The following is a 135,430-nucleotide window of genomic DNA, read 5'->3' on the forward strand; positions in this document are numbered from 1 at the left end:
AAGCAGGTTACTCCAGAGCCTCCCTGTGGGCCTGGGAGCTTCCCAAGTGGCTGAAAGAGGAGACAGTGCTTAGGGAATAATAGAAGCCCTGGCCTCATGAAAGACAGTAAATCAACACTCTCAAATTCCTCGCAAATAAAGTTTCTGCTGTTTACTAGTAACACCCGGCAAAGTCTAAAGTGAACCTGATTTCAGTTCAGTTCAGTCGCTCAGTCGTGTCCGACTCTTTGCGACCCCATGAACCGCAGCACGGCAGGCATCCCTGTCCATCACCAACTCCCGGAGTCCACCCAAACCCAAGTCCATTGTGTCGGTGATGCCATCTAACCATCTAATCCTCTGTCGTCCCCTTCTCCTCCTGCCCTCAATCTTTCCCAGCATCAGGGTCTTTTCAAATGAGTCAGCTCTTCGCATCAGATGGCCAAAGTATTGGAGTTTCAGCTTCAACATCAGGAAATAAAAATGTGTTTCCTCATACACCAGGTAGGAATGTAACATAGTGAGGATACTTTGGAAAGTGATGTCAGCTCTTCAAAAAGTTTAAACCTAAGAGTGACCATTTGACCTAGCAATTCCATTCCTAGGTGGTGTACCCAAGAGAAATGAAAACACACTGCCACACAAAACGTCCACACAAATGTCAATAACAACGTTATTCTTAACAGTCAAAGCTAGAAACAACCCTAATGTCACTCAAGGGACGAAGAGATAAATAAGGGATAACCCCCTAAAATGGAATAGTAGTCAGCCATGAAAATGAAGTAGGAAAACATGCTGCAAGGACAAAGCTTGAAAATGTGCTAAGTATAAGCATAGACACAAATGGCCACATAGTGCAAGTCCATTTATTTGAAATGTCCAGCATAGGCAAAAACATAAAGTAGGTTAATGATTGATGAGCAATAGGGAGATGAGGAAACAGGTATAAAAGCTAAACATGCGTTTCTTTTTGAGGTGATGAAAATGTTCTAAAATTTTGGTGACTGTAGCAGAACTCTGAATATACTAAAAATCTTTATTTGTATAGTTATATGGTGAATTATGTAAATTATAGCCCAATAAGGCTGTAACAACAAAAAAGAGAGAAAAAAAAGAACTACGGAACAAAAGTGCTACCTTGAGGGGGTCTTATTCCTTGTTGTATCTCTAAAGCCTTGACAAGTGCCTCATGTAGAGCAGGTGTTCAGCAAACATTTGTCGAGTCTTACAAACTTTCAAAGGCAAAAGACTAAATTATGTTCAAAGTCTCATGCCTAATATTCTAATACTAAAAGTTTATTAGAAAACAAAAGATGGTTCAGCTCAAGGTTATTACTATCCAATCTGCAATATTTAGAAACATCCTATTAAAGGCCTTGTGATGAACACACCAGTTTGGCTTTTACCGGGGAGGGAGGATGAGCACCTACAAACACACACACTTTTTCATATGAGATCTGTATGATTTCACTTTCGGTGCCCTTTGATTCTCTATCTGCAGCCATTTGATTAAAATGCTAAACTTACAATTGTATTGGTAAATTAAAATTTCACTTTGAAAAAGGGATTGTAATTTTCCACAGAAGTAAATGTTCTTTTACTTTTACTGACCCCCATAAATTTTAAACCACACTATCCTACAATCCACATTCAATCCAAGTCACAATACAGTTACAAAATATCATACACCAAACTTGTCAAATCTTAATGGGCTATTAAGATATGCAGATGACACCACCCTTATGGCAGAAAGTGAAGAGGAGCTAAAAAGCCTCTTGAAGTGAAAGAGGAGAGTGAAAAAGTTGGCTTAAAGATCAACATTCAGAAAAGGAAGATCATGGCATCTAGTCCCATCACTTCATGGGAAATAGATGGGGAAACAGTGGAAACAGTGTCAGACTTTATTTTGGGGGGCTCCAAAATCACTGCAGATGGTGACTGCAGCCATGAAATTAAAAGACGCTTACTCCTTGGAAGGAAAGTTATGACCAACCTAGACAGCATATTGAAAAGCAGAGAAATTACTTTGCCAACAAAGGTCCGTCTAGTCAAGACTATGGTTTTTCCAGTAGTCATGTATGGATGTGAGAGTTGGACTGTGAAGAAAGCCAAGCACGGAAGAATTGATGCTTTTGAACTGTGGTGTTAGAGAAGACTCGAAGAGTCCCTTGGACTGCAAGGAGATCCAACCAGTCCATTCTAAAGATCAGCCCTGTGTGTTCTTTGGAAGGAATGATGCTAAAGCTGAAACTCCAGTACTTTGGCCACCTGATTCGTAGAGTTGACTCATTGGGAAAGACTCTGATGCTGGGAGGGATTGGGGGCAGGAGGGGACGACAGAGGATGAGACGGCTGGATGGCATCACCGACTCGATGGACCTGAGTTTGAGTGAACTCTGGGAGTTGGTGATGGACAGGAGGCCTGGCATGCTCAGATTCATGGGGTCGCAGTCGGACACAACTGAGCGACTGAAGGTACGATATTCTACCATCTTGAATTCGAAGTGCTATACTCTGAATTGTATTTTGAGAGAACCATTACTAAGTGTTAAAACTAGGCAACCTGTTTTCTGGAATGACATTGTATTTAATAGCAGCTTTTAACATTTGATTCTGACTATATAATAAGCATGGCTTCCTGGCTCAGTGGTAAAGAATCTGCCTGCAATGCAGGATATGCAGGTTCAGTCCCTGGCTCAAGGAAGATACCCTGGAGAAGGAAATGGCAACTCACGCCAGTATTCTTGCCTGGGAATCCCATGCACAGTGGAGCCTGGGGGGCTACCGTCTATTGGGTCACAAGAATCAGATGTAATTTAGTGACTAAACAAAATTTTATAGTCTAAATATTAAACTTTCAGAAGCTTGAAATTCCTGAAGATTCAATATGAGGATATGTGACATTAACCCAACTAAATAAGGTTATTTTTAATTTGCATTTTAAGATTTTAGAGGTTGGTGTCTAGACATTTTACTAGGGTAATAATTAGTATTTGTTCTACCAACATTTTGTCCTTACCCACTCCAAGTAGGTAGCCAGGCTTTGCACATCCTTCCCTCAAGGATTTTTTTTTTTTCCCAAAGATAAAACTCACTTTCTAAAGTCAACCAATGCTCTTGGTTCTTGGTACTCTTCCTGCATCATCACAGGAGCAGGAAAGGAAACAAGACTCAGAGGGATGAATACTAGTGTGCCTAGGAAGGTTGGACCATAAGCATAGGAGGCACTTGCATCATCTGGTTCTAAGGCCTGTGTGACAGGGAGGCAATTGGATGAATATTCATGGAGTCCACGATGGTAGCTAGAGGTCTCCCCACCTCCACCTTCATTTCAGAGTACCATTTATCCTTCCTGGATTCTTATGACTTTGGGTAGGCCCCTACTCCCAATAACGACTGAGACTGAATTCCCTGCCGTCTTTATGGGATGGGGGCTGTGATCTGGCTTGATTTAAAGGAAATAAACGTAGCATTTCAGATAAACCAGAGTTGTGAGGATTCATTATTTAGATACATTTTTGTTTTCATTTTTCTAAATATCCAAAATCCTTCTATATCCATGACCTCACTTGACTTTCACCCTGCCATGAGAAAGGCCGAGCAGTTTTCATGTTAAGGTTCTGAACAGCCTAGAACGTGTTCTAATCGAACCTCATCTAATCCAGTAGCCTTCGTTGTTTGCCCATAGAATTGTTGGTGTTTTCATTAGCTTGACCAATGTGTTCCACTACTGAATCCAGCAGAGGGGAAAAAATAACCAAGTCACGTTCGTAGGGAAAAAAAGTAAGCTAATAGGAATATTACAATGTGTAGCTTGTACACATACAATTTTTCATAGCTCTATGGTGCCTGCTGTAAAATATACAAAGTTAAAATTTTCGGAAAAATTTCACAATAACTTTATCAGGTTTGTTCAACCTTTGTTCAAGGCTATGGTTTTATTACACATATGCTCAAGTTCTGAGTTACTATTACAATGATGGAATTAAATTCCAAAGTGTTACAGAAGTAGCAAGCATGGTGTCACAGACCATCATGACCTTCAAGCAAATTTGATTAAAAGAAAAAAAAAAAACAACTGAAGTCAATACTCTATGGAAACTGAGGCTTCCAATTATATAACAGTTAGCAAAAATGTATGTCTGCTTGTAAATTCCAGTCTTCAAGTTCCAAGTCCTTTCACATTGCAGAAAATGACCCTTTCATCTCACAGGAAACTGAATCTGCCTAAGACCACTGCCAACACACAAGGGAGGAATGTGAAAGGAGGGCAACATAGTCGTCCCAGGTCTTCAGGTCCTTGCTGTTACACTAGTTGTCTCTTACCTAATGTAATGGCCCCTGGCCAACGACACTGAAAAAGAATCACGCAGGATTTCTAATGGCACACTATGGCTAGTAGCCACACACAAAAGTCAGAGTCATTCTGTTTTGATTTTTTTATTGAAATGACAATAAAATAAAATAAAAAAAAGAACAGTGAACATTTTAATCAAACTTTAACTTTACAATTATAAAAATATAACCAAAACTTCAGTTTCTTTTATACATTTTCCTATAAACTTAACACCAGAGTAATTCTCAAAGCCAAACTATAAATGATTCTTGTACACTATGATGTGAACACAGCAACCAAAGTTTAAGTTTTTAAAGCACTGATCTTTCCCTTAACAGAACATAATACATTTTCCCAACTTAACTCTAGTCTCACAATACAATCCAACACTAAAATACAATTACATCTTAACTGGCTTAATCTAGACTTACTTAGGTTTTAGTTTTCTTTTTCCCCAAAACAAGTTAGATAAATATAATACAAGCTAATATTAAAGTGTGTTTTATGGCTCAAGTCAAATTATAGTATTATGCTTTGTATTATGTATTTAACAAAAGCAAAGAGCTTCAAATGAGTCCAGTTTAACCCAAATAATGAGTGATGTAAAACATGTGGAATAATTATGAGAAGCCAAACCTTACACTTATAAAAGCTGACTTGTATCTAAGTCAAAGCCCACTAAGCCTCTTCTGGAAAATGCAATGTGCACAATTTCACGCTCTCGGAAATGGTCTTAGTGAGGGGCATAAACTGTTCCAAACACTATGAAAGAGTAAAAACATCAAGTTTGAGGAACTCCAAGGAGGAAAAGGTACTCCAAGCATTTCGTCTCAAGTGACTGAGCAAGTACTTAAAAAACAGGCATTAAACAACTGAAAGCATAGTGAGTCACACTATTTAAGGGAATTTTAAGTGAATGGCTAGCTGGTTTGGTGAATCTGAGGAACTCCACCTCTCACTTCTGACTAAACATATAAGAAAACAGACTGGCCAGTTTGGTTATGTTTGATCCAAATAAAATACTAACTCAACAAAACTCTTAAACATAAAAAAGGAATTACTGCAACACACAATGCTGTAATAATTACAAGGGAAGACAACGATAAAAAGTAAAAAAATCTTTTAACTGTTGTCAAAAGATGGATTCAGACACAGAATTGTCATTACGCTATTTTAAGTATCATCCACTTATTAAAAAAAATCACAAGTCTTCATCACATAGAAACAAAAATTTCACTTTTCTTCAAAGGGATGTCAATCCTAAATATGATTTATAACATTTGAGTAAAACTTAATTTTTTTCCCCTCAATCTGTTGAATACTTTCCAATGCGATTTAGTAGTTTTATATAGAATATGCACTACTTACTCAGGGAAAAGAACATGGCATATATTGTAATTATACAATGCAAAAGAAGGCTTTCATTTACAAACAAGCCTGGAAAATAAGGCATGCAAACATATAAGTCATTTAAAACTAGTCAGTATTGATTATGTAAAGAATTGGAATGAACATTTTAAGACTGTTAGTTCTTGAAGAAATGATAAGAACTTACATATCAAAGTGTTAATTAAACAGTACCTTGTACCCTCTTTCTAATGGACTACATCAAATTTGAACTTCCCCAGTTCTATTTTCATTAGGAAACCTAACAAGAGCATTGGGATACAACTATAACAAGTTTTTTAGATGTGTTTGTATTATGAATTTTAACTCAAAATCAGATCTATTATATTCCAGGTTGGTAACTCCAGCTTACTATTTTTCTCATGTAAGCCCCAACGTATGGATGACTCAAACACTTACATTACTGGAAGTAATGATCAAGAAAGGATTTCTAGGTCAAAGCTTGAGTTACAAAAGAACACGAGTGGCCTCAAATCCAATGACATTTCAACTCTAGCACTCCTTATTGACACCACTTCAAATCACACCACGAAAAAGTCTGCCTCTCCTCACTTTCCCCAAAGGGCATGAGCTAACACACCTGCAAGTGGTCACTGTAGCTTTCCAACTGGAGGCTAGAAACAATCATGGAAGGTAGGCTGGAGACTGAGCCATGTCCATCTCTGCCTTCCCCAATCTTGTAGGATGCATCAGTGAGCTCAACAGTAAATCTAGTTAGCTAGAAACATGTGAATGTGAAGCAGAACGGCAGAACTGTTACACTTGAAGGAGGGGGACTATCCATAGGAACAGGGGCTCTTTCAAAGGCAATCCCTGGTCATTTCTGGTCCTGGAGACAGGTGCTCACCCATTAGTAGGCACAGTTATAGCCACTATTAGATTCACAACCGTGTGAAGGTTTCTTAGGACCTCACCTAAATAAAGCTAAATGTTTAAAGTTGCTCAGTTGCTTTGTCTCATTTTCTCAAGCCTAAATAGGAAGAATATATGATGTATCTTTCACGTCACCCAATATTTAGGAGAAGAGCTCTGTCATCAGTACCATAAAGATGCACAACTAACCAAAAGTTTGTTTCTATCTATGAAAAACGTAACTAGCAATCTATTTTAGTAGCTGCATCTTATAAGACTTCTTTTACATTAAATCTACAATCAACCGTTTGTAATAAGGCATACACAATGTACTATTAAGCAATAACAAGGCCAATTCTTTTGCCTTAAGAATTTTTTTTATTCCCTCAAATTTGATCATAATTTAACTGCGCTTTTAAAATTCTTAAATTTGGTATTTTTCTCTTAGGCTGACAAAATCTAATTCTGATTATTCCAAAATATTTTTAAAAAGGCTTTATGTCACTTTTTAAAACCAAACTTTCATCTCATTGGCTATAACTCCACATTAATTGAAATAACAAACTTTATAATCCAAGAGTTCAAAACCTACGAGACCCACTTTTAGAAACTTCCTTCACAGATAACCATTTCACCACAGCCATAAAAATAACTTAAGACACATAATTTCACAAGAGCACAGATAATGAATACTTCCATTATGGGGGGTGTGTGTGTTTAATTGAGCCCTGGACCTCTTTTTATACCAATTCCCATGATATTCCCCGACCGAGTCAATTTTAACAGTTTCCTGTATGGCTAATGTCTGTTGCATGTGAAATAAGGTCTAGCTATGCTGGTATAAAATGTACTCATCAGTAATACACTTGGAGTTCTGTTGTGATATAACTCATAGAGTGTAAAATTGGTATAGCAGTTGCACCTTGGATTCAATCAAGCAAATGTAGTTCCCCAAAGTAACAGACAATTCTCATCACAAAAATCTACAACATGGTCTTGGGAGTATACCCCCAAGAATGGTATCAGAGCGAAGGGTCCCACTTAAGCCTTCACTTACGGCTTGACTGACCTTAATCTACCATTATATCTTAACATTCACCTGTTTAGTTGGGGAAAAGGAATCCTTGCCTGTAAGAATTTTACAAGTGTAATGTGAAGTTAAAAAACAAAACAACAAAAAAACAAATAGAAAGAAGTCCACTTTCTTTAATGTTGTACAAAAAATATTTGTGTAGAACCAAAAGTAAACTAAACAATATCACATTTGTTTATAGCACAATCTAGCTTTTCATATTAACTTTACCATTCAGACAATAGAAAGTAGGTGGTAATTTCAGGACTGGGAAAGAGATAACACCAAAAAACCTTCAGGGACGTTAATTCTACACTGTGTATAGCTGTGCTCACAGAGACGGCTTCTTTTACTTCTCTGCTGTGTAGCAACTCAGTTGTATATAAAATTGAACCTGAATTTTAAAAAGAACAATATTTTTATTAAAAACAATATTATTTACATTTTTTCTACCTTAGATAAATTTATCTGGACATTAAAACTCTCCCTTGATATTTTGGGCATTTTCTACATAGACACCCTTTTCTTCCACTTGTCATATCTTACATTCAATACTGCTAAATACTTATAATGTAAAAAAAATTCTAATAGTGTAAGTTTGATTATCCACTTTCCTTGAGGGAAGTAAACATTTTTATACCTCACTGTATTCTGACCACCCAGCACAATTACTGTTACCTGACAGTAGATGGATCATTTTAAATAAATGAATAACATGACTCTTTTTTCATATCCCATACTTCAATGTGTAACCCATCAATAGACCAAAGCAGAGGAACAAAAGATGAAGTCTGACTTCAGTGCCAGAACAGAAAGACCAATTTCACACTAAACACGCTTTCAAAGAAGGCCAAGATCACAACCGAAGTTGTTTTTAAAGTAACATTTGTTAAGTATTTACCAGGTGTCTGGCATTATTCTAAGCACTTTTATTATTATGTTATTTCACCTAGTCCTTATAAATCTATGAAGCTGGGTCTACCATCCGCCTTTACAGGTGAAGAAATAGGTATAATAATTTGTTAGAGACCACACTGCCTGGAAGCAATGATGGTGGAATTCAAATCCACACACTGACTGTAGAATGCATGTTATTAACCACTATGTTATTCTATGAGTCCTATCTGTTACTGACAAGGACCTCAACCAGTGTAAGTCAATTTAAAAAACAAAACAACACACATTTCTCATCACTTCATCTGCCTTAAAAAAAAAAATTAAATTCCATGTAAAAATTCAGGACTTAATCCTACATGCCCCAACTTGGACCTAAATAGATTTCCCAATGAGTAATGAGAATACTCATTAAGACAAGAGATTCAATTCTCCACAGTTTTATATACATAACTTCCATCATATTTATTATACATTGTCGACTACGATTTTACCATCTCTTCTTTGAATGATGGTTTCAAACTTACCTGTAGAAAATACCAGATTTGGAGAAGGACAGATGCACAAATACCAGAATGTCAGGCTGCAACTTAAGGTCTGAGGACACAGTCATCTTTGGTTTAATTCACACAAGACCTAAGGATTCATCTACTGTCTTAGTTTCCTTGAAGACCAAAATTTATGAACTATCCCTCCACAAGTGGCTTGAATTATTTTAAATCCGGCAGTTTAGATGCAGCAAACACAAAAAGCCCAACTCTCCATACCTGCTCAAAAGCTGGGGGAGACTAGAAATGATGGGTCCATATCCAGGTGCATTGTCATACAGTTCAAACAGCGGTGCAGCCACCAGCTTGTAATTTTTAGGGACTGCAAACAAGGCTAAAACAAAAACAGTGTTTATTGGCTAAAATAAAAACAGTATTCATTTTCTATACTTCCTTATATAAACACTGCTTCTACTTCACTAGTAATCACCAATTTTACATTTGAGAAACTTCTGAGGAAAAAAATAATTCTCATTAACACATTTCAGTTGTGTCTTTTAAGCAAAGGTCAGTCACAGCTTTGAAATGGACTCTAAAGAAATTCATGCTGTTAACAACCAAGAGTACCTTATGAGTGCTGGCTCTGGGAGAAAGGGGAGGAGACCCTTGATCTTCTAATTTATTTTGAATTCCATTTTAAAAGTATCAAAAACCAGAGTAGTTGTTAATGTGCACAACAGAGCTAAAGACTCTGTTATTAAAAAAAAATCAATTAATCTTTCTCCTAAAATTTTATCACAATGTGAAATTAATACCAGCAGCTAAACAGTTATTGAAAATACTATAATCTGATATTTTTGGCTCCAGTCATTTACTCTTCCCCGGTAACATAACTGGCATATCCAAGAAAAACTAGCTAATTGTGGATAAAAATGGTATGTGTTTTTAGTTTTACAATAAATCCCCAAATTCAAGTAACTTGAGGAAAAACACAAATAGAAGTATCCTTGATATTACACTACAGAAGTTTTTAGATGGCTGCCTTCAAGAATAAAGTAACTTACCTTTCTCTTGAAGCTGAACCAGAAACAACTTCTTATGTTCCTTAGGTTTTGTAATATGTGCAGGAATATATGGATACTAAAATAACAAGAGAGTAATTTGTAGTTGCCAAGACATTCCTGACACCTCCCATGCCTCCACTGACCAACTTCTCCCATTTCAGACTTTAAGCTCAAGTATCAGGCCTGAAGACCAGCTTCTTTATAACCCCAACAGAATTTTAACATGTACACCATGGCTTCATCTATTTCTTAACATGTTTATCCCCTAATACAGTGTAAACTCCCTGAAGAAGAATCCTTTCTAGTTTTCCCTTTACCTAACAGATCTGGTACCTAACGGATGAATAAATACATGCTTTAATAAATATAAAATATCAAGCAGTAAATGATTGAGTCACAGAAACAATTATAGGTTGACAAGTTTAAACACAATGAAGTCTGACATAAATATTTATAATAGTTGTCTTTTAAAAACATATCATTACAAAGTTAAATTTGCTAGAATCCTGATGCAGACCATGTTTACTAAATAAAAAGTTTAAATACAAGGAGGTACTCGACAGGAAATTTCGCCCCACAATCACCACACACCCGACATGGAACAATGCTGCAGGAACACTGGATGAGCGGTCTGTCAGCTGAACAAAGTCAAACTGTTTGTGAAAATGGAGAAAATATTTTGAAGAATGCAAAGGAAGAAGAGAATTACAGAGGGAAGGTTGCTACCCGAGAAAGAAGAATTTTACACGAAGAATTCTAAAAGTCTAGGATAAAGATTTCTTCTTCTGTTGCTGTGCACACACAACGAAACCGCTCCTGCATCTCCCCATAATACATTCAGAGAAGCCTACTTTCCTTTTTGAAGTATTTGAGGGCAGGGGAATTTAAAAAGTGCTAAAAACAGGCATAATGGGAAAGGAGGATAAAAACAGAGGCTGCCAAAAGGAGGTATCAGCATCCCCATTTCTGTAAGAAACTTGTACAGAGACTAAGTATCCTTCCCAGAATGATACAGTTAAGTAATGATGCCAGGATTCAGCTGAGTCTATTTCAACTCTTACCTAACTGGAAAAGCCTATTCCCACTGTGCCATCCCAATGGGACCTAAACAGTCCTCTGACTACAGTAATTCCATACCAGAGCCATCCCCAGGGTATAATGAATCAAGACAGCTAGCGACCCCTCTGTACATGATCATGAAAACCATGCACACTGGCATCAGAGAGATCCAGTGAGGAGAGCGTGCTTCAAAACAACCAAAGTGTGGACAGCAGGGATGGAGCAGTCAAAAGGAACAGGACCGCTGAAGTGTGAACATGAGCTAACGGGTGGGGGTGAGTGACAGCTAAGGGGACTTGTTCACTTTTACTATGCTACTTTTGTACGTATTTGAAGTTTTCCTTTAAAAGAAAAAATGCTTGGCTTTTATTTTTTAATTTAAATTAACGAGAGAAAAAAGGAAATTTCAAGTCAAATTCAAACTTTTTAAACGGCTAGAATTAAATCAGTTTCCTACTTCCCCAAACTACCAGCAAATATAACTGAACACTGACCTGAGGAGGCTCAAAATTTGGTCTCCACCAGTTGCCAATGCAGTCATCGATGACCCAGTCTTGCAGGACTCCATCTTGACGACCCAGTATCTGTCAAAAAGAAATGATAAGCCGGTAAACTAAATATACATACCAATGAATATCCTTCCTCAGTGAAGAAGGTTTTTTTCACAACACGCCTAATAGAGATGCATAGCTAATATGCCTCCATATAAATTTCCTTTCTACAATGTATCTGTGTCATTCTGACCAAGACATAAACTATTAGTTCAAAACTGGCAAGCTAGCATCAACATGATGATGGAGGACCATCTCATCTATTCTGTGCCTTGGCACTGAAAATCAAAGACTAATTACCTATAGCAACCAACGGCATACAACAGTTTTCTAGAATCAGCTATAGCTTTTGTAAATCACCCACCTAACCAAGCTACAGAAATAAGTATGCAATATTCAGTTTTCATTTCCATAAATCTGTATATCACAAGATTAAATTTAACTTAATCAGAGTTATGCTCTACACATTTTAATTAGCCAAAAATGGTTTTATAAAGTTCATGACGAGAAAACGCAGTTAAAAAGCAGTTAACTGTCCCACTTTACCATTCCCACTGGCTATAACTTTCAACTCTTAGCTGTTTTCCCCCGATATTTGCCTCATTTTTAAAAGCGTTCTTCTTGTTTTTAAATAAACTGTTTATCTCAGTTTTAGGTTTACAGAAAAGCTGAAGCCTAGAACTAGGGAAGCCCTAGAACTCCAGCTATGAATCAGAGCTGAGAGCATCTACAGATTGAAGAGATGTCCCAAATATACCACAGCCAGTTTTCCCTACTATTAACATCTTACATTAAGATAGCGTATTTGTCACAACCAAGGAACCAACACTGATAACCTTATTATTAACTGAAGTCCATATTTTCATCAGATGACCTTCATTTTTACCTAATGTCTTTTTTTTCAGTTCCAGAATCCCACCCAGGATATTACATTCTATTTGTATTTCTCCTCAGGCTTCTCTAAGACTGACAGTTTCTCAGACTTTCCTTATTTTTGATAACCTTCACAGTTTCGAGGAGTAGGAGTCAGGCATTTTGTATTATAGAATGTCCCTCTATTAGACCGAGATTTCAGATTTCAGGGAATTGGGGAAGGAAAATCACAGAGGTAATGTTTCATTCTCATCACATCATTGGAAGGGGGTACATTCCATTAACATGATTTATCACTGATATTAACCTTGATCACCTGGCTGAGGTAATATTTGTCAAGCTCTCTACTATACTTTTTAATAGTTACATTTTTAATATTCTTTTATGACCATTTCTTGATTGCTTTTCATTTTTAAAAACCTTAAAAAAAAAAATTTAACACCCTCTACTGTGGAACAAGAATTTAGATCTTAAAACCATATTCCCCACTCATACTTTCTCTTCTACCATGCTCCCATTGTCAGTATTTAAGTCAACATTCAGTATTTAATATGACTTGGTGAATCAGCAGAACATTTATTAAACTATAATTACACACCCCTACTTGAACAACTCTCCTTTCCTTCAGAGACAATACTCATTTCATTCACTATCACTAATTCATTCCCCACATTCTCCACAAGAGCTTAAATTTCTTCTCAATTCAAATATTATTCTATCAAATATTATTCTAATTTCCTAAGAGACATTTTTCTATCATGCTGCTTCAATCTGTAGTTGCTCTCAGCCCTGATTCACAGCTGGAGTTCTAGGGCTTCTCTTGTTCTCTCTCCTGTGTTATTAGATCCTCTCTATATTTTTAACCCTGTCCCTTCTTTCTTTGTTCATTCTTTCATTTTAGTGGTGAATATTCTCCATCCACTAGCTTCCTAAAAAAAGGTACAAAAGACATCGCCTTTATAGAAACCCTGCCAGGCTGGAAATAACTTTATCTGCACACTTGACTTATAGTTTGATTAGATAGAAAAGTCTCAGATGGACACTACGTACTTTCAGATTTATGAAGGCATGCTCCATGATGACTTAGCTTCTGGTATTGTTTCTGGGAGGCTGATGCCATTTCTGACTTTCATGTTTTTGTATTTAACCCAGGTCTACCCATTCCTTCTCCCCAACTTTGGAAACTTTCAGGATTTCTCTCTTTACCCTTTTTCTAGAGAGAAGGACAGTATTTCTTTTCAATCTGAAAACTAATGATTAGGTTTGAGAAACTTTCTTGAATTATTGCTTTGCTAATTCCTTTTCTTCTGTTTTATTTATCCAGGTTAGATTTTATTTTTTAATTGAATTACAGTTGCTTAACAATGTTTCAGGTGTACAGCAACATGATTCAGTTATACATATACATATATATATATATATCCTTTTTCAGATTTTTTTTTCCATTTTATTACAAGATACTGAATATAGCTTTCTTTGCTATATAGTAGACCCTTGTTGTTTCTACAGTTTATACTGATCCTTTTCTTTTACCTATGTTCTTTTTGTTCTACTTTCTGGTAGATTTCAACTCCATTTTTTAACTCACTACTCAATTTTTAATTCTGCCTTTAAAAAAAATTACTCGAGTCCTTTTTTGTTGGCTATATAGTCTTTTCTAATGGCACACTGTTCTACAGATACAATGTCTCCTTTTATCACATCAATAATATTAATTATAATTCTGCTGATAACTAAATTTTCTGTTTCTGCTAAGTTCCCTTTGCTTCTTTTGCTCTTTCCTGTTTAGAAGTTTTCCCCAGAAGCCTGGTGATACTGGTTACCTGCTTGCAATTAAGGGTAAAATAACCTGCTTAACTGACAACTCTGTGTACATGAGTGACCAGGCTACCCTAGTTCTTTGGGTAGATTCCCAAATATTATCTATCATCAAAGTATTCTTTGGAACTCTCCATTTTCTCCAGGAAAAAAAATAAAATAAGCCTGGGGTATATAAAACTAGCTGTTAACACTATCAGCCTAGTAGAAGTCTCACTATCCAGGCTGTAACTTCACTTATTCTCCCCACCTCCTTAGCTTTTTCATTGCTTAGTGTTTTCCAATTTAATCTCTACTAAGAATTAACCAGCAGCCAGTCTCTGCCTAAATGTAAAGCAGGGAAGATGCTCTAGGTACATCAATAATCCTATGCAGACTGCCCGTCAATTCAGCTCTCAGTCCATGCACACCCCCTCTTTCACAAGTACCCCCAACTCCTAAGCTTTTCTGATGTTCTAGAGTGCTGGGTCCTTGACTGCCCTTCTGGGAGGCCGAGGTTTTGGCTAAGTCAATTATGATTCGCTCATCTGCCTTCTACCTTCAAACACTTTTTCCTTGTTACTGTCTCATTTTACATTCCATCAACTTACTGGACTTTTATCTTTCTAAAACCCCTTTAATGTTTTTTGGTGAAGTTATAAGAAAAAGCTGAGGTAAGGAGGTAGGTTCAATCTATCGTATATAAATGAAAGTTCAAACAGAGCACAATATTTAAGACTAACACTGCATTTTAGAAATACTAAAAAACAAGTCAAAGTGGAAGAAATACAGGTTTTAGTTTTGTCTCCTTTCTGTATTTGCCAAGGATTTTGCACAGAATATGTATGAGTTTTGTAACTAACGGGGGTTGCATGCTAAAAAGAAAACTATTTATTAATGAAACAGTATACAATCTCAAAAACCTCCAGCATCTATATGCACCCGGCCCCAAGTCTTTAGAGACAGACATTAGAAGAACTTCTAAGAAGTAGCACAACCTGGGCAAAGCCTAAAAGGTATGTGCAAAAATGAAAATAGGTATGTAACAGGAATCACTCTCCTGTCAAAATTCCAACACCTACTCTGGAATAAAATTACCTGCATTCAAATCTCCAGCTTCACCACACACTGACTGTAAAACATCAACGAAGCTACTTGCACTTTCTGTGCCCTAATTTATCAGCAAAACAGGATTAATAGCACCCACTTCCTAATGCTATTATGATGTTTAAACAAATTATTGCATGTAAAGCACTTAGAACATTGCTTGGCAGTCAATACTCAGTAAATGTTGTTTTATTAACCATTATTGCTACATCAACTATTTCAATGGAAAATAATGCTATGGCAAAGTATAAGTTCAATTTACAGAAAATAAACATTGTACTAACACTCTGAATTTATGTTTTATTTACAGAAAACTAAATATTTAAAATAAACTCATCCTTTTCAAGGCATAAAAAAATCTGACTATGCATTAAGTTGACGGTATTTAGATGAGCATTAATGAAATCATCAAAGTGGTTAAACAGAAAAATACCTCTGTCATTAAGCGTTTTAGTCCTTCAACTTCATCTTCTCCTGGATTAAGCTCACCACCAGGTCTGTATAAAGGTTAAAATTTCAGCTTTCAACTTGTATTAACAATTTTGGTTAACAGGAAAAACACAATAATTACTATTTCTATCAAGTAGCTTTGTAACACATTTCGGTGTCACATAAGGCAATTAAAGCAAACAAATGTCAAATGGAGGGGGAAGAATGTGCTAGAAAACGGAATTCATGTCCATTCATGAGATTCACAGTAGACAAACCCTAGTCTTAAAATATGTACCACAACATAAACATCACATAGTTGCTGGAAACCAGAACATCTCAATTTTTTCTCTCTGGAAGTTATCTAGTGATAATGGAGTCTAGAAATGCTGAGAAAGCAGTGGACCCACATTCTCTAGATCGGAAGAATGCGGCATTTTTTAAGAATTCCAAACTAAGTATTTGAGAACACTCTTTTTGGTACAATCTAGTCAAACAGTTGTGGACTAAACATACTGAGAGATTTATAAACTTAAATGAGAAAACTAAACAATCTATAAAAATGTAAAGCATTTTAAGAACAGGAAACACTATTGATCCTAAGCAAGAAATAATATCAATTGTTCTCAGTAATGCTACAAAGACATCTAGAAATTGAACTTGGACTCGTTTGTTTCATAGGGCTTCTCTCAAGCCCAGTCATTAGCATCAACAATACAGAGAAACAGGCAGACTTCTAGTTAGACCATTCTAGTTAGACCATAGCGTTCATAAATGAACACTGCAATGGAGGAAAAAAATGCTTTTGAGTTTCTCTTCCAAAAGACTCCAGTAACAGCCATGTTTGTTGAGACAAATGGCTAAAAGCTAAAGCTGTATTAAAGCTGCATAAAACAGCCATCTTATTAAAAGTTGTTCATTTCCAATGACACTTACAATTTGAAGAACGTTGTTCCCAGCTGTAGCAGTAACACATGGGGTAGCCGGTGCTCATGGACAATCAAAACACCTTCTACAGTCCTCCTCATGCCAATTTTATCAAATTCCTCCCTCATGCGCTGAAATCTGGCTGCAACAGAGCTGTCCTTCTCATAGAGGGGCTCTTTTGTACCAAAAGTGTAATTGGTAAGAGGGTACCTGTGATCCAAAGACAGACATCTGAGAACTGTAGACCATAAATTACTAGGACAGACACCAATCACATAAAAGAAACCTTGGTAAAAAGTGTATATATATTGCACTTAGAGACAAAGAATTTGAACAAAGTTAAACAACTAGTTAATAAGACAGCAGAAAAGGAAATGGCAACCCACTCCAGTGTTCTTGCCTGGAGAATCCCAGGGACGGGGGTGCCTGATGGGCTGCCATCTCTGGGGTTGCACAGATTCAGACACGCTGAAGTGACTTAGCAGCAGCAGTAGAGATTAGAATCTAGCTCTCTGGACTCTAAAACCAGAGCTTTCATTAGCTCAAGCTGTTACTTCCTACTTGAACTCTCAAGTATAGATGAAGTGAAGTGAAGGGAAGTGAAGTCGTGTTCGACTCTTTGCGACCCCATAAGCCTACCAGGATCCTCTGTCCATGGGATTTTCCAGGCAACAGTACTGGAGTGGACTGCCATTTCCTTCTCCAGGGGATCTTCCCAACCCAGGGCTGGAACCGGGTCTCCCGCATTGTAGACAGACGCTTTACCGTCTGAGCCACCAGTTCAGGTCAAGTATGGATGACAATATCCTTAAAGTTCTTATATGCACAGAGGAGTGGCTATCTGGGTAACTGGCAATCCTCTGGTTTAGATGCCAACACTGTCAACCTGGCTAACGTGCCCTTGGGCTCCTCTACCAATCTAATCACAGATTCTATTAATTATGGGTGCTAATGGCTGAGGTCTTTTTCTACAAACTGATCTCCCCAGTTAGTTTCTATTTGTCCCAGTCAACTATCAGAGTTTTCTGGTAACTGTCTTCTTCGGATGAACTTTTCTCTCCCTTCTAAGATGTTGAGCCTTCTGCATTTCTTCTCTTCAGTATCTTTATTCTTCCTTTCTCTTCATTTGAACCTTTTGCTGACTAGATGTAATATAAACATTCTCTACTTCTTTATCAAGAATTCAAAATATAACATGTTGAAAAGTTTTCTTCTTGCCTAGTAAATATTTTTTCCTTAAAAATAGTTTAAAAACTCATATTTCATCACAGGTATCACCTTGTAACCCTTTGATCATAAGACTTACAGAAAGCAGCCTTTGATTATAAATCTTTGGGTAAGAATGCTTTGGCCACACTTGCCTGTCCCCAACATATCTTGTCTACCAAAACACCTTGTGTTAGAAGTCAACAACTACATAACTAATGCACTAAGCTATTCTTAGAAGGGGAACAAATCAAGGTTGCCAAAATATAAAAAAAAAAAAATTTACTTTAATTCCAGAAGCCAAATTCCAGGCATAAGTGAAGCAGCACTAAAGTAACTAAAATAAACTATTTCCAAGGTGCTCTAAAGATTTTAGGACCTTCCCCAGTAGACTCAATGCTAAATCTAACACCTTCATCATGAGTAGCAGCAACTTCACATAGCACTGTTCCCTGCAATTAAAAAAAAAAGGGCTTTATATACATTAACATTCAGTTCTCACCACCTGAATTAGAATTAAAGACAGCTCTAATACATCTCTATTGCAAACCCAGCTCTCACATCAAGAGATGCCATTAAGATGAAATATAAGGCTGTTCAGCTGTGAAGTTGGTGCCAGCCCAGATACATCTGTAGTACTCCCATCCTACTGTGAGCTTTGTAAAGCAGGGACTACACCTGACTTCCTCACCACTGTCTACCCAGCATAATCCTAGTGCCTGCTACAAACTAAGCATTCATGCAATATTTCCTCATAAAATATACTGGAGGAGAGAGAACTTATTTTCAACTTAGGCCATTACTCAACCAGGGCAACAATTCACAACACAATTCTTTCTGAATACTGTGATTATACAGGAGAGGGAAAGTACTGCAAAGCCATTAACTCATAACTTTAATGGAGCAAAAACTGAAACATTTCCACCAAGTTAGTTTGACATAATGGCTTGATGAAAAACAATCGAATAATCAAGGTAAAGCAAGGTAAAACTGTGAGCACTAACAATAATAACCAATGAAAGTAATACAGAAGCTGTGCTTTCACATTTTTAAAAAAAACATTTAGCTTTTCTATTTCATGGGAATACTATGAGGATTTTTCTAAAGATGTGATATGAAATTAAAATGCTATTATGTTAGTGTAATAGCTAGAGATATTAACTTGTATGTGTATGCTCAGTCGCTCAGTCATATCCAACTCTTTGCCACCCCATGGACCACAGCCCAACAGGCTCCTCTGTCCATGAGATTTTCAAGGCAAGAATATTGGAGGGGTTGCCATTTCCTCCTCCAGGCGATCTTCCTGACCCAGGGATCAAAACGGTGTCTCCTGTTCTGCACTGGCTGATGGATTCTCTACCGCTAGTGCCACCTGGGAAGTCCATTAACATATACAGTATCTACTACTTGTATGAAATGAAGTGAAGTCGTTTTGTCGTGTCCGACTCTTTGCGACCCCATGGGCTGTAGCGGGCCAAGCTCCTCTGTCCATGGGATTCTCCAGGCAAGAATAACGGAGCAGTTTGCCGTATCCTTCTCCAGGGGATCTTCCCAACCCAAGGATCGAAACTAGTTCTCCTGCACTGCCGGCAGACTTTTACCATCTGAGCCACTAGGGAATTCCTATTACTTGTATACTATCTACTAGTTCCAGATTTCATAAACCCACCGTTTTTATTACCTAAATTTCCATCACCTGTTCTGTCAAATAAAACAAACCCATCTTTTCAATTCAAATTCCTTTTGAGCAAATTTCATTTATTTGAAGATAAAGAAGAGAAACACCTAATGTTCCCTACCAAAACACCGGTATCAGTAAATCTTTGCATCCTTTAAATACTGACCAACATAAAGTGCTTATTTTGCTCCATTAGCTCGGCACCATGGTGCCTCTCAAACTCCCAGAAATGATTTTTTTTTTTTTAAGAAAAAGCATACTGATAATTTCCTGAGCAAGACGTAGCCCAAATTTCAATTCCCTGCCACAGTTTACTTTTGAGAGTGGCTTCGAAATGCCATGGCTTGAAGCCCTTAAACAGTAAGACGTTAAAAGTAAAATGCAGCCCACAATGGGTTCTCTGGAGTTACATTTTGGAGAACTGAAAGGGCTTTCCAGGTGGCGCAGTGGTAAAGAATCCGCCTGCCAGGCAAGAGACGCGGGTTCGATCCCGGGGTCGGAAAGATCCTCTGGAGAAGCGAATGGCAATCCACTCTAGTATTCTGGCGTGGAAAATCCCATGGACAAAGGAGCCTGGACGTCTGCAGTCCCTGGGACGCCGAAGAGTCACACACGGCTTAGACCTCCAAGGTCTGAAAGCCCATCTACAATGAAAGCCCCAGCCCCCTCCCAAGGTGGGGCCTCCTGGCTGCTCGTATGCTGTCGCTGCGGCGGCGAAGACATGTAACGGAACATGGGGGAAGTCAGACAGCCCTAAGCAGATGAGTAAAATGTATTCAGGAGCCGACACTCAATAAAGCAACAGAGGAAAAGACTAAGCCTGCGCGCTATAGCTAGATCTCGAAAGCTTACTATTAAAGCAAAGCCTGAACGGCAAAACGATACTACGTTACACCACTCACACCAAATAAAAACACACAAAATGTCATATACGCGCCGTTAAAGGATAAACACCATGGTTTGCGGCTGGTTATTCCACAGACGTGAGGAAAGAATGACTTCAAAGCGTTTTCTACAATGAATGCAGGGGCATGGAAACAAGCCATCTTTCCAGGAAAGGGAAAACCCTCTCAAGTAGGGCTCTAGCCTGTGGCGCTGGAGGGGGAGGAAGGGGAGGCCGCCGAGGGCGCGCCAGAAGACTGGAGTCTTTAGGGGCGCTTACGACCAAGGGGATGCAGATAGAACCGCGCGCGAGGGCCAGGCCGCACTTACAGGTTGATGGTGCGCTCCAGGGTGAGGGGCTTGGTCTGCTGAATGTACTTGTTGCCGAACTGGGTGACTCCCCGGGGCCAGCCGGTCTGCGAGCGATTGGGCGGCACCACAGACATGCTGGCGAGCTCGGGCACTAGCAGCGAGCGGAAAACGGGAGGCAGGGAGACGTTCCCTGTGTGAGCAGCGGTTGTCTGCGTCCCACTCAGCAGACCCCGGCGGCCATTAACAAGAGAAAGCCGAAGGAGGCGTACGCACGCCGGAAGTGCACCCGGAGCCTCTGGCGGCAGGAAGTAGAAAGGCGGTTTCCTATCCCCAACGATCCAATCACTGCTGGGATAGCTGCAGTATCTGGAGCTTCCATTGGTAAATCAGGTACTGGTTCCGCCTTCCTTTACCTCAGTGGTTTCTATTGGATAGCGGTAGGGAAACACGGGAAAGGAGGCATTCTGGGAATTATAGTCTCCTTAGGAAAAGAGCTGCTACCTCAGCGTGCCGTGGGTGTTGTAGCTAGCGAAGAGATGAACGGAAAGCGGCCTGCTGAGCCCGGTTCTGACCGGGCGGGGAAAAAAGTACAGAAGGAGGTGATGGCTAAGTTTTCGGATGCTGTCACAGAGGCAACTTTGAAAAAGCAAGTGGCTGAGGCCTGGAGTCGCAGGACGCCATTCCGCCACGGTAAGTGGGCGCTGTGAAGAGGGAGGCGCAGCGCCGGGTTGGGGGCCGCTGAAAAAGTCCTGGCAGTCGAGCAACAAGGCTACAGTACAAGAGGCTCTTGGAGAGAACGTGACTTTGGCCACCTCCGACTCTCCTGCCTGGCCTGCTGTCGCTTTTTAATCCAAGTTCTTTTAGCTTTAGAAACCAAGTAGAGAGAGAAATGTAGGCCAGGAAGTTTCAGGAAGTAGACGGCATGCAAATTGGTGGAAATTCTGAAATTAGAGATTAGCGAATTAGCATCTTCTTCACTCCTTGTGCGTCTTTGGGCAATGGGTTCAGCTCCTTACTGTGTAAACTAAGATCAGTTCAGTAGCTCAGTCGTGTCCGACTCTTTGCGACCCCATGAACTGCAGCGCGCCAGGCTTCCCTGTCTATCACCAACTCCCGGAGCTTATTCAAACTCATGTCCATCGAGTTGGTGATGTCTTTCAAACATCTCATTCTCGGTCGCCCCCTTCTCCTCCCGCCTTCAGTCTTTCCCAGCATCAAGGTCTTTTCCAGTGAGTCAGTTCTAAGTATCAGGTGGCCAAAGTATTGGAGTTTCAACTTCAGCATCAGTCCTTCTAATGAATATTCAGGACTGATTTCCCTTAGGATGGACTGGTTGGATCTTCTTGCAGTCCAAGGAGTCTTCTCCAAACCACAGTTCAAAATTATCAGTTCTTTGGCGCTCAACTTTCTTTATAGGCCAACTCTCACATCCATACATGACTACTGGAAAAACCATAGCTTTGGTTAGACGGACCTTTGTTGGCAAAGTAATGTCTCTGCTTTTGAATATGCTATCTAGGTTGATCATAACTTTCTTCCACGAAGCAAGCGTCTTTTAATTTCATGGCTGCAGTCACCATCTGCAGTGATTTTGGAACCTCAGAAAATAAAGTCTTACTGTTTCCATTGTTTCTCCCTCTATTTGCTGTGAAGTCATGGGACCGGATGCCATGATCTTAGTTTTCTCAGTGTTAAGTTTTAAGCCAACTTATGCACTCTCCTCTTTCACTTTCATCAAGAGGCTCTTTAGTTCTTCACTTTCTGCCATAAGGGTGGTGTCATCTGCGTATCTGAGATTATTGCTATTTCTCCTGGCAATGTTGATTCCAGCTTGTGCTTCATCCAGCCCAGCGTTTGGCATGATGTACTCTACATATAAGTTAAATAAGCAGGGTGACAGTATACAGCCTTGATGTATTCCTTTGCTTATCTGGAACCAATCTGTTGTTCCATGTCCAGTTCTAACTGTTGCTTCTTGACTTGCATACAGATTTCTCAGGAGACAGGGAAGGTGGTCTAATATTCCCATCTCTTGAAGAATTTTCCACAATTTGTTGTGATTCACACAGTCAAAGGCATAGTCAGTTGGCATAGTCAATGAAGTAGATGTTTTTCTGGAACACTCTTGCTTCTTCATTGATCCAACGGATGTTGGCAATTTGATCTGGTTCCTCTGCCTTTTCTAAATCCAGCTTGAACATCTGGAAGTTCACGGTTCACATGCTGTTGAAGCCTAGCTTGGAGAATTTTGAGTGTTACTTTGCTAGTGTGTGAGATGAGTGCAACTGTGTGGTAGTTTGAGCATTCTTTGGCATTGCCTTTCTTTGGGATTGACCTCTTCCAGTCCTGTGGCCACTGCTGAGTTTTCCAAACTTGCTGGCATATTGAGTGCAGCATTTTCACAGCATCATCTTTTAGGATTTGAAATAGCTCAACTGGAATTCTATCACCTCCACTAGCTTTGTTCGTAGTGATGCTTCCTGAGGCCCACTTGACTTCACATTCCAGGATGTCTGGCTCTAGGTGAGAGATCACACCATCGTGATTATCTGGGTCGTGAAGATCTTTTTTGTACAGTTCTTCTGTGTATTCTTGCCACCTCTTCTTAATATCTTCTGCTTCTGTTAGGTCCATACCGTTTCTGTTCTTATGGTGCTTCTGTTATGTCCATACCATTTCTGTTCTTATGGTGCCCATCTTCGCATAAAATGTTTCCTTGGTGTCTCTAATTTTCTTGAAGAGATCTCCAGTCTTTCCCATTCTGATACTTTCCTCTATTTGTTTGCATTGATCACTAATAAGGCTTTCTTATCTCTCCTTGCTCTTCTTTGAAACTGCATTCAAATGGGTCTGTCTTTCCTTTTCTCCTTTGCCTTTCACTTTTTTTTCTTTTCTCAGCTATTTTTAAGGCCTCCTTGGACAACCATTTTGCCTTTTAATCTATACTATTTCTTGCCGGGAGCCAGCGTGAGGAATCCTGCCCATGGCAAAGGTCATGAGGAAGGAAGCCCGACAAAACGCAAAGGTGTGATCTGGCTTCAGGGGTTCCCCCTGAGTTTTCCTGAACATCTACCCCCAAAAACCAAAGTCGGCCTGATTTTATTGTACTGTGCTTTCCACTCTTCCGACATTCTCTGGAAAAAGTTAATTCAGGGCTTCAGTCTCCTGCATATGAAAGGAATGTTTCAGCTCAAACCCCTCTGATGGCTCTCTAACTTGCCTGACAGGTTCCTCCGGACTTTTTACAACTTGTGAATTGCTCACAGCCCCCCAACCGCGAGAGGCACAAAGCTTAAAGCGTCTTAAAGATAGAGTCTTTTCTAAAGAGCTAAAAATTATATTGGTGACAGGGTTCTCACTGTTGACTCAATGACTGCTGCCAGGCCTCCATATTCTTTATCTTTTAGGCACCTGGGAGGATATTAATCAATGTAATCAGGATGCAGAAATAGGAATATGGTAGTTTTGATGTTAGCAACACTAGACTTTTGAGTTAATTACTTTTCTCTTTGTTATAAATCACTGTACTCCTTTTACTTGTTATAAATTGTTGTATCCTTGCTATGTAAGAATGTAACTGTATTTAGTGCTTTCTGAGAGTGGCACCAGACTTTGGGAAGAACACCACTATTACCCTTATCAGAAAAGGGCCATAAAATGTTAATTGGCCTTCTGGCCAGAAGATGATGTAAATCACCTAAGACTTTTGTATACAACTAAGTATGCAGAGAAAAAGCCTGGTCTTGATAAGAGTCAAGGCTGCTGATGCTGCATAATTTTGTATTACCCATTGATCTCTGTGTACAATCAAAAGGTATATAAGGCCTTTACGGACAATAGAGGTGGGGCCAGTCATTGGAAAGACTGGTTTCCCCCGTGTCTTCTTTTCTTACTCTATTTTCTGACTGAATTCCCATCTGGGGCGTGGAGGCTCACCATGTCTACTTACTTGCCCCGGCTTCTAAGATCCATGAGAGAGGGAGCCCAAGGCGGGGCACTCTCCACTATTCAAACAGACGCCGGTGGCCTAACGTAGATGATGCAAACTTCTTGTCCTGAAGTTTTATTGGCTTTCCACGTAAACCAAGTTATTCAGCCTCTTTTCTCCACTAAATTTTCCTACTATAGTATTCTTAATTTGTTTTATATTTCTAAATAAATAAGTTTTTCCTCACCTACTCCGTCTCCCCTTTGAATTCCCTGGATCCACCGGGGCAGGACCCCGGCAATTTCTCTGGGAAAGATGAGAGAGATTAATGAACCAATGCCTGCGTGTATCAATACATATTTTTCTGAGTAAGGACCAGTAAGCATTTGGACACCTAGTTCAGTGGCTTTTGCGGGTTTTTCCTCTGAAGGTGATGCTTGTTTGTCCTGTGATAGCATAGCCAGAGCATTTGTTGAGAGCTGCCTGATAGTAGGCACCTGGGCTTACTCAGTTTTGCTGGCCTGTAGTTCAACAGCATGACCCACGTAAGTAAACATGGTTTGAACAAAGGAAGGAACCTGCCTCAAATGATTTCATCCTCAGCTTCAGATATCACCTTGTAAGATAAGGACTTTGCTTAATGCATCCTACTTTTGCTTCTGAAGTTTGCCACGTGTGTTGTTTCATTGGTTAAGTGCTTTAAGGAGATGAGTCTTGGGTGTTCCGGATGCACATATAAAGCGATGGCTTCATGTTTAAGCTCTATACAGCAGGGATTTTGTAGTTTCCTTCTGTGTGGGATAGAGATAGTGATGGGGTCTACCTTAAAACTGTTGAAAAGACTAAACAAGATAACACCTGTAAGCTTTACACTATCAGACCCTACTGTGCCTGGCACCTGGTGTGTGGTGGCGGCACTGAGTTTTATTAGAGGGGTACATAATCTCCCACCAGCCTTAGTGGGTGAAACGTTGAGATAAAACTCGAGGAGTTAGAGGAGGTTATGCCTGACACTATTTAAAAAAAAAAATATATATATATATATTTTTTTTAATGAATTCCTCCAGCAGTACTTTAGGGAAAGAAAAAGGATTGAAAAAAAATTGCCAGCCAGTATTGCTATTCTCTTTTTAATTTGCTACTTTCATTTGAAGTTTAGGAGGAAATGAATTAAGACTAAAATGCATTTAGCTGAGTAAGTGAACTAAAAAACTCTCCAAAAGAGCAGGAGTCTTAATTTAGTGACATCTGTTTTGCCCAGAGTCCAAGTCCCCAAAACTGAGAGAATAAGTCATCTACAGCAATGCAAAAGCATAAAGGGGTTTATTGCTAGCTCGAGCCAGGGCTCCTGTCACATCCAACACAGTGGAGTAGAACAAGAGCCCTGAGCCCAGATTTTCAGCAGTATTTATAAGTTTAGAACAAAGACAGGGAGTTGGCAAGGGTTGATTGGCTGCAGAGGTTTCCTGGTATTTACTGATTGGCCATTTATCATCCCTCTGATTGGCCAGAGTTATCATCTCTCTGAAGCCCCGGAAGCATGACTCAGAGATTATTTTTGACCTAGTGCACCTCTCTGAGCCTGTCATGGCTCTGGTGAGGTTGTAACAACATCACCTATACTCATCTTAAGGCCTAACATTGTTAAGCACAATACCTTTGAAAAGTAGTATTGAGTGGGAAGAGAAAAGAAAAAGAACTTAATAGTTCTTCCCCCAAATCTTTGATTTTAGGTGCTAAGTTTCTGAAAATTCACCACCATCCCTTTTGTATTCTCTCTGCTGTGCTATTCATGAGTCAAAAATACAAGAAGAAAAAGTCACAGATAACACTTTCTTCCCAACAGAAGCCATTGTCATGGACATGGACCCCTTTCTTCACTGCGTGATCCCAAACTTCATCCAAAGCCAAAACTTCTTGGAAGGACTTCAGAAGGAACTTTTGAACTTGGACTTCCATGAAAAGTATAATGATTTATATAAATTCCAGCAGGTATTTATGCCCCTTTCACATTAGCTTTTCCACTTCAGAAAGTCATTGTCTATAAAAATCATTCAATACCATATCGACTTGAGGTTTTAGTTTGGGTTTTCCACTGGGGGTCCTGGTCTGGTCTTGACATTGTTAAAAGCATTCATTTATTTAACATAACCTGAGTGTTTACTATGTGTTCAGTTCAGTCGCTCAGTCGTCTCCGACTCTTTGCGACCCCATGAATCGCAGCACGCCAGGCCTCCCTGTCCCTCACCAGCTCCCGGAGCTCACTTAGATTCATGTCCATCGAGTCAGTGATGCCATCCAGCCATCTCATCCTCTGTCATCCCCTTCTCCTCCTGCCCCCGATCCCTCCCAGCATCAGTGAGTCAACTCTTCGCATGAGGTGGCCAAAGTACTGGAGTTTCAGCTTTAGCATCATTCCTTCCAAAGAAAACCCAGGACTGATCTCCTTTAGGATGGACTGGTTAGATCTCCTTGCAGTCCAAGGGATTCTTAAGAGTCTTCTCCAGCACCACAATTCAGAAGCATCAATTCTTCGGCACTCAGCTTTCTTCACAGTCCAACTCTCCCATCCATACATGACCACAGGAAAAACCATAGCCTTGACTAGACAGACCTTTGTTGGCAAAGTAATGTCTCTGCTTTTCAATATGCTATCTAGGTTATGTGTTAGGTGTTAATAAGTATTATGGGGGACTCTTTGCCAGTTCCTGCCCTGAAAGCCTTTAAAATTTAAAATTATAGAGGTGGTAGTGATGGTGAAAGATAGTCAAGTACAGTAAGCTGATAAGTACATTTTGGGGAGTGATATAATAAAGAGAGTAGTACATTGGAAGATAGTGTATTAGTTGCTCAGTTGTATCTGACCCTTTTGCAACCCCATGGACTGTAGCCTGCCAGGCTTCTCTGTCCATGGGATTTCCCAGGCAAGAATACTGGAGTAGCCATTTCCTTCTCCAGGAGATCTTCCTGACTTAGGGACTGAACCCGGGTCTTCTGCATTGCAGGCAGATTCTTTACTGTTTGAGCCACTAACCAATTAAATTTTTGAGTTCGTGTCTTTTGTTTAGGTGGATTTATGTATTGTCATATGTCTTGTAGAGAGTTAGATCTAGTCTTTTTAAATTGAATTTGGACAATTGAATTTGACAGAAGACTAACTCAAAATCAAGGCTTGTTTTCCTGCTGCTAGAAGCCAGGCCCATGCTAGGTTTAAAAATATATAGGTCATTGGTTTCCCCAGTTTGGGAGGATATTTTTCATTGCGGGGTGTACATCCCTCTTGGAGATCTTTATAAAACCTTAAAGACTGTCCTTAAAATCACAAAAGAAAGTGAGGATGAAGAGCTATCTTGCTTTTTTTCCATTTTCCCTTTTATTTCTTCTAATCTAGGGTAAAAGTAACAAATTCATCTGTCTTCCGTTTAGTCTTTTGCACTCGAGCTGGTTGTGTCCCCCAATCTGTCTATCTTTGGGCCTTTTATATGTATGATTTAATCTGGTTAAATACACAAATGATGTTCTCTTTTTAATCCTGGAAATCTAATGAAAAATAGCTTGTATTCATAGTGAAGTTGTAAAAGTTAATAAAAATCATAGTCATCTATCTTTGTAATTATATCAGCTTTGATAACACTAGGCCTCTTTTGTTGATTTAGGGCTATATGCATATCTGATTACTGAAATTGAGAAGCCAAACTGGTTTTTACTTAATGCAATTTGGTAGATGGAAAATACTTCTGTGAAGTCCATGAGAGGCAAAATAGTAGAAACGGCCCTAAGGTAACGAGGGAAAAAGAAGCAGCCATTACTTTAGATCCCAAGGGTGCTTAATGGAACTTCTGTGAATAATTTTTCACTATGCTCACTGTGGGACTTCTTCACCCGAAGACAGTAAATATAAACCTGCTTTCCATCTCCTGTCCCATCAGACTTCACTTATAGCCCTTTTTCTTTGCTTGTGCTGTGAATTGACTTGATAATGGGGCCTATAACAACTTCCAGTTCTCCTGACCAAGTTAGTCATTAGGAGTGGCCTGATTTTTCCTGTTTTTCACTTTACATTCAGGATACTTTACGTTCACACTCATTTTCCTTCTGCCTCACTGGCAAGTCCTTAGTTCCCTTTGGCAGGTCTTCCTTTGGTACCTGGCATCTTAATGAGAGTACTCTAGGACTTTGCCCTTGGAGACTCCAGGGAGTCTCATGACTTTGCCTCCACTTTTGGATATCTGCTAAGTGTTTCACACTTTCAAAAACGAAACTTCTTGTCTTCTTGCCCTAAATCTGCTCCACCTACAGTTTCCGCCCATCTCAGTTGATGAGCATCAATCTTTCCAGTGACCCAGGCCAGAAACCTTGAGGTTATCCTTCATTCCTCGCTCACACCTCTTCTCCATTCCAGTGGAAAATTCTGTTGGATCTACTGTCAGAATATATTCAGAAAAATACACTTTTCACTTCCACTGGTAACAGCTGTCACCTGACCCAAGCCTTTTCTCTCACCAGGATTATCCTCTTGGTGGACTAACTACTCTTCTTGCTTCTACCCTTGGCCCACGTACAGCCATTGTGTTTGTTTAAAATGTTAATGGACCCAAGAAAATTGAAATCATTTGCTCACATAAAAATCTGTACTCAGATTTCAAAGCAGCAATGTTTATAATAGCCAAAAAGTAGAAACACCCAGTGTCCATCAACTGATGATGAATGGATAGATCAAGGTGGTATGTCTATACAGTGGAATATTATTCAGCCAGAAAAAGGAATGAAGTACTAAGTACTGCTGCAACATGGGTCAACTTTGAAAACAAGCTCAGTGAAAGAAGCTAGATACAGAAGGCCACATATAGTGTGATTCCATTTATAGGTAATAACCAGCAAAACTTATAGAGTACATTAGTGGTTGCCAGGAGCTGGGGGGTGGGGATGGGGAATGACTGCCTAATAGGTAAAGGGTTTCTTTTTGGTATGATGAAAATATTCTAGAATTAGATGGTGGGAGTAGGAAATGGCAACCCACTCCAGTTTTCTTGCCTAGAGAATTCCATGGACAGAGGAGCCTGGCAGGCTACAGTCCACAGGGTTGCAAAGAGTCAGGTACAACTGAGCAGGCATGTATGATAGTTGCACATGTGAAAATACTAAAAGTCTCCTGAATTACATTCTGGGAGATGTTAAAATAGTAAATTTTATGCTAAGTGAATTTCATCTCAGTTCTAAAAAGTTTTGCTCAAAATCTCCTTAAGGTTCTCATTTCTCTGAGCAAAAACCAGAGTGGTTGTACGTCTCCCATTACATCTTTGGCCCCACCTCCTGCTGCTTCCCTCCAACTCACTAAGCCACATCCTATGATTTCTTCAACAGGCCAGGCATTCTTCCCACTCAGGACATTGAATCTGCTTTGCTGAGATCTTCCCTGAGTACACTTCCCAGCTTCCTTCAAGCCTCTGCTGCACATGCATGAAGTCTAACCTGGCCACCAGATTTATATTGCAAGCCCTTCCCTGCTCTCAGCACTCCTGGTCCGTCATACTCTGCTTTATTTTCCCATGACGTTCCTCACCTTTTTTATTCTAATAATCAATTTGTAATGTTTATTGTCTTTCCCCCACAAGAATGTATAAGCTCCACTATAATACTTTTGTAACTATTTGTGGAGTGAATAAGGCACAGAGAGGCTAAGCAGCGTGCCCAAGTCACAGAGCTGCCAAATGGAGGTTGGCCATGTGTCAACCCCAGGCAATTTGGCTTCAGAGTCCAGGCTCTTAATGACATTGCTGGACTGCCAGCATGCTCCCTCCCTAAACTGCTCTGCTCTGTGTGTTTGATTTATGAAGGAAATCCTTTTTTTGTTTTTTCATGGTCAAGTCTGATGATCTGAAGAAGAGAAGAGAGCCCCACATCTGTGCTTTAAGGTAAAGGAGTACTCATACTTGTTGGGTGCCAAATATGTGCCAGGCAAAGGAGTAAGTGCTTTAAATGTTACATCATGCCATCTTTGTTGGCATTATTGTCTCCTTTTGTAGAGGAGGAAACAGAAAGTAATTTCTTCAAAGTTATCTAGGGGAAAAGGAGCTGAGATAAAGATCCATGTCTGTCTGATTCCATGGCCAAAGTTTCAGTGATAAAATGACTTTGTTAGTAATCAGGAAAACAATACTGGCGGTACAGTCTTTCACATTGTCAGGTTGACATATTTAAAACAAAAGCTCCAGTGTTGACAGAAGTGTAGATATACAGTGCTGCAATTTTTCTTAGAAGATAGTTTTGAAAAATGTATCAAAACCCTTAAAATTATGCTTTCTTTTTGTAGTTTAATTCCACATACAAGAATTTGTCCTGTGAAAATAAGGATGTACTCAAAGATTCCATATAAGATTGTTTATCATAAGTGAATAATTACATACAAATTAAATGGCCATCCATCAAGAGTTATACAGATAATGGTACAGAACTAAGTGGAAAACTATACCATTAAATGAGTAAGCTCCAGGAGTTGCTGATGGACAGGGAAGCTTGGTGTGCTGCAGTCCATGGGGTCTCAGAGTCAGAGACAACTAAGTGACTGGACTGAACTAATACCATTAAATGCTCAACACATGAATATAGTAGTTGTTTCATCAATTCCAAGACACTTTTTTTTTTTTTTTACATTTTAATCTTTCTGAGGCTCAGTATCTCACACAATTACTGTTTTGTCCCAGTTTAATTTACAGTGTTTTTTGAAGTGATTTATAAAATGTGATACTGCTGGCAAAGGCATAGGCTAGAAAACTATAAAGAGAAAAGTTAAAAATAGCACACAAGCTGTGATCTCATTTGAAAAAAAGAAATGTTTATCTGTATACCCATGTGTATACAAAGAAAAAGACTTGTAAGAATGGTATGTTTAAATCTGGCTAATAGGATTAAATAGTGGCAGTCTGCACAGATTACTTCTTCTAAAACCTAAAGTATTTGTTAACTGTAACAGTTCACAGTTATTTAGACCTTTTTTCCTCCATGACCATGCTTTTAGGGCATTGTCTCATTAGTTCACACCAAGCCTCTGATAAGCATGTCTTTCCTCTGGGATTGAGTTACATTCTGTATCCAAAAGGTAATAGCCAGATGGTGTGAGTGATGGAATTCCTTGTCTTTACAGAAAGGTGACCTTTTTATTTCCCCGTTAGGTTCTGTGATTTCTCTCATGAATACTGTTAACAAATGACAATGATGGCAGAAAATAGCCCTATAATTGTGACACCTTCATGGGATGACCAGAGGAAGAGCTTTCTATGGAATAAATTTGTGGCAGCTGATGTTACCAGTAAAAGAGGGATGAAAGGCTTTGATAATATCAGTTGCATAAACGTTTAAGACTCAAGACTTTGACCACCCACTTTACCTGAAGCCTGGTTTACAGTTTGCTTTGCTGGTCTATTCTGATTTGCAACTCTGCCTGTAAAAGTTACATGGCACTTATGGTTGGACTAACAAGTACAATATATTCTGGAACGTTCTGGATTGGGTAGTATACAGTATAAAAAGATATTTGGTAATAAAATTTCAGGGGATCAACCTGGAGACTTGATCTTTAGTTATTAACAGCACAGTTGCATTTTATGGCGATTTCAGTTATGTACATTTGAATTAAGATGATTGAAACTGTTTTCATGTACAAAATTTGAACTAGTATAAACCCTTTAAAAATATTTTTAAAAATATTTTCCCCAATTTTATGGAGATAAAATTGACATAAAAATGTTGATCCATCAAAGTTAACCTAATTTCAGAGTTTAGTGAGTCTTAAATTGTGTTAGAGTTCTATACAGAGCCACTTTAGCTGTAAATGGAAATGTTCAACCATCTTTTCTTTGGTATCATCTTAGTATCAGAACTTATATGAAAAAAGTTTATTATTACACAATTAGCATAGTAGTCACCATTACTGTAGTTTAAAGTTTTTAATCCTCAACAGTGCTACCCACCCAAGTGTTCATTAAATAATAGAGCTAGTGTTAGTGCTGAAAAGCATGTCTAGAAGTCAGTAACTTTGGACTAGAACATTGGTATTCTGCTATCAAAGGCCAGACCGCTACCATGATAGGGCAATACTATAAATGTAGGAGGAAAAAAATAAGCTGAAACAGTAGAACAAAATATATTACAGTAGAGAGGTCTGCATTTATTTCTCTGGGAATACTAGTCTTAAACTTGGCAAGTTTAAAGTGAAGAACATTCTCAAGAATGGCTCTTAAATTAACCAAAACCTGCAGGAAAAAATATTTATGTCATAGATCGAAATGGAGCCCCCATCATGGTGTAACAAGTTATTTTTTGTTTACATTCCTAGGAAAATTCTGTTTGAACATTTCCGGTCTTGGATTTCAGACATTTCCAAGATTGACCTGGAGTCAACCATTGACATGTCCTGTGCTAAATACGAATTCTCAGGTAAGAGAGGTAAAACCTTGTTGTCGCTGAGATTTAAAGGCTTTAACTAAACGATTATGGGAAGACAGTCTCAGTGTTGCAAAATCCTAGACTATGTATCCCTTCATAGTGTTAGGATATTCTTAGTAAGGATGGTCTGACCCAGCTCAGATAGAGAAATGTCCATCTTGGAAGGTATAAGGCAGGGTTCTCTTTGAGAGTGTGATGAGAGCTGTGACTGTTGTAACCAAGCAAAGTTAGCGTTCCCACTTCACACAGAGCCAAACTTTCTTTCATTCTTTTTGGTTGTGTTGGGTCTTTATTGCTGTGCCTGGGCTTTCTCTAGTTGCTGTAGGTGGGGGCTACTGTCTAGTTTTGATGTGTGGGCTTCGCATTTTGGGGGCTTCTCGTGTTGCAGTACACAGGCCCTAGAGCATGAGGGCTTAGTTGCTCCATAGCATGTGGGATCTTCCTGGACCAGGGATTGACCCACATCCCCAGCATTGGCAGGTGGAGTCTTAACCACTGGACCACCAGGGAAGTCCCATAACGCCAAACTCTTGACAGTAGTCTTTGCAGCAAAATAAGGACGCCAAGCAAGGAGAATGGGCAGCTCACACTCAAAAAAAAAAAATGTGAACTTCCTAGTAGCTTTCAGGGAAGGATTTTTAAAGACAGGGCAGAGGGTTTTCAGATGCATAATAGCTCATGGACCTTCTGATTGGTTGGTGGTGAGGTAGCAGTGATAATGTCGGGAATCTCAGTCATCGACCTTCTGGTTCCAGCCAGTCTGGGGACTCCGTGTTGCTTGTGGTCAGCCTGATGTTACCATCCTCCACCTCATCCTGGTGGTGAGGGGGTTGTGTTAGTTTCTGAAGAATAGCTCAGAAATGTGCATCAGATTCTTATCTCTGTCCCTTCAGGAGGAATTAGGAGTCCTGTGACTATTGTGTCCTAATCATTAACTACTTGAGCCTGCTCTTTGGAACTTGGGGATGCCTAGGAGACAAGCCTTTTTTTTTTCCATAAGCAAGAAATGGAGGACACAGAAGGGCTTTTCTGTCCAGGAAGGCCCTGCAGGGTCCTGCTCCATTTCAGTATTTTCAGAAAAATGCTAATAATGCATATGCACAGAAGCTTTGCATATGGTATCAGGAAATTCAAAGGTGATATTATAAACTCACTCTTACACTTCCTAGGAAACAAGTGTCCTCTCAATGCCTTTTTTTTCTTCTGAAGGTAATAAATGAACATATTCTTTTTTTTTTAATTTCTTTTGGAGTATATATGTCATTTACAATGTTGTGTTACTTTCAGCTATACATATACAGCAAAGTGTATGATTTATACATATACATATATCCACTCTGTTTTTTAGATTCTTTTCCCTTATAGGCCATTACAGAGCATTGAGTAGAGTTCCTGGTTCTTAATAGTAGGTCTTTTATTAGTTATCTGTTCTATATATATAGTGTGTATATGTCAGTCCCAATCACCCAGTTTATCCCTCTCTGAATATATTCTTAAGGAGAAAAAGTCAAACAATATACCGTGTCAAGCAGTATAGAGTGTAATCCACGATAGTCCCCCTCACTTTCTCCTTGTCCTCCTTTCTCTTCAGACATGTCCACTGTCACCAGTTGGGGTGCATCCTTCCAGCTCCCTTTCTGAGCATGTACATGTCTTTTTGAAAGCATGTTTGATTTTCAGCTGGAAGGATAAGTGTTTTGGGTTGTTTTGTTTTTACTGAATAAAATTTTGATTTGGGTTTACTAATACATTGTCCTGGGGAAGTACAAATTGGTAACAACATTTTGAGCATAACTTAGACATATAGTCATGTCACATCCCTTTTTTTAAAACAATTATTTATCTGGCTGTGCTAGATCTTAGTAGTGGCATGTGGGATCTAGTTCTCTGACCAGGGATCAAATCTGGTCTCCCTGCATTGGGAATACGGAGTCTTAGCCGCTGGACCACCAGGGAAGTTTCTCATAGGCCCCTTTTTTGGGGGCTCAGGGAGTAATTTGAAGTAGTTTCAAACAGATAAGTGGTGAGAATAATACAAATGAATTTTTTCTGTTTTACTTAAGAATAGGTTGCCTTTAGGATTCTCTGTGACCCCCTGAATACTTCAGTAACTCCTGCAACAAGGACCTTCTCCTACATGATAATAATGAACGATCAGAATCAGGAATTAGGTTTGATATGTCACTCTCATCTAATCCACAGGCTCCATTCAGGTTCTGTGGTTTGGTCCTTTATTAACAAAAGGGTCCTATCCAGGGCTGTACATAGCATTTAGTTCTCCTGTCTTCTTAGTCTCCTTAAGTCTACAACTGTCCCTCAGTCTTCCCTTGACTTTTATGATCCTGATGCTTCTCACAGTTTACAGATGAGTTGCATCGTAAGACTCCCCTCCGTTTGGGTGTGTCTGCTGACTCCTCATGAGTGCTGCTTCTTGCATCTTACCATGCAGTAGATAGTGTGTCATATTACCAGTGCTTAGTAAGTGATCACTTAACTAAGGTGGTGGCTGACAACAGGTGTTTCCACTGGAAACTTGTCCTTGTCTTTAAGGTAATAAATATTTTGTAGGGAGACACTTTATGTAAATATCCCATTTCTCATTAAAATTTGATTAACTTGTTTTAGCATCCATTGATTTTTTTTTCTTAATATATTTTATTGACGTATATCTGACAGTGTTTCAAGTACACAGCAAGGTGATTCAGTTATACATACATAATTTTTGAAATTATTTTCCATTATAGCTTATTACAAGATATTTATTGACTGTAGTTCCCTGTGCTATGGGCTTCCCTTGTGGCCCCACTAGTAAAGAATCCACCTGTAATGAGAGAGACCTGGGTTCAATCCCTGGGTTGGGAAGATCCCCTGGAGAAGGGAAAGGCTACTCAGTCCAGTATTTTGGCTTGGAGAATTCCATGAACTGTATAGTCCATGGGGTCGCAAAGAGTTGGGCATGACTGAGTGACTTTCACTTCGCTTCCCTGTGCTAAATATAGTAAACCTTTGTTATTTGTTGCATATCTGTTTTTTTTTAGATTAGGAATATAGCATTCTGTTCATACTAAGTCAAAAAAGTAGAATCAAAATGTCATACATTTTTTAGTTAGGCAAAAATTCATAAGTTTTTAAAAATATATATATTATACATATATATGTATATGTATACAAAAGCTTTTCTACTATGCTTGATAAAGGCTTGAGAAAGAACATAAAAAAAAAGTGGAGAAACTGGAAAACATAAACTAAATAAAATGGCAGCACTGAATATGAAATAGAAAAAGTGAAACAAAACTAGATAAAAGTGAAAGATCATCATATAGTTCAGTTGTTTTAAACGTGGCTGCTCGTTAGAAATATACCTGGAGCTCTGGAGAAAAAAAGCCATACCTGGTCATTTGTATTTTTCAAAAAATTCCAAGATAATTCTGACATACATCTGGATTTTAAAAAGTGATTATAGGTTTTTCTGTTAAATCATAGTGGTACAGAGTTGTATTATTTTTCTATGGATCGATCGTGATACAGTGGTATCAAGTGAGTAATAGTTACATAATCACAATAGTAGAAGATGCTTCTCAGTTTTCACAGTCAATAGCCAGATAGAAAAATGAAAGATAATTACAGTTGCAGGCCATAAAGGGAACATGATTAACCTAACAGTATAAAATAATTACATATGGTCTGGGGAGTCAAGCAGAGTGATGTGGTAAGCGGAAATGCATACATGCACGTGTTTTCATCCTCCCAGCTAGTCTTTGTTTTTAGATTGGTGCATTTGATCCTATTACCATTTCTTAATTGTTTTGGGTTTATTTTCTGTAGATCTTTTCCTTCTTTTGTGTTTCTTGCCTAGAGAAGTTCCTTTAGCATTTGTTGTAAAGCTGGTTTGGTGGTGCTGAATTCTCTTAACTTTTGCTTGTCTGTAAAGCTGTTGATTTCTCCATCAAATCTGATTGAGAGTCTTGCTGGGCAGAGTATTCTTGGTTGTAGTTTCTTCCCTTTCATCACTTGAAATATATCCTGCCATTCCCTTCTGGTTTGTAGCGTTTCTGTTGAGAAATCAGCTGACAGCCTGATGGAAGTTCCCTTGTATGTTATTTGTTGTTTTTCCCTTGTTGCTTTTAATATTTTGTCTCTGTCTTTAAGTTTTGTCAGTTTGATCACTGTGTCTCGGTGTGTTCCTCCTTGAGTTTATCCTGCCTGGGACTCCATGCTTCCTGGACTTGGTTGACTGTTTCCTTTCTGATGTTAGGGAAGGTTTCAGCTCTTACCTCTTCAAATATTTTCTTAGGTCCTCTCTTTCTTAGGTCCTCCTTCTCTCTTCTCCTTCTGGGGCCTCGATAATTCGAATGTTGGCGCATTTAATGTTGTCCCAGAGGTCTCTTAGGCTCTCTTCATTTCTTTGCATCCTTTTTTCTATATTCTGCTCTGTGGCAGTGATTTCCACCATTCTGTCCTCCAGGTCATTGATCCGTTCTTTTGCCTCAGTTATTCTGCTGTTGATTCCTTCTAGTGTATTATTCATCTCTGTTTGTTTGTTCTTTATTTCTTCTAGGTCTTTGGCAGACATTTCTTGCATCTTCTCCATTGTTTTCCTGAGATCCTGGAACGTCTTCACTATGATTATTCTGAATTCTTTTTCTGGCAGGTTGACCATCTCCTGCCAGAAAAAAACAACATTTAGTTGTTTTTGTAGTGTTTTATCTTCTCCCTTCATCTGGGACATAACTTTCTGCTTTTTCATCCTGATTAACTTTCTGTAATGTGGTTTTTGTTCTACCTGTGGGATTGTGGTTCTTCTTGCTTCTTCTGTCTGCCCTCTGATGGAGGAGGCTAAGAGGCTTGTATAAGCCTCTTGATGGGAGGGACTGGGAAAAACTGGGTCTTGGCTCTGATGGGCAGGGCCTTGCTCCATAAAGCTGTAATCTAATTATCTGCTGATGGGTGGGGTTTCCCTCCCTCTCTGTTTGGCCTGAGGCAACACTGCCCTGGGGTCTGCAGGCTCTATGGTGGGGTTAATGGTGACCTCCAAGAGGGCTTATGCCAAGGGGGACCTTCCCAGACTGCTACTGCCAGTGCCTTCATCCCTGTGGTGAGCCCCTGCCAACCCACGCCTCCACAAGAGACCCTTCAACACCAGCAGGTAGCTTTGGTTCAGTCTCTTGTGGGGCCCCTGCTCCTTCCCCTGGGTCCTGGTGTGTGCACGGTTTTGTTTAAGACTGGAGTCTGTTTCCCGCAGTCCTGGGGAAACACTATAATTAAATCCCACTGGTCTTCCAGGTCAGAGTCCCTGAGAATTCCCAGTCCCTTTGTCAGATCTCCAGGCTGAGAAGCCTGATGTGGGGTTCTGAAGCTTCACAACAGTGAGAGAACTTCTTTAGTATTATTTTTCTTCAGTTTGTGGGCCACCCATCCACTGGGTATGAGATTTGATTTTATTGTGATCGCGCCCCCTCCTATCATATCACTGTGGCTTCTTCTTTTGACATGGGGTATTGTTTTTTGGTGGGTCCAGCTTCCTCCTATCAACAGCTAGTTGCAATTTTGGTGCTCTCGCAGGAGGGGATGAGCGCATGTCCTTCTACACCATCTTGAACTGGAAGCCCGCTATTTTTATTACATTATTACTATGCAGGTTGCCAGATGGTGGTTTTTCTAATAAAGTAATTTCTTTTCTATTATTAGTTGTTATTCTTTTGTAAATAAAACATTGCCATCTCCCCAGTTATTTACTCATTTAAAAAAATATATATTTATTTGGCTGCATCTGATCTTAGTTGTGGCATGTGGAACCTTTTGTTGCAGCACTTGGGCTCAGGAGTTTCAGTGTGTGGAGACCTCAGGGAATGTGGAATCCTCATTCCCTGACCGAGGGTTGAATCAACATACCATGCATTGCAAGATGGATTCTTAACCACTGGGCCACTGGGGAAGTCCCTACCCATTTATTTATGTCAGTGTGAATTTAAAAGTTACTATTTATGTAATGGTTCCTGTCATTATGTTGATGCCCATATTGTCCTCGATTTGATCAAGGGGACCTTTGTGTCCTTTTAATATGTCCTTATGTCACTCAACGAAAAGTAGGTTGCTCACTGCGCACAGCAAAGCCAATCTGCTGGCTCCCGGTCGTGGTGAGGAAAAGTACAGCGTTTATTCCAGGGCACCAGACAAGGGCACAGGTGGCTTGTCCACAGAACACCCAATCTCCCCGATGGAGTTTAGTGGAGGGTTTTTAAAGACAGAGTGGGTGAGAGGGCCCCAGGGTGTGTCGTCAGCTTGCGCACAGTTCTCTGACTGGCGCAAGGTGAAGTAACAAGATGAGATCACAGGTTGGCATCATCTGTCTAAAGGTGCCAGCCGATCTGGGGACTACATGCTTACAGTCAGCTTTTCTCATCTGGTTGGGGGTAGGAGGGTTGTCTGTATACAAACAGCTTAGGAATGTGAGTCAGACTTACCTTTACCTTTGAGACAGAGCTCGGAGCCCTTGTGACTCATGCCTTCAGTTACGGCTGCTCTCCTGTCTGCCTGCCCTGTCTTTGTTTCTGTGTTCTGTGTTTCTCAGTCCTGCTGGGCCTGCTGTTTGCTTCACATGGGGGAGCATAGCAGGTCACAGTTCATTTCCAGAGCCCCTTTTCCCAATCAGCAATAAGCAGGGGATACCAAGAGGTGGGTTGCTGGGAAGGCCACTACGTGGGTTTGCTCAGTTTCATACATCATCCTTATTGTATCTTACTTTCTAGCAAAACAGAATTTTCCAAGCTTATCTTAATTTTCCTGTGCTCTTGATCTGCAGCTGGCTGTTCTTCCAAAGAACGTGGGTTCTTTCATATATATAATTTATATATATATTGTGTGTGTATGTATATTTATATATATATACATATATATATATGAAAGAATGAATTCACATTGATTCCTCCAGTTTCATTTCCATACTGGAGGGTTCATTCCATATTTCTTTTTCCGAATTTATAAATCTGTTCTTCAATTTTGAGAAATCTGTTTTCCATTAATTTCAATATGCTTCTGTATTAAAATAGTCCCTCCGTGTGGAAGGATCTCACTTCACCAGTAGCACCCCTTACCTTCACCCACCTTGCATGGATGCCTGCCTTGTTCAGTCATACCTAATGGCTTTTAGAAGTTTAGCTCAAGAAATGGTACTGTATAACTCAGGGAACCCTACTCAGTGCTCTGTGGTGACTTAAATGGGAAGGAAATTCAAAAAAGAGAAGGTATATGTATATGTATAGCTGATTCACTTTGCTGTACAGCAGAAATGAATACAACATTGTAAAACATCTATATTGTTGTTGTTGTTCAGTCGCTAAGTCGACTGAACAAAGTGTCCAGCTCTTTGCGACCCCAAGGACTGCAGCATGCCAGGCTTCCCTGTCCTTCACTGTCTCCTGGAATTTGCTCAAACTCATGTCTGTTGAGTCGGTGATGCCATCCAACCATCTCAGCCTCTGCCGCCCTCCTTTCCTTTTGCCCTCAATCTTTCCCAGCATCAGCGTCTTTTCCAGTGAGTCGGCTCTTCTCATCAGGTAGCAAAAGTACAAGAGCTTCAGCATCAGTCCTTCCAGTGAATATTCAGGGTTGATTTCCTTTAGGATTGACTGGTTGGATCTCCTTGTAGTCCAAGGGACTCTCGAGTCTTCTTCAGCACCACATTTCAAAAGCATCAATTCTTCGGCGCTCAGCCTTCTTTATGGTCCAGCTCTCACATCCATACATGACTACAGGAAAAACCATAGCTTTGACTGGATGGACCTTTGTGGTAAAGTAATGTCTCTGCTTTTTAATATGATTAGTTTATCATAGCTTTTCTTCCAAGGAACAAGCGTCTTTTAATTTTGTGGCTGCAGTCATCGACCGCAGTGATTTTGAAGCCCAAGAAAATAAAACCTGTCACTTGTTTCCATTGTTTCCCCATCTATTTGCCATGAAGGGACTGGATGCCATGATCTTAGTTTTTTGAATGTTGAGTTTTAAGCCAGCTTTTTCACTCTCCTCTTTCACCTTCATCAAGAGGCTCTTTAGTTCCTCTTCGCTTTCTTCCGTAAGGGTGGTGTCACCTGCATGTCTGAGGTTATTGATATTTCTCCTAGCAATCTTGATTCCAGCTTGTGCTTCATCCAGCCTTGCATTTCACATGATATACTCTGCGTATAAGTTAAATAAGCAGGGTGACAATATACAGCCTTGATGTACTCCTTTCCCTATTGGGAAGCAGTCCGTTGTTCCGTGTCCGGTTCTAACTTTTGCTTGTTGTCATGCATACAGGTTTTTCAGGAGATGGGGCAGGTGGTCTGATATTCCCATCTCTTTCAGAATTTTCCACAGTTTCTTGTGATCCACATAGTAAAAGGCTTTAGCATAGTCAGTGAAGCAGAAGTAGATGTTTTTTTGGAATTCCCTTGCTTTTTCTATGATCCAGTAGGTGTTGGCAGTTTGATCTCTGGTTCCTCTGCCTTTTCTAAATCCAGCTTGTACATCTGAAAGTTCTTGGTTCATGTACTGCTGAAGCCTAGCCTGAAGGATTTTGAACATTTTTTAAAAATTTATTTGTTTTTTAATTGACGGATAATTGCTTTACAAAATTTTGTTGTTTTCTGTCAAACATAAACATGAATCAGCCATAGGTATACATATGTCCCCTTCCCTCTTGAACCTCCTTCCCACGCCCTCCCCATCCCACCCCTCTAGGTTCATACAGAGCCCGTTTAAGTTCCCTGAGACATACAGCAAATTCCCATTGGCTGTCTATTTTACATACGGTACAAGTTTCCATGTTACTTTTGCCATACATCTCACCCTCTCTCCTTCCCTCTCCCCATGTCCATAAGTCTGTTCTCTATTTCTTCATTGCTGCCTTGCAAATAAATTCATCAGTATCATCTTTCTAGATTCCATGTGATATTTATCTTTCTCTTTCTGACATACTTCACTCTGTATAATAGGCTCTAGGTTCATCCACCTCATTAGAAATGACTCAGATATGTTCCTTTTTATGGCTGAGTAATATTCCACTGTATATATGTACCCCAGCTTCTTTATCCATTCATCTGTTTATGGACATCTAGGTTGCTTCCATGTTCTAACTGTTGTTAATAGTGCTGCATGTCTGAGGTTATTGATATTTCTCCTAGCAATCTTGATTCCAGCTTGTGCTTCATCCAGCCTGGCATTTCACATGATATGAACCTTGGGGTACATGCATCTCTTTCAGTTTTGGTTTCCTCAGGGTATATGCCTAGGGGTGGGATTGCTCGATCCTATGGTGGTTTTATTCCTAGTTTTTTTAAGGAATCTCTATACCATATTCCACTGTGGCTTTATATTCACACCAGCAGTGCAAGAGGGTTCCCTTTTCTCCACACCCTCTCCAGCATTTATTGTTTGTAGACTTTTTGATGATGGCCATTCTGACAGGTGTGAGGTGATATCTCATTGTAGTTTCAGTTTGCATTTCTCTAGTGAGCAGTGTTGAGCATCTTTTCATGTGTTTGTTAGCCGTTTGGGATTTTGAGCATAATCTTGCTGGCATGTTTAATGAGTGCAGTTATATGATTATCTGAACATTCTTTGGCATTGCCTTTCTTTGGGATTGGAATGAAAACTGACCTTTTTCTAGTCTTGTGGCCACTGCTGAAAAGTTTTCCAAATTTACTAGCATGTTGAGCACAATGCTTTAACAGCGTCATCTTTTAGGATTTGAAATAGCTCAGCTGAAATTCCATCACCTCTACTAGCTTTGTAGTAATACTTCCTGAGGCCCACATTACTTCATACTCTACAGTGACTGGCTCTAGGTGAGTGACCACACCATCACGGTTATCTGGGTCATTAAGACCATTTTTATACAGTTCTTCTGTGTATTCTTGCCACCTCTTCTTAATGTCTTCTGCTTCTCTTAGGTCCATACCATTTCTGTCCTTTATTGTGTCCGTCTTCACATGAAATGTTCCCTTGGTATCTCCAATTTTCTTGAAGAAATAGTCTTTCTCATTTTATTGCTTTCCTCTATTTCTTTGAATTGTTCACTTAAGAAGTCTTTCTTATTTCTCCTTGCTGTTCTCTAGATCTCTGCGTTCAGTTTGGTATATCTTTCCCTTTCTCCTTTGTCTTTTACTTCTTTTCTTTTCTTAGTAAGGCCTCCTCAGACAGCCACTTTGCCATCTTGCATTTCCTTTTTTGGGGGATGGTTTTGGTCACCAACTCCTATACAGTGTTAAGCACCTCTGTCCTTAGTTCTTCAAGCACTCTACCAGATCTAATGCCTTGAATCTAATTTGTCACTTCCACCGTATAATCATTAGTTCAGTTCACTTAGACATGTCCGACTCTTTGTGACCCCATGGACTGCAGCACGCCAGGCCACCTTGTCCACACCAACTCCCAGAGTTTACTCAAACTCATGTCCATTGAGTTGGTGATGCTATCCAACCATCTCATCCTCTGTCGTCCCCTTCTCCTCCTGCCTTCAATCTTTCCCAGCATCAGGGTGTTTTCAAATGAGTCAGCTCTTCAAATCAGGCGGCCAAAGTATTGGAGTTTCAGCTTCAATATCATTCCTTCCAATGAACATTCAGGACTGATTTCCTTTAGGATGGACTGGTTGGATCTCCTTGCAGTCCAGAGGAGCCAGAGGTCAAATTGCCAACATCCACTGGATCATCGAAAATGCAAGAGAGTTCCAGAAAAACATCTATTTCTGCTTTATTGACTATGCCAAAGCCTTTGACTGTGTGGATCACAAGAAACTGAAAAATTCTGAAAGAGGTCAGAATACCAGACCACCTGACCTGCCTCTTGAGAAATCTGTAAGCAGGTCAGGAAGCAACAGTTAGAATTGGACATGGAACAACAGACTGGTTCCAGATAAGAAAAGGAGTACATCAAGGCTGTATATTGTCACCCTGCTTATTTAACTTATATGCAGAGTACATCGTGAGAAACGCTGGGCTGGAAGAAGCACAAGCTGGAATCAAGATGGCTGGGAGAAATATCAGTAACCTCAGATATACAGATGACACCACCCTTATGGTAGAAAGTGAAGAAGAACTAAAGAGCCTCTTGATGAAAGTGAAAGAGGAGAATGAAAAAGTTGGCTTAAAGCTCAACATTCAGAAAACTAAGATCATGGCAACCAGTCCCATCACCTCATGGAAAATAGATGGGGAAACAGTGGCAGACTTCAGTTTTTTGGGCTCCAAAATCACTGCAGATGGTGACTGCAGCCATGAAATTAAAAGACTCTTACTCCTTGTAAGAAATGTTATGACCAACCTAGACAGCATGTTAACAAGCAGAGACATTACTTTGCCAACAAAGGTCCGTCTAGTCAAGACTGTGGTTTTTCCAGTAGTCATATATGGATGTGAGAGTTGTATAATCATAAGGGATTTGATTTTGGTCATATCTGAATGGCCTAGTGATTTTCCGTACTTTCTTCAATTTGAGCCTGAATTTTTCAGTAAGGAGCTGATGATCTGAGCCACAGTCAGCTCCTGGTCTTGTTTTTCCTGACTGTATAGAACTTCTCTATCTTCTCTGCAAAGAATATAATCAGTCTGATTTCGGTATTGACCATCTGGTGATGTCCATGTGTAGAGTTGTCTCTTGTGTTGTTGGAAGAGGGTTTTTGCTATGACCATGTATTTTCTTGGCAAAACTGTTAGCTTTTGCCCTGCCTCACTTTGTCCTCCAAGGCCAAACTTTCCTGTTGCTCCAGATACCTCTTTACTTTCCACTTTTGCATTCCAGTCCCCTATGATGAGAAGGACATCTTTTGTGTGTGGATGTATGTGTCCTAGAAGGTCTTATAGGCCTTCATAGAATCGTTCAGCTTCTTCAGCATTAGTAGTTGGCCTGTAGACTTAGATTAATGTGATGTTGCATGGTTTGCCTTGGAAGAGATAACAAACATTTATAGTGATATGGAAAAGACATTTGCCATGTAATTAAAAAAAAAGTCGACAAAAGAACCACTGTAGGGTACTATTTTTAAAAGGCAAATACATATATGTTGGGAAGATACTGGAGGTGACCATCCCTGAGTCTGTGTGTTGTTCTGTGTTTTTAGAGTTTTCTACACTGACAGTTTTATTTCTGTAATTATGAAAGAGGGGAAATCGTGCTGTAGAGCTGGAGGAGCTGCCATTACGGAGGACTAGCGGATGGGCTGATGATAAGCACAGAGGCAGGCGGCTGTTCATTGCCCATGCGGGGACATCATGGTGTGCGCTCGTCTGTTACAGATGCCCTGCTCTGTCATGATGATGAGCTGGAAGGGCGCCGGATCGCCTTCATTCTTTACCTGGTTCCTCCCTGGGATGCGAGCTTGGGGGGCACCCTGGACCTGTTCAGCGTTGACGGTAAGACAGAGGCGTGCACTTCAACACCAGCAGACACTTCCGAGCTCTTAGACGCAATGTCTGTTCTCGTCAGAGGAGATGGAAGCCATCTGTTACCCTAACAACCACAGGGGGATCGAATGCCTGACAGCCACCTCTCTGGGTTGTGCTTGAAATAATCGGTCCTCCAGAGATAAACTGGGGTTGATTTAAGATGAGCAACAGTCAGACCCTGGTTCTGAATGCTGGCCATGGGAGTGTAGAGCACATGTACAGCTGCCCTTGGTTATGAATCTCCAGGACCAGTCCATCTGCCAGGAGGTCAGGGTCCTTTTTTGTTTGTTTTTAATGACTGACACCAGAACTTGACTCCAGAAATCGTTCAGAACTTTTTCCAGCTTTCATCAGTAATGCATGGTGGAGTAAGAACAGACGTCGCCTAGCAGAACTGTGTTAAGAGAAACAGATGGAAGGGGGTGGCATTTGGGGATCTGAAGGGGACATCTAGCTACCCTTAGAAATTTGCGAATTGTCGAGGTGGAAACAAGGCAGCCTGGAAGCGGTTAATGATGATGAAGCTCGTTTATGGATGTGTTCTCTCCCGGCGCAGAACACTTTCAGCCGAAGCAGATTGTCAAGTCCCTTATCCCTTCGTGGAACACCCTGGTTTTCTTTGAAGTGTCTCCAGTATCCTTTCACCAGGTAAAGACTATAAGCCACAAATACATAGACTGTCAAGGAGCATGCTTTTCAGTCTCCCAGTGTCTAAATGTGGCAGCTTCGGGGTGGACTACCCGGCCAGGTGGTTTCCACACCTAGTATGAAGGGTCCTGAAATTAGTGAGCCGTGGCTAGTAATCTTCCCCCCTCGTCTTTATGTTGATGTGCTGCTGGTCTTGTCCTCTCAGGTGTCTGAGGTCTTGTCTGAAGAAAAGTCACGTTTGTCCATCAGCGGCTGGTTTCATGGTCCTTCACTGACCAGGCCTCCCACCTACTTTGAGCCTCTCATAGCTCGGAGCCCTCACATCCCGCAAGATGTAAGGATAAATTCTTGTTGCTGGGATTCTCATCTTAGAAGCTGTGGTGTATCATTTGCTTTTCTCTATTTATTTGGCTGCACTGGGTCTTCATTGCAGCATGTGGGATCTAGTACCCTGACCAGGAATTGAACCCAGGCCCCCTGAATTGGGAGTATGGAGTCTTATTTTACTGGTATGACATGGTGGCAGAACAAAAGCAGAGGGAATTATTAACTTAGCCTTCACATCTGCTGCTCCTTTCCAGCATGAAATTTTGTATGATTGGATCAACCCTACTTATCTTGACATGGAATACCAAGCTCAAATTCAAGAAGAATTTGAGGAAAGCTCTGAAATTCTCCTAAAAGAATTCCTTCAGGTAGGCCAACAAATCCTGTCTGATAATACCATGTCTGGCACATAGCCTTGCTTCTTGGGTGGTGAACAGGCATCACTTAGAGAGCTTTTAGTTTTTGTTTTGTTCCTGGTTAGAATTTTATATCATCCTTTTCAAATGGTGAAATGATACTAGCTAACATTGGTACCAGTTGCTTGTTAGTAGGCTGAGTCTCTTGGGTGTTTATTCCCCAGTTCTCTACACTCTTAATCACACACACACACTCTGTCTCACTCACACACTTGCATACTGTGGGGGAGTGGTATGTAGTTCCCACCCTATTCATTTTGATGACTGGTGCTATTACTTTTAAATAATAGAAAGATTACTAATTACCAAATTAGTAATACATATTTGAGAATGACAAGGTGGCAGCTTACAGTGGAAACAGACCTAGGTTAGAAGTCAGAAGACTATATTCACGTCTTGGCTCTGATTTTACTGACCTCAGCAAATATCTAAAGGTCTCAGCTTGTATTTCATCATCAGTTAAACTGGGATAGTACCTGCCTTGCCTATCCTAAAGAGCTGTCCTGAGGGCTGAATGAGATCATGCAGACAGGTGTGGTGCTTCCCAGGTAACCCTGGGTTGCGTGGAATCACAGTCCGAAGAGTTGTCCCTCCATTAAAAAAAGGTTGAGACACACTACATCCTGCCTCTTGGAATTACATAGCAGATAATAGCATATTAAGGAATTTGAGAAGTATTATAGTAAATGAACTTTTTAAATCCTGTTTAATTCAACTTACCTAAACCATGCTTTAGGATCCTCTTTCCTGTTTCACAACTGATAGGATTACTGTTTGTAGAGCACTCCTTGGGAAACTGCATTTAAACAAGTACTTACGAAAGTCTCTTATGGAGACTATTTAGATTAATTAGTTTCTTGTACTGTACTGAACTTTTTAAATTTAGAATGCTGATTAAATGAAGGGAATGAACAGAGGCCTAAAGAATCTGTATTATTACATAGACATTTTCATTATAACAGTGTATCAGTTATAAAGTATAGTATATTAATTTAATTAGTTATAACTATATTAATGCAGTTTTTCTCCTCACATGAATTAAAGAATCTGAATTAGGATCCTTGTTTCATAAATGCAGGAATCCTAGAGGTCTAGCAGTTTGACATAAGACATAACAGGTACATAAGGTAGTGGCCCAAATTGACACTCAGGTCTCTTGGCTAAATCATGCTGCTCTGGCTTCACCCTGTTAGGACTGGGGGATCTGATGTGAAAGGGATGAAGAAGGTCACCTGGCCCTGTTGGGAATGGGCCAGAATGATTCTGCAGAGCTGCTATAGCTGCAGCAACCAGTGTGGGATCTAGAAAGTTCTGCTAAATGCTGCTTCATTTTCTCATTCTCCAGCCTGAGAAATTTGCAGAGGTGTGTGAGGCTTTGGAGAGAGGACGTGTGGAATGGAGCAGCCGAGGTCCCCCTAACAAAAGGTAGAACTTGTTTAAGACATTTGCTTCTGCATTAGCATCTACCTGGTCTGTCTGTGAGGCTCACCTCCAATTATAGGACATTTGCCCTAATGTTTTGTTCTCAGGCACATCCAGTAGGAGACCCTAACAGAATCTGTTTTTTTTTTAAGTGTTATATGTCTTTTATACCTCAGATTTTTAAACATTTATTTGTTGGCTTTGCTGGGTCTTTGTTGCTGCACTCAAGTTTTCTCTCGTGGTGCCGAGCAGGGGCTGCTTTCTAGTTGTGGCATGATGGTGTCTCACTGCGGTGGTTTCTCTTGTTGTGGAGCACGCGCTCTAGAGCATACAGGCTTCAGTAGTTGCTCCACAGCATGTGGGATCTTCCCAGACCAGGGATCGAACCAGTGTCCCCTACACTGCAAGGTGGATTCTTAGACAGTGAACCACCGGGGAAGTCTAGAATCTCACTATGTAACAAATTAGGATTGAGTAAGCCATGCCAAGGTTCGGAAAGAGAGGTACAAAGCTAATGGTCAGCTCTCATCCCGTGAGTGATGTTCCATCCATGTAATGTGATGCACACCTTGATGAGCACCTTGCGTTGCTGCCCTACAGGTTTTACGAGAAGGCTGAGGAAAGCCAGCTTCCTGACATCCTGAGGGACTGCATGGCACTGTTCCGCTCCGAGGCGATGTTCCTGCTGCTCTCCAACTTCACAGGCCTGAAGCTTCACTTCCTGGCACCTTCAGAAGATGAGCCTGAGGACAAAAAGGAGCGAGATGGAGCCTCTGCTGCTGAGAACACTGAAGAAGGGACTAGTCACAGCTCTTCTGAGCCAGAGAACAGTCAGGGGGCCACCAGCGACAGCAGTCTACAGAGCAGTGGACCGACAGACCCAGAGGAAGATGAAGCAAAGAAAGGTGAGCTGCTGTTATGTTCTGTCCTTATTTTACCATTAGGTATTCACAATTCAGTGGTTTATTCATTCAACAGGTATTTCTTAAGCACTTACTATGTGCTAGGCCCTGCTTCTGGACTCGGGAGAAGCAGACAGACAAGGTCTCAGCTCTCCCTGAGCCCATATATTCTAGTAGGGGAGAGGCCAGAGATTAAATGATACACAAACAACAAGATGTCAAATAAGGATAGTTGCGGTGCAAGAAATCTGAGTAGGGTTACATGCAGAGGAATGACCAGGTTACCTCTTGGATGCAGGGCAGTCTGGATGAGCTGTCATCCTAAGCTCAGGTCTGAATGACAAGACAGATCTGTGGGAAGAGCATTCTGGGCAGGAAGTACAGCCAGCTAACAGTTTTATTAGGCTAACAGTAGTACAAATGGTAGGGAGAAATACCATTGGTTTTGCCTAAACTTACTCTAAAACACAAGAACATAAAGGAGCGGAAGCAGAAGGTGAGTGGTTTCTTTCTGCTGAGAACCAGTATCACCCTAAGAAAAACTTGCTTGAACTTGGACAAATAGGTAGAAGGAAATTATTAAAAGCAAAGGAAGTTTAATCATCTTTTAAACAGATGGAATGGACACATGACGTTAAACCAGTAAAATGTACACCACCAAGAGTGAACCCTAATGTAAACTGTGGACATCAGTTAATACTAGTCTCTCAATACTGGTCAGTTGTAACCATCCCACTAAGACAGGATGGTAACAATAGAGGAAACTGATAGGGAGGGGCAGGGTTTGTGTGTGACAGGGAGAGGGGAACTGTACTTTCTGGGAAATTTAATTTTTCTATAAACTGCTCTAAAAAATTCTACTTAAATAATTACGTTATTTTTAAAAATGGAGTTGGGGGGCAACTGAAGTATATACTCCATCTGAAATTCATGGTGAAGAGAAATAAAGTCAACTTTTTTTCATTATAAGGCTGATGTATTATATATAGTATTATAATAGAGCCACAGGTCAGCTGAAGGATTATAGACATGGTTTCTCTTTAGTGCTCTACTGCTCCTAATTATCACTTTTGCAATCTAGCAGTGGTATCAAGGTAATTTTTTTCTGACCTCCTGTTCTGTTTTTCTTAGAATCAAGTGTTCCCACATGCCAGGGGGAACTGAGGCATTGGAAGACTGGTCACTACACTTTAATCCATGACAACAGCAAGACTGAATTTGCCCTGGACTTACTGCTCTATTGTGGCTGTGAAGGTAGGAGGGAAAGTTGCTCCCGAGAGACCCTCTCTAACTGAACCAATTCAGAAGTTATCTGCCTTGGTTATGATCTCAGATCACAGGAGCTCTATGTTGGGTCTTAAGGGTCATGAATTTCAGTCTTCCAGCTCAGAGTACTGTTTGTACTTGTGACTGAGGTATAGGAGATGGACCAAATAATAATTCCTAAGGAACCCCCCAGAGCTTTTATGTAAGTGTCCTTCCAGGTATATTTTATATTTTAGTTTTCGGTTTTTACTCAGTGTTGGTTGAATGAAAAATTCAGGCTCCTAAGTCACAGTTGGGTACGACTCGACTCCCAGATCCCCCAGTGTTAAGCAGCATGGACCCAATGGTTCAAACAGATGATGTAACTCTTGCGGTGAGAGCTTTCTGAATGCTGTTTGTTTGCCCTTTGTAAGGCTGGGAGCCAGAGTATGGTGGCTTTACCTCCTACATTGCCAAAGGAGAAGATGAAGAGGTAAGTTGCTTCTGATAGCAAACTATCCTTTTTAGTTCTTAAAAATGTTTTCATTCTTCAGAGACCCAGCTTTTATGACTTTCTGCCAGTGTCTTTAGCTGATAAATCCATGTTGTTCTGTCTGGCAGTGGTTCTAATTTCTAGTAGAAAGTACTCAGCATGCAGTAAAGATGCTAAAGGATAATCCCTAGGCATTCTACTCCCCCCCCCTGCTGAGAAATTCCAAGTAAATGAAGAGTCAGGTGGTACATTTTCATGAATCTTTGAAGGTAGGAAAACTTAGGTGCATTAGGTAAAACCTTTCTGGGTATGTACTGGAATGGGGCTTGCTGGAATATGTCTTAACAGCCAGAGCAATAGTTCTAATAAAGGATCTTTTAAAAGATCCCTATTCACCAGTTTGAGTATTTGATATGGAAACATCTGTTTAAGAAAAGAGGTGAGAATCATCTGTGTTCTGATATATCATTGTATTTACCTGTTTCAGCTGCTAACAGTGAATCCAGAAAACAACTCTTTGGCACTGGTCTACAGAGATAGGGAAACTCTGAAATTTGTCAAGCACATTAACCACCGAAGCCTAGAACAAAAGAAAAGTTTTCCAAACAGAACAGGCTTCTGGGACTTTTCATTTGTCTATTACGAATGACAAAGCAGAGCAAAGCTGGAAAAAGACCTTTCCTGAGTACTGGCACAGCTGGAAGAGTTAAGACGTCGCGTGGAAGAGAGCCATGCTGTGTGACAGCGGTTTTAAAAACTGTGTGTGACTGTCCTTTAGTAGGGCTCATAATGATTGTCATCAGTTTAGACCTTGAGCTTGGAGCTAGGTACTTACCTCTTGATTTTTCTTTTTTTAAAGGGTTTTGTGTTTAACATTCAGTTCTTTTCCATATTGGCTTCTTCAGTGATTAAAAAATGTGTGAGGTAAAATATACATGACATAAAAGTATCATTTTAACCATTTTGAAGTGTATAGTTCAGTGGCATTAAGTACGTTCACGTGGTCATGCAGCCTTCACCACCATCCATCTGCTGAACTTTCCCATCTTCCCCAGCTGCACCTCTGTCCTGATTAAATAGTAATCCTTGCTTTCCCCTCCCCTAGCCTGTGGAAGCCACCATCCTACTTTGTCTCTAGGTATCTACTAACTCGTGTTCCTCATAAGACAAATAATATTTGTCTTTTTGTGACTGGCTTAATTTCACTTAGTGTAAAATCTTCAAACAAGCTTTACCCATGTTTCCAGTGGTTGATTTTTAAAAAGTATGTGTGTGTATATATATATAGTCATAAATTTATGACTAGTTTCTGTCCTTCCCAATGTCATTGGTTTAGAGGATTATAGAACCTCACACCCCCTTTGATTCTAGGCCCCTGTAGCTTCCTCCCACTGCCTATGGCTTTGTTTCACTGTGACTCTGGACTGTATAGACTTAAGACAATGTTTAGTATATTCCCTTGGAAAATAGCCTGGTCTGAAACCACGTGGCCCCGAGAGATTCACGGTCAGTGAAGAGGATGGCTGCTTGTGCCCTGTGCAGTGGTGTCCAGGTGCCCATGACTGCTCCATGCTGGAGTCGTGCCTCCAGCGTAACCAAATGATTCTAATCTCATATGTGACTTTCAGTTCCCAAGTACTCTAGGGTCATCTGTCAAACTAGCCTTTCTTTAAGAGACCGGGTGTTAAAGGCCATATCGCACTGCCAAGCGGCTGTCCTCTTTGTTGTATTCTTTCTCCCCTGAACTGAAGGGGGTTGTGTGACGCCTGCCACCTGCATGCATGGGTGTGCATGGATGGGTGCTCAGTGTCGCTGCATCAGTAATCCAAGATGCTGTTTTCATTCCATTCCAGTGCTACCTGCTTGTTAACTTTTCCTTTTTTACATTTATTATGAGCTACTGCAGTAGCTTTTATTTTGGATTTTACAAATTAATAGAAAAAGCATTGAGCTTTGTCCTTTTTATCTCCTAAAACTTTGAGTACTAAAATTTGCATTTAAGTGAACACAGTTTCACTTTCTTTAGGCTGATGGTTTCAAAATTTTGATCTTGCACCTCAATCGGTAAAAAAAAAAGTTTTAGCATGTATGTTTATTATATGGGGTATTTATAAATTTTACACACTTCCTATACTAATATACAGTATTGGTTGTTATAAAACAGTAATTTTTAAAAGATGAACTAAAATAATACCTAGAACTGGTTCTTATATATTGTCTTTCCCACTGACATGGTGGGAACCGTTCTTCATGCATACTGGTTTCGGGACCACAATATTTTAACCATAGCATAGTGACACTCAGGTGGGATTACAACTACTACTTTGTTGGTTTAAATTTCCAAGCTTGCCTTTTAAGTTCCTGCAGACTGAAGGACATCCTATAATATTACCTTTGTTAACATAAAAATATGTTTATGTTAGTGGCATAAACCCAGGAATAGGGCTGAGCAGGTGTGTGCCAAGTATGGAAAACAGTTTGAGACTCATTGTTCTAGGTAACATCTAAGAGCTCTGGAGCACTGAGTCTAAGTCTTAGCATCCTACACAAGCATTAAAATGTACTTACTACATTCTCCTTAATCTCAGTGTGTTGATGGCCTATCAACACATTTTCCATACACTACGGTATTCTGGTGTCCAAGGGGAGAGAATCCCTGAGAACCAGACTGTGATGTTTCTGTCAGTTACATCACCTACGGTACCTCTTAGGCTGCGAAAGATCGTGTAACTTGCAGGTCAGTTCTCTGCACTGAAGGTACCCAGTAAGTTGTTTTTCCTTAGTATTTCATTCTTCGTCTTAGTTTTTTTAGGGCCTGGAGCCACTGTGGACAACTGTTAAGCAGCAAAAGAGGAATTACAACATGGGCATCTTTTTTATACTTCCTTCTTGCAGGTACAAGCTATGATGCTCACCTGTAAAAATGTCATCTCTTAATTCTTATAATTCCTTTCAATAAAGGAAGATATTTTCCCCCCAAAGAGAATAGCTCTTTTTATCAGATTATCTCTGTAACACATGTTCATTGTGGAGAACACAACATATAAAAACATAAAGGTCACCTGGAATCCCACCAGCCTGTGACAGCCACTGTGTGCTGTGTAATGTATCAGTTTGGCTAAACTGAACTACATTTCCCAGGATTCCAAAACCTCTTTCCAGTTAGAAAGTCTGTCACTAAATCATGTCTGACCCTTCGCAATCCCATGGACTGTAGCCCACCAGGCTCCTCTGTCCATGGGATTTTCCAGGCGAGAATACTGGAGTGGGTTTCCAGTTAGACTGAGCCACAAGTTCTTGTGCAAGACGGAGGGCCAGAATAAAGCAGTGGTCATTCTGTACCTCACACACATTGTACTGAATAACTTCCCTGGTGGCTCACTTTCTCCATGTGAATCCACGTCTGCGCCTGCGACTGCTCCACTTTGCACTGGCTCTTCTTTCACCTTCTCTGATGCAGGGTCTCCCCTACACCATCGAGGTCAGGCAAGAACGGACACAGATTTTCATGTGTCCTGGTGGACTCCAACTTGTTCTTCCCAACTCTGCATCCTTTGCGACTGCCTGTCCTGTGCACTTCAGCTTCCAGCATCAGACTAGAAACCTTAGAGAACTTTGCCACTCCCTACAGCTGTGTAAGGTCAAGTCCCCTTGACAGATTTCCTTTATCATGTCAACCATTATGTAAATTAAGAACATTTTCATAAAGTTATTTTGACAGCATATTAGTATTTCTGTTGAGAAGGAAAATTAAGTATTTAAGGAAGAATCCTATAAATAATCTAATTTCAGTCCCTCATTTAAAGATGTAGAAAAATGAAATGCAGACAAGAAAGAGGCTGTTAACACTTTGAACTTGGATTTTCTACAGCTTGTAGCTTCCCTCCCAAACTCCTCTGAATGTGGTATTTCTTTCCCAAAGAGTACTGAAAAATAACAATGCTTGGGCTGCCTCTGCCAGACCAGCATTTCCTCAACAAATAAGTTTTGGCTGCAATATCTCTTCACTGTCATTATATACTTACCACTATTACAACTGAGAAAATACAAACCCTGTTAAAAGGGTTCTTGGTAGAGTGAGTGACACCAGAGGCAGGCCCTTCAGCCTGTGTGAACTGGACATTTCTACAAAAACAGATTCCTTCTCTGATATAAAATCAGTCCACACAGAATAGTTTTGAAAACTACTTGGAACTTGCCCATGTGGCTTCATTTCAGGAATAGCAGATTTCTGTACCACACAGATGAAAAGATGACTCATGAGCTAGAGCATATAGTGTGGAAAGGGGGCCAGATGGGGAAGAGGCAAAAATGCAAAACACCATGGTGTCTTACTGTACATTACTGTCAGAGTGGGACTGGAGTTGACTTAATTTTGTGATCACAGGACTCTGCACTGGCAGATTTATAACTGCTAATTATAAGATGTGAAATGTTAATAATGCTGAAAATCATTCTAATACAGTACTTCTGCTGCTGCTGCTGCTGCTAAGTCGCTTCAGTCGTGTCCGACTCTGCGACCCCATAGACGGCAGCCCAAGAATGTCGAGATCCTAGTTCCTTCACTTCTGGAGCTACTGACAGGCTTACCAAGAACAGACACTTCACGGAGAATAGCAGGTGCTTTTCTCTGCTCAAGGGATTGGTGCAGCACCATAGGAGGACAGAGCTGATTAAGATGCAGCCCTGCTCTCAATAGAGGATTTATATAAACATAGAATATGATAAGAGTTAAAGAACAGACATGGGAGAGGAAAGGTCTCCTGAGAGAGCATTTGAACTGAGCCTTGAGGTGCCAGAGGGCTTCTCTGGTGGCTCAGACAGTAAAGAATCTGCCTGCAATGCAGGAGACCCAGGTTGGGAGAGGAAAGGTCTCCTGAGAGAGCATTTGAACTGAGCCTTGAGGTACCAGAGGGCTTCTCTGGTGGCTCAGACAGTAAAGAATCCGCCTGCAATGCAGGAGACCCAGGTTTGCTCCCTGGGTTGGGAAGATCCCCTGGAGAAGGACACGGCAAGAAGCATCCTCCCAGATACCAGAATCCTCAAGCTTCTAAATGAAAGCAGAGCGTTCACTTAAAGCTACAAAACTCAGCAACGAAACAGAACTTAAGCTGTGGCTTCTAGAAGGCACTCAGATCCTCTCACCACAGAAAAATACAGCAACAAAATAGAGAACTAACTGATAACCAAACACTTTTCTTTTCCCTAAGCTGAACGTGAATGACGTCTAAGAGGATAAAAAGTTTCATCCTTTTTATCATTATCCTGGATTAATGTTTTATGAACAATTGTCATCACATCTAGCGTTTACTCACTGGGGAACAGTTTGAAATAGCAGAAGGGGCCATGACTACTTGGTTTCAGACTCCACACTGCAACTTACCAGCACTGGGACCCTGTGGAAAACATTCTGCCTCTCTGAGCTCAGAGACAATAACAAGAGGATTAGATTATTGCGAAAGTAACCTATTTATAATCTACAGATCAGGACTATGAAAGATACCCTGCTGCAGAGTGACTCCTTCAAGCCTTGTCCATGAACATTTTTAGGTCGTAAGGAGTTTGGGGGCTGAAGAACAACAGAATGACCTTTAATGAGATGATTCCTTAAGGGTCCCTAGAAATAAACAATGCCATACAATTTAAAACCAGCACCAGGCTTCCCTGGTGGTCCAGTGGATAAGAATCTGGCTGCCAGTGCAGAGGACACGGGTTCAATCCCCAGTCTGGAAAGATTTCACATTCCACTAAGCCCAGGTGCCACAGCTACTTAAGCATGTGCTCCTGGAGTCCGGGCTCCACAACAAGAGAAGCCCAAGCACCAAACCAGAGAGTAGCTGCCGCTTGCTGAAACAAGAAAGCCCATGTGTAGCAACGAGGACCCAGCGCAGCCAACATATATAAATAGAATTTCAAAAAATAAAGAGCAAATGCTTTCAGAAAAACCAGCACCAACTAGAGATCATCATCTTAAAAGGTGTAAGTCAGACTATGGCTAACCAGAAAAAGACCCCACAGTGGGACTTGAGCTTTGCCAGTAGCTCTGTGACTCTAGTAAGTACTTAGTCCCTGTACTTCAGTCTCCTCATCTTTGAAGCAAATAAAAGATACTTAACTACTCTGGAGATTATGGAAAATAATATACAAGGATGTCTTTTGAGCTTATAGATTTCAAAGTGCAAAACAAAAGGTATTACAGGGGCTTAGTCTCTTAAAAATTAGAACTCTAAAAGCTCAAATTTCAGAAGTGGAAGAGGTGATCCTCCATGGCCACATGGAGGACACTAGTAAAGTTAATTTGCCACAGAGGAAAGGCCTAGCCTCTGTATGTTCTCTATGGGGTTGCATATTGGTCAATATTCTGATGCAGAGCACAGGTTAGACAACTTGCTAGACAATTTTAATAAAAGGATTACAGCATGCCAGGTGATTTACAGAATTACTAAGGTGGTTAAACAAAAAACCTGTAGGATGCAATTCCAGAATCTCTTCTCAATTCTAGAATCTCCTCTACACTGCAGAGGAGCTGCTCCTACCAGATCAGGAAGGTAGGTGCTTGTGAAACCAGGAGGCACCCTGTATTACCTACATGAATACAGGACTGCCTGACTCTGAGCCGCTAAATCAGCTACTGCTACTGGATCTGAATAGCTTAACTGTGCTCCAGTCAAGAAACCTTGTGCCAAACCAGGAAGCTGCCACTCTAGCTTCAGAGGCCCACATCATGCCAGCTCTTCTACCATCCAGAATTTATTTCTGCTAAATGGGCAAACCTCAGAGACAGAGAACCTCTGCTGTAACCCACACTGGTCAAACACATGCCCCAGCATCCCATTTTTCTCATTTCAAATTTCAAGTGTCACGTGACTGCATCTGAAACAGAAGCTGAATCAAACCTCGATCACCAGCTGAAAACTAACTGGAGAAATCTGTTTTAGCTTCCTGCTCTTCATAGGAAAAGGAAGTCATCATACTCGAAGAAAACTGGAATAGATAATTCTTAGCCAAACCTCTGTGACTGCTTTAAGAATTCGCTCACTTCTCCACATTCAGCTCTGAAAATTCCAAACTTTTTTGTTTTGTTATACAGAGAATTTGATCCATCTTTGGACCCAAGTCTACAACATTCCTACTGTAATTTAAAGTTCTTAATAGATCCATATTTGGGACCTCCCTGGTGGTCCAGTCGTTAAGAATCTGCCAGGGGACATGGGTTTGATCCCTGGTTGGGGGATTAAGGATCCCACTTGCCATGAGGCAACTAAGCCTGTGCCCAGGCACAACAGCTAGAGAGTCCATGTGCCACAATTAAGACCCTATGCAGCCAAGTAAATAACTGAAAAATAAATATACTCAATAAGTTGATGGGAGGTGTACAAAATGAATATCCAATTTTTGTTTTTCTCCACACAGTACAAATGGTTTTATGCAGTCCTGATGTGATTCTTAAACAGTCAACACAAAGTGCAACACCTTTATGTTTTAATGGAAAAGAAGATAATTTTTAATTACAATTTTAAGAAAAGATGTATCTATACACTGACTTTACATACATACAGAAAAACTGGACTTTGAAGCCCTAATGTTTCAAAAGTGTTCATTTTCCTCCATACAAACCAGTATTACTCAGCAACAGTACAAATGATTTTTAAAAAATAGAAAGTGAATACACTTCTAAGAGGCAATGCTTTGTCTTTTCATTGGTACAACTCACCAAGGTTGTTTTTGCTCTCAGCACCCTGGGTTCACCAGGATGTGATCTAAAGCAAACCAGCCTCGAGGTTTAAGGAAACCTCTTCTAGGAACCTGGTTCCCTGTCTCTCCCCTCCTATGAAGACGCTGTCCCCACCCGCATGATTCGGAACAGCGTGTTGATGTTGTTGCTTCGGATCGCGTCCCGACAAGCAGTGATCACCTGGTTCTTTGGTTTTCCAACTGTCAGAGAAGAAACACCATATCCACATGAGCCGAAGGATGATTAAAGCAAAATTATCAACCAGAAGCCATCTTTAAAAACAACATAGAACTAGGGTAGAGAAGTTAGAGATAATAAAAATTTTTAATTTTTAAAAAAATTGTTTATTTTTGGCTACACTGGGCCTTTGTTCCTGCACTCTGGCTTTTCGAGTTGTGAGGAGTGGGGCTGCTCTCCAGTTGCAGTGCATGGGTTTCTCACTGCAGTGGCTTCTGATGCTGCAGAGCACAGGCTCTAGGGTGCTTGGGCTCAGTAGTTGTGGTACACGGGCTTAACTGTTCCACGGCCGGTGGAATCTTCCCTGACCAGGGATGGAACCCATGTACCCCACACCGGCAGGCGGATGCTCAACCACTGGACCAGGAAGTCCTAGATAGTACAAATTTATCTTATCTTTCCATTCCCTAAAAAAGATATTCTCATGCAGAACTTCAATCACAAACCGAGCTTAGAGACCATTTTATACCTAGAAACCTAAGAGTCAGTTTTACAGAAAAGAATCAAACCTTATATCCACTTAGCAAAGATTATTTCTAAAAGGAAGTCAAAGCATTGACCCAAAACAGCAGATTCCAATAGGAGTACTTAAGGCTTTCCTCTTGGGAATATGTCACTCAGTTTTTCTTCTGAGGATGCAGCAAGTTCAGGAAGATCCCACATGCCTTGGGACAACTAAGCCCGTGTACCCCAACTACTGACCCTGTGCTCTAGAGCCCATGTGCTGCAACTCCCTGCGCCTAGGACCAGTGCTGGTTTCTGCTAGCCACAGCTGAAGAAGGCCCAAACACAGCAACGAAGACCCTGCTGCTGCTGCTAAGTCACTTCAGTCATGTCCGACTCTGTGCGACCCCATAGACAGCAGCCCACCAGGCTCCCCCATCCCTGGGATTCTCCAGGCAAGAACACTGGAGTGGGTTGCCATTTCCTTCTCCAATAATGAAGACCCTATATAGCCAAAAATAAACAAATCTTAAAAAAAAAAAAAAAAAGGAACTGAAAGTTTTTATCGTATGAAGTTGGCAAACTAAAGCCAAACAGTACGCTGGCTAAACTCAAGTGAATGGTACCAACTCAAATGTGAAAGGTATCTTTATAGACACAAGCCCTGATAGGAATTCTTGAAGCTACCACCATCTTTAAGGGTTCTTGCCCAGAAATTAAAGAAGAACTGCAGTGCTACAAAAAGAGACTTACCACGCAGACGACCTGCTCTTTGAATGGCCTGATTTACTGCTTTGAGGCTTCCCAACAGTTCTGTGTGATTGTTACAGCGAATTTTATATCCATTGAGCAAGTCTTTATTAAGGTCATAGAGTTCCATATAGCGATTCTTCATTGTTTTCCTGTGTACATCAATAGAAGGTTAACATCACTGGACCTCAGTATGGCAGGCTTAAATGAAAAGATTTGCAAACTTCTTAGACACACTTAATAAAGGATCAAACCAGATTTTTAGCTGTACTGTCATTAAAACAGGGTAAAAACAGGGTAACTGCTAAAGTCTGCTTTGAAAACACTGAGAATATTCTATGAACTATTCTGTTTCTTCCAAATGAAGACAAGTGGCCTTCCTTGGTTATTAGTCCATGGTTTGTTTGAGTTTAGGAACCAAGAATTATCATGCCCATGATATAAGGGGTGAGGAAAAGTCAGCAAGGTGACAGGCTATATTCCAAGCTTCAGACTAATACTGACAGTTTCTTATCAAGCTAAATATACACTTACTATACAACCCAGCAATCACATTATGACACATTTTACCCGAAAGAATGGAAACATGTCTGCAAAAAACCTGTATGCAAATATTTATAGCAGCTTTATTCTCAATCACCAAAGTCTGGAAACAACCCAAATCTCAATTAATCGGTGGGTATTGACGAAGTATGGGTATCAATACAATAGAATATTCAGCAATAAAATGGAATGAACTACTGGTAACTTACAACGTGAATGAACCTCAACGGCATTATGGAACCTGAAAGAAGCCAGACTCAAAAGGTTGATGCCACGTATATGGATTCCATTTATATTGTCTGATTCCATTTATGTGACAGTTTGGGAAAGATAAAACTATAGTAAAAGAAACTGAGAAGTACTTGATTTCAGTAGTAGCAACACAATTGTATAAATTTCCCCAAATTTATTGAAGTGACACGACTCTTCGTGACCCCATGGACTGTAGACTATCAGGCTCCTCCGTCCATGGGATTTTCCAGGCAAGAGTGCTGGAGTGGATTGCCATTTCCTTCTCCAGGGGATCTTCCCGACCCAGGAATCAAACCCGGGTCTCCCGCATTGCAGGCAGACGCTTTACCATCTGAGCCACCAGGGAAGCCCAAACCTAAAAGGGTAAATTTTCTACATGTATATTATAAATTACATATCAACCAACTTGGCTTTAAAAAATAAAAACAGTGTACATCTGACAGTTTCTAAACGAAATATAAATCAAGAAAAAAGGAATTTTAGGGGTTGGTCACTTCCCTCTAGGTTTTTTTTGTCGCTCAGTCATGTCCGACTCTTTGTGACCCCGTAACTGCAGCCTGCCAGGTTCCTCTAGCAGGAAGACAGCCAGGAATTATCCAGGCAAGAATATTGGAGTGGGTAGCCGTTCCCTTCTCCAGGGGATCTTGCCGACCCAGGAGTTGAATGTGGGTCTCCTGCACTGCAGGCAAATTCTTTACCGTCTGAGCCACCAGGGAAGCCTAACTGCCACCAGGGAAGCACAGTCAAATGCCTAAGGCCAACAACATCTCTTTGCCTTAAAAAAAAAAAAAAAAGCCGGAGAGAGAAAAAAATGGGGAGCCCTAGAGATAAAGGTGGCAAGAAAAAGCACCTGTCCTGGCCATGGTACATACTCACATGTCCCTCATCAGACGGGCATCTTCAGCTCGGACCAGCAAACTACGGATCAGATTAGAGTTATCAGCCATGTCAGCACTGAGCTTCTGATGCGCTGAGTGGTATTCATCCACCTGGAAACCATGAACACCCAGGAATTTAAAAGGCCTCACCAACTTCCTGAAAACTAAATAAATTGAGAAGGAACTGTCTTCTCTATACCGAGGCCCTGTTTTTTCTGCTATTCACTTGTTCTATCTTAACTATCCTCTGTTGTTTCACCTCCTCTTCAGTGAAATACTTAAAATGACATTCTGTGTCAAGCTCTTCCACATCTTAGCATTGTGAGCCCAAGCCACACAAATACTAACATTTTAGAGGTTTGGGGTAGGGATGTTGTAAGTGGGGACCCATCACAAGCCTTACTTTTGATTTTGGGTTCTTTGTTGTTGTTTAGTCGATAAGTCACATCTGACTCTTTGCGACCCCATGGACTGTAGCCCGCCAGGCTCTTCTGTCCAAGAGGTTTTTCAGGCAAAAATACTGGAGTGGGTTGCCATTTCCTTCTCCAGGGGATCTCCCTGACCCAGGAATCAAATTCATGTCTCCTATATTGTCAGGCAGATTCTTTACCACTGAGCCACGTGGGAAAGCACTAAGACAGAACGTAAAGTATATACACCAGAGAAGATGAAAGGCTAGCAAAGGAAAATGTTAATATATATATTTTTCAAGTATCCTTCCAAATCAAGCACAGAAAGCAAGTGCTTAAGCTAACCACTCACTTTTATAAAAGAAATCCTTTAACTCATGAATTCTCTAATACTAGCTCAATTTTTAGTTTAAGAATTTTCCAAAGTTCTTTAAGACATTACTATTTTGTAATATATGTACATTTGCAGTTTCATTAATGTAACAGAAATATTGCAAACATTATTACAACACCGTGTTCTCACAAATTCATCCACCAAGTACCCTCACCTTAACTAGCACCTTTCGTAATTCTTCAAAGTAGACAGGGAAATCAGCTTCGACCTGAAGGTCTTCAATAGCAAAAAACGATGCCATCGACTGGATGATATCACCAGCCAAATCGATATCATCAGTATTTACAGTGATCTATCAACAGGAAAAAAGACAAATTAACATCCTCAGATAGCTGGAACAGTACCTGAACTTCCCCATATTCAACACATTTATTGAAACATAAATTTAAATGCAATGATAAATAAAAATTAGGCCCAGCCCTCAACAAAATAACATTATTTCTAGCAACAGGCCAAAAACAAAAAAAGAATCAATCCTTTTGCCTTATAAATGGAACAACAAAATCATTCAAACAATGAAAACCTTTTGTTCTCCTCTGTATTCCTAAACCATCCCAAAGTGAAAGTGAAGTCGCTCAGTCGTGTCCGACTCTTTGCGACCCCATGGACTGTAGCCTACCAAGCTCCTCTGTCCATAGGATTTTCCAGGCAATAGTGCTGGAGTGGATTGCCATTTCCTTCCCCAGAGGATCTTCCCAACCCAGGGATCGAACCCGGGTCTGCCGCATTGTAGACAGATGCTTTACCATCTGAGCCACCAGGGAAGTCCAAACTAGGTGACAGACAGGTGAAGGGAAGTGGGGTAGAGAGGTAGAAAAACCGCTGATCTACATTAAACGCCTGTGTCAGAGGTGGTAACAGTCTAGGTGATAACAGTCTAGGTGATAACAGTCTAGGTTGAGACACGTGGTTTTACGACCTTGAGACTGGTGTCACCCACCTCACTTAACACTGAGTGTTATAAACGTTTACGTGAGAAATCTGTGTCCATGACAGTAAAAATTACCTCTCCACTAAGTTTTATCTTTATATACAGCTGGCTACCATTCCGTAGGGATGTGAAACACACTTGAAATGGAGCGTTCTGCATGTTAGTATCTTCTGGTAACAGAAAGTTCTGGTTGAGCCACATAACAACCTTAAAGATGAAGAGTGTGAAATGAATTTCCATTTTTTAAGTACAGTCATTAAGAGTTACCCTTCTTTCTAGTTTTACTACTTGGTTTAAAAAGAACAACAATAATTACAGCTCTTTCCCCACCAAGAAAACACTACTCACACTCCTTTTTCCCACCTGATACGTGTAATAAGTAACATGCACAATTATATCTGGTCCCATAGCATGCGTTTTCTACTCAGACATGTATTTTTAAACTTTTTAATTTATTTATTTAGTTTTACTTTTTGGCTGCACTGTGTGGCATTTGGGACCTTGGTTCCTCAACCACGGATTGAACCCAAGCCCCTGTAGTGAAGCATACAGTCTTAACCGCTGGATCACCAGGGAAGTCCCCTACTTAGACATAACCTTATATGCAATGTAGACACGATTCAAGTATGATGCTAATTCTGTTTCAATGAGAGCTATTCTGTGGCTCTAGCCTGCTTAAAATCATTCCACTCCATCCTTTAAAACATTTAAATGAAGTTTGCACGCACAGACACAGAGATAACATCCACATTATAAGTAAAGAATAAATCTTAATATAAATAATAGTAATACTTTACAGTGGTTTATAACACAGGTTCCACATAAGATCCACTTGTGAGGCATTTTGGAAGGGGCCACCTGTAGAGTTTCAAGTTTCACAGACCAGTAAGGGGCCTGAGAATTTCCATGATTAAAAAGCCTCACTGAGAATTCTAAAGTCCAGTCAAGGTTAAAATCCACAGGTATTACTAGTTCTTTAAACTTTACAAAGTGCTACTATACCAATTATGTAATCCTCAAGGGCCCCCTGTGAGGTAATATTATCCTCAATGAGGGGAATTCCACAAGACCCCTAAGAATTTACTTAGTTAAGGCAGCACTTGAACCCCTACAGTATTCCCATTTCCAAGGGCCACTCTCTTTCCATTCTGATGCAGGCTCCTCTTAAAACACTAGATCTGGACAATCCCACTAAGACTAACAAAAAAAAGAGGAGTAAGAAACAGAGGAACTCACCTGTGACTAAGGATTGCTTAGGTAAGTAACTTTCAATTAATGATTCAAAATAAATATTTCTGAATTGATTAGCCAAGATAAACATTTTTAAATAATTTTTTCAGAATGGAAGAAGATATTTTAGCAACATTTTTGGTACTTGTTGTAAACTATCCAACTCCAACCTAACTCCTTCATGTCACATTTACTGAAACCAAATAACACACTCATGTAATTTCCCCTTTTCTGTGAAATAATGTCAAAGATTCTAAAGTGCAAACGGGTTGCAAAGAGAAAAGCCAGACACTCACCCTCTGGGCCCGTTCTGCGATGATAAAGTTGACGTAACTGAGGGGCTCACTGGTGGGGTCTGGGCTGGTGAGCACATACATGGAGAATCGGGGTAGCTGTCTTGTCAGCTCAAACACATGAAACTGGGTGCTACGGCCAACCAATGGAATACAAGAGAACTGTGTGCATTGAATGTTATTTCAAAGGGAAAGGCCCCCCAGATAAACATAAGGTCACTACTGAGTCAAGCTGTTACTTACGGGTTTCACTAAAGAAACTATCCACTCTCCTCCCCCACAACCCCGCCTCAAAAAAAAAAAAAAAAATTGAGAGTTCAAGTCCCCACAGTAACGGGGTTTGGGATTTAGAGGCGTGAGTCTGTGTATACATATGCACACACCCAGGGTTTACAACACCCAAAAAGGAATGTGAAAAGGTTTCTATCTTCCACAGATCTAGTGCTTTTCTTCAGTGGCTAAGGTTACATATGACTGTCATGTAACAGAACCTAAACCCCCGTAGTCTTGGTGGCCCAAACCATTAAGTGTACTTTTGGAATTGCTGTGAATATGAAATCATCTGACTAAAGCCAGAAATAATCATTTCAAACTTAAATACTTTTTATTTATTTATTTTTTGGAAAGATTTCAAGTTAGAGGAATAAGAATCCATGGGAAACCTTGCCTGGGTGGAAAGAGCCATTAAGTGGCTTCTCTGGCCCCGGAGAATCCATGGCAAGAGGGGAAATCTACACTTTCTACTGTCCTCTCAGTGCTGCCTGGACATGACCTACAATGTGCAAAGGGTCACCTGCTCCTGTAGCCCACGAAGGTTTTCAAGTGCAGGTCCACGGGGATGTCCTTGGGAGGTGTGATGGGGATGCGGACGGAGCTGGAGAGGTGGTGGACACTGGGGTGCACCACGTGGCTTTCACCTGCAAAAATGCCCTCCGCAAAAATCAGCACTGCTCGGATGATGGTGTCTGCAGGGAAGAGAGAAGACGGCAGTCCAAGAGCCGCTCCCAGACGACACAGGCGCCAATGACCACCAGCCATGTGTCAGTAACACCTTACCATTAGAGGTGGAAATGCACAACTCGGCGTGGGCGGCCTGCGCCTCGCTCCCCAGGTTGACGGAGAGGGCAGTGTGGAGCTTGGTGTTGGCCGGGATCACGCCCCGATGCCCATCAGCCTCGTTCAGTGGACTGCCCAGCTCAGCCTGCAAAACATGCAACCCCCCCACTTCCAACTCAGTCCCTGGAACAATGAACTCATGTCAATTTTAAAAACAGCTATCTGGCTTCAGAAGACACATCCCCTGTATCTTGTATTCATCTGAGTCTTTAAATGTCAGAGAACTCACCTCATTAGTGCTCTCGCTGTAACCTGGCCTTTTCCCAAAGGAAAATACCCTCATCCCTTCCTGTGGTTAGGGACCACTGCCCCCCAGCACGCCATTTACATTCTAAAAAACTTATTTATTTACTGGCTATGCTGGGTCTTCGTTGCTGTGTGGGCTTTCTCTCTATCTGCGGCGCGTGGGTTTCTCGTTGCAGTGGCTTCTCTTGTTGCAGAGCGTGGGCTCTAGGGCGCTTGGATTCAGTACTTGCAGCTCCTGGGCTCTAGAGCACAGGCTCAGTAGTTGTGACGCACGGGCTTAAGTGCCCCGAGGCACTAAGCGTCTTCCCGACAACAAGGGATCAAACCCATGTCTCCAGCATAGGCAGGCGGAGTCCTTACCACTGAGCCACCAGGGAAGCCACCCACCTTTTACATTGTTCTGTATTGTTCTGTTTTAAGTGACTAAAGAAACTCACTTAGTATAGCAAATTCAAACAGTTATACATGATGCGACAAATTAAAATCCTACTCCCCAGCTCACCCTCCAGCTAGTCGGGTAAGTACACGTACGCACGTATACACACACACACACACAACAGCAGACCCAGAGTCTCTGCAGGTGTCCATGTTTGTTATTTGTGGTTGAAAAAGATACTCTCAACACACTATTCTTGCTTCCCTTCACTCCATAATACCAGATATCCTTCCACATTAGTCCACGTGTATATACTTCATTCTTTTGAGCTGCTTAACATTCCCCAGCCCAGCCTCCCTAAGACTGACCAAAAGTTACCATTGCTTCCAACTGTTCCCTGCTACAAACAGCACTGCAGTGTGTTTGAACACTCGTGCAAATCTCTCTCTGGCTGAGCTCCCCGGCAGAGGGACTTCTGGGTTAAAGGCCAGGTGCCCTCTTCATTCTGACGCTGGCAGAAGGGCCAGGCCATCTGCCCGAACACAGCGGGGAGGGGGCGCCCACGCCCCGCCAGATGCGGAGGCCCTCCTTTCCCAGCTACCCATCCTTCTGGTCACTCTCAGCCTCTCAGCCTCCCGCGTGCCCGTCCCATCAGGTCCGACCTTGGCGTTTTCCTCATAGTTGCGGAGCTCCAGCAACAGGTTCTGTTTTTTCTGACTCAGCTCTCGGATCAGGTCCTGCTCTACGCTGATGTCCATGAGGTTGCCTCTCATCTCAGCCGTGCCCGGCAGGTAGCCCCGGACTGACAGGAGGGGAAAAAAAAAAAAAACCCACAGGACTGAGGGAGGGCCCAGGCACAGCCAGGTCTTACTTTTAAGTCATCAATGACCTAGTCTTAAAACCTAAGTTCTCATTTCCCCAACTCAGGTGAATTCATTAGGACAAATGGGTATCAACACAAACACTTTATGGTGAAATCTCCCGGGATTCTGACCCAATCAGACTGAGAAATCGGACTTCTCATAGATCTCTCCTATCCCAATTTACTTTCTCCATCCACCGAGCAGCAGATTAACTGTTGGCAGCCATCCATCCGGTAATCTCCCTCCACCACACCAGCAATCGCAGATGAAAAGTTGTCCTTAAAGATGACCTCCCCAGTCCGGTCACTTCGAGCATCGACCTAAAAATAGAACAAGAACTTGAAAATAGCTTCCGCTCTAGGTTCTTAAAAATGACACAAAATTTTCAAGTTAATCAGCTTTAGTCTAGAAGTTTTTAAGAGGGCTCCAAGGAGGGGACTTCCCTGGTGGTCTAGTGGTTAGCAATCCACCTTCCAATGCAGGGGATGAGAGTTTGATCCCTGGTTGGGGAACTAAGATCCTACATGCCACTGGGCAACTAAGCCCTCTCGCCACAACTAGAGAGCCTGTACACGGCAGCGAAGGATTCCTCAAGCTGCAACTAAGACCCAATGCACCCATATTAAAAAAAAAATTTTTTAATGAGTACTCCAAGGGGCTCCCCCTGTGTCTTCTCAATACATACCTATAACCAAGGGGCCAAGGGACCTCACTCAGCTGTTTTTCCTTAAAAGCTGTTTTACATACTGGCCTAGTATTTCATTTGGAGAAGTGGGTTGGCTGAGAGACAGTACTTTTAGAAAATATATAACACAGTGTGAAAGTCCAAACTTCCCAGGTTTGAATTCCAGCTTTGCCACTCACTACCTGTGGGATCTTGGGCAAACCTCTGGACTTGGCTTCCTCATTTGGAGATCAACAATAAGAACATGAGGAAAATAACTGTATCTACACGTCAGGGTTGTAACAAGGTCTAAAAGGGTTAACGTGTTAAGCAAGTAGAACAGGGACTGGCACATAGAGGTATACAAGACATATTAGCTCTATATACAAATTTCACCTTTATTATATATAAATATATAAAATACATTACACCTAAAATTTTTATTTATTTGGCTACGCTGTGTCTTAGCTGTGGCATCAAACTCTTAGCTGCAGCATGGGATCTAGTTCCCTGACCAGGGATCAAACCTGGCTCCCTGCATTGGGAGTGTGGAGTCTTAATCACTGTTCCACCAGGGAAGTCCCCAGTTATATCTAAAGTTTGAAAAATGCCAAGCAAGCCCAGTCTCCCACCATCCACGCTTCTGGAATAGCCTGTTTAAGGTCCCTTTGCCATGTGAACTCCTGAGATACTGCAGAGAGCCCTATACTCATCCACATCTCCTCTTCCCAGAGGAGTCAGATAAATGCATCACTGACCCTTCAGAAACGAGTGCACCACAAAACAACAGGGAAGGATAACCACCGAAAGTGAGCTTTCATTCTAATCAAGAGCACATGCATTATTGATAGAAGGCTGCTGCTGCTAAGTCACTTCAGCCGTGTCTGACTCTGTGCAACCCCACAGACTGCAGCCTACCAGGCTCCTCCATCTGTGAGGTTTTCCAGGCAACAGTACCGGAGTGGGTTGCCATTGCCTTCTCCATGATAAAAGGCTAGCTACAGAAAATCTAACAGAGCAAACATCTCAGTGACCACTATTTTTGCCTTTTCATAAACAGCCTTCTGGGCAAAATTTTGCAGTGAAAAACACACTAATTTAGGTCATAGCTTACTACCAGCTCCTACCCCTTGGCTGGAGAATACCATGCTCTTAATAATAACATCATGTCAGCCTGAAAATTACGGATGCTAAAGCTACTAAATGAATAGCCTGTACTGACCAAAGTTCTTCATATATTAACAGAAGCCTCAAACTCAGACTGAACTCAACTTGCTTCATTCTAACTTCTCCATGACCTTCAGCACTGCGTTTCTGTAATACCTAGCAAATAAGAGCGTTAACTTGCTAACTAAGAAACAGGGCTACAAATCTGTATTTCTGTGGATTTTCTATTCTTTTGCTTTATCAACATGAAAGTTTTGCCATGGAAAAAATGACCCTCCAACTCAACAAATGACCTACTAAAGAAAAAGTTAGTTGGCTAGTTGCATTTAAATTAAGTAATTTTGCACCTATGTTCACCCGGTGGATCTATATTCCTTTTAATGTTGTTTCTGTTGAGTGCAGACAACAAGTGTTCCACTTATATAATGAACTGTATAGTTTGCTTATCTTTTGTATGGCTTAGAACATACAAATTATGACTATGTAATAGAAATTTCTTAAAATTTTGAAAGCATTTAACTAGACAGACTTCCAAGGTTTAGAGTCAGATCTGAAGGTTACTTTCGATAACTTCTTAAGTAGTTTTCTAATTCTTGAATCAATCATAATAATTTATATTCCCCCAGAATAGGGTCCCCTTTTATGGGTTTTCAAGTTTCTTAATAAGCTACTACACAGTCTTCCTCTGTAATTTTTAACACCTATACCGAAAACAAAACCACTTGGGGAAGTAGGAACCAACCTAACAGGTTTTAGAATCTGTTCCTCACACAGCACCAAGAGAAGGTTACAAGACGCCGGCCAAGAGTGAAGAAAAGTCAAAGAGAAAGGCTAGAACTAGCTGATCTCCTTCAGGCAATCAGCACGGACAGATCAAAGAGCTAGGGCAAATGGTATCCATGGAGATCTGGCAGCTCCTTCGGCAGTTTCTAACAAGACAATCCTGACTTGCCAAGAGACTGTACAAAGTTCTCATCTGAAGTTAAAAAAGGAAAGAAGCAAAAAAAAAAAAAATCCTAGTTTGAAGTTATAGCTTGGAAAACAATGATAACATAACTCTTCCCAGTAATTCTAAGATTTTAGTCAAACTTGAAGATCTACCAGAAAAGAGCTACATACACAGTTCACTACTAGCTTACTAAAAATCCTGTTTTGTACTTGCCTAGGCCTATGATCAACTTGATTGATTCCCATCCCTTCAAGTAAGGGAGTTAGACCTTCCCTGGAGATCTTCCCTCAAATAGGGCTTATAAACTGAAAGGACACTCACTCACTCTGCAGTGTTGATTACCAGAGCAGGAAGAAAAAATCTAGGAAGATTATGAAGTTAAACTTGAAAGCACAGCCAAGGAACTCAAGTGCATATTCTCGTGTTACTGTTTGGAGTCATACAGCCAATATATCTCAGATAGTTATTACTTTAAATTATACTTGAACACTACTATTTAAACTTACCTTCCCATTGGACCAACCAGTTATCAGTTCACACACTCCATCAGAGTTAAGGTCAAAAGCATGAATACTCATGGCATGATTTTTGGACTGAAAAGGAATTTCAATAATTAGTATAGAAGTCTCTCAATAAGTATAAAATGCCTGAATATCAGAGGCTATATCATACGAACTTTAATTCTCCAGTATCGGGCCGTTTTGTCATACACTCCAACGGTGCCATTGGAAAGGGCATAACCAAATCGACTGCCATACATGGGGCAAAGAGAGGTGATGATCTGCAAAGAATAATGAAAAAGATAAAGTTAATTAAGGCTCAGTTTAGTGCAAAGTGACTTTGTAAAACTGCATACCTTGCTACAAGTGTGTTAAAATTAGGTTTAAATGCACTTCCAATCCATTAGTGGGGAATGTGTTCTTCTCTATGATCCACGTCCTCTATTTCAGATTTGAATCGTAAGAATTAAACTCACAAAGTTTACTGTTTTAGATCAAGCATATGTAGCAAATTTCAACAAATTATTTTTTTAAATAATAAAATCGAGAAATTAAGGAGGAAACAGACTACGTACACAAGATCTGGAATATGTAAAATTGATGTTATACACACCAGCTCAAACATTTTAATGATTATTTCAATTTCCTTAACTTACAATATCCTACAATCTAAATTTTAAAAGGACTTATAAAATCCACAATTAATTATCTTTTAAGAGTATAATTTTCCAAGGTATAATTTACTGTTTGCTAGAAGAAAACATGAGGAGAGGTGAGGAGATACACCTCGTCCAAGGTAAGGAACAGCAGCTGCGCTTTGCTGGAGCAGCCATGAAGAGATACCCCACGTCCAAGGTAAGAGAAACCCAAGTAAGATGGTAGGTGTTGTGAGAGGGCATCAGAGGACAGACACGCTGAAACCATAATCACAGAAAACTAGTCAATCTGATCACATGGACCACAGCCTTGTCTAACTCAGAAACTAAGCCATGCCCTGTGGGGCCACCCAAGACAGACGGGTCATGGTGGAGAGGTCTGACAGAATGTGGTTCACTGGAGAAGGGAATGGCAAACCACTTCAGTATTCTTGCCTTGAGAACCCCATGAACAGTATGAAAAGGCAAAATGATAGGACACTGAAAGGGGAACTCCCCAGGTCAGTTGGTGCCCAAAATGCTACTGGAAATCAGTGGAGAAATAACTCCAGAAAGAATGAAGGGAAGGAGCCAAAGCAAAAACAATACCCAGGTGTGGATGTGACTGGTGATAGAAGCAAGGTTTGATGCTGTAAAGAGCAATATTGCATAGGAACCTGGAATGTCAGGTCCATGAATCAAGGCAAATTGGAAGTGGTCAAATAAGAGATGGCAAGAGTGAACGTCAACATTCTAGGAATCAGTGAACTAAAATAGATTGGAATGGGTGACTTTAACTTAGATGACCATTATATCTACTACTGCGGGCAGGAATCCCTCAGAAGAAATGGAGTAGCCATCATGGTCAACAAAAGAGTCCAAAATGCAGTACTTGGATGCAATCTCAAAACAACGGAATGATCTCTCTTCATTTCCAAGGCAAACCGTTCAATATCACAGTAATCCAAGTCTATGCCCCAACCAGTAACACTAAAGAAGCTGAAGTTGAACGGTTCTATGAAGACCTACAAGACCTTTTAGAGCTAACACCCAAAAAAGATGTCCTTTTCATTATAGGGGACTGGAATGCAAAAGTAGGAAGTCAAGAAACACCTGGAGTAACAGGCAAATTTGGCCTTGGAATGCAGAATGAAGCAGGGCAAAGACTAATAGAGTTTTGCCCAGAAAATGCGCTGGTCATAGCAAACACCCTCTTCCAACAACACAAGAGAAGACTCTACACATGGACATCACCAGATGGTCAATACTGAAATCAGACTGATTATATTCTTTACAGCCAAAGATGGAGAAGCTCTATACAGACAGCAAAAACAAGACCGGGAGCTGACTGTGGCTCAGATCATGAACTCCTTATTGCCAAATTCAGACTTAAATTGAAGAAAGCAGGGAAAACCACTAGACCATTCAGGTATGACCTAAATCAAATCCCTTATGACTATACAGTGGAAGTGAGAAATAGATTTAAGGGCCTAGATCTGATAGATAGAGTGCCTGATGAACTATGGAATGAGGTTCGTGACACTGTACAGGAGACAGGGATCAAGACCATCCCCATGGAAAAGAAATGCAAAAAAGCAAAATGGCTGTCTGGGGAGGCCTTACAAATAGCTGTGAAAAGAAGAGAAGTGAAAAGCAAAGGAGAAAAGGAAAGACAAGCATCTGAATGCAGTGTTCCAAAGAATAGCAAGAAGAGATAAGAAAGCCTTCCTCAGCAATCAATGCAAAGAAATAGAGGAAAACAACAGAATGGGAAAGACTAGAGATCTCTTCAAGAAAATTAGAGACACCAAGGGAACATTTCATGCAAAGATGGGCTCAATAAAGGACAGAAATGGTATGGACCTAACAGAAGCAGAAGATATTAAGAAGAGGTGGCAAGAATACACAGAAGAACTATACAAAAAAGAGCTTCATGACCCAGATAATCACAATGGTATGATCACTCACCTAGAGCCAGACATCCTGGAATGTGAAGTCAAGTGGGCCTTAGAAAGCATCACTACGAACAAAGCTCGTGGAGGTGATGGAATCCCAGTTGAGCTATTTCAAATCCTGAAAGATGATGCGGTGAAAGTGCTGCACTCAATATGCCAGCAAATTTGGAAAACTCAGCAGTGGCCACAGGACTGCAAAAGGTCAGTTTTCATTCCAATCCCAAAGAAAGGCAAGCCAAAGAATATTCAAACTACCACACAATTGCACTCATCTCACATGCTAGTAATGCTCAAAATTCTCCAAGCCAGGCTTCAGCAGTATGTGAACCGTGAACTTCCAGATGTTCAAGCTGGTTTTAGAAAAGGCAAAGGAACCAGAGATCAAATTGCCAATATCCGCTGGATCATGGAAAAAGCAATAGAGTTCCAGAAAAACATCTATTTCTGCTTTATTGACTATGCCAAAGCCTTTGACTGTGTGGATCACAATAAACTGTGGACAATTCTGAAAGAGATGGGAATACCAGACCACCTGACCTGCCTCTTGAGAAACCTGTATGCAGGTCAGGAAGCAACATTTAGAAGTGGACATGGAACAACACACTGGTTCCAAATAGGAAAAGGAGTACGTCAAGGCTGTATATTGTCACCCTGCTTATTTAGCTTCTATGCAGAGTACATCATGAGAAACGCTGGGCTGGAAGAAGCATAAGCTGGAATCAAGATTGCCGGGAGAAATATCAATCACCTCAGATATGCAGATGACAGCACCCTTATGGCAGAAAGTGAAGAGGAACTAAAAAGCCTCTTGATGAAAGTGAAAGAGGAGAGTGAAAAAGTTGGCTTAAAGATCAACATTCAGAAAAGGAAGATCATGGCATCTGGTCCCATCACTTCATGGCAAATAGATGGGGAAACAGTGGAAACTGTCAGAATTTATTTTGGGGGGCTCCAAAATCACTGCACATGGTGATTGCAGCCATGAAATTAAAAGACGCTTAACTCCTTGGAAGGAAAGTTAGGACCAACCTAGATAGCATATTAAAAAGCAGAGACATTACTTTTCCAACAAAGGTCCGTCTAGTCAAGGCTATGGCTTTTCCAGTAGTCATGTATGGATGTGAGAGTTGGACTGTGAAGAAAGCTGAGCGCCGAAGAATTGATGCTTTTGAACTGTGATGTTGGAGAAGACTCTTGAGAGTCCCTTGGACTGCAAGGAGATCCAACCAGTCCATTCTGAAGGAGATCAGCCCTGGGATTTCTTTGGAGGAAATGATGCTAAAGCTGAAACTCCAGTACTTTGGCCACCTCATGCGAAGAGTTGACTCATTGGAAAAGACTCTGATGCTGGGAGGGATTGGGGGCAGGAGGAGAAGGGGATGACAGAGGATGAGATGGCTGGATGGCATCACCGATTCGATGGACAGGAGTCTGAGTGACCTCCGGGAGTTGGTGATGGACAGGGAGGCCTGGCGTGCTCAGATTCATTGGGTTGCAAAGAGTCGGATGTGACTGAGTGGCTGAACTGAACTGAGAAGAAAACATAATCCTTTAAAAAGCAAAACCCCAGAATACCATGGATTTGTACACATCTAACAATACACAGAGTGCATATGTTATACTGGAGTATTAACAGGACCGTGAAGAGGATTTAACACTTAAGAGAATTTACAATTACAATTTACAAAATCTACAGTTTTAGATACTGAACAAAATTATCCTTAAAAGTTAAAGCCACAGTTTAAAGATATCTATGACCCTGCAGATCTACTTTCTAATTCTGACTAATGCAAGAGATAATAAGAAATAAACTGTATAAAGTAGAGAATAGTTATGTAATTTCTTCTACACCTACAGCTTTTCTATAAAGCCACCCACTTCACTTAACTCTGAATACAAAGTGCCATGTAGGACTCCAGAATTATTTAGCTCAAGGCATTCTTTTGGCAGTACTGTTCACAATTTTGCTGATGTGCAAAAATACATGTGAACTCAGAGCAAAATCAAACCAAGAGGACAAGAAAATGGCCCTGAAATGAACAATCTTATACAGTCCACATATTCCTAAATTTAGCCCCCGTTTCCCTACGTCCCTTAGTCCTTTATAAGGTCACTAGTTTCTTCTTTTGTGGACTAGAGGATCAACAGGCATGTCAAATTCCTCACCGTTATTTCATGTTCTCCTGTCCTTTTCTAGGATGTAGGAAAAAGGTGTTTCACAGAATGTACTCCCCTCGCATCTAGTATTGACAATCAACAGAAATCCAACAAAACCTCAGTGATTCCCCAAATGGGAAAAGATTTACTATGAATTTAAATGAAAGGGAAACGGTAGTGCAGAACCCAGCACCTACGGGCAATTCTCAAGCTGGCAATCCCCTTCAACAATCCAATGAAAGTGAAGGACCGTCTCTCTAGAAAAGCAGGCATGAAACACAGCCAGGTACACAAAATCGCCAGATGGACAGACATCTTCAGCCACGCTCTGCTTTGGGCACTCACTTCTCCCCTTCATTTTCCTCTACCACAACCATCAGCTACAACCATAAAAAATGTGAGTATATAAGAAGTAGAGTCAGATTAAGTAAAAACCTATAGTAAAAGTGAAGAAGTCAAGTCGCTCAGTCGTGTCCAACTCTTTGCAACCTCATGGACTGTAGTCTATGACGCTCCTCTGTCCACGGGATTTTCCAGGCAAGAGTACTGGAGTGGGTTGCCATTTCCTTCTCCAGGGAATCTTCCCAACCCAGGAATCAAATCTGGGTCTCCCGCATTGTAGGCAGACGCTTTACCATCTGAGCCACAAGGGAAGTCCGTAATAAGGGTAAACCCTTCAAAATCACTGATAACACTTTATATATGAATATGCACGTTTTGGTTTTTGGTCTCCCTTTTGCAGGCAGGGGAACAGAAGCCTGATGTTCCTAAACAGCTTTTGTAAGCAAAGAGAACCAAGGATAAGTTCTCGTCCCGAGGTGAGCTCTCAGGCTGCTGCCCTCAATCTTTTCTGATATAGCCTCCCAAACAACAGCTGATTCAATTCTGCACAATACCACCATTTCTATCTCTAAGACTTCCTTCTGTTTTTCTTTTCTGTCCATTTACAGGGTTCCCAAGCCAATGCTCCTTTATTTCTGTCTCCTTCCTTAATTTCAGTTCAGTTCAGTTGCTCAGTTGTGTCCAGCTCTTTGCGACCCCATGAATCGAGCACGCCAGGCCTCCCTGTCCATCACCAACTCCCAGAGTTCACTCAGACTCACGTCCATCGAGTCAGTGATGCCATCCAGCCATCTCATCCTCTGTTGTCTCCTTCTCCTCCTGTCCCCAATCCCTCCCAGCATCAGAGTCTTTTCCAATGAGTCAACTCTTCACATGAGGTGGCCAAAGTACTGGAGTTTCAGCTTTAGCATCATTCTTTCCAAAGAAATCCCAGGACTGATCTCCTTCAGAATGGAATGGTTGGATCTCCTTGCAGTCCAAGGGACTCTCAAGAGTCTTCTCCAACACCACAGTTCAAAAGCATCAATTCTTCGGCGCTCAGCCTTCTTCACAGTCCAACTCTCACATCCATACATGACTACTGGAAAAACCATAGCCTTGACTAGACAGACTTTAGTCGGCAAAGTAATGTCTCTGCTTTTTAATATACTATCTAGGTTGGTCGTAACTTTTCTTCCAAGAAGTAAGTGTCTTTTAATTTCATGGCTGCAGTCACCATCTGCAGTGATTTTGGAGCCCCCAAAAAATAAATTCTGACAGTTTCCACTGTTTCCCCATCTATTTGCCATGAAGTGATGGGACCAGATGCCATGATCTTCATTTTCTGAATGTTGATCTTTAAGCCAACTTTTTTACTCTCCTCTTTCACTTTCATCAAGAGGCTTTTTAGTTCCTCTTCACTTTCTGCCATAAGGGTGGTATCATCTGCATATCTGAGGTTATTGATATTTCTCCTTAATTTAGAATATCCTAATTATCTTTTTGGTTTCCATCTTGCCCAATCCTGGAAAACCAGCAGCAAATAAATATCCTAAGAATACCAAACCATAATGGATAAGGGCAGTCTTTAGACACTGTTTATAAAAAAGATAACTCTTTCAGAAACATTTCCGTTTGAATTACATGAGTAATTCTAATCACAAAGAAACTAGTCAAGTTCTCTGACATCTAGTTTTTAAGTCTACCAACAGAAATGTGCCTAAGAAATACTTAATTTGAATGAAGAGAAATACTCTAAAACCCTCATAAACACAGTTCATTCAATATTCAATCCCATTTAACACACATGATGAGAAGCAGGGGGACCTGACCATGCCACTTAATAGCCATGAGCTTTTGAGAGTAACTTCAGAAAGAAATGCAACATGTTCCCTCATCTGTAAAAGGAGAACTACTGATTCCTTCATAATTGGGCTGCTGTTGGATTAAATGAGTAGCTAATGTAAATAACTTAGCACCGTGTCTGGCATACATCAGGTACACAATAAATGGTTGCCATTGTTGTTATTATTATGTAATAGCTCACTAAAAGAAATTCCTTTTTGTGCTCCATAATTTTTGTCTAATCAGTGTTTTCAAAATATATCTTTTTAATTTTTTCATTGGCGTACAATTGCTTTATAATTAGTCTCTGCTGTACAACAATGTGACTGAGCTGGATATATACATATACGCTCTCCCTCCAGAGCCTCCCTCCCACCTCCCCATCCCTCTGGGTCACTAGAGAGCACTGAGTCAAAATATATCTTGATATAGGAATATTTAAAGGCTCCTTTCTCTGTAACGTACTGCTCTATTTAATCCCCACAGTCTTTACTGTAAAACTGGGTGGTGAGATGTCCCAGCACTCTCGTTTTATGTTACATTTAACTATGCTAATCTGTCAAGGTTATCATGATTCTGAGGTGGTGCTTACCTCTGTTTCTGACATTTCTGCCACAATCTCATCTTCTTTGAAAACTCGGATATCAAAATCCTCAGATCCAACAAGAAGCTGAAAGGGGAAAAAAAAAAAAAATCAAGCATATTTAGTTCAGTAAGTGAAGACAGCAAAATTTCCATAAATAAAACAAAAAAATTGCATGATACTCTGTATGCTGCTAGAGGCACCCAGTAATTCCAACTTCTCGGTGATGGATGCTCAGAAAGGTTCCTTCCAATGAGAAGGTCACGAGTTGGTCAGTGAAGAAACAGTGGTTACTACATTGGTCCTGCCACGTGGGCACCTCCCACCAGAACAAGTTCTTTCAGCAGGCACCTGAAAACGCTCCCTGGCTCAGCATCTGTCTGCCTGCAGGTGGGAGCCCTGCTTCAAAAGCCAGAGCCCAGTATCTGCGGACAATTGGAGGGTAAGTCAATGTCCACACAGAACTTCACTGGCTGCCCAAGAGGCTAATTACTAGAGAAACCGTTAGAGTGATTTAAAAAGCTCAAAGCCAATCTCTAAAACGTCCAGATTCCTGAAAAAGTTGGCCAAAACTGAGAAGTAGGTACTAATATGATTTTAAAACACTGGAATCAAGTTATAAGACTGTGAATGAGACTGTGCTCCCAATAACTATTCTGCCCTCTCCCCGATCAGGGGTCTTTGAAATACAGTCTTGATCTCTGTATTTGACAAACATAAATGAATTACTGTTCAAAAGAGAGGAGAAAGACAGATGAGGCCAATTAGTTCATCATTCAGGCAACAGAACAGCAAAATCAACCATGAGAAGCTAACACTACTCTCAAAGCTAAGGTCACTGTCCTGGGGAAATGTATGTACTCAGCTGAGACATACACACACGAGAAGGGTCTCCTCCCCTGCATACCTCTTTCTTCCCATCACCATCAAAGTCACACAAGGCCAAGGAGTGAACATTATCTCCAGTCACCTGAAAATAAAACCCAAGTCATTACTACGCCATTTCTTTTCACTTAATCCAAACATAGGAGCTACATGAAAGACAGGACGAAATAAACCATAAATTCAAAATTCACATTACTCATATCCTTTTTTTAATGTATAAAATTATAAAAACTGTTTTGTTTCCATTATTCATTACTGTCAGTGGTTAAACAAACAAGCAAACAAGACTTAAAGAACATTAAAAAAGTAAAAATGTTTAAGAGTACTAAAGAGAGTATTTCGTTCTTCATACCGTCCAGAAGACATCATTTCCTTCATGATTGAAACCCTGCAGAGCACAATTTCCACCAATAATTGCAAGAGGAGAGGTAATGTCTCCCAACATCCCCAGCACAATTGCATTGGCCCCATCTGCTACCTAAGAAGAAAAACAAGAGAGACAAACCCTCAAACACAATGCTGCACAGGCACACTGGAGATAAGTACATCCTTTCTATCTGGAAACTCAAAGGCTTCTGTCATCACTTCTGAGAAGCCACCTGGTCTCCTGAGAAGCAAGCCAGAGCTGTCCGTCGAGGACAGTGTGGCTAACGTGGCTTATGCAAGGATGAGCACTGACTCAGGACAAACTCAGGCGCTTGGTCTCTCACACTAACCTGCTATGATAACCTACTCCAAAACCCCAGGCTCTCTTGGACCACCGAGTTCTAGAGGCCAAATTCTCAGAGAATCAGACTTATGCCTTTAAAACGCCCAAACTTTTGTAATCTATTTTAACCATTTTAGATGGAAATCTCGTAATACTGATTAATTAGTTCTCTTACTCCTGCTCGTTTTAAATTGTAAGTACTAAAAACTACAAGCACCTATAGACCCACCATTCTGAACTAGTACATGTCTCAGACTTCTTGAACGAAGTACATAAGCACAATTTGATGAAAATGTTTTAAAACTGATTGTGGTGAAGGTTACACAATTCTCTGAATAAACTGAAAACTGCTGGACTGTATGCTTTAAATAGGTGAACCATACGGTATGTGAATTATATCTTAATCAATCTGTTATAGAAAAAAAGTAAAAGATTACATGTCTATATCATGATCCCATTTTGTAAACAAAGAATTCATTCACAAATACTAAGTAAAAAGTCAAGATAAATCAATCAAGAGTTAAGTGTTATTTCCAAATGAAGAAATTATGGGTGATTATTTTTACTTTGCTTCTATTTTTATATAATGAATACGGATTATCTGAGTATTAAAGTTGCAGCAGCCTGTAGACGGCAGGCTATGGGAATTGCTTCTCCTGGAAACTGCTATACTAAACTTCAATGCAAAGCCACCAGGAGACCTGTTTGCTGGCTTTCTGGCTGCTGGCTGAATTTTTAATGACGAATCTTGACTGATGAAAGTATCAACAGATAACTGTTGTTTTTCAGTTGCTAAGTCATTTCCAACTCTTTTGCAACCCCAAGGACTGTACCCTGCCAGGCTTCTCTGTCCATGGGATTTCCCAGGCAAGAATACTGGGGTGGGTTACCATGTCCTTCTCCAAGGGATCTTCCCGACCCAGGGATCGAACCCACACCTCCTGCGTTGGCAGGTGGGTTCCTTACCACTGAGCCACCAGGGAAGCTATCAACAGATAATACCTCCTGAAAGATAATCTGGAGCGTCACCAAATGATTACCAACCATGACCAAATAAATAAGTGTCAAGGAGATGCAAATAGCAAAACGTGCACTTTTTTTTAACTACACTACAGAAGCCACATAATAAACCCAAATAAATGTCTGATCTCTTTCAAGCGTTAAAAAAAAAATTAAAAACCAGTGGACATTAATGGGAAGTGGGAGTTTTATGGTCATAAAGGGGTATACTTGCCTCTCTGTAGAACAAATCTGAATTATTGTAGACATCATAAGCCAACAGATTGGTCTGTGTTCCCACTAAAAGAGCATCATAGCCAAGTTCAGGGTTCAGTGCTCCTGCGGTCAGGCAGCTGACTGTCTGGTTAATGTTAAGAAGTGAAACATCAGACTCCAGGGGGCTCTGGAGGACCCTGGGTGCACCGAGATGCTGGCTCCGTGAATGAGGGTTGTGAATAAAAACCTAAAAGAAAAAGTTAATTACATCCCCTTAACATTAAAAAAATGCAAAATTAACATACATTTTTATTAAAAGGCTCAGAACAGATTACCAATGTTATCAAGATGGGATTTAATCATCCACCAAACTTAAAAACACCCATACACAGTTCTGTGCATGGCTGGCTTTCAATCACTTCAAACTGTGGAAATCCAATGGCTCTCAGCCTTGTAAAGACCAAAATAATGGCCAAGATCTAGTTGTCACTTCCCAGGGCAGCTTACATACAACCAACCGGCAGGACGTTCAAGCACTCTTACCAATCAGCCTTTTCCTAGTCAACCTATAGGAAGTTGCTATGAGTTACAATGAGACTGCGCACACACACAAAGATCAGAGAAAACTGAGTAATAAACACTTTATTATCTTTCATCCCAACACCTAACAAATTCACTTCCTAACCCTTAAAACTGATCGGTAGTAAATCTGTCTTATAATCCTAAGAGTCACACAAAGCAAGCTTCTTGAAGGCTTTCATAGTCTATACAAGTAGACAAAATTAATTAAGTCAAAGTTAATTAATCTAGCAGTTTCAACTATCACAAATATAATCATCTGAGTGTCCCTACAAATCTTTAAATTTCCCTAGGCTTTGTATGTAAAAGGAGGTTTAGACTAGAAGAAGCATTCTCAAGAGGGGTGATGTTGCTCCCAAGATGGGTCACTGGGTTTGGGGTGGGGGGGATCTGAGACATTAGGCCACAGATATACAGTACAAAAATTTCATTAGGGAAATTTTCATTTTCTGGAAAAAAAAAAAGCAATATAAAGAGGCAATATAAAAAAAAAAGGATGAGAAACTAGAGATCCCTTAAGGCCCCATCTAGTTCTAAAATTTGCTAATTTCACTTTACTTATTTATTTTTGGCTGTGCTGAGTCTCTGTTGCTGTGAGCAGGCTTTTTCCCCAGTTGCAGTGAACAGGGGCTGCTCTCTCGCAGCAGGGCGCAGCCTTCTCCTTGTGGTGGCTTCTTGTTGCGGAGCATGGGCACTACGGTTCGTGGGCTTCGGGAGTTGTGGCCCCCAGGCTTGAGAGCACAGGCTCAACAGTTGTGGTTCACGGGCTTAGTTGCTCTGAGAAAATTTTCTAATTTTAAATGAGCATTTCAATTCTTCGGTGTAAATCTGTAACCTGGCGAGACTCGTTTGGTTGCTCGCCACTCAAAAGGCTAATACCCGAGAGACAAGTGTTGGTAGGAAAGGAAATTTTGCTTTATTCAAGAGGCCAGCAACCTGGGAAGAAGGTGGACTAACATCCTAAGACCATCTTCAAGTTGCCAGATAGGAGAGAAAAGTTTTAAAGGCAATGTGGGCAGGAGGGGGCCGCAGGGCATGTGAGCAGCTTGCACACAACTCTTGGACTGGTTGGCATCAAGGGGAGGTTTTAAGCCTCACCTGTCTTCTAGTTTCAACCCAGTCTGGGGTCTATATGCTCATGATCAGCAGTTTTCAACTGGTAGGGGTCTGCTTCCTGTATAAACAACTTAGGGATGTGTGCCAGACCTTCACACCTTTCAGGGAACTGGGAGTTTGGTAATTCTATTGTCCAAATTGTTGCCAGTTTCCCAACTCAAAAGCTTGTTTCTACACCTTCACATTCCTAAACATTAACACTTGAGCCAGCCTTCTGAGACTCAAGGGAGGCCTGGGAGACTAAAGCTTTTCAACAAACAAGAAGTAGAGGACAAGGCTGGTTGGGAGGGGGCTGTCCCAGGAAGGCCCGCTAAGGTCCAGCTTGGTTACAGTCTCCCTTTCCTCTGATACTCCTCAAGACTGAGGGTGTGGAACAAGAAAGGAAATAAGAGTTCTGGATAGAGAAGCTAATCATAAACTCAGTAGAGGAACTCAGTTTTAGGGGACTTGGTTTTACATCCAAGCAGGATTAATTTTAAATTATTATCTAAACAAGGTAACCTGTTCAACAAAAGATAATTTTTACAAGGCTTATTAGACTTATATGTTCATTGACAGACGACTGGATAAAGAAGTTGCGGTGCATATATACAATGGAATACTACTCGGCCGTAAAAAAGGAACGAATTTTAAGTCAGTTGAACAAAGGTGGATGAACCTAGAGTCTGTCATACAGGGTGAAGTAAGTCAGAAAGAGAAAAACATATATCATATATAAAAGCATACTTATGGAAACTAAAAAATGGAACTGATGAACCTATTTGCAGGGCAGGAATAGAGCCGCAGACATAGAGAACACAATGGGGGAAGGAGGTGGCAGGAATTGAGAGAGCAGCACTGAGACATATACATCACCATATGTAAAACAGACAGCTGGGGAAGTCGCTGTGTAACACAGCAAGCTGAACCTGGGGCTCTGTGACAACCTAGAGGGGTGGGATGGGTGAGGTGGGGAGTGGAAGGGAGGTTCAAGAGGGAGGGGATATCTGTATACATATGGCTGATTCGCATTGTTGTATGGCAGAAACAAACACAACCTTGGAAAGCAATTATCCTCCGATTAAAAATAAATTAAAAAAAAAAAAGACTGAGAGAAACCTATACAAAAGGTGTGTAGCTACTGACTATTGGGTTCACATTCTCATTTGTGTAATACTTTACAACATGCTTTTATCAACATTACTGCCTTTGGTCCTCCGGATATACAGAAGAGGTCAGAGGGGTTACGGCCTTTCCTTTCCCAAGGTCTCACCACCGATAAGTGACAGGAGTGAGACACAAGCCTGGTGTCAGGCTCCAGTCATCTCCAGCCATATCTTACTTCCTTTCATAATTGTTCTGAACAAAAGAATTCTTACTGAGTCTTCTAGTAATTAGATAGGCTGAAAAAGAACAGCAAGAAAAATAACCTGTGGACTTCACGTTCATTGTTATTGGGATGAAAGGAGTTTGAGCTTTGCTGCCAGAGTCCCAGGCGTCTGGTTCCTCCCTAGTCCCCTCCCGCGGACATCAGTGCCCAGGAGACTCATTTGGCCCACAGGCTCAGTCACTCCCAGTGCCTTTATGCAGCGCTCCCCTGGTGGCTCAGGGGCAAAGAACCTGCCTGCCAATACAGGAGACCCGAGAGACTCGAGTTCGATCCCTGGGTCGGGAAGATCCCCTGGAGGAGGAAATGCCAACCCACTCCCGTATTCTTGCCTAGAAAATTCCATGGACAGACAAGCCTGATGGGCTACAGTCCATGGGGTCACTAACAGTCAGACACGACTGAGCACACAGGCGCGCGCGCACGCACACACACACATACACACAGAGTGCCTTCAAGTCAAAGACCTGGCTGTAGTTTACACACACACACACAGAGTGCCTTCAAGTCAAAGAACTGGCTGTAGTTTACATGCTTGTTCTAGCTGAGGGGGTGCTGCTGCAATATATATTCCATGGTGAGAGGAAACATGTCCCCAGATGAACTAATGTTCATCCTGCAAGAAACCCCTTTTCAAAATATCCTTGCTCAGGTGCAGAGACCAGATCCCAGTAAGTCAGCCTCACCTTCACAACAGAGTCTCACAGAAAATGACAAAATCCTGTTTCTAAAGACATGGGCCCCCACAGTCAAGGAGGGCTTCAGCCTTACCGGAGACATTTGTTTTTAAAGGAAATTATATTTTTGTGTGTTGTTTGGATCATAAAATGGTGCCAATTTTTTTTTTTTAAGTCTAAAGATCAGGTCAGAACTTCTCAGATCTGCTTCTGAAGTTCTGAATATAGAGTATCTGATTAGAGAACATAGGAACTTCCATCTCTCCCTTTCTCCCCGGTCTTCAGAAACAGACCTAGGTTAAGGTGGCCCCGCCTCCCTCTCTAGGTCACATTCTAATGAAAGGGTTTCCAGAGAAACCTGCTTCCACTCCCTGCATCTCTGCTGCCGTACCACCCCAGTCATTCTTCATCTAAAACATAAACCAAGTCCCAATCACCCACTTTATCAAAAACCAAGGTCTCTGCTGTGGCCTATGAGGCCCTATATGATCCAGCTACTGGCCACCTCACTGCCTCCCTCAATCCATTCCAGTCCCAGAAGCCTTCCTGTGTTTCTGGAACACACCAAGTATACCCTCTACCTCAAAGCCCGTGTGTACTTGCTGATACGCTTAACTCCACCTCTCTGCAGGGGCTTGTTTCATTTCCTTCAAACCTCCGATCCACAGTTATCCTATCAGAAGCCTACCTGATCACCCTGTCTAAAACAGCCGTTACCCCTCTGCAGACTGTGTGTATCTGTTAACTCTCTGGCTCCTTCTCTCAAATGTAAGCTCCAAGGGAATGGACAGAAGTGTTAACCGCTCAGTCGTGTCCAACTCTTTGCAGCCCCATGGACCATAGCCGGCCAGGCTCCTCTGTCCATGGGATTTCCCAGGCAAGAATACTGGAGTGGGTTCCCGCTTCCTTCTCCAGTGGCTCTTCCTGACCCTGGAATCGAACTCATGTCTCCTGTGTCTGCTGCACTGGGCAGCGGGTTCTTTACCACTAGCGCCACCTGGGAATAAAACCAGTAAGACTTGCCTGTCACTTTCACCCTTGTAGCTGCAGAGTTAAGAACAGTGCCCAGCAAACAGCAAGCCCTCAATAAACTCAGGGCTGAGCTAATATCAATGGGAACTTTTCAGCCCATTTATGTAGCTGCTGTGTACCTACAGAAAAACCAATACGAATTTTTTTCTGGCATTTGTCAGTGTCTCCTCACATTATTACAGCTAACAGTGCCAGGCTCTATGCTAAGTGCTTTCCTCCATTATACAACTTAATTGAAATGAATCACTACTTTTTAATTGATGTATCCCAAGGCGGAGCAAATGAGAAAACATATATTGGAGGTGGAAGTGTCTTAAAAACTATAAATCATTATATAAATGTCAACTTGTTAAATCCAAGCTGGGTCAGAGAACAGGCACTCTAATCTCATTCCTACCACTTTCCAGTTGAGCAACCTCAAACATTGCTTTGAACCTCTCTAAACCATTATTTCTAATCAGTAAAGTTGGAGTAATAAAAAGAAAATAACAGCTAACAATTAGTGACTACTGCCTATATGCCAAGAGCATGACACATAGTAACTTACTTAATCCTCTTAACAACTCTATGTGGTAGATACTATTAAGCACCTTGCCCAAGGTCATGAAATCAGTAGGTACCAAAGCCAGGATCTACCACACCTGTGCTATGCTACAGCAGTTGGCAATTTAGCAAGGACGCTGAGATAATTAATGTAATAAGGCTTTGTAACTGTTAGCAGTCATTAAGCTCGGCGTCACTGTATTCCATGTTTTTCGGGCATTCCTCCATCAGCACATAGTGCCCTGATTTGGCCCGTCTGTTGTCCCTCTGGACCAGCAGCTTTCTGAAAATACGGACTCCAGCTTTATCTCTGAATCCCCAAGATCTAGTACAAAGAAGGTGTTCAGTAAGTCTGGTGAGATGTTGAATGACCGTATCTTTTTCGTCTCCGCGACGCCCACACTTTGCACAGCACAGGGTACACAGTAAGCCCCTAATAGGTACTTAGTGAATAAATTACAGGAAGAGACATGAATGTACATGGATAAAGATCAAAGGAGCAATTTGAATCATTTAAGTTAGAGATATCTTTTTTTTTTTTTTCCTGCCGTAGAGCTGTTTGCCTCTAAGAGGCAGTCTGAGATGGTAGGACGTTCCCAGCGAAGGGCAGAGGCTCTGGGCTTGAATCTGGGGTCCTCCATTACTGCTAACCCTGACCAAGGCCTTCCCTGCAGGGGACTTCTCTTCTCTATGCTCCCTATCTGTAAAGAGACTGCAACATCATCCGAGTCTAAGAGCCTGAAGACAAGTTAACTGTATGGAAGGGCCGTTCCGCTTTGTTATTCAGGATTTCTGCGCAGAAAGGAGAGCTGGCTAGACTATCGACCCGTTGCCTGGCAACCCTGGCTGGGGGCGGGGTCTGAGAATGAGCGGCGGGATTGCCAGGACGCGGCCCGCGGAAGTCGTGGGGACTCCTGGGGTCCGGGCTCCGTGTGGGTGGGAACGGGTGGGAGCGGTTACCTTGCCCGCTTGGGTAGCGGCCGCCAGGCACGGGTGAGTCCCGTCGTAGCGCCCTACGGCCACCATGCGGGGGCTGATTTTGTGGCGCAGTTTCAGGGTGAACACGGGCTGCAGCATGTTGGCGGCGGTTCAAGAGAAGAGGGCTAGGGGCCCGAGACCGGCGCTGCGTTGAGAGGCGCGGAGACCGGACCGGACCGGTCTGGCTACATCAGCCGAGGCGGGAACTGATGCGAACTTGACTCGGACCCCAGGCCGCAAGCTCTTTCTGCGGCTGCGCAGGCCCGCCCACCGAGTTCTGCAGCTGCGCGGTCGGGCCTCAAGCGAGGCTGAGGCTGAACTTGGGTCTCGCGGGTGGGGTCTTGCCATTTTCCTGCTGTAACTTACCAGCATTGGGTTCAACTCAACTATGGGTCTACAGTGGCGGTGTTTGAGCCATCGCACCCCTGGGGCTTCTCATTCTAGCACCACAACCAAGCTGCCCAACTGTTGCAGCCTACATATACTTCTGTCTACCCCATTCCAAGGGCTTATTCAATAAATATACCTTGAATGTGTGTGTTAGTCGCTCAGGCGTGTCCGACTCCTCGCGACCGCATGGACTGTAGCCCGCCAAGCTCCTCTGTCCATGAAATTCTCTAGGCAAGAAATACTGGAGTGGGTAGCCATTCGCTTCTCCAGGGGATCTTCCCCAGCTAGGGATCGAACCGCGTTTCTTGCATTGCAGGCAGATTACCTTCTGAGCCACCGGGAAGTCCAAGGGGGCGACTAGCATCACCGACTCAATGAACATGAGTTTGAGCAAACTCTGGGAGACAGTGAAGGACAGGCAAGCCTGGCTCACTGCAGTCCTTGGGGTCACAAAGAGTCAGACATGACCTATTGACTGAACGACAAAAATGCCTTGAATATCTACACTTCTTACTTTGGCTGTTATGTTGATGCCCACAGTAATTACTTAATATATCAATCCTCTGGGGGAAAAAATCATACTTTAAACTCTCATCTTTAAATAGTTCTTTATCAATTTCTTAGCATTCATTCAGACATTTATTTTTTGAGACTTTACTATGTTTACAGAGGATGAGACGGTTGGATGGCATCACCGATTCAATAGACATGAGTTTGAGTAAACTCGGAGTTGGTGCTGGAAAGGGAGGCCTGGTGTGCTGCAATCCATGGGGTCGCAAAATTTGGACAAGACTGAGCGACTGAACTGAACTGAACTATATGTCAGGCCCTATTCTAGTAGTAGAGATATGGCAGTAAACATAAGACAAACCTCTGGTCTCCTGAAGCTGACATACAAGTCAGAGGAGACAAACACTAAATGAGAAATACATGTGGGAAGTCTTTAGGTGGTAAGTGGTAAAGAGGAAAGAGAGATGGAAGTTTGGAGAAAGTGCAATTTTAAATAAGGTAGTAGGGAGACTTCCCTGGTGGTTTAGTGGTTAAGAATTTGCCTGCCAATGCAGGGAACATGGGTTCTATTCCTGGTCCAGAAAGATTCCACATGCCATGGGGCGACTAAGCCTGTGTGCCACAACTACTGAGCCTACACACCTCGAGCCCATGCTCTGCAACAACAGAAGCCATCGCAATGAGAAGCCTGTGAACTGCAACTAGGGAAAGTGAAAGTTGCTCAGTCATATCCCACTCTTTGCGATCTCATGGAATGTAGCCTGCCAGCCTCCCATGTCCATGGAATTCTCCAGGCCAGAGTACTGGAGTGGGTAGCCATTCTCTTCTCCAGAGGTTCTTCCCAACCCAGGGATTGAACCCAGGTCTCCCTCATTGCAGGTGGGTTCTATACCATCTGAACCACCAGGAAAGCAACAGAGAGTAGCAGAGTAACCCACAATCACTGCAACCAGAGAAAGCCCTTGCACCATAACAAAGACCCAGCCAGCCAAAATAAATAAATTTTTTTTTTTTAATATGGTGGTAGGGAAGAGACCTCACTGAGAAAGTGACATTCAGGCAAGAATCTGAAAGGGAATCAGTTTTGAGGAAGTGTGTTTCAGCAGAGGAAATTCAGGTGCAAAGACACTAAGGGATCGCTCTGGCTGACTTCTAAAAATAAACGTTTAAGGCTGAGGGATGAGATGAATGGGAACCAACAGAGGAGACTGAGAAGGAAGCTAAGTGAAGAGAATGTTGCCAGGAGGAGGAAAATCACTGTGTCAGATGTTGAAGGTAGGTCTTGAAAGATGGGTTCTAGAATATTCTTGATATTTGCATTTTGCAATTATAGCTGTTCAAATGAGCATCTTTTTTTCAAGCCTATGGGGGGTGTCCATGACTAGTTGTAATCTCTTTGGGAGATAATGTCTAAAGACTAAATTTGAGGGCCCTGATGGAATGTAGGGCTTTCCTCATAGCTCAGTTGGTAAAGAATCCGCCTGCAATGCAGGAGACCCCGATTCAATTCCTGGGTCAGGTAGATCCCCTGGAGAAGTGATAGGCTACCCACTCCACTATTCTTGGGCTTCCCTGGTGTCTCAGCTGGTAAAGAATCCGCCTGCAATGCAGGAGACCTGGGTTCAATCACTGGGTTGGGAGGATCCGCTGGAGAAGGGAACAGCTACTCACTCCAGTATTCTGGCCTGGAGAATTCCATGGACTATCCATGGGGTCACAAAGAGATGGACATGACTGAGTGGCTTTCACTTTCAAGCCCTGAGCCAATGGCTAGTAAGGCTCCTCTGATAGGCTTTGCCTCTGACCTCTCCCAGTCCTTCCTGCCCCACTGTCTCTGCCATCACTGTCTAGACCCCAGTCCTGTAGCACTTACTCAACCAGCCCCATAATGGAAAATGCCCTGGGTTTGTCCTCCTGCCTTTTATAATCAGAACTTTATGGGGGTACCCCTCCCCTCAGACCTCCCTGGTGGCTCAGACGGTAAAGCGTCTGCCTACAATGCAGGAGACCTGGGTTCAATCCCTGGGTCGGGAAGATATCCTGGAGAAGGAAATGGCAACTCACTCCAGTACCCTTGGCTGGAAAGTCCCATGTATGGAGGAGCCTGGTAGACTACAGTCCATGGGATTACAAAGAGTCGGACACAACTGAGCGACTTCACTTTCTTTTCTTTCTTTTCCTCCCTTTAACCCCTAGACTCTGTCTCCAGGAAGGCATCATCTCACTGAATCCACTTTGCTAATAGCTGAGCACAGGCTGACAGGCCATCTCTCCTAGAACAGCTTGAAAAGAATAAATCTCTATCTCACATTTCCTGAGGGTCTCCATATGCTAGTCAGTGTTCAATAAATTAAGGACATTAGGGACACTGTGGCAATCCAGAAAGACATACTCTGTGCCCTTATGGAAGTTACACCTAGAAGTATATTTGTTTGCTAATACACTACCATAACAAAATACTGCAAATTGGGTAGCTTCAACAACAAAAATTTGTGTGACCACAGTTCTAAAGGCTGGAAGTCCAAGATGTCAAAATAGGTGATTTCTCCTAGAGCCTCTATCCTCAGCTTGCAAATGATGACCCTCTTGCTGCCTCTTCCTACAGTAACTCTGTGCATTCACCCTTCTTTGTGTGCCCAAATTTCCTCTTCTTCTGAGGACAGCAGTCATATTGGATCGGGGCCTGCCCTAAGGACCTTATTTTAATGTAATCACCTCTTTAAAGGTCCCATCTCCAGATACAGTCACGTTCTGGGGTATAGGGGTCAGGACTTCAACAAATGAATTGAGGTGGGGGGACACAATTCAGTCTGTAACAAGGGGACAGGGAGCAACAGACATTAAACATGAAAGCAAGTACGATTGCTTTTTCCTGGAGATAAAGCTGATATGCCAAGGCTCAGAAAAGGCTTTTTCAGAGGAAATGACATTTGAACCAAGAGCTCCATGACAAGACAGTGGCAGCCAAGAGAAGATGTAGGGGAAGGTCCTTCCAGACAGAGGGAACAGCTGGGTCCAAGGCCCAGGGATGGGCATGTTTGAAGATCAGAAACACAATAACGTGGCTGGAGCTTAGTGAGTGAGAAAGAGGCCAGGAAGCGCCACACCAGGAAGCTTGCCTGTTAGTCTTTAGCAGGCAGACAGCAGATATCCATGGCCTGCTGGCTATCCATGTAAGGGTGGTCTTAGACTCTGTCCACCCTGCTGAGCCTCACTCACTCTGTGCTGCCTGGCTGGTCTGCAAGAGTTGCTCTCACTCTTCACTGCAGGACAGTACCAATGCCACCAGCAGCATCACTGAACGTTTAATAAGCACTTTCTAGGTGCCACTCCAAGTACTTTATATGGGCCTTCCCTGGTGGTCCAGTGGTTAAGAATCTGTCTGCCAATGCAGAAGACACAGGTTCGATCCCTGGTCTGGGAACATTCCACATGCTGCAGGGCAACTAAGCCCATGGGCCACAACTACTGAGCCCGTGCTCCGCAACAAGAGAAGCCACCACAGTGAGAAGCTGGCACACCACAACTAGAAAGTAGCCCCTGCTCCCCGCAACTGGAGAAAACCCTCACGTAGCAACAAAGACCCAGTGGAGCCAAAAATAAACAAATAAAGCTTATTTTTAAAATTAAGAAAAATAAATGATTAAAAAATACTTTATATGGATCATCTCTTAATCCTCCAATAACCCTGTGAGGCAGGTCCTACTTTTGTCCCATTTGACAGATGACAAACCCTTACCAGAGTCACCTCCTCCCTTCATAACTCTTCACTGGCTCCTCATTTTTAGCCAAAGTAAGTTCAAGCTCTTTGAGAGATGACACAAAGACCTTCAAGTTCTGACCCCTGCTGGCCTCTGCAGCCTCCTCTTCTACTGCCTCTTGCCACAAGCTCACTCCCTCCTCACAGGCTTTCTTGGCCTCTCTGCCTTTGCTCACACCAGCCCTCTGCCTGAAGCATTCTCACCCTCACCTCATAGGTTGGACGGCACCACTGCAGGGGGTCGCATCTGGTGGTCTCTCTCACAGTGGCTGTCACATTTGGGAGGTACCCTCTGTGCTTCCATCAGTCCCCCAACGATATCATCCACCATACTGGGGCTATTTGAGTCTTTGCATCATATCCCTACCCACTCCAGTATTCTTGTCAGGAAAATCCCATGAACAGAGGAGCCTGGCAAGCCTGGCATCCATGGGGTTGCAGAATTGGACACGATTTAGCAACTAAACAGCAACAACATCACAACCCTAATTAGAAACAGCATGGATCCACAGGAGGGCAGAGAATCCTCATCTAAACCCTGATCAGAGCAGGAGACTTGGAAGCCTTCCAACAAGGGCCAGGAGAGGCTGGCCCACAGTCTTTCTCTACCTCTCATACCCCACTAGGAATCACTGGCTTTTCAGAGAGGGCATATCTTCACATTTCTGAGATCTGAGGCTCCTTCCTGGGGACCCAGGACTTGGAGGGAAGGGGCTGGCTGTAGGTTGGCAGCAGTCCATAGCAGGGAAGCCCACAAGCCTTGACAGCCTGCAGACCTGGGTTCAAATTCCTCCTCAGTCAATCCCTAGCTGACCCTGAGGCCCATCATTTAATCCTCCTTCTCATATTTATTGAGGGCCTTCTCTGCCAGGCACTGGACACTCTAACTGACTGGGTCCTCACAGCCACCCTCTGAGAGAGATTCTGTCAGCATCCCGTTTTATAAGAGAGAAAACTGAGCGGTGGGAGGTCCCATAACCTAAGCCCAAGGCCACACAGCTGGTAAGTGGCAGAACCAGGGTGGCCAGCCCAGGGGGGCCAAGCTCCAGAGTCTGAGCCATGAGTCACCTGCAGTCAACACCCCAAGTACTTGTGTCTCTTCTAGAAAAGAGAAAGATGAATAATAGTACTACTTCTGGAGAATACTGTTGTGGGAATTAGACCAACTAACATAAATAAAGCATTTAAAGCAATGCCTGGCCCTTAATAAGAGATCCCATAAATGGTTATTATCATTGTTATTATAAGGTTATTAATTTTACCTCTAGGTGAAAAGGCTGCTTTAGACCTGTTGCTCAGTCGCTCGGTCGTTTCTGATTCCTCATGATCCCATGGACTGCAGCATGCCAGGCTTCCCTGTCCTTCACCATCTCCTGGAGCTTGCCCAAACTCATGTCCATTGAATTGGTGATGCCATCCAACTATCTCATCCTCTGTCACCCTCTTCTCCTCCTGCCCTCAATCTTTCCCAGCATCATTAAAGTTGCTATTGTAATATTCAGTTCAGTGGCTCAGTTGTGGCCAACTCTTTGCGACCCATGGACTGTGGCACACCAGGCTTCCCTGTCCATCACTAACTCACGGAGCTTGCTCAAACTCACACCTGAGTCGGTGATGCCATCCAACTATATTGTAATATAGTTGGTATCTTTTCTCTCTCTCTCTCTTTTTTTAAGAGTAGGTGGCTTAATTCCCAATATCCTTTCAGCTCTGGGATCAGAAAACCAAACTCATTAATCAAAGGCTGGTGGGACTAGGTGAGACAGAGCATTTAGAACCTGAGTTACAGGTTCTGGTCACATCTGCTACTGCCCTCACCTCGCCTGTGCAAAGCACCCCCACTAGAGGGTGTGCAGGTGTAAAGAAAGGAGGCTCTCACACATTAGGACTCAGGATTAAAGGCCTAGAGGGAACCAGGGTGGGGCCCCCAGGACCCAAGGCCTCCACTGGTCCAGTCAACATCAGGGATGCAGACTGGGGCAAGGGTCAGCTGGAGATGGATTTCTGCCTTTTTCTTTACGCACTGTGATGTTTGCTGTGGTTATAGCAAGCTTGCTTTACTTTTGTGATAAAATGTGCACATGACTTAAAAATAAAGGAGTATGAGGGTGAGGGCTCTCTGTGCCCTTTGGAGATCCACAGCCTCTCCCTACCAGTTGCCCCAGAACCTGCCAGTAAAGGACCCCAGGCTCAAGTTTCCCTGACATTAAGAGAGTCGCCATTAGCATTCCTCCACAATACCTAGAGGGCAGGGGCCGGGGACCCTGGGGCAGAGCACAGCGCACAGAGCCTGGCTGTGTGAGAACGGTTCACAGGCAGCCTCCTTGGATGCCCGATCCATCCGTCTCTCATCATGTGACTCCCTGCTGACTGTGGGATGCCGGAGCCGCGAGGGTGAGGCCATTTACATGGCTCTGTCCGTCCATGTCACTCACAAGAAATGAGTACAAGACTCGTATTCAAAGCCTCGTCACAGCATGTCACTTATGCAAAACAGAAACAGCTGCTTTTTGGTCAGCAGACAGGAAAAAGCTACATCATCATCATAGGAGCTGTCTCTGTTGAACACTTCCCGTGTACCAGACTCTCAATTATTTACTTGTATTTTCACAAGTGCCCAGTGCCCCAGTGCGTTCTCTCGCTCTCACACACAGCATCTCTGCTTTATTCTCTTCATAGTGTTTATCTCTTTCTGAGATGATCTTCCTTAATTCTTTTTTTTAGAAAACACCTATTTATTTTTATTTTATTTTTTGGCTGTGGTGGGTCTTCATTGCTGCACCGGGGCTTTCTCTAGTTGCGTCGAGCGGACGCTGCTCTCTAGCTGTGCTGCTCCGGCTTCTCACTGAGGTGGTTTCTCTTATTGCAGAGCACAGGCTCTCGGCATGTGGGCCCTGGAGTTGCAACTTGAAGACTCCAGAGTGCGGCCTCCACAGTTGTGATGCACGGGCTTAGTTGCTCTGAGACATGTGGAATCTTCCTGACCAGGGGTCAAACTGGGGTCCCTTGCATTGCAAGGTGGATTCGTAATCACTAGACCACCAGGGAAGACCCTCCCTTTAAAAAAAAAAAGATTTATTTATTTATTTCTATTTTATTTCCTTCTTTCTTTCTTTGGCTTTGCCACTCGGCTTGCAGGATCTTAGTTCCCTGACCAGGGGTAGAATCTGTGCCCCTAAAGTGTAAGCTTGGAGTCCTAACTGTTGAACCACCAGGGAATTCCCCCATTATTTCTTTACTGTTTTTTTTTTTTTGTCTCTCTGAGCTAGAATTCAAGTCTCTTGTCCACTTTTGGTAGGGCAGCCCAGTCCCTACCTACCCCTACACTGCTGCCTCGAGAGAAATCAGGCAGATGAGGGTCAATGTATTATTTTATCCCTGGTAAGAAATGATAATGGAGAATGTGAGTTCTCCATGCCAGAAAATGAGCTGGCTAATCCTGAATGCCAGCATTGGGAGATGTGTTCATCCCTGGAAAGCCACCGGCCATGTCCTAAGGGTAGGCCTCTCTCACTGCACATCCGGCGGTAGGCAGGCCAGCTCTCTGGAGGCGGCTGAGCTGCGCACCCCAGGAATAAGAGCGGAACAGGACACCAGGAGCGGGAGCCAAGGACACCAGGAGTATTGCGCCCTGCTCTTGCCCTCTCTGCAAAGAATACTCCAGCCTAATGTCATCCCAGCATCTTCAGCACTTTCTGACAAAAAGTGAATGCACTTTATTATTTTATTATTTCTTTTCTCTGGCCGCACCATGCGCCATGTGGGATCCTAGTTCCCCAGACCCCATGCCGTGGAAGCGCAGCATCCGAACTAATGGACCACCAGGCAAGTCCATGGCTGCAGTTTAGATATCTGGTCAATGAATGATGGTCTATTCAAACAAGTCAGCGTTCACATCTTAAATAACTCATTGGCAGGACTTACTGCACCACCTTACAGTTCCCTCCACCCAGAATGCTCAGCTCGCAGGTCATTTCAAGCCTGACTCCCATGTGTCCATCAGATTTCAGCTCAACACTTTCCTTCTCAAATAGGCCTGCCCAGGGCCCTCATCTTTCTCTCTCATGACCCTGCTTCTCTTAATCCCACCCTGTAGGACAGGCCTTCATAATTTCTCCCCACTGAAAGATTCAAAATAGATCCTACGGTTTTGTACTACTGAGCATTGAGAAGTGATGCCTCTTTCTTTTTCTTGTTTTTGTACCATGACACCCACAAGACCATGCTTGACATTGTGGGCATAATCTAAGCATGAGTCATGATGAGCCAGAGCCTCCTGAAGCACAGAAGGGAACATGGGGGAGTGATTACCGTCTTTGTACATGAGGTTACTCATTGGTTTTGTTGTTTTAGCTGCTAAGCCATTTCTGACCCTTTTGCAACTGCATGGACTGTACTCCTCCAGGCTCCTCTGTCCATGGGATTTCATAGGCAAGGATACTGAAGTGGGTTGCCATTTCTTTCTCCAGGGGATCTTCTTGACCCAAGTATTGAACCTGTGTCCCCTGCACTGGTAGGCGAATTCTTCACCACTGAGTCACCAGGAATGCCCACAAATGAGGACCAAGAGTCAAGTTTCTTTCTATAGAAACAACAATAAAGCAACCACTTTGATGCATCGCATTCTCAGTTATTCACCGATTTAGTAAGTTACATTTAAAGACTTTTTAGGAAAGTAAATATTTTTTTCTAGCAGGATTCAAATATTATAAAAGCCCTGCCAAACATTTCACTTAAAGATACATATTTTGATCAAGTTTTGTTGATATTTAATACTTTCTGGCTTTAAGCATAAGCTTTTGATTCTGAAGTCCTTATGTAACGTACATGAGTTGTGGGTTTTTTTTTTAATCTAAAAATCTACTCTCTTTAATCTTTTTGTTGTTGTCATTTATAAAAAACTCCTTCCACAGTCATCTCCACCTGCCAAGCCCACAGTGGTAAAGTATTGATTAATGGGAAGGCGTGACCAGAGATGTGCTGACAAGTTGGCTCTGCCAGGGCAATGAAGACCCAAGAGTCTTCAAGTGATTTTGAAATTAGAGGAGCCCACACAGGATAGAGGGCTTCCCAGGTGGCTCAGTGGTAAAGAATCTGCTTGCCAATGCAGGAGACACAAGTTTGATACCTGGGTTGGGAAGATCCCCTGGCGAAGGAAATGGCAACCCACTCCAATATTTTTGCCTGGATAATCCCATGGACAGAGGAGCTGGCAAGCTACAGTCCATGGAGTCAAAAAGAGTTGGACCCAACTGAACAACTAAACAACAAAACAACACAGGATGGCAGTAGTCCAACATCCAAGGAGCAGCGGAACTGGTTCCTGGCCCAGTCCACCCCCGGGTTCAGATCAAAGCTGATGGCTGGAGTCTGTTCCAGTTTCCAAGAAGTGTGCTCTTTATTGCTCCCTGGGGCCATACATGGGTGTGGGCAGCATGGGACGCTGGCTGAGGCTTGCCTCGGCTTTTGTAACCTCCTACTTGGATAGAAAGTCAACCTCTGGGCACCTGGTCTGGGAAGTTTGAGTTTTCTATGTTTGTAGGAACTCCTGAAAGCACTGTGTAGCTTTGTAGATCTGAGCTCTCTTATCTTCAGGGAACATAGTGTACTAAAGGCAACTCCAAGTTTCATTTGCATAGTCATGTCATTACCCAGGAGGAAGGGGCCAGAGAGATGGCCAACCCAAGCTTCTAACCAAGGCAAGAATCACCATCCAGACCCTGTTTGAATATGTCCCTCGATTTAAGGGCTTATGAGTCTCATGGAGGCCATTACATCTGAACATGATTCTCAGAAATCTCTTCTTATATTGGTCCATGTATCAATCTTTCTGCAGAAACAGACAGAAGGACTTCATTGCTATCCCCATGTGGGCTGCTTAGGGGTTTAAAGATGTATCATCTTCCCTCCATGACTTTTTTTATGCTAAATACCCCAAGGTGGATCCTTCACAGGTTTGGGAGTTTGGGAGGATGAAATCTCTAGTTCCTTACCCACCTGGACACATTGAACTGTTACTTCTTCCTTAAAGAGCCTGCTTTGAAATGAATAGAACTTAAAAGACAATAGAACCTACTGTTCTATTGTCTCCAGGCTTCGCTGGTGGCTCAGTGGTAAAGAATCTCCCCGCCAACGCAGGAGACACAGGTTTGAGCCCTAGTCCAGAAAGATCCCATATGCCTTGGAGCAACTGAGCCCGTGCACCACAGCTACTAAGCCTGTGCTCCAGAGCCAGAGAGCCACAGGTACTGAATATGAAGCCCTCAGCCCTGGAGCACGTGCTCCGAAGCAAGAAAAGCCACTGCAACGAGGAGCCCACACACTGCACCTGGAGAGCAGCCCCAGCTGGCTGCAACTAGAGGAAGTCGCAGAGCAATGAAGAGCCAGCAAAAAATAAATTACTAAAAAACCTTCAGATCAGACCCATGACATGGGTTCTATTATTATCCCCATTTTACAGTTGAGAAAACTGAGGTACGGAGTCCACGCTCTCCAACAAAAGAAGCCACTGCATGAGACGTCATCAAACCACAGCTAGAGAGAAGCTCACACAGCAACAGAGACCCAGCACGGCCAAACACAAATAAATAAACAAAATTATTTTTAAAGACTTTTGTCTCACTTTTAAGTTTTTTTGTTTTTAATTGTGGACCATGTTAAAGTCTTTACTGAATTTGTTACAATATTGTTTCTATTTCGTGTTTTGATTTTTTTTAGCCAGGAGGCATGTGGGATCCTAGCTTCCCAACCTGGGATCAAACTCACACCCTCTGCATCAGAAGGCAAAGTCTTAACTGCTGGACCACCAGGGAAATCCCTTGAGGAACAGAACTTTAAAGCAGATATAATGTATTATGAGTCCTCCCCTCCTACACACAGAGACATCCTTACCCTCCACCTGCCTCAAGCTCCCAGGGATAAACCAGAGGCAATGACAGCAGTACCACCCAGAGAACAGGGGTGTCAGGCTGCCGTGACATCCTCCAACAGCGACACCAGGAGACAAAGATCAGAGCTATGTTTTGAAAGACAAAACAAAGTGCTCAAGCTTCATGGGTTTCTGCAAGACAGAGAAGACATGCTCAATGGGCTGAATGAAGGTGTGGACAGGACTTGGGAAACCAACATGGGAAAAGGAGGCACCTGAACTGTATCCCCCCCACATCCCCCCCAAAAAAGGGGTGATGGATTTCTAACCCCCAGTGTCTCAGAATGTGACCTTATTTGGAATCGGGGTCTTTACAAAAATAATCAAGTTAAAAGAGGTTGTTGTTGTTTAGTCTCTAAGTCGTGTCTGACTCTTTTGAGACTCCAATGACTGTAGCCCACAAGGCTCCTCTGCCCATGAGATTTCCTAGGCAAGAATACTGCAGTGGGGACTTCCCTGGTGGTCCAGTGGTTAAGACTCTGCCTGTCAATGCAGGGGACAGGGATGCGATCCCCAGTCTAGGAAGATGCCACATGCCTCAGAGCAACCAAGCCTGTGCGCCATAACTGCTGAGCCTGTGCACCGTAATGAGAGGAACCATTGCAATGAGAAGCCCACGCACCACAATACAGAGAAGCCCCACTCACCACAACTAGAGAAAGCTCACATAGCAGTGAACACCCAGTGTAGCCATAAATAAACAAATAAAATAATATATAAGATATATATATAAATAAAATATATAATATAATATATAATGTATAAATATATAAATAATAAATATATATATAAATAAAAATAATAAATATATACATAAAATTATATATATAAGAATATATATATATATAAAAGAATATTGGAGTGGGTTGCCATGTCCTTCTCCAGGGGATTTTCCTCACCCACGGATCGAACCCAAGTCTCCTGCATTGGCAGGTGGATTCTTTGCCACTGAGCCACCAGGGAAGCAGAGAAGAGGTCATTAGGACATCATAATCCAATATGACTATGGTCCTTACAACTGGGGAATGTTTGGACACAGACATGCACAGAGAGAACTCCACATGCAGATGAAGGCAGAGATCAGGCTGATGCTTCAACAAGCCAAGGTACATAAAAAATGGCCAACAAACCATCATAAACTAGGAGAGAGACATGGAACAGATTCTCTCTGTCAGACTTCAGAAGGAATCAATCCTGCTGACACCTCAATCCTAGACTTCTAGCCTCCAGAACTATGAGACAATATGTTTCTGTTGTTTAAGTCCTTCAGGTTGTGGTACTTCATTATGGTGGCCCTCTGGAACGAATAAACCACCTCTAGGCCTAAAGTCAACAAAGATCATGGCATCCGGTCCCATCACTTCATGACAAATAGATGGGCAAACAGCAGAAACAGTGGCTGACTATTTTTCTGGGCTCCAAAATCACTGCAGATAGTGATTGCAGTCATGAAATTAAAATGTCACTTACTCCTTGGAAGGAAAGGTATGACCAACCTAGACAGCATATTGAAAAGCAGAGACATTACTTTGTCAACAATGGTCCATCTAGTCAAGGATATGGTTTTTCCAGTGGTCATGTATGGATGTGAGAGTTGGACTATAAAGAAAGCTGAGTGCCGAAGAATTGATGCTTTTGAACTGTGGTGTTGGAATAGACTCTTGAGAGTCCCTTGGACTGCAAGGAGATCCAACCAGTCCATCCTAAAGGAAATCAGTCCTGAATATTCATTGGAAGGACTGATGCTGAAGCTAAAACTCCAACACTTTGGCCACCTGATACAAAGAGTTGACTCATCTGAAAAGACCCTGATGCTGGGAAAGATTGAGGGCAGGAGGAGAAGGGGGCAACAGAGGATGAGATGGTTGGATGGCATCACCAACTCAATGGACATGGGTTTGGGTGAACTCTGGGAGTTGGTGATGGACACGGAGGCCTGGCGTGCTGCGGTTCATGGGGCCGCAAAGAGTCGGACACGACTGAGCGACTGAAATGAAATGAACTGAACTGAAGGCCTAAAGACACGAGGAAAGGAAGCCACGTCTCAGATGCCCAGTGAGGGTGAGCCTGACAGGTGCTGTATTCACTGAGGTGGCAATATAAGGAGGGAGCCAAGCAATAAAGAGCCCCTTGCTTTTTCCTCCCACCCTCCGGCTTCCTACAATGCCTCAGCTAATAGGAGCCAGCAGGCAAGGGCGATGGGAGACACACACAGAGAAATCTACTGCATTGGCCAGAGAGGTTGTTTGGGTTTTAACATAGCATCTGATGGGAAAGTCACCCGCTGGTGGCTCAGACAGTAAAGAATCTGCCTGCAGTGCAAGAGATCCAGGTTTGATCTCTAGGTTGGGAAGATCCCCTGGAGGAGGAAATGGCAACCCATTCCAGTTTTCTTGCCTGGGAAATCCCAATGGACAGAGGAACTTGGCAGGCTACAGTCTATGGGGTTGCAAAGAGTCGGATATGACTGAGTGACTACACTTATGGAAAAACCCAAACAAATTTTGGGGCCAACCCAATACCCAGAGGGGAGCATTGTCTGTACTTTTCTTGGGAACCGATGTGGGATTCTCAGCTGAAAGAGCAGGAAGAGGACTCAGGAGCACCAAATCCAACTCTCTTATCTGACCCCTGAGGAAACCAAATCCCAAAGAGGGGTGTGGCAATGTGGCCAATTAAATGCAAGGGATTCTGGATTCTGAGTCATGACATGCACTCCTTCTGAACATCAGGGCTGTGTTTTGTTTTACTGTTGTTGTCATACCCTTTGACTCACGCATCCTAACCTCTTTAGCACAATGTCTCTTAAAAATCTTAATTTGAGACTTGAAAAGGTAACACTTTGACAGCATATCACATTCAGTTCGGTTCAGTTGCTCAGGTGTGTCCAACTCTGTGACCCCATGGACTGCAGCACACGAGGCTTCCCCTTCCATCACTAACTCCTAGAGCTTGCTCAAACTCATGTCCATCACGTCAGTGATGCCATCCAACCATCTCATCCTCTGTCATCCCCTTCTCCTCCTGCCTTCAATCTTTCCCAGCATTAAGGTCTTTTCCAAGGAGTCAGTTCTTTGCATCAGGTGGCCAAAGTACTGGAGTTTCAGCTTCAGCATCAGTCCTTCCAATAAATATTCAGGACTAATTTCCTTTAGGATTGACTAGTTTGATCTTCTTGCAGCCCAAGGGACTCTCAAGATTCTTATCCAACAGCATATCACATTAAAAGCTATCAAAGCATATGCAGAAGGAGGTGAGGAGATTGGAATCCTTGTGCACTGCTGATGGGAATGTAGAATGATGTAGCCTCTGGGGAAAACTGTGAGATGATTCTTCAAAAACATAAGCATAGGACTATCATATGACCCAGCAATTCCACCTCTAGGTATAGAATCAAAAGGTTTGAAAACAGGTACTAAACAGATACTTGTATACGAATGTTCAAGCAGCATTATTCACGATAGCCAAACGCAGCAACAAACCATCTGCCCATAGATGAATGGGTAATTCATATGTGAAATATACGGCTATCACTGATAATATATGACTGAAGAGGGAATTCTCTGGCGGTCCAGTGATTAAGTCTCTGCCTTCCAATGCAGGGGTGTGGCTTCAATCTCTGGCTGGGGAACTAAGATTTCACATGCTGTAGGGTGTGGCCAAAACTTTTAAAAATAAAGCTTGTTTTTTAAAAAATATATATGATTGAGCATTATTCAGCCATATAAAAGAGTAAAGTACTAAAACATGCTATTGTACAGCATGGATGACCCTTGAAGACATTATGCTAAGTGAAATAAGCCAGACATAAAAGGACAAGTGTATATGATTCCACTTATGTAAGGTGCTAGCATAGACAAATTCATAAAGAGAGAAAATAAAGGCTACCAGGGGCTGGAGGGGAGAAAAGAAGAGGGAGTTAGTATTTAATGGGAATAGTTTCTCTTTGGGATGATAAAAAAGTTCTTAAAATAAGTAGTGGTGACAATTACGTAATGTTGTAAATGTGCTTAATGATACTGAATTACATGCTAAAAATTATGACATTTATGTTATGTATATTTTACCATTTTCTATGTATATATAGGCTGTGCATAGTTGCTTTGTGACTCCATGGACTGCAGCCCGCCAGGCTCCTGTGTCCATGGGGATTCTCCAGTTAAGAATACTGGAGTGGGTTTCCATGCCCTTTTCCAGGGGATCTTCCCAACCCAGGGATCAAACCCAGGTCTCTCATATTGCAGGCGGATTCTTTACGATCTGAGCCACCAAGGAAGCCCAAGAATACCGGAGTGGGTAGCAGATCGCCTCTCCAGGGGATTGTCCTAACCCAGGAATCGAACCGGGCTCTCCTGCATTGTAGGCAGGTTCTTCACCAGCTGAGCTACCAGGGAAGCCCCTATATGTGTGTGTACACATACACACACACGCACACAGATATAAAAGTTATAAAGCCCATATATATGTGTGCATACCCCACTCCAGTGTTCTTGCCTGGAGAATCCCAGGGACGGGGGAAGCCTGGCCAGCTGCTGTCTATGGGGTCGCACAGAGTTGGATATGACTGAAGCGACTTAGCAGCAGCAGCAGCAGCATACACACACACATATATAAAAGAGTTATATTGGGCCTCCAATTAAAATAAATAAAAATTTTTAAAGAAAAAAATTATATTGGGTTAGCAGAAAGTTTTTCCATAAGATGTTATGGAAAACCCTAACAAACTTTCTGGCTAACCCAAAACAGTGAAAAGGAAGTCTACCTATCACCACAACCCTTGCCACTAAGATCCCTTCCCTGAAGACCAATTTCCTAGGTCTCCTGAAAACAATCTGTGACTGCACAGGTAAGCCCTCTCCTCCTACATATACCCTTCTCCCTAGCTTTTGTTTCCTCCATAAATGGTAGCATACTAGACACAGGGTTTTATCTTTTGCCTTTTGCACTTAACAATATGCTTTGGAAAGCAGCTTTATTTTCCTTTTAAGGCCACAAAGGGTATTCTTGCACAAAGCTTTTTACACAGAAAGTGTCTAAGTAACATTTGAAGATGATAACATTCGCATTTTACTAAGGTACAATGTCTTCACTCTAGAGAGTGAATTAGAAATGAGAGAATTTCAGAAATCTGCCAAGTATATAATAAAGAAGTGAGGATATAGTCTTTTTTGGTTCAGCTTAACGAATATTTATGGGGAATTCCCTGGTGGTCCAGTGGTTAAGACTCCATGCTTTCACTGCCAAGGGCCCGTGTTCATTCCCTGGTTGGGGATCTAAGATCCCACACACCACACAGCACAGTCAAAACAGAAGACAAAGATTTATAGAGGCCACATCAGGAAAAAGGTCCTTTGAAAAATGTTGGAATAATAATAGCCAACACCTATAAAACTCCTTTAAAGTGAAGTCGCTCAGTCGTGACCGACTCTTTGCGACCCCATAGACTAGCCTACCAGGCTCCTCTGTCCATGGGATTTTCCAGGCAATAGTACTTGAGTGGATTGCCATTTCCTTCTCCAGCAGATCTTCCCAACCCAGGGCTTGAGCCCGGCTCTCCCGCATTGTAGACAGATGCTTTACCATCTGAGCCACCAGGAAAGTCCTAAAATAAAACTCCTACCATGTGACAATTTCTGTCTTACACACATTAACATATTTAATCCTCACAACAACCTTACGATGTAGGTGCTATCATCAATTATTTCCATTTTACAGGTCAGGACTCCCAGGCATGCAGTGGTCAGTGACTGGCCCAAGATTACAGAGCTAACGAATGTCAGAAAAGGGGCTGCGCCCACAGACTGGGGCTCCAGGACCCCCGCTCGTGTTCACTACACCACCACGGCCCTGCTGCCTCTCGAGCACACGAACGTTTATGGAATTGCACACCAGGACCTGGGCTTCCTCCCCAGAGGAAGAATGACACCTTTGACAAAAGCCTCAAGCTCATAAGTCAACAACGGCAGCAGGTACACAGTTCACCCTCCTGCAAAACAGAGAACTGATCATGTTAGAAGAGAAGAACAGGACTTCCTTCGTGGTCTGGTGGTTGAGGATCCGCCTGCCAATGCAGGGGACATGGCTTTGATCCCTGATCTGGGAAGATTCCACATGCTGCAGAGCAACTAAGCCCGTGTGTTCACAACTACTGCAGGCCGAGTACCTGGAGGCCACGAGAACCCACCACAATGAGAAGCCCGCACACCGTAACTAGAGAGAAGCCTTCACTCACCGCAGCCAGAGAAAGCCCATGTGCAGCCACGAAGACCCAGTGTAGCCAAAAAGAAGGAAAAAAAAAAATAAAGAGAGGAATATATGGAATGTTCTGGAAGTTAGGGAGGAAAGACAAGGAACCCCAAAATGCCCCAAGGAGGAAGTAGCATCTGAAGATGAAGGGAAGCAGTGTTTATGGAGTAGCCATCCCACACCAGCCACTTGACATGTGAACTGCTCCCAACAACCATACTATCACCCGCACTTCATAGATGAAAAAGACAGATGCTCCCAGAGATGCTTTAAAGGGGTGAAGCCAGGATCCGCTCCCAGGCTGGTCTCCAGGGTGGGGCCCAGCCACCGGCCTGGCAGAGCGCTCCCCATGCCAATGACATCAGCTCTCCTCTGTCAGGCTGTGGGATCTTGAGTCAGCTTGGTGTGAATCGTAACCAACTAATAAGCCAAAAGCACTTTGAAGATGACATTGCCCATAAAAAAGGGCTAGTTCCCACAGGTGCAGGCTTTTAAGGCAGGGACAGTTTGCGGGGAGGCTTCAGTGATGACAATGCAGGAACAGGGTCGAGATTCCTGGGCAGAGGAGCCTTGAGCCAGGAGGCTGAGCTTCCGGGCCATTCCAAAAATTTCCTTCCCTGGCCCCATAGGTGCCCACAATTGACAGCAGAGTTGCCCAAATGTCAGTCTTCTGTGAATACTCACCCTAAATTTTGCCATAACTGCATTCTGCCTGTGTTGTAATTTACCCAGTCTTTTCATTACATTGATTCAGTTAAAAATGATTCATCCTAAGCACAAATCTTGTGCAATTATAAATGCCATGTGTTAGTTGCATTTCTTTCTAATATGCATTAAAGTCAATTAACATAACTAAAATAACAATGCTTTTCCATATATCATCTTAAAGCCTCTCCCTCTGGGAACCCCAGGCTGCAGCACCTGTCTCCCTGGTGAGCAGAGGATTCACTAACACCACTCTTCCTCTTGCTCAGGACTTTGAGAAGTCCCTTTTATTTCTTTGGGCCTCAGTTTCCCCATCTCCAGGTTCCTTACAGCTCTTACATAAGGTGGTGATGAAATGTACAGATTCAAGTCCTTCAGCCTGGGTCAGAATTCCTGCCTTCCCTTTCTTGGCAGTGTGACTCCAGGCCAGTCACGAAACTCACCTCTGCCTCAACTGCACCATCTGTGAAATGGGGACAGCTTCACAGAACTGTTGCAGGCCCTTCTCTAAGGAGCCTACCCTGACTGCCCGATTGTACACTCCACGTGTCCCATGCCCCTGGCAACATCTGACCCCTCTTTACGCTTCTCTACTTGTCCTTTACTCCATGGCAGCTATTACCTCCTAACAAACTATATGATTGGTTGCTTGAGTATGTTTATTTTTTCCCCCCTGCTTTTCTCTAAGAACATAAATTCCATGAGAGCTGGAATATTCACAGACGTATTCCCAAGCACCTAGACACACATGCACCTTTTAAATTGGGGGAGCTATAGTGGTTATCCTGCAGTTTGGACCTCACCATCTATGACTGAGCTCGTCTGTTTCCCCACAGCCCACCCACACAGCATATTTCACATTTTGAGATCCCTGCCAATCAGATACATTTTATAAAAATGATATATAGTTGTAGCTTGAATTTGCATTTCTACTAGTAGAACTGTAGATGAGTGTCTTATCACTTGGCTCTAAGAGCCATTTCTATTATTTATTTCTATCATCTCTCCCTGCACACACATGAATGGTCTAACTTTTCTGCCACAGACCCAGCCCTTCCACAGGGAAACCCATGGTGTCCATCTCAGGCTGAGCCCTCTTTGGAGCCCTCTGAGGACTGAAAAGAACAGGGTCCATATCTCCTGGTGAATCCAGATCACAACCATGCCCAATGACTCAAGTCTCATTTTGGGTTTTCTGGCTGTAAATTAAGGGCAATAATTTATGATAGTTGGACCATAAAGAAGGCTGAGCACTGAAGAATTGATGCTTTCAAACTGTGGTGCTGGAGAAGACTCCTGAGAGTCCCTTGGACTGCAAGGAGATCAAACCAATCAATCCTAAAGGAATTCAACCCTGAATAATCACTGGAAGGAGTAATGCTGAAACTGAAGTTCTAATATTTTGGCCACCTGATGCGAAGAGCTGACTTACTGGAAAAGACCCTGATGCTAGGAAAGATTGAGGGCAGGAGTAGAGGGGATGACAGAGGATGAGATGGTTGGATGTCATCACTGACATGAGTTTGAGAAACTTAGGGAGATAGTGAAGGACAGGAAAGCCTGCTGCTGCTGCTAAGTCACTTCAGTTGTATCCGACTCTGTGCGACCCCATAGACGGCTCCCACCAGACTCCCCTGTCCCTGGGATTCTCCAGGCAAGAACACTGGAATGGGTTGCCATTTCCTTCTCCAGTGCATGAAAGTGAAAAGTGAAGTTGCTCAGTCATGTCCGACTCTTCACGACCCCATGGACTGCAGCCTACCAGGCTCCTCCGTCCATGGGATTTAGTGTGCTGCAATTCATGGGGTCTCAAAGAGTTGCACATGATCCAGCGACTGAACAGCAACAAGCAGAAAGGTGACTCAGCCCAGGCCCAGGGCAGCCCCCAGTGCCCCCAGCAGCAGGCTGCAGGGGCCTGTCCCACTGCAGGCCTGTCCTTGAACTTTGCAGCGCTCCTGCCTACCCACCCTGAGGAACAGAACTTCTTGGTCCTCTGGGTTTCTATTTTCTCCCCATGTCTTTAAAAAGTTGTGTGCTGGGAACAGAACACTTCATTCAAAGGAAGCCTTGAATGGCCCTTCTGTGATGCATCAATTCCAGGAACCAGCTCAGTATTCTCTGGAAGAGAAAAGACTTGGGACAAAAGCGGGCATCTTAAGATCCCTGGAGGCCAGGTCCTTGTTAATTAGCCCCTGGCATCTTTGCCTCCTCAGTATGTGAACAGAGCTTCTGCTCCTCAAGCTCCCTCGTGACCCAGCTCTGTCTTGATGTTAATTTTAGAGGCAGGTTTTTTTTCTCTCCAGCACTTGGAAGGAGAGCTCCACAGAACAGGGCTTTTTCTACCTGAAAACGTGGCTGAGCATGGTATTTCCAAGTGCCCATCGTTACCCTGACCATGCACCCAAGGTGGACAAAGCCCAAGCTTCCAAACAGATATACCAGGGCTCAAATCCTTGCTCTGTCCCTTCCTGGCTGGATGACCTTGGCAGATGACCTCTCTGAGCCAGTGTTTCATCACCATTTGGATCCACAATAGCACCTACTTTGCAGGTGAAATGCTGGTGTCTTGAGATAGAGAAAGGATGCAGAAAGGACATTTGGAGATCACAGAAGATGTATTCATTGGCCAGGCTTTCCTCGGAGCAACAATTGAGTCCAGAATAATGCAAGCAAATCCTAACATTTCTTTATGGGTTGAAACTCATCAACTTCCTATTACCTTATTATTCTCAAAAAAAAAAAAAAAATTGCCCTGGCTCCTAGGACCCACGAAAGCTGGACCTGTACACTCCTAACCATCAAACCACCACAAGGCCGTGGGCTCTGAGGTCCTGGAAGTGTGGGCCCAAATTCAGGTCTAGGAACACTTGAGTACACCCACCCCTCTCCGCTTCCACTAGAAGCTCCCTCAACCTGGAATATTCTCCCACTCTGGCTAACCCTTGCTCCAATATTCAGCTTTCAACTGAAGCATCACTATTTTGGAGTTAGGTGTGGGTTCCTAAAACTAGGGGTGGATTACTGGCTCCTATGACCCCCTGCAAGTTCCATCTTGTAACAAGCATTGCTTATGTTTGACTCCATGTTTTCCTTGCGAAGCTGCAAGTTCCACAACAGTGACTTTCTAGAGCCAACACTGCAACTCCATGTGACTGGCATCTAGAAGGGACCCACTGTGTTTCTGGGCAAAGACAGAAAGGGAATAGAAGGGGAAGGAGGGAAAGGACCAGGGGCTCCCTGGAATCCCACAGCATTTCTACCTAGGGAAGAGCCCCTGGAGATTGGGGAGGGTGGATATACAACTTGGTGGCACTTTAAGAAGCAACCCCCTTCTGAACTTTGTTATTTAGCTGCTAAGTCCTGTACGACACTTTTGCGACCCCATGGACTATAGCCTGCTAGGCTCCTCTGTTCATGGGATTCTCCAGGCAAGAATACTGTAGCGGGTTGCCATGCCCTACTCCAGGGGATCTTTCCAACCCAGGGATCAAACTGGTGTCTCCCTCTGAACTTTGGTGGGTGCTTTACTCTTGGAAGCTTCAAAGTCATTTACAAACCTTAACTACCCCATATATTAGAGCCCCAGGGAGCCACTAAACTTGGCCTCAACCCTCCCATTTGCAAATTAGAGAAACTGAGTCTTCCAGTTAAAAGCATGCCTGAAGGCAAAAGAGAAATCAGCCTAAAAGGCTGCCCATTCCTCACGAAACCACTGGGTGGAGCAAGAACTGGAAGCAGAGAGGACTTGGGGCCTCAGTTTACCTCCCAGGGCGAGGGGACACCACCCATTCTATAATTCCTTAAATCTCTACTGTGGATATACTCAGCAACACTGAAGAAGCTGAAGTTAAATGATTCTATGAAGACCTACAAGACCTTTTAGAACTAACACCCAAAAAAGATGTCCTTTTCATTATAGGGGACTGGAATGCAAAAGTAGGAAGTCAAGAAACACCTGGAGTAACAGGCAAATTTGGCCTTAGAATATGGAATGAAGCAGGGCAAAGACTAATAGAGTTTTGCCAGGAAAATGTACTGGTCATAGCAAACACCCTCTTCCAACAACACAAGAGAAAACTCTACACATGGACATCACCAGATGGTCAACACCAAAATCAGATTGATTATATTCTTTGCAACCAAAGATGGAGAAGCTCTATGCAGTCAACAAAACAAGACCAGGAGCTGACTGTGGCTCAGATCATGAACTTATTGCCAAATTCAGACTTAAATTGAAGAAAGTAGGGAAAACCACTAGACCATGCTGGTATGACCTAAATCAAATCCCTTATGATTATACAGTGGAAGTGAGATAGATTTAAAGGACTAGATCTGATAGAGTGCCTGAAGAACTATGGACGGAGGTTCATGACATAGTAGAGGAGACAGGGATCAAGACCATCCCCATGGAAAAGAAATGCAAAAAAAGCAAAATGGCTGTCTGGGGAGCCCTTACAAATAGCTGTGAAAAGAAGAGAAGCGAAAAGCAAAGGAGAAAAGGAAAGATATAAGCATCTGAATGCAGAGTTCCAAAGAATAGCAAGGAGAGATAAGAAAGCCTTCCTCAGCGATCAATGCAAAGAAATGGAGGAAAACAACAGAATGGGAAAGACTAGAGATCTCTTCAAGAAAATTAGAGACACCAAGGGAACATTTCATGCAAAGATGGGCTCGATAAAGGACAGAAATGGTATGGACCTAACAGAAGCAGACGATATTAAGAGGTGGCAAGAATACACAGAAGAACTATACAAAAAAGATCTTCATGACCCAGATAATCATGATGGTGTGATCACTCACCTAGAGCCAGACATCCTGGAATGTGAAGTCAAGTGGGCCTTAGAAAGCATCACTATGAACAAAGCTCATGGAGGTGATGGAATCCCAGTTGAGCTATTTCAAATCCTGAAAGATGATGCTGTGAAAGTGCTGCACTCAATATGCCAGATAATTTAGAAAACTCAGCAGTGGCCACAGGACTACAAAAGGTCAGTTTTCATTCCAGTCCCAAAGAAAGGCAATGCCAAAGAATGCTCAAACTACCGCACAATTGCACTCATCTCACACACTAGTAAAGTAATGCTCAAAATTCTCCAAGCCAGGCTTCAACAATATGTGAACCGTGAACTTCCAGGTGTTCAAGCTGGTTTTAGAAAAGGCAGAGGAACCAGGGATCAAATTGCCAACATCCGCTGGATCATGGAAAAAGCAATAGAGTTCCAGAAAAACATCTATTTCTGCTTTATTGACTATGCCAAAGCCTTTGACTGTGTGGATCACAATAAACTGTGGACAATTCTGAAAGAGATGGGACTACCAGACCACCTGACCTGCCTCTTGAGAAACCTATATGCAGGTCAGGAAGCAACAGTTAGAACCGGACATGAAACAACAGACTGGTTCCAAATAGGAAAAGGAGTACGTCAAGGCTGTATATTGTCACCCTGCTTATTTAACTTCTATGCAGAGTACATCATGAGAAATGCTGGACTGGAAGAAACACAAGCTGGAATCAAGATTGCCGGGAGAAATATCAATCACCTCAGATATGCAGATGACACCACCCTTATGGCAGAAAGTGAAGAGGAACTAAAGAGCCTCTTGATGAAAGTGAAAGAGGAGAGTGAAAAAGTTGGCTTAAAGCTCAACATTCAGAAAACGAAGATCATGGCATCTGGTCCCATCATTTCATGGGAGATAGATGGAGAAACAGTGGAAACAGTGTCAGACTTTGTTTTTTGGGGCTCCAAAATCACTGCAGATGGTGACTGCAGCCGTGAAGTTAAAAGATGCTTACTCCTTGGAAGAAAAGTTATGACCAACCTGCCAGGAGCCAGCATGGGAGATCCCACCCATGACAAGGTCATGCGGAGAGGCCTGAGGGCAAGGCGAATCAGGTCTCGAGGGGTCCTCTGTCTGAGCATCTACCCCAAAACCAAAATCTGTCCGTTTACTCTCTGCTATACTATGCTCTTCTGACATTACCACCTTTTCTCTGGAAAGAGTTAATTCAGAGCTCCAGTTAACAGTCTCCTGCATATAAAAAGAATGTCTCAGCTTAACCCCTTTGATGGCTTTCTAACTTATCTGCCTGGACTTTACAACTTGTGGATTGTTTACAGCCCCCAACCGTGAGAGGCACGAAGCTTAAAACATCTTAAAGATATAGAGCTTTGGGGGGCTAAGAATTAGTTTGGTGAAGAGTTTGTTGTGTTAATGTTTGCCACCAGGCCTCCATATCCTTTATCTTTTAGGCACCTGGGAGGATATTAATCAATGTAAACGGGATGCAGAAATAGGAATATAGTAGTTTTGATGTTAGCAATGCTAGACTTTTGAGTTAATTACTTTTCTCTTTGTTATAAATCACTGTACTCCTTTTTCATTGTTATAAATTGTTGTATCCTTGCTATGTAAAAATGTAATTTTATTTAGTGCTTTCTGAGAGTGGCACCAGACTTTGGGAAGAACAACACTATTACCCTTATCAGAAAAGGGCTGTAAAATGTTAATTGGCCTTCTGGCCGGAAGATGATGTAAATTACCTAAGACAGGTATGCAGAGAGAAAGCCTGGTCTCGATAAGAGTCAGGGCTGTTGACACTGCATAATTTTGTATTATCCATTGATCTCTATCTACAAACAAAAGTATAAAAGGCCTTCTGAACAATAAAGAAAGGATGGACCAGTTTCTCGGACTAGTCTCTCGAACTAGTTTCTTGGAAATCTGGTTTCCTCTGTGTCTCTCTCTCTCTCTCTCTTCCTCCCTCTCCCTCCCTCTCCTTTTCTGGCTGAATTCCCATCTGGGGCGTGGAGGCTCGCCATGTCTACTTACTTGCCCCGGCTTCTAAGATCCGTGAGAGAGGGAGCCCAAGGCGGGGCACCCTCCGATATTCAAACGGGCGCTGGTGGCCTAACGTAGATGGTGCAAATCTCTTGTCCTGAGATGTTATTGGTTCTCCACGTAAACCAAGTTATTCAGCATCTTTTCTTCACTAAATTTTCCTACTACACTATTTCTTCTTAATTTCTTTTATATTTCTTTTTTTTTCTTTTATATTTCTAAATAAATAAGTTTTTCCTTGCCTACTCCGTCTCCTCTTTGAATTCCCTGGATCCACCAGTGCAGGACCCTGGCACCAACCTAGATAGCATATTGAAAAGCAGAGACATTACTTTGCCAACAAAGGTCTGTCTAGTCAAGGCTATGGTTTTTCCAGTGGTCATGTATGGATGTGAGAGCTGGACTGAAGAAAGCTGAGTGCCGAAGAACTGATGCTTTTGAACTGTGGTGTTGGAGAAGACTCTTGAGAGTGCCTTGGACTGCAAGGGGATCCAACCAGTCCATTCTGAAGGAGATCAGCCCTGGGGTTTCTTTGGAAGGAATGATGCTAAAGCTGAAACTCCAGTACTTTGGCCACCTCATGCGAAGAGTTGAATCATTGGAAAAGACTCTGATGCTGGGAGGGATTGGGGGCAGGAGGAGAAGGGGACGACTGAGGATGAGATGGCTGGATGGCATCACTGACTCAATGGACGCGAGTCTGAGTGAACTCCGGGAGTTGGTGATGGACAGGGAGGCCTGGCATGCTGCGATTCATGGGGTCGCAAAGAGTCGGACACGACTGAGCGACTGAACTGAACTGAGCTGGGGCCTCCAAGAGGCAGCACCGGGGAGGATAAGTTCAGTCCTCAAACATGTGTTGTGGAGATCTCAATGTTTTGTTTTGTTTCTTTTGAAAAAAAGATTTTTAAATAAAAATCTAGAATTGAGAGTTCTCTTCAAAAAACAAAGGTCTGGCAATACTGGCCAAGATTTCTTTTTCACATGTGCAAGGCTGGCTGGAGCTAAGCAGTAACTGCCCTTTTTTTTAATTGAAAAATTTTTAAATTAAAAACATTTTTTTTTTTGGCACACCACTTGGCATATGGGATCTTAGTTCCCCAGCCAGGCACTGAACCCACACCCCCTGCAGTGAAGCCTGGAGTCTTAACCACTGGATCGTCAGGGAAGTCTCATGACTGCCTCCTTTACACAGGTGTGTGGTCGCCAGTTTGCCAGTCTCCACTGCTCCCTCTTGTCTCCCATTTGGCTCACTTCTTTCAACCACGAAACCTGCTGAACCCTGCGTACATCTGAATCACAGTTCTTGAAGTATCTCCTCCTCTTCAGTCACAGCTGCTAGTTGCCCTGGACTTCTCTGGGTTTTTCAAAAGAGTCAAGCTCTTCTAGCCACAGGGCCTTTGCACATGCTGTTCTCTCTGCCTGGAACACATTTCCCTCCACAAGGGTCTGAATTGGGTTCCCCTTAATGTACCTGTAGTTACCTCTCATGTCACAAATCACAACTTACAATTATTCATGTGTGTGCTTATTTATTTGTCTCTATGTCCCCTACTAAAATAGAGATCCAGGGAGGGCAAGGATTGCTTGGTGTTACAGATTGCAGCATTTGCAGTATGCATCCCAGAACCTGGCCCATCTTAGGAAATTGGTAAATTTTTGTGGTATGAATGAATGCTGGAATGCATGAGTGAGATTCTGCCAGGCTTGGGGGCGTCCATTCAGTGTCCATTCAGGGGCCAATCTTCCCTGTTTACCTGCAGGGTTAGTAAGAGGATATCATTTTCCCAGCCTCTCCATGGGATTCACTCAAGCCCATGATGAGCAGGACCATATGTTCCCTTGTTCTAGAAGCTCTGGGATGAGAGGTGAGTGAGAGCACTTAGGGGCATTTGCATTCAAAACCTGGGTACATTTGTCAGGCAAGTAAATGATGACTAAAGGGATCAAAGGGATGATGAGATGACAGAGCTTCAAAGTGCGGCTTCTTCTAGATGGAGAAAAGGAGACTGGAATTAAATCTATAAAATCCCAGAGTGGATACAGAGGTAAGGGATGATGGACACTCAACCTCAACTATTAGAAGGAGAGCCTCCCCCTTTAAGTTTAAAAGAGTTTAAGGCAAAGAAAAGCCACACACACTCCCCAAGCTACTTTGCTCAGAAGGACGTTATGAAGGTAGCAGGGCTGAGGCTGGGCTGAGGGGCCTTTTACAAATGTGTGGTCAATGTTCAGCCAATTCAGGATGAAAGTGATGACATGAATGTCACAGCAGCATTCCTCTCCTGCAAGTGCCCACCAGATGCTGATTAAAGCAAAAGTGCTGTCAGGAATTCCCTGGTGGTCCAGTGGTTTGGACTCTGGGCTTTCATTGCCAAGGGTCCAGATTTAGTTCCTGGTCATGGAACTAAGATCCCTCAAGCTACATGGTGTGGCCCCCACCCCTCAAAAAAAGCAAGAAAGCTGGGCTAAATGAATTCAAATAACCCTTTATTTGATGCTTCTAGTATCTCCAAGCTGTACCTGACTCACATTGAAAAAGTTCATCTTCTAGGCTTGGGGGTCAGCCTCTCCTAGAGAGATAGACACAGGGAGAAGACAGTGACCATGAAGTAGGTTTGGCATCTCATGCTGGATTCATGGAGTGAAGTCTCAAAAGAGGACAAAGGGATGAGGTGGCAAGAACAGGATTCACCAGGATGTGGTCAATTATCTGCTCCTGAGTTCCCAAATCCCAAGAAGAAGCAATCTTCATCCTTGGCCAAACTCCTCATCCCCTCAGCTTCTCCTGCTCTCCTGCTACAGTTCTTCCCTTTAGACCCCAGTAAAACCAGAAAGATGAGCTAAAGCACAAATGTGGGATTTGCAGGTGAAAGCTAGGGGTGCTGGAGAAAGCTGCTTGTGAGAAGAGGTGACTGGGTTCTGCTCACCACAAGAAGGACTTTTCTGAAGACTAATGCTTGCAAAAAAGGGGAGGCTTTCTCCAAAGGTAATGAGCTCCCTGTCACCGGAGGAGTACAAGTAAGGCCCCAGAAGCTATTTTCATGGCACTTGTAGATGGGATTCCAGTAGTAAGTACTGCCAATGTTCTTCACTGGGTGGTCTCCAATGGCCTTCAGAGAGAGGTATTCAGACTGCCTGACACTGTATGCAAAGTTTTTTCTGGATGAGCATCTTCCCCAACCCAGGAAAATGTTCATAATTTTCTTCAACTTCTAAAAAGTGTTTACGACTGAGAATTTTTAATCACTAAGAACTGATGAGGTCCATCATTTCTCAAACCTGGCTGCCCAATTGAACATCTGAAGAGTTAAAAAAAATAATAATAATAGGAGGCCCTCCTCAGATCCCATTCCAAGCCCTTTGCATCAGAATCCCTAAGTACTTGTGTTTTTTATTAATAAAAATTGCCTCTCTGTAATTCTGATACCCTCAACCAGAGACTGGTCTGAAATCTCTAGAAAATGGTAAGCAAAGGTCTTAGCCTTGGTGGCTCAGAGGTTAAAGCGTCTGCCTCCAATGCGGGAGACCCGGGTTCAATCCCTGGGTCGGGAAGATGCCCTGGAGAAGGAAATGGCAATCCACTCCAGTATTCTTGCCTGGAGAAGCCTAGTAGGTTACAGTCCACAGGTTCGCAGAGTCGGACACGACTGAGTGACTTCACCTCACCTCACCTCACCTCATGCACTCCTGAAGCTTTAGAATTTTACGCCAGAGGTCACAAAATAGGACCCAATAGGCTGCTCTGGCCTATGGATATGTTTGTTCATGGGGAGAGTATCCTAATATAATAAAGAAACAACTTTGATCACTGTTTAAAAATTAGAATATTCACACACATACACAACATCCAGGTTCCCATTTCTCCTACACCATCAGAAGAGATAGCAAAATTTGACCCTCATTCCCAAATCCTAGTATTCGACTGGAGCTTAGACAACTAGCCACAGTCAGAGAAGACTCTTGAGAGTCCCTTGGGCTGCAAGGAGATCAAACCAGTCAATCCTAAAGGAAGTCAACCCTGAATATTCATTGGAAAGACTGATGCTGAAGCTCCAATACTTTGGCCACCTGATGCGAAGAACTGACTGACTCACTGGAAAAGACCCTGATGCTGGGAAAGATTGAGGGCAGGAGGAAAAGGGGGCGGCAGAGGATGAGATGGTTGGTTGGCATCACTGACTGAGTAGATATGAGTTTGATAAACTCCAGGAGATAGTGAAGGACAGGGAAGCCTGGCGTGCTGCAGTTCATGGGGTTGCAGATAGTCGGACACGACTTAGCAATTGAACAGCCACCACCACCGCAGTCTATTACTATAATCAGTTTACTTTGCTCTTATGCATTAAGATCAAAGTCTTACCTTGACTTGCCCCTGAAGTCAAGGTAGTTGGAGACCCCTGTGTGAGGTTTCCCCTGAAATTCACCAGCTTGGGAGATCCTCCGGTGACTCCCCAGTTGGGACAGGGGCCATCTGCTCTTGGCTAGGCTGGGACCTGAAGGACCTCAGGTCCAAACTTCCCCAGCTCCCTGCCTCCCACCCTGCTGACATCTAGGAGTTGTCCTGTCACTCCAGCACCGGGGCCAAGGACTTCAAAGCCAAACAAGATCCAAACTGAACTGGCACTAATCCTCTTCAGTCTCGACCTCTTTTCTTCTGCCAGACAGAACCTTCTCGTCTCTGTTGGCTTCCTATTAAAATTAACAAGCGTTGCAGGCAGACATCAAAGGCAGAGTTGTGCCTTTAATAGTCCAGGCAGGCCCAGGCTGTGATCACGGCCCCTCCCTCTCTTCCAACTGAACTGGGGAAAATGGTACAGCTGCAACTGCCAAAATCAGAACAATGGCCATCCCCATCTGTTGGATATGGGCACCATGGAAAATTCCAGGCAAGCGGAACATCTTCACAGCAGTTTTCTTCAAAGTGCCCTGCAGAAACTGGCCAATTATTCTTAAGAGGCACCCTTAGAAGAGTGGGTGATTATCCTCATTTTATTGGCAGGGAAACTGAGGTCAAATGGCTTGCCCAAGACCAGACAGAGAAAGATGGAGATGGAGTCAAAGCAGTGGCAGCACACATCTATGTCCCTCTGAGGCTCACTCAGACATGCATCTGGCCCAGCCTTCTAGCACACCCAGGTGTTCCTGCCCAGCTGGGCTGTCGTGGCCAACCCTCCTGGTTCTCACGCTGGGTTTCCCAGACCCAGATTTCTTTTTTTTTTTTTTAATTTATTTATTTATTTTTAATTTTTACTTTACAATTCTGTATTGGTTTTGGCATAGATTGACATGAATCCACCACAGGTGTACATGCGTTCCCAAACATGAACCCCCCTCCCACCCCCCTCCCCACAACATCTCTCTGGGTCATCCCCGCGCGTCAGCCCCAAGCATGTCATATCCTGCATCAGACATAGACTGGCATTTCGATTCTTACATGATATTATACATGTTTCAATGCCATTCTCCCAAATCATCACACCCTCTCCCTCTCCCTCTGAGTCCAAAAGTCCGCTATACACATCTGTGTCTTTTTTGCTGTCCTGCATACAGGGTCATCATTGCCATCTTCCTAAATTCCATATATATGTGTTAGTATACTGTATTGGTGTTTTTCTTTCTGGCTCACTTCACTCTGTATAATCGGCTCCAGTTTCATCCATCTCATCAGAACTGATTCAAATGTATTCTTTTTAATGGCTGAGTAATACTCCATTGTGTATATGTACCACAGCTTTCTTATCCATTCATCTACTGATGGACATCTAGGTTGTTTCCATGTCCTGGCTATTATAAACAGTGCTGCAATGAACATTGGGGTACATGTGTCTCTTTCAATTCTGGTTTCCTCTGTGTGTATGCCCAACAGTGGGATTGCTGGGCCAGACCCAGATTTCATAAGACATTAGTAGCCCCACAGGTGTGGGGGGAGATGACACGCTCTATCATCAACCCCTTTGCCGTGCAGGAAATGACTGCAGTGGATAATTGCTCTCCTCTATACAACCTCCAAACTGTGGTCTTTGTTGTCTCTCCCTGACATTAATTGGAGAGGATCTGATTATTTTCAGAGAACTATGTATTTATCCTGGAGAAATCAACAAAGTTAATACCTAGTATACCATGGTTCTGAGTTGTTAGTGAAATCCCTGCTAGGTGGGGGAGGGCTCTGTGGGTTGAGCCTTGGTTCCTCTCCCTGAAGGGCCTGTTCAAACAGAAGTGCCTAGACCTGAAGGGTTTTGAAACTGCAGAAAATGTTGGTCTGGCAAGCCTTCTGTTGGGAGAACATGCCGCTGGGGCTGCAAGGCCTGGGCTGCTGAATTCCCTCCCACATCTTTGGAGGGAAAGCACAGCTACAAGTGCCTGCAGACAATTAACAATTGTTGAAATTTCTCCAAAAAGTGACTTTGATCCCAAAGCTGTAGATACAAACTGCTTTGGGTGGGGTTGGGGGGTGGGTGTTGGCAGAGGGGACTTCCCCTCTAGAAATCTAAGAAACAGGGATCTTCTAAACAAGCTGTCTCAGGACTTCCCTGGCAGTCCAGTGGTTACCACTCCGAGCTTCCAATGCAAGGGACGCAGGTTCGATCCCTGGTTAGGGACTAAGATTCCACATACCACATGGCATGGCCAACAAAAAAGCTGTCTCTTTATGCACACCTAGAACAGAGCTGAGAGAGGCCCTGGTGGTCATCTAGCAATGACCACCAGGTAGCCTGTGGCCCAGGGCTGGGAAGTGACCCTGTGGGTGAGCAATCCCAGTGAGTGAGTTTAGAGACACTCAGTTGCCCTGACTTCCTGGCTTCTTGCACTAAGAGAGAAAAATAGAAGAAACAAGAGAAAGGGTGAGATGTGAGAGCACAAACGGGGAGTGAGAGAAGAGGAGGAGAAGGGAGGAAGAGAAAGAAGAAAGGAAACCAGGAGAAGAGATGGAGAGAAAGGAAAGCAGGAGAAACGGAGAGTGAGAGAAGAGGCAGCCTTGTTTACTTCACCATCTGACCATGCTAGCCTGTGACGCTCACCAGCGGCTTCTTCCCTGGTGCCTCACCTTGCCAATTACACAATAAATCTTCTTTGCACCCTTGGGTGAGGCAGGAGGCACTGTGGGGGGCCCTCAGAAGTTGCTTACCCCAAGCAGGAGGTTCTGCAAATGGCCTCACTCCACAGACACCTAAGAGACGTCAAAGGCCCTGGGAAGTTTCCCTCCTCAATTCATCATCTGGCCCAACGGATCTGCACTGTGGATGAAATAGTGGCTAGGGCACTTCCCCTTTGGGATCTCAGACTCCCAATCTGTAAATGGGGTTGGGACTGAGACAAAGCCTGGCCCACACAATTGCCCTTACAGCTCTGGCATTCTAGAATGACCTTCATTCCAGGAATTCTGCTTCCTCCTTTTCTCGAGAACCATTACAGAGCAAACCCTAAATGCCTTGCTAGGAATCAATTTCAGCCGGAATGAAGGGTTTCTAAAGTAAGAGGATAAAGTGCAGGAGCCTGATAGGAGCTTTGTCAAGGGGTCCCCAGTGGGCCTACAGAAGACTCGAAGGCTGCAGATACAGCTGCGTCAGCCACCCAACCCCCAACTTGAGTCTATCCTTCCTGGGGATACATCAGGATGTTCATCTTCCTCATCAACCAAGGTCACCATGAGCCTCCGGAATGGGGAAATTATTAAAAAATCAGAAATGTGGAAAGACACAGACCTGCCACGTGTTTGGGAAAATAATATGTAGACTGATCCCGAGGCAGGATGGCTCAGCACTCCTTACCAAGTGATGGCGGAATGCAGCGTTTGAGGAGGAAGAGCGGACCACGCAGAGGAGACCCGACGGGCAAGAGTCTTATGATAGTATGCTCAGCCTCATTAGGGAACTGCATACCAGCAGCCAAGGAAATGCCATTTCACATCTGTCAGACAGGCAAAGATGAAGTCTGGCAGCACCGAGTGTTAACAAAGCCATGGAGAATTGGACACCTGAGTACACTGGTCATGGGATTGTAAACCCCTGTGGTGAGCAATTTGGAAAGATCTAGTAAAGCAGAACAAGGCTGTCCCCTTCAATCCTGTAAGTCCCCTCCTAGGTACACCCCCTAGAGAAACCCTGGCACACTTCACGTACAGAAACACGTACACATGGATATTTACTGCAGCAGTGTTTACAATAATGACAAAGTAGACAGAAACGTACAAAAGCCCATCAGCTGGACAAATTGTGAAGTAGTCATGTAATAGAATAATATAAAGCAGCTAAAATCATAAATCTCAAAACGCTGAGCCAAAAAAGTAAAAAAAAAAAAAATTGTAAAAGGCTACATTGAGAATGATGTCATTTTATAGAAGGTTTATAAACCTGTAAAACAAGAGTATGTAATTTTTATAGATATGTACCTATGCAGTAAAAGCAGGAAAACATGCATGGGCATGATAAACACTTCATGAGACTGGTTCCTGGGTTTGGTGGGGGAGTAAGAATGAGATATGGGAAGTTTACACAGGCAGTTTCTACTCTGATTATTTTGTTCCTTTGAAAATTAAAGTGAACAGAACTTGTTAATATCTGATAACATTGGAAGGTTCTGGTTTAATTTTCTGTTATCTGTTTTTGAAATCATTTCAGATTTTAAGAATACTTTTAAAAAGAGAAAACAACACTATGGAGAACAGTATGGAGGGTCCTTAAAAAACTAAAAACAGAACTACCATGTGATCCAGGGATTCCACTCCTGGGCATGTATCCAGAGAAAATCACAATTCAAGAAGACATACACATGTCAGTGCTCACGACAGCACTCTTTATAATAGCCAAGATGTGGTAGCAGTCTAAATGTCCATCAGTAGAGGAATAAAGATGTGGTATACATCATGATTGAATATTACGCAATTAGGCAGAATGAAATAATGCCATTTGCAGTAATATGGATGGACCTAGAGATTATCATACTATGTGAAATAAGTCAGAGAAAAAATAAATATATGATCTATATGTGGAATCTAAAAGAATGATGATACTAATCAACTTATTTTTAAAACAGAAACAGACACCCAGACTTTGAAAACAAACTTATGCTTACCAAATGGGAAATATTGGGGAGGGGGGAGGGATAAATTAGGAGCTTGGGATTAACACATACAGACTGCTATATATATGGGCTTTTCTGGTGGCTCAGCAGTAGAGAACCCATCTGCTAATGCAGGAGATGTAAGAGACGCAAGTTCGATCCCTGGGTCAAGAAGATCCTCTGGACCCTGGAGGAGGGCATGGCAACCCACTCCAGTGTTCTTGCCTTGGAGAATCCCCACGGACAGAGGAGCCTTGGCTGGCTACAGTCCATAGGATCGCACAGAGTTGGACATGACTGAAACACTACTATACATAAAATAGATAATCAATAAGGACCTACTATTAAGCACAGGGAACTCTACTCGATATTCTGTAATAACCTACATGAGAAAAGAATCTGATACAGAGTGGATATATGTAAAACTGACCAGTTGGCTGGACACTTACAACCTACACAATATTGTTAATCAACTACACTCTCATATAAAAATTCTGAAGTGCTATTTAGATTCACAAATAGTGGATTTATTATTGTTATTTTAAAGAATAAAGAAATGTTTTGAAAAAGAAGAAAACAAGAAAGCACATTGGGCCTGAGATCTAATTGGGATTCCAGGGGCATATTTGGAAGGTCCCACTGTTCCCTGGGGCAAGGCCATTAACCTGGAAGGCACAGCTCATGTCACCAGTGATCCAACTGGTTCTAGCTATAACAACTGCCTCCCCCGGTCCCCAGATAAAATCATTATAAGAGCAATGGCGTGGGGGGTGGGGTGTATAAGATAAAATGAATTTTAAAAAGAAGAGCTGCCCTGTTTAAACAGGGGAAGGGAGACAGGGAAGGGACCTAGAATCCCATCTGCACCAGCCCCAGCCAGACACCTCCATGAAGCCCTAGGGTTCAAACACCTCAAATCCAGCTCCAGCGTTCCATGAGGGACCCAGAGGTCACCTAGATGGGAAGAAATGAAGGGCTGAGACCAGGATGAGGCAAGGGAGGCCCCTCGGGGGCAACATTTAGGGAAGTACTCACTCCTGGGGTCATTCCAGTGCCACTCTCCACTGGTGCATTCTCACAGAAACCCTGCTTGCCTTCTCCCTTTCTGGCAGCTACCAACACGCTTGCTGCCCCTCTTGGAAAGCAAGTTCGTGAGGACCAGGCCCTGCGTCTGGCTCAGTGATTCCATCCAGAGGGCAAACCCAAAGCTGAGCACATAGTAGGCCCTGAATATGTTTGCTGAATAACTGATTGAAGGAAGGAAGGGAGGGAGGGGGATAGGATAAAATAAGGAAGGATGGACAGAGGAGAGCCTCCTGTGCCCTCTCCAAAGGCCAGCCAGCCTGGACCAGCCACTGTGCTGCTGGGGGCCATGGGCGTGAGCACTTGTCGGCCTTGGCTTTACTCATCCTCCCTTGGGGCCGTGTGCAAAAGCAGATGGTTTCACTTGCCCAGTGGGCACTGAATTACAGCTGTGGGGCTGGAGTCCTATGTAATTAACCAGCAGCCGCCAGCCCTGGAGAGTCTGTGACGCCTGCCCAGGGCGCAGGTGGTTGGGCACCCAGCAAGCTAGCTCCTAATTAGCAGTGGCCTGCTTTTTTACAGTCCACAGTGCTGGGACCCACCTCCTCCCAGGCTGGTTTCCCCATGGGCTGTGGGGTTCTGTACTGGGGTTCCATGAGTGCCAATAGGGGCCAGAAAAGCAGAATAGTGTGTGAGTGTGTGAGAGTGTGAGTGTGAGAGTGTGTGTGTGTGTTGGCTGTGGGAAGAGCATTTCTCAGAACTTTCCTGAGAGAAGACAGCCCCAGCCACCCTTGTCCGTACAGCTTGCTCCAGGTCTCTGTCTGTCTCTCTCCCTTTCTCTCACATGTAACACACATTGTTACCTAGGTGATCGAACAAATCTTTGGAAAAAAATAAAGGAAATGGGAAGAACCTTCGAGTTTGTCAAAATCTACAGAACCTTTTCTGCTGCTAAGATCTTTAAAAATGCCCTCAGCACAGTCTTCAGAGCTTGGATCACACAGAGGAAGGCATCTCGTGACCCCAGCAGGGGAGGGGTAATCAGCACAAGGGCGTAGGGGCTACCCAACCAGCCTCCCACCCCAAAGCCCGACCTGCCAGGGTGTGGGGCTCTGTGTAGGGGTTCACCCCTCTGCGCCATGCTTCTTCATCTTCTGTAACAAAGATGCTGGCCCCTTATATTCTCCATGGCTTCCTACTTCTCCTTTGATCTGTCTACCCTAGAATCTCCTGTCCGGCTCTATCTCCCTCCTGAAGATGCCAGCCTCATGTCTGGAAAGGTGACAGGCCTTACCAAAGCACCGAGGCTGAACTCCAGGCATATCTGACTCCGATTTAAGCTGCCTATCAATAGGTCAATCCACTGTAAACGTGAAATCTTTTTTAAGCAATTATTTCTTTAAACTTTTTTTTTTTTTAATCTGACTGCCCTGGGTCTTAGTTGTAGCATGTGGGATCTAGTTCCCTGACCAGGAATCACACCTAGGCCCTCTGTATTGGGAGCATGGCCCCTCAGCCACTGGCCCACCAGGGAAGTCCCGTAAGCATGAAATCTTAACAGTACCTACCACTCTTCAAGCACGTGGTGCATTAAATGCCTTATCTTCATTTTCTCGTAATCCTCACCACAGTTCCCTGAGTAGACCCAGTTATCTCCATTTCAGAGTGGAGGTTCCCAGAGATAAGGGAACTTGCCTGAGGTTGTATGGCAAGCAGATGGAGGAGCCAGAGTTGAAACCATGGGTGAAGGTCAGGAGCCCACTATGCTCTCTCTTGCTAGAGTGTGACAGACTAATGAGACGTGAAGTCAGTGTGACGACCACTAGACCAGGGCTTACTTTCTGGATGCTAATGAATGGTAAAGTTGGGAGGCAGAGACATGCAAATTATACCTCAGGAAAGTATCATTGCACATCACACTTATCAGATAGGCAAACACTTCAAAGTCTGAATATAGGAAGTACTAAAGGAGGAGGTAGGGAGACGGTGAATCTCAGAAATTGTTAGAAAGAGTGCAAATTAACATCTTTGGAGAGCAGTTGCCCCTTATAACCTAGCCATCCTCCTTCTAGGGATGAGTGAGGCTTGTACACTCATGTACATGATATGAGTGGAGATGTTCCTTGCAGCATTTTATTTTTTCAATTTTTTAGCTCATACTGTGCAGCATGCAGAATCTTAGTTCCCTAACCAGAGATTGAATCTGTGCCCCCTGCAATGGGAGTGCAGATTATTAACCACTGGACCACCAGGGAAGTCCCATAGCAGCACTTTTTTTTAAAAGAAATATTTTATTTTTATTTATTTTGGCTCTACCAGGTGACTTGTGGGATCTTAGTTCCCCGAATAGGTATCAAACCCAGGCCTTGAACAGGGAAAATGCAGAGTCCTAACCACTGGACAACCAGGGAATTCCCCAGCAGCATTCTCATAATAAAGAAAATGTGGTAGAAAGGGCCCAAGTCAGATGCGAGAAAGCCAGTCAAGAAATGAGTGCTGAATCTTCATAGGAGGTGATGGAGGCAGACAAGATACTGCTCTGGTTGGAGGTGAGGCAGGCAGCAAGAGCTCACTGGGGAGTCAGAGATGCTATTTGATGGCTACGTGGAGATGTCAAGTAGCAGCTGGAAATACAAGCCTGCAGTTCAAAAGAGAGGCCCAGGCTGGGGACGTGAGTGGGGAGTTACCAGCAAGAGGTAGTATTTGAAGCCACAGTCCTGTTAATTTTTTATGTTTTACAAATAAAAGAGCTGAAGCAAATATGACAATGTTGACATCTGTTAATTCTGGGTGGTAGACACAGGGATGTTTGTAGTACTATTCTTTGTACTTTTTAGTGTGCTTGAACTTCTATAATAAAATTAATTAATAAAGAGTGTAGAGAACCACACGGTTCCAAACTGCTGAACAGTTCTGTCACGCATGCCTCAGACCTCGAGAGTGGGTGCTGGTAGTGAGTTAGGGAGCCAGTTCAAATCCCCCCACCACCAGCCTAAGCTAGGTGACCAAGGTTGACCCTGTCACTCCGGGCCTCTGTTTTCCCATTGGGGTAAGAAGCTGGCCTGTGACTTCTCAGGGTTCTCCCAGCGCTGACCATGTTGATTCAAGCTGGTGGCCTCTGGGGTCCCTGCCTGCTTTTTGTCCACCCACATCTTATGTCTAGTCCTATAGAGGAAGCCAGAAATACTTGATAAGACAGCCTCGTAGGCGGAAGGTCAACTCAGACTCCAAACAGATACAAACTGCTGCCAGGGAAGTCAGAAAAAAAAAGATAATGCCCCATGGTCCCCATACCCTGAGATCCAAAAGGAATTAGGCTGAGCTTAAAAGTTGGGAACGCAGAGACTAAAACTCTCCACAATATTTACTGCTGATGAATGCACCCCAGAGCCTGAAACGAATGGGTGAGCGGCTGAACCAGTTGTAATAGACACAGATAAGAATAATAGTAATAGTGAAATAATGATAGTACTTGTGTCAGATTCTGAATTAAGGGCTGAATATACATTTCCTCATTTCAGTCTCTCAATGAGAGTGCTCTGGGGTTATGATTTTCATGAGCTACACTTTTGCAGATGAGGGAACTGGAGCTGAGAGAGGTTAAGCAACTTGCCCCAAATCAGGCAGTGGGACTTCCCTGGTGGTACAGTGGATAAGAATTTGCCAGCCGATGCAGGGGGATACCGGTTCGATTCCTGGTCTGGGAAGATCCCACATGCTGAGGAGCATACAAAACCTGTGTACCACAACTACTGAGCCTGTGCTCCATGAAAAGAGAAGCTACCACAATAAGCGGCTGGCACACCGCAACGAGGGGTAGCCCTCACTCACCACAACTAGCAAAAGCCTGCACAAAGCAACAAAGACCCAGCCCAGCCAAAAAATTAAATAAGTAAACACAAATTATTTTTTAAAAATCATACAGCAAAGGAAGAGAACTAGGATCAGGGCCCAGGGAGCGTGACTCCAGATCACAAGCTCCGGCCCGCTCTCAGTGAGCGACGAGGCCCTTTAAGTCTATTCAACAAGAGCCAGAAAAGGCAGCCCACATGTAACTCTATGAATTGAGTCATTTACTCACCATCAGCTCATAGATATTTATCAAACACCCACTGCATGGGCAGCACTCAGTGTGCCTGGCCACACGGATGCCGAGATGCGTAAACACAGCATCTGTTCGTGAGAAGCCTGTGGTCTGGAGAGAGGTCAGTCTATAAACCAACATAATAAAACCTGTAGGTAGCTCCAGGCTGCCCCTGGGGAGATGCCCATGTCCAGAGGGGCCCTGCATGGGGAAGCGTGGTGACCTGAGAGGGGTGTGCAGTCACAGCGCAGCATCTTCATCGACCATCAGTACCAAGGCCCACCCTCTAATCCCCCAGTCCCTGAGTCCCAGAACTTCTGGCAGAAACTGCTGGGTGCAGGACAGCAGGTGTCTAGCTAGGACTTCTCAAGTGGTATTAGTGGTAAAGAACCCACCTGCCAATGCAGGAGATGTAAGAGATGCAAGTTCAGTCCCTGGGTGGGGAAGACCCCCTGGAGGAGGAAGTGGCAACCCACTCCAGTATTCTTGCCTGGAGAATCCCAAGGACAGAGGAGCCTGGCGGGCTACGATCCATGGGGTCCCAAAGAGTCAGACACGACTGAGTGTCTGAGCACACACAGCTTTGATTTCATGGAAGGGGGAGAAGATGATGACCCTGTCATTTTAGGCTAACAGGTGGTATGTTAGCTTCTTCTGTGGAAAAATCCATTATCTTGTTCTGAGAAAACAACTTTACAATCCGTATGGAGAGGCCAACAGTGGAGGGGGAGATATTTAGGGCTCAGTGGTGGCCACAGAAGGGCTACTTGGGCAGGCCTGCTTCTTTTCAGAGAAGTTCTTACCTCAGGATCCCTGGGGGGTGGGGGAGGAGGCCCTGCAATGGGATTCAGGAGATCCACAAATCCTTGGAACTTGTGAGGGAAAATGTATTTGTGCATTTTTAGGGGGCTGAGATTTGTGCTGATTTGTGAAATTCGTGGTGATTAGGGGGCTTCCCAGGTGGCACTAGTGGTAAAGAACCCAGCTGCCAGTGCAGGAGATGTCAGATGTGGGCTCAATCCCTGAGTCGGGACGATCCCCTGGAGGAGGGCATGGCTACCCACTCCAGTATTCTTGCCTGGAAAATCCCATGGACAGAGGAGCCTGGTGCGCTATGGTTCGCAGGATCGCAAAGACTGGGACACGTCTGAAGCAACTGAGCACGCATGCAGGTTCTGGCTAGAACATTCATCAGACTTTCAAAGGGCCTCTGGAATCCCCCCGAAAAGGCTAAAGATCACAACTCTGAAGAAATACAGGCATCCCTCAGTATCCCAGTGGGTGCCAAATCCACAGATGGTGAAATCCTGGGGATCCGTGGAAGAGGGTGAGTTACATTCTGCCTTCAGCAGCCTCAGGTTCCACCGCTGCAGGAATGGAGAAGGAGTTGTATCTATTTTCTAAGTGCAGATTTAAGTTATGCCCTCCAGTCATGCCATGTTCCAGGGGTGGTATGTATGTTCTTGCTTTCCTGTTGCCCTGCAGAGATCAGGAGCTGAGACCCAGAAGATGGCCCAAAGGGCAGAGGGGCCCCTGGATGTGCATCCCTAGGGCCTAGGGGCCTCCATGTAACAGGATCTCAACAGTCTGGGTGCAGTCACAGGCACTCTCCTGCCCGATGATACACATGGTTGTTTCAATCCACACAGCCCAGAAACTGGGAAACAGTGTCATGCTTGGTGATTGGATTTTGATACTATCATTTAGCTGGGGCCTTAAGCAACACTGCAGTGTCAGTCACCCAAGGAAGAAGCAACTCCCGGCTCGACAGTAAGCAGAGAGGAGAGGTGGCTTAGATAGGGGGAAGGGAAGTCCTTTCCTTTTTCTGGGTTCACTTAGTTGGACCAGACCCTCTAAGGCATTCATATCTGCTACAGGGGACACCCAAGAGTGGGGGGCAGGGGGAGAAGCTGGGCCTGTGAAGAGATGGGCGGGGACTGAGCAGGAAATCCAAGCATGACGAGACAGATCCAGCCTCTGGACTCTAAGCGCAGCCCTGCCCAGTCATGGGTTTCCTGGGACGAGATGCCCTCCTGACCTTCTGTGCCATTAGCTCTGTTTTTTACTCACCCTCTGGCAGTGCTGGCCCTTGGAAGGTGTTAAAGGAATGAATGGGCCTGGATTCCCTGCTAGGGGCTGTGAACTCCTTTTGGGCAGTGGCCTCCTGGGGATCACTGCAATGTGGCCCCTACCTACCGCTCCACAGTGCCCTGATGACCATGGGCTGCTCACTAGCTCTCAGCTCAAACATGGCTCCGTGGGTCAGACTGTGGCCCCAGCGATCCTTGTGGATGAGGAATGGAGACCCCACTAACCTACAAGTAGGAGGAACTACCTTCCCTGGTTGTGGCCAGAACGGCTTTTTTGCCTTTCAGGATGAGGAGGAGGGGGCAAGACCAGAGGAGTCTAGTCCTGGGCCCCTACTAATGTTTAGTGGGGCAGCACAAGAATATAAGCGGGGGTCCACACACTACCAGGTGAAAACATTTGAAAGGTATAATCAAATACATCAAACACATTCTATTCCCCAATCTTAACAAAGAGCTTCATCGCAACCTAGAAGGCAGGGGTGTCAGGAGATCTGCCCTGTGGCCCCCAGCCCCAATCTGTGGCCCACCTCCCTTCTCTCCCCACCCCAGCTCCTTCCCTCCACACCCCTGCAGGCACCAGCCCACACATTCAAACCCTGCTTGTACCCCCAGCAAACAGCCACCCTTGGCCATCCTTCAGGCTCCAGGGACACACACAGGCTACAGATCTGCCCATGGAAGTCTGGGGAGGAGAACTGAGCAAATCCTTAGGAGGAAGCAGGCTTGGGATAATAGAAAATTCCAGAATCCAGGGCACTCCAGGTGTGGTCTAGAAAGAGAGGTTATAGGCTCTGGGTGGGACCTTGCTCATGACTTTGGGGGGTGGTGAGTAAGGGGGGAGAGGTCTTGAGCAGAACCTTCTAAAGTCAGGGTCCAGGTAGAGGCCCCCATCTTCCCATGGTAAGGGCTTCTACAGTCAACCAGGGGGCAGAGAATGAGACCTGGGCCAGGGTAGGAACAGCCCCTCTGAAAGAGGGAGCAGAAACAGCAGTTAATGGACTTCTCCTGTGATCCCATGGTATAGAATCTGCCTGCCAATGCAGTGGACATGGGTTCGATCCCAGATCCAGGAAGATTCCACATGTTGTGGGACAAATAAGCCTGGGTTCTACAGCCACTGAGCCGGCACTCTGCCAACAAGAGAACCCACTGCAATGAGAAGTCCCTGCTCCACAACTAGAGAGTAGCCCCTCCTCTCTGCAACAAGAGAAAGTTCACACAGCAATGAAGACCCAGCGCAGCCAAAACTAAAAATAAATAAAATTTTAAGAGAGAAATAGCAAGTAATAGCACATGAAGGATTTGGAGAAGAGACATAGGTAACTCCATATGTGACTATGATTTGAGCCTGAGTCTGGCTCCCTGACACCTTGGCAGGTGGGCAGGTACAGCCACCTGCACTCCTTGTGAAAAGCTGCCTAGATGACTGCACGGCTCACCTTCTCCTCTGCCAACCCCCAGCCCATGGCTGGGCCGTGTGCAGGGCGTCTGGCCCCAGGGAGAGGTGGGGTGAGCCCAGGTCTACACCCACATGGCTATAAATAAGGAGCCTCTGGCGACTGCTCATCAGCCTCCCTTCCCCAGCTGTGACCACGCCGGAGCCTCTCAGCCGCTTGGACCATGGACTCCGGGGAATGCACCTGCATGTCTGGTGAGTAAGGATGCTCGCCCTGGGATTCTGCGACCTCTCACCAGTTCCCTACAAAGAGGCTGCAGGACTGGGGTCAATGCTTCTCTTCTTCCAGTTAGATGCACCAATGGGGCTTGTCTCAGACTGGCCACCTCTGCGGCAGCACCCGCTCTCTGCTGGATACCAGCTTGATTTACTAGAATTAATAACCTGGCTTAGGAATGACCATGAGGGGACCTAGGGGCAAGCCTCTGAGGGCAGCCACCGGGGCAGAAGGGAAAGAGCTCTGGCCCAGGGCAATCTGCTTTTGCTTCATTGCTTCCATCCACTCCTGATACTTATTTCCAAGCCTCAGTTTCTTCATCTGAATACTAGGGTTACTCATTCCCAGCTGCGCACCCTCCAGGGTGGCTGTGAAAGTGCTAAAATCATGAAGCTTTTGCAGATGTCAGGGGAGTTATTAGAAGCATACGTGAACTCCTGAGTCTGAAAACTGCTTAATTCCACAGAGGCATGTTGGCCAGGAGACGCGAGGTTGGGGTTCAGAGCCACCTTGGGTTTTGTGACCTTCGGAAATGGTATCAAGAAATCTCACAAGCTTCCCTGGTCTGTCCCCAAATTTTGCCCAAAAATTTACAGAAGCTTTCAGTATCTTGATACTCAAAGCAGTAAGTAAGATGATTTTTTTCAATATAGATGTTTTAATGATATGGAAACAAGTAGTAGCTGTGGCTCTTGCTTTGGGCTTGTTTATAGTCTTTGCTCTTCCTCCTACCCATTTAGGATTTCATCTTGCCTGATATCTTGAAAATGTGAGGATGGTACTAAGGGCTTTGACAGTCCCCAGAGGACCTTGGACAGTGTTAGTCGCTCAGTTGTGTCCAGCTCTTTGCAACCCCATGGACTGTAGCCTGTCAGGCTCCTCTGTCCATGGGATTCCCCAGGCACAAATACTGGAGTGGGTCACCATTCCCTTCTCTGGGGATCTTCCAAACTTAGGAATCAAAGCCAGGTCTCCTGGATTGCTGGCAGATTCATTACCGTCTAAGCCACCAGGGAAGCCCATTGGCCTAACCTGCTACTGCTGCTGCTGCTAAGTCACTTCAGTCGTGTCCGGCTCTGTGCGACCCCATAGATGGCAGCCCACCAGGCTCCCTGTCCCTGGGATTCTTCAGCCCAAGAACACTGGAGTGGGTTGCCATTTCCTTCTCCAATGCATGAAAGTGAAAATGAAAGTGAAGTCGCTCAGTCGTGCCCGACTCTTAGTGACCCCGTGGACTGCAGCCCACCAGGCTCCTCTGTCCATGGGATTTTCCAGGAAAGGGTACTGGAGCAGGGTGCCATTGCCTTCTCCGTTGGCCTAACCTAGTTGTTCTCAAACCTGAGGGTACAACAGAATCATCTGGGTTGCTTTTGAAAAATACTGACTCCCTTTCCCCACCCAGACCTATGAATCAGAATGCATCTTAATGAGTACCCCTGGGGGTGCTGAGGTAGCCTCCCAGTTTCCGACCATGCACTGTGACTGGGAACCACTGGATGGTCTTCACCCCTGGGGTGATTCTCTGCAGCCTCTTCACACTCTCGTCCAGCCTCTGCCCAAGGCCACCCCAGGCCTGCGGCACCACGACAGCCTGCGGCAAGCCTGTGTGCCCCCTCCACCTTGACACTCGTGTCTGTGGCTCTGCCCTTTTTTCCTAGGAGGAGCCTGCGCCTGTGGAGACAACTGCAAATGCACAACTTGCAGCTGTAAAACGTGTCGAAAAAGTGAGTCTGGGGCCCGCGGGCACTGCTGGCTGGGAGCTAGGAGAGTCTGTTTCTGCCATCCACCACTCTCCAGCCATGGTAGGATGGAGGGCTTCCTGGGTGCCTTTTTCCCTTTTGGGAGAGATCTGAAATGAAAGCTGAGTCCCCTGGACTGCAGCTCACCTGGGGCATCCATTCCAGGGGTTTGGAGAGGAAGAGGGCTGAGAGAAGGTTCCAGCCAGCCTAGTAGTGAAGGGGAAAGAGTACCAGCCTGGTGTTATGGATCGGCCACTGTCCAATGGTCTCAGGCCAACCCTTTCCCCTCCCTCGCCTCTGATGGACTGTGGGTGACCCCTGAGGTTCCTTCCAGCTCTAAACATCCCACCACTTCCTGTCCCAGTTTTTTTTTTTTTTTTTTTTTGGCTTATGTGGATCAGAGCATGTGTGTGACATGCTCTTCTTTTTCTACTTCCTGCCAAGTGGTGCAGGGGGAAGCAGTCAGATAAGGGTGATGACCCAAAGTTCATCTTGTCTGTCTCCTGTCCCTTTCAGGCTGCTGTCCTTGCTGCCCCCCGGGCTGTGCCAAGTGTGCCCGGGGCTGCATCTGCAAAGGGGCGTCAGACAAATGCAGCTGCTGCCCCTGAAATGCATCCATCATGCTGGTGACGAGGCCCAGGAAGCATGTGTACAGCACATTAGCCAAGGAGTTTGAATGATTGTACAATAGGTTGTGCTTTTTATATATTTGCCCACGTTGGGTGTTGGTGACATTCACAGAAAGTGTTTGGAGCAATAAAGTTTTCACTCGTGGTTGTCTGATGGCTCAGAGCAATGTTTTACCCCAACTCAGGAGGACCACGAAGGGCTAGCCCCATGCAGATATGGCAGTCACCAGCCTGGACCCATTCAGCAGATGGCTGCTAACCCTGAGATCCTGCCACACTGCCTGAGGGTTTCCTCCTTCAGCATGAGCTTGCGTGATGCATGCACAGAGTAGGCCACACCTGGTAACAGCCCTCAACCAATCACAGACGGGAGACAGTGGATTAATACCTCCAGCATCTTTACAATTACAGTGGGACAAATCTGAGTCCTGTTCTATACTGGCCCCCAACAGAAGTCCTCAGCAGCACTGGACTCCAATAGCCCACGGAGGTAACCTGCTCGTTAACATCCTCCTCGTTGGCTTTCTTCCTCTCTGCCTCATTTCTCCATTCTCCTGCCAGGGCCTCCTGGGATCCCCACCCAAAGAAACTGCTTGTACAGCATACACTTTTGGGGAAACCCAATCTTAGCCAGCCTCTCCTGGAATAGTGGAATAGTGTTGACCCCAAATGCTTTGTATGAATGGAGATATTTAAGGGACTTTAGCATTGAACCATTGGAGAAGGAAATGGTAACCCACTCCAGTGTTCTTGCCTGGAGAATCCTAGGGATGAGGGAGCCTGGTGGGCTGCCATCTGTGGGGTTGCACAGAGTTGGACAAGACTGAAGCGACTGAGCAGCAGCAGCAGCAATGAACCAGCAGTGAGCACGTAAGAAATCTGTGCAGAGCTGAAGAAGATAAATCCCCATGGCCAAAGCACTGAGGGCATTAGCAGTTTAGTTGTCTGGATCCACCTTTAGCGCAGGGTGACTGGGCAGATATGGACTTTAACGTTGAGTGATGTTCTTGCATTTCACAGAGGTCAATGTGAAGAGACTGAGGCTATATCTCTCCCACCCCCTTCCCAGATTGCTGACACATGTATCAGAGCTTTCACTCCACCAGCACAATCCAATTAAGTTTAATGATAATGAGTCCTGCCACTTTGTGCACTTAAATGCACCAGCCCCCGTGCTGAGCTGTGCACACACGTGCTCTTCATTTAATCCCTACAGCGGCCTTCCACATGGCCTTCCATATTGTGGGTGTGTGGAGGAATCTTTGTTTTTTTTTTTCTTTTTAACACACACACACACACACACCCTGGGAGACTTGACAAGTGTTTTCTGTTATAAACTCTCTCCCAAGTGCTTCTTTCCATTCAAGAAAGAAAAGCAGGTAGATGAAAAAATTAAAAGTTTAAACAACCAAAAAATAAAGTGACAAAAGAAAAACTGGATGAAACAGAAGGGGTTATAGAAAATATAGGAGACAAAGTAAAAATGTCACACACACCTCCACCATGGTGGCACTGCCCAAGACAGACAAGACTCGTGACTACTTCTTTTTCTGATTCATTGAGCCTAGCACCATACCTGGGACCCCTTGAGCAGGGGTCAAAAACATCCATAAAAATTCACTGACAGCAATGAACCTTATTCCCCCCTAAAAATACTCATATGTGGGTATGACCTCAGGCAATCTTACTTATGATGTTAGGGAATTCATAGCCCCCAAAGCCATCTCTGGACCCCCAGGAAATCCTGATTAAGAATCTATGGTTCATGACAGGGATGGGATGGCATGAACTGGGAGATGGGGATGGACATGTATACACTACCATGTGTAAAATAGATAGCTAGTGGGGAGCTGCTGTAAAAGCACAGGGAGCTCAGCTCAGTGCTCTGTGATGACCTAGAGGGCAGGATGGAGTGGGGTGGGAGGAGGTCCAAGAGGGAGAGGATATATGTATATATATAGCTGCTTCACTTTGTTGGACAGCAGAGACTAACACTGCATTGTAAAGCAACT

General features: G+C 43.1%; 3 protein-coding genes across 5 annotated transcripts; 1 reads left to right on the plus strand and 2 right to left on the minus strand.

Moving 5' to 3' along the window:
- Positions 1 to 4,394: 4,394 nt before the first annotated feature.
- On the minus strand, positions 4,395 to 21,225 carry NUDT21 (nudix hydrolase 21). The gene is made up of 7 exons (XM_040254031.1): positions 20,932 to 21,225; positions 16,845 to 17,045; positions 15,913 to 15,976; positions 11,646 to 11,735; positions 10,093 to 10,168; positions 9,308 to 9,422; positions 4,395 to 8,040 (listed from the first exon to the last, which is right to left on the minus strand). Exons 1-7 carry the CDS (start codon positions 21,045 to 21,047, stop codon positions 8,019 to 8,021), a joined length of 684 nt encoding a protein of 227 aa, XP_040109965.1. The 5' UTR covers positions 21,048 to 21,225; the 3' UTR covers positions 4,395 to 8,018.
- A 149-nt stretch (positions 21,226 to 21,374) lies between these two features.
- Positions 21,375 to 53,743, plus strand: OGFOD1 (2-oxoglutarate and iron dependent oxygenase domain containing 1). Of its 3 annotated transcripts, none has more exons than XR_005723408.1 (13): positions 21,375 to 21,603; positions 26,688 to 26,833; positions 30,710 to 30,756; positions 33,177 to 33,277; positions 45,559 to 45,675; positions 46,265 to 46,356; positions 46,562 to 46,690; positions 46,938 to 47,051; positions 48,445 to 48,524; positions 49,122 to 49,426; positions 50,555 to 50,677; positions 50,967 to 51,161; positions 51,649 to 52,083. XR_005723408.1 is itself a non-coding variant. In XM_040254016.1 (13 exons), exons 1-13 carry the CDS (start codon positions 21,450 to 21,452, stop codon positions 51,808 to 51,810), a joined length of 1,629 nt encoding a protein of 542 aa, XP_040109950.1. In that variant the 5' UTR covers positions 21,375 to 21,449; the 3' UTR covers positions 51,811 to 53,743. The 3 variants fall into 3 exon arrangements, 2 of the variants coding, with proteins under 2 accessions (XP_040109950.1, XP_040109952.1); XM_040254016.1 differs by having other exon boundaries at positions 51,103 to 51,161; positions 51,649 to 53,743; XM_040254018.1 differs by lacking the exon at positions 30,710 to 30,756 and having other exon boundaries at positions 51,103 to 51,161; positions 51,649 to 53,743.
- Positions 53,744 to 58,628: 4,885 nt separating this feature from the next.
- On the minus strand, positions 58,629 to 87,981 carry BBS2 (Bardet-Biedl syndrome 2). Its single transcript, XM_040254008.1, has 17 exons — positions 87,718 to 87,981; positions 81,464 to 81,691; positions 79,873 to 79,998; positions 79,543 to 79,605; positions 78,645 to 78,722; positions 71,316 to 71,420; positions 71,146 to 71,232; positions 68,044 to 68,179; positions 67,659 to 67,798; positions 66,315 to 66,459; positions 66,052 to 66,223; positions 65,262 to 65,391; positions 63,811 to 63,942; positions 62,959 to 63,096; positions 61,999 to 62,111; positions 60,331 to 60,479; positions 58,629 to 59,096 (listed from the first exon to the last, which is right to left on the minus strand). Exons 1-17 carry the CDS (start codon positions 87,832 to 87,834, stop codon positions 58,990 to 58,992), a joined length of 2,166 nt encoding a protein of 721 aa, XP_040109942.1. The 5' UTR covers positions 87,835 to 87,981; the 3' UTR covers positions 58,629 to 58,989.
- Positions 87,982 to 135,430: the final 47,449 nt, after the last annotated feature.

Source organism: Oryx dammah, unplaced genomic scaffold (assembly GCF_014754425.2).
Source record: "Oryx dammah isolate SB20612 unplaced genomic scaffold, SCBI_Odam_1.1 HiC_scaffold_13, whole genome shotgun sequence".
Lineage (NCBI taxonomy): Eukaryota > Metazoa > Chordata > Mammalia > Artiodactyla > Bovidae > Oryx > Oryx dammah.

Bases quoted from the DNA above. Each gene is read 5' to 3' on its own strand.
- BBS2 (XM_040254008.1), bottom strand. From the start codon at position 87,834: ATGCTGCAGCCCGTGTTCACCCTGAAACTGCGCCACAAAATCAGCCCC. The intron at 81,692-87,717 runs GTAACCGCTCCC...TTTTTCTTTTAG, and splicing joins CCGCTACCCAAGCGGGCAAG to GTTTTTATTCACAACCCTCA. The intron at 71,233-71,315 runs GTTCGTATGATA...ATTCCTTTTCAG, and splicing joins CCCGATACTGGAGAATTAAA to TCCAAAAATCATGCCATGAG.
- OGFOD1 (XM_040254016.1), top strand. From the start codon at position 21,450: ATGAACGGAAAGCGGCCTGCTGAGCCCGGTTCTGACCGGGCGGGGAAA. The intron at 30,757-33,176 runs GTAAAGGAGTAC...TTACATTCCTAG, and splicing joins CCCCACATCTGTGCTTTAAG to GAAAATTCTGTTTGAACATT. The intron at 49,427-50,554 runs GTGAGCTGCTGT...TGTTTTTCTTAG, and splicing joins GGAAGATGAAGCAAAGAAAG to AATCAAGTGTTCCCACATGC.
- NUDT21 (XM_040254031.1), bottom strand. From the start codon at position 21,047: ATGTCTGTGGTGCCGCCCAATCGCTCGCAGACCGGCTGGCCCCGGGGA. The intron at 9,423-10,092 runs GTAAGTTACTTT...TTTTTGTTTTAG, and splicing joins GGTTCAGCTTCAAGAGAAAG to CCTTGTTTGCAGTCCCTAAA. The intron at 8,041-9,307 runs GTATGGAGAGTT...TTTAAAATTCAG, and splicing joins CTCCCCCAGCTTTTGAGCAG to GTTCAATTTTATATACAACT.